The sequence below is a fragment of the Equus quagga genome, chromosome 17, assembly GCF_021613505.1.
Source record: "Equus quagga isolate Etosha38 chromosome 17, UCLA_HA_Equagga_1.0, whole genome shotgun sequence".
NCBI lineage: Eukaryota > Metazoa > Chordata > Mammalia > Perissodactyla > Equidae > Equus > Equus quagga.
In genome coordinates, this window is record NC_060283.1 from 8,214,721 (window position 1) to 8,350,653 (window position 135,933).

The 135,933-nt window shown below is 42.7% G+C and overlaps 3 protein-coding genes across 3 annotated transcripts in view; 2 read left to right on the plus strand and 1 right to left on the minus strand.

The window, feature by feature from the left end:
* ZFTA (zinc finger translocation associated) overlaps positions 1-4,710 on the plus strand; it is a 5,321-nt gene extending 611 nt beyond the window's left edge. Inside the window, exons 2-5 of the mRNA XM_046643238.1 lie at positions 1,722-2,219; positions 2,760-3,137; positions 3,369-3,929; positions 4,159-4,710. Coding sequence (XP_046499194.1) covers positions 1,722-2,219; positions 2,760-3,137; positions 3,369-3,929; positions 4,159-4,622 — 1,901 coding nt within the window. The 3' untranslated portion in view covers positions 4,623-4,710. The remainder of the gene's footprint in view (positions 1-1,721; positions 2,220-2,759; positions 3,138-3,368; positions 3,930-4,158) is intronic.
* Positions 4,711-9,251: 4,541 nt separating this feature from the next.
* RTN3 (reticulon 3) lies at positions 9,252-68,883 on the minus strand. The gene is made up of 9 exons (XM_046643237.1): positions 68,563-68,883; positions 53,891-53,947; positions 42,706-45,057; positions 15,610-15,817; positions 13,453-13,591; positions 12,971-13,040; positions 12,460-12,506; positions 11,581-11,639; positions 9,252-10,147 (listed from the first exon to the last, which is right to left on the minus strand). Exons 1-9 carry the CDS (start codon positions 68,705-68,707, stop codon positions 10,102-10,104), a joined length of 3,123 nt encoding a protein of 1,040 aa, XP_046499193.1. The 5' UTR covers positions 68,708-68,883; the 3' UTR covers positions 9,252-10,101.
* A 6,465-nt stretch (positions 68,884-75,348) lies between these two features.
* ATL3 (atlastin GTPase 3) lies at positions 75,349-119,616 on the plus strand. The gene is made up of 13 exons (XM_046643147.1): positions 75,349-75,604; positions 86,763-86,977; positions 87,118-87,261; positions 91,273-91,377; positions 92,170-92,220; positions 98,368-98,424; positions 99,221-99,313; positions 100,016-100,154; positions 111,575-111,702; positions 112,313-112,369; positions 113,470-113,541; positions 113,930-114,361; positions 115,134-119,616. Exons 1-13 carry the CDS (start codon positions 75,559-75,561, stop codon positions 115,218-115,220), a joined length of 1,626 nt encoding a protein of 541 aa, XP_046499103.1. The 5' UTR covers positions 75,349-75,558; the 3' UTR covers positions 115,221-119,616.
* Positions 119,617-135,933: the final 16,317 nt, after the last annotated feature.

Genomic DNA, 135,933 nt, shown 5'->3' on the forward strand with positions numbered 1-135,933 from the left:
TCGGTCGGGCTGCGCCTCTTCTCTTGTGGCCTTGCTCAGAGAGAGGCAGGCTTTTCTCTCCCCCATATTCTCCCAGGAGACGGCATAGCTGGTGCCTGGGGGCCCCCGCCACTGCCTTCCCCACGGCGGGCAGTTTTTAAAGGGCTGGGCTCGCCCACAAAGGCAGACACCCCCTCCTGTCCGCGCCTTGTCTCCTCCCTTCTTTTCAGAAATTTTTGGCCACAATTTGGCAGCTCTAGCGGGACCAGCCGGTCCTCCCCGTTCGCTCTCAGAGGAGACTGTTTCTTCATTTCCCTGCTGCGGGGTCACCGCCTTAAGACCCGTGAAGGTTCTGTCCAGGCTGGGGAGCCTCTGCCCTCATCTCCAGCTCCCCTCCCAGAAACTCCCCATCCCCTTTTGTTTTTAAAGAATCTCAGCTCCTCCCCTTTTTTCGGCTCTTAAAGCGCCAGTCCACGCTAGACTAGCAGAGCTCCAGCGCTGGAAGGATGCGCAGAGACCAGCTAGCTCTCCAGTGCCTTTGCAGACAAAGGCGCTTAGGCCCAGAGAGCGACATGACCTATCAGAGGGCACAGAGCAAGTTACCAGTGACGCTAAGATTCGAACCCAGGTCTCTGACTCTGAAGCCAGCTCTTTTTCTTTGGATCTGCTTAAACCAAAAACAAACGAAAAACACAATCGTGACAGGAGCCCTCTCTGATCCTATCTTTTGTTTCCCGACCCTGAGATAGTCCACTGGGAGAATGACCACACCTGTCCATTCAGCTTATGTGGCCAGGAGACCCTTTTCTAAATAACATGGGGTCCCAACTATAGGGAGGGTGGGGGACAGCCTAGGGTCTCTCTTTGGCAAAAGAGAAGACCACTGGGTTAGTGGGCTCTGCTCGGGCCTCCCCGGTGCCCGCCCGGTCATTGCTGGGCAGTGGCCTGCTCCCTGCCAGAGCGAAAAATCAATCCCCAGAAAGACTTCGTGGGCTCCAGTAGCTGGTGGCCACTCCCTGCCTGAGTCTTCAGTAGCCACTCTGGTGGCCCCCCTGCTCTCCCCTTCCAGAGTTGTGGGCTCTCCCAGGCTCAAGAGAAGTCAGGGTCATAAAAACTCCTTCCCCTGGAGGTGTTGACAGCTTTGTCATGGGGATCCCTCCCGTGGGGAACCGACAATGCATAGGGCCCCCTATAATGGGACTCTCAGGACGACGTATTTGGGGCATTATTGGAAAAAGGGAGAAGATCTTTGGGTGGGGCCCCCCTAGCTGGGGCCTCAGGCGGGTGGGTCCTGTGTGCAGCCCTGGATGCAGACAGATGCCCCCTTTGTTCTTCTCGCCCCGCTGCCCGCTCTGCTCCGCTCCGCTCCGCTCCGGCTGTAACCGCCCTGGCAGGCTGCTCCCCTGGCCTTACCCCCACAGCTCTCGTCCAGTCAGGGTGCCTAGCAGAGCCGCTGCCTTCTCGGCCGTCACTGTATTTTTTAAAAAGTCAAAGCTGGTCCCTGACAGTGCCCTGCGTCCTTTTGTTCTTCATCCTCTCTTAAAGGGTCCTTGCTGTTTATGAAGGGCTAACGTTTTGACTCCCTGCTCTCCCATACATCCCCTTTACTGCTGCTGTCATCCCTTTCCTGCCCCGGACCAACCCCTCCCCCACCTCCTTTTCTCAGGCTGCAAAATCAAAACTCTGGGTCCTTTCCCTGGAAATCGGAGATTGAAAAACTGTCTCCCTTTCCCCCTCTTCAGGGCCAGATCTTCAGCTGGAAGGGGGTGCCTTGGGGTCCTGGGGGAGTGCCCCCCTGCCCTCCTCCAGGGCCAGGGGACCAGCATCTTCAGGCAGGAAATACTCAGACCACTGTGAGGCCCGGGCCTCGAGGCCTGGAAAGAGCCGCATCCCCGGCCGTGACCACCGGCGCTACTACCACGAACACTGGCGGCTGGAGTACCTGATGGACTTCAACCCTGCCCGGCACGGCATGGTGTGCATGGTGTGCGGCAGCTCCCTGGCCACTCTCAAGCTCAGCACCATCAAGCGGCACATCCGTCAAAAGCACCCCTATTCCCTGCACTGGAGTCCCCGGGAGAAGGAAGTCATCAGCAACAGCTGGGACGCCCACTTGGGGCTGGGGGCCTGTGGAGAGGCCGAGGGCCTGGGGGCCCAGGGGGCTGAGGAGGAGGAGGAGGAGGAAGAGGAAGAGGAGGAGGAGGGGGCTGGCCTCCAAGCTTGCCCACCCAAGGGCCCAGGTAATGGAGGACATGGAGAGGCAGGGGCCTGGGTGGCAGGAGGGGCCAGGTGAGGACAGCCCTGGCTTAGCCGGCCAGCTGCTTTTCTTCAACAAGTCCCTGCTCCTTTTCGGGGCGGGGTTTGCTTATTGCCCTTATTGTACCATAGTAGGGAGGGACAGTGGGAAGAGCGGGTCTCCAAGGTCCCAGACAGCGTTGACCTGTGGTTTTAGGAGGATCAAGGAGAGTAGAAGCTGGAGGGGTAGACAGGGGAAGGGCTGGGAGCAGAGGGTGCTGCGAAGGTATGGCTGACAGTGAAGTCCAGAGAAGGAGCTAGAATCTGGGTCTGGGGCAGAGTGGGTGGGCTTAGGGTTTGTGTGCAGGAGGATTAGGGGATGGAGGAGTTAAGGTTTGAGGGGAGAGGAAGAGAAGGGCAAAGGTTAGGCCTGAGGCTCTGAGTCAGAGTGAGGGAGAGGCCTCTGGAGGACCTGGCTGTGGTGGGGGGGGGGGCTCCCCCAGAGGGCCAGCATCTCAGTTCCTTCCTCCCTCCAACCCTTTCAGGCAAAGCCCCAGCTGGTGGGGGCAGCCGGCGCCAGCTGCGAGGGGGCCCAGTGGCACCCCGGGCTCGGCGTCGGCGCCTCTCGGCCTCCCGGAGGGCCGGGGGCAGCAGGGGGCTGGGTGCCCGGCGCCTGGAGCGGAGGCTGAAGGAGTCCCTGCAGAACTGGTTCCGGGCAGAGTGTCTCATGGACTATGACCCTCGGGGGAATCGGCTGGTGTGCATGGCCTGTGGCCGGGCACTGCCCAGCCTGCACCTGGACGACATCCGCGCCCACGTGCTGGAGGTGCACCCCAGCTCCTTGGGGCTCAGCGGCCCCCAGCGCAGCGCCCTGCTGCAGGCCTGGGGCGGCCAGCCCGAGGCACAGTCCCAGCCCCCACCAGGTGCGAGGCCCATCCCAGGGCCGAGGCCCCCTCACATAAGGGCTGCGAAGTGGGATCTGTGGCCAAAACCGGGAGGGACTCCTCCCTCCCCCCACCCATCCCCCATCTCATCTCGCACTGGCTGGGGCCTCTAGCTTGGGGCTGGGGTGAGGAGCAGGGGCCCCCCTCTGCCTGGGTAGGAGCGACCCAGCCAGCAGGCTGAGCCCCTCTCCCTCACCCCTTCCCCAACAGACGATGACCTCGTCCCCCAGGACCTGACCAGAAAGAGCCGGGACTCCGCCCTCGCTGCTGGAGCCCCCTCCTCTCAGGATCTCAGCCCCCCAGACGTAAAGGAAGAGGCTGGCTGGGTCCCTGAGAGGCCCGGGCCCGCAGAGGAGGAGGAGCTGGAGGAGGGCGAGAGGGTGGGGGTCCCGGGCCGGTCGCCGCGGGGCCGCCCCCGCCGCCGCCACTACCAGGAGCGCTGGCGGCTGGAGTACCTCATGGAGTTGGACGGCGGCCGGCGCGGGCTGGTGTGCATGGTGTGCGGGGGCGCGCTGGCCTCGCTCAAGATGAGCACCATCAAGCGGCACATCCGCCAGCGCCACCCGGGCTCCACGCGCCTCAGCGGGCCCGTCAAGGCCCTCATCGCCCAGGAGTGGAGCGAGAAGGCCGCCCACCTGCTGGCCCTGGGGCTGCCCTGCCCGGAGTCCCCCAGGGACCCCGCCGCCCCCGGCACCGCCCCCAGCACAGCCGCAGCCTCCGAGGAGGGGGGAGGGGCAGAGGAGGAGGAGCCAGAGGAGGAGGAGTGGTGGGGTGAGCCGGTGGAGGGCCAGAGCAAGTGGAGAGGGAGAGCGGGGCAGGGACCCGGGCCAGGCAGGGAGCGAGGGCTGGGGACGCTGGGGGAGAAGGTGGAGAGCGGAAGGCTGAATGGAGACTGGGGAGGAGGCGACAGGAAGGCAAAAGGGGGCGTTATGAAGCTGAGCCCCAGACCCGAGCTGCTGTGGTTCCCCCGCCTCCAATGCAGCCCTTTGTCCCTTCCCAGGCGATGTCCCGCTTTCTCCTGGGGAACCGTCGGAGCGGCCTGCCGAGGAAGAGGACGACGACGAGGACGGCCAGGAGCCCGGGGGACTCGCCTTCCCGCCGCTGCCCCCACCGCCGCCGCCGCCTCCCCCGCCGCCGCCGCCCCGCAGCCGGGAGCAGCGGCGGAACTACCAGCCGCGCTGGCGGGGCGAGTACCTGATGGACTACGACGGCAGCCGGCGCGGCCTGGTGTGCATGGTGTGCGGGGGCGCGCTGGCCACGCTCAAGGTCAGCACCATCAAGCGGCACATCCTGCAGGTGCACCCCTTCTCCATGGACTTCACGCCCGAGGAGCGCCAGACCATCCTGGAGGCCTACGAGGAGGCGGCGCTGCGCTGCTATGGCCACGAGGGCTTCGGGCCGCCCGCCCCGGCGCCGCGCGACGGCGGCGCGGACCTCAAGGCGGGCGCCGTGTGTCGGGCGTAACGGACTCGCGGGCCGGGCGGGGCCGGCGCTCCGGCCGGGAGACCCTGCTTCCCGCCGCCCCGCCGCCGCCGCTGCCGCCGCCCCCCGCTGGCCGGGCCGGGCGGAGACTGGGCTTGGGTGGGGTCGCCAGCGTCCGCTCGGTGCCAGGAGCCCCCCTGAGCTGGCCCGGGCGCCGCAGGAAGCGCGCTCCCCTCGGACCCGCGCGGGGCCCACGGGTCCCGAGAAGCCACAGCGGCCTCCGAGCATTTGCACGGAGAGGTTCCAGCCCAGCCCGTGGGGTGTGCGGCCGCACCCCACGAGGCGATCGTGTGCCTGGCGGGGATCGGCGACGCCGACAGTCAGTATTAGGGCTCCAAGGTGGGAGCGGGGAGAGGACGAAGAGGAGGGCGGCAGCCCCTTCCCCTGCCCGGGGTCCCAGCTCTCGGCAGCGTGGCGCGCCGCAGGCACGGCTCCCGGGTCGGGGGCGGCCGCTCCCCTGGCCTTATTGATATTCTCTGCCGCCGAGGCCTGGACTGCGCCCCGGCGCCCCCGCAGGAGGCGGGGCGATGGGGCCCGGGAGCCCGCGGGGAGGGCGCGTGGCCCGCGGGCGGGGCGGGGGCGGAGCTGGGCCGGGCCCCGCCAGCCTCCCGGGCGGGCTCTGCGCTCCGCCGCCCCGCCCACCGCCGCGGCCCCTGCCACGCCCGCCCGGACGCGGTCTTGTATGGGATCAGCACTTTTTCCCTTTGCTCCCCGCCTGCTCCGAAGGCCTCCGTTCACCCCGCGGCTCAGTCAGGCGCTCCTGCTTCAGCGCCCCGCTCGGTCGGAGCCCGGGGCACTGGAGGTCCCGGCAGGTGGCGTTGTATCCCCGTCCCCTCCCCGTCCCCCTTTGTACGCGGTGGACGCGCCACCCGTTCTCAGCCCCCAGGGCCTGGGGCCGGGCCTCGGCCTTCCTTTCTCTTCCCCGCAGCAGCGCCAGGCCCTGTGGGGCCGGGAAGGGGCCCCGCGATCTCCCAGGCAGGTCCGAGAGGGATGTGTAGATTCATTCTCCCGTGGAGAACACGTGGCCCCGAGATCAGGCCCTTTTTGCTCTTTGTATTTTATTTTGAAACTGTATTTAATGCTTTTATATGAAAGGGGCTGGGGCGGAGAGAGCTGTCCCGGTCACCCTTATGTGCAAATGTCTTATTTATTATGCGTGTATCAGAGATAAGCTGTGAGGTGGTGGAGGAAGGACCTAAAGGAAGGAGCAAAGACAGAGGCGGGGATGGGAGGACCCCAAACACCCCAGACTGTGTGACTCTCCAGGCCTCTCCTCCAGGCTCTGGGCCCCACTGTCTTGCTCTTCGCATAACCTGGCCAGTTCCTTTGGTCGTAAAGCCTGAGAGCACGGAGTTCAGAGGGAGGGGCTTAAGGCCTGGGTCGGGAGGAGGGGACCCGGCCCGGGGGGCTGCCTCTATGGGTAGGAAAGCAGAGAGCGAAGAGGAAGCCCTTCCTCTCGTCCCAGCCCCCAGGCCAGAGCTCAAGGTTCAAGTGCCTCGGGCCCGGTCCCTTTGACTTCTAGATTGGGAACTGGATTTTATACCACGGATTTTATAGCATTTTTATATAATTCAAGACGATCAGAGTTGGAAAGACCTTGGAGACCAATTAGTACTCACCCCCACCCCTCTTGCAGATAGGTGAAATGAAGCCCAGGAACGGAAATGATCACACAGCCAGGTAGGAACAGCACGAGAACTAGAATAAAAATCTCAACTCCCAATTCAGTGTTCTTTGCCACTACGCCACACTGCCTTCCCATCTCTGCTAAGTGGCTAGAATTTCTTTCCCCATAAGGCCTGCCAAGGGCTGGCACGTGCTGGGCGCTGCAGGCCATCACAGTGCGGTCGGGACCTCCTGGGGATGGCAAAGAGCTGCCCTCGGCCTTGGAAGGAGCATCACAGGGCAGCTCTTGCCACCACAGTTTTGGCTGGAGGGTGCGGGCAGCAGCCTTCTCCATCAGAACTCCAGAAGTGGGGCTGTCCGCCATCTGGCCCGAGGCCTCCCCAGTAGGGCCAGGGCCCTGGCATTGTGTTCTTTGTTCTTCATGCCACCAGGAATTCAGGAAAGACTGCATGGGCTGTCAGTTGAGAATTCTCAGTGAGTTGGGACCTCCCGGGTTTTGAAGCAGCATTAAAAGCTTGAGAACAGGCATTATGGATGGCACCAGGCTGGGCACTGCCATTCTTTTATTTTCTTTCATGCATGTTGTTTTCAGCTTGACATTCTACCACTTTTGTCACTCTGCCTGCTCAAAAACAGCAGGCGAGTTGGGGCAACCCATCAGAGTCAGCCAAGTCCACCGCCCAAGTTGAGGGGAGCCGGGCTGAAGGCGGCTAGGGAGTGGTTGCTCCCCTCCATCGGTGGGCAGCCAGCCTTAGGAGCACAGGAGCAGGTGTCTTCATGGAGAGGCAACCCGAGCCCTCCAGCGGTTCTAAGTGTGGCCGCCCAACCAGCAGCCTCACCTTAGGAACTTAGTAGAAATGCAGTCTTGGGCCCCGCCTCACAGAATCAGAAGCTGGCGTGGGGCCCAGTGACCCACTCTGATCAGCCCCCCAGGGAGCCTGAGGCACAGGGACGTTCTGAGCGCCCATGGTCTAGGACGTGCCACTGTACTGACTCCTACTTTTGATGGCAGCTGTGGCCTTGTGGGTTGGGGTCAGGGGTCAGGAGGTCATCTCTAGCTGGGCCTCCTTGCCTCGGGAGTCTGACAGGAACAGGTGAAGCTTCATGAATTTTTTGTTAATGGTATGCTTGCTATTAGGGCCAATATGTAAATGTTACTCTGAATACATATTTATATACCAAGTTAGTGACATTATTCAAACATTTGTATGCCTATTTGTGAAGTTGTTTGCATCAGTTATTTTTTAAATTTCAGCCTAAGTTTTCTAAGAGGTATGTTGAATAAATTTAAAAAATCCAGCTGAAGGGTCACGGCAGCCTTAGTTTTGGAGAAGAGCAAATCCGAGGTGAGTTCTGTCAGCAGAGACCTGATGTGTGGAGGTCTGATGTGTTTGCTGTCCTTGGGGACTGACAACTGAATCGCAGGGACTGGGGGGTTTGCAGGCCGCCTCTTGTCACGGGCGGGGAACCCTCCTAGGTTGGCGTGAGGCTGAACTGGGATAACAGACCTGTCTGGCCACTTCCACTCCTCATCTTCCTCCTAAGGCCACCTCTTAGAGGGTCTCATTTCCATTCAGAAACCAAATGCACACTTTTGCTCCACTATGGAAATTCCACAATCTTGGGAATCATTCCCAGTATTGACTACGAGTCACTTTTTAAAGCCTCAAAAGTGGAGTAGGGGTGGGGCCGGTGGCAGCCTTGTCTGGTTCTTACTTTACCCAAACTGTGTATAAAGAATAAAGTTAGCAGAATGACACCACAGTCACTGTGTTGTTGCTTTTTTTATTAATAACACATCAATTTGCAGTTTTACAGGAACCAACATTCAAGCTCCTTAGGTGCTACTGTATTTTTATGTTGCACGCACATATACGCACACAGTTTCATTAGTAATTTTTCATCTATAGGTTTTTCTTAAAAAAAAAAAATTCCCGTGTGGCACAAAGATCTGTCCAATTATCTAAACACAGCAGTAACAAAACGAGAGCTGGGTGTGGAGGCTTCCAGTGCAGAATAAGGTCCTTTGGAGGGGAAGCCCAAAGTGATGAGCAGTGCTCTGACTTCCTGGGAGGGCAAAGGACGGGGATGGAGAATGCATTTCCTACTAGGACATGAAATCAGGTTAAAAATCGAGAAGGATGTGGAAAAGGGGCTAAGGAAATAAGAGAAGTAAGGCAAAGGTACCTTTTACTCATCTAAAGTCCTAAGTAATTTTCCCAAAAAAGTAGAAAACTTCCTTCCGCTCCCTTCTACAGAGTTGCGGTGCTCTGGGACCATCGGAGATTGTAGCCCTTACTTTAAAGTCACCAGCGCATATTCCCTCTGGATTATCATGACTACGAGTTAGAATCTGAAGGAACTCACAGACGACTTTTTTTTCAAGTTTACCGAATGTTCATGTTGGAAGGGGAGGGAGATGCTTATCAGCCTCAAACGGGAATCAAAGATGCCCAACCGCGCTCCATCCATGCCAGCCCGAGCTGCTCCTGTGCACGGAGCCCATCAGCACAGGCTCACCCGGCCTGGCTGCCCTCACTTAAAGCTTAGGTTTTGGAAAACACTCTCAAAAGGAGCACCCCGGGCCAGGGCAGAGGGGCTAGCACATTTTATGTGCCTGAAAACGAAAGGAGCCCTCAAAACATAACACACACCCAGTAAGCTAGCCTCAAAGTCAAAACTCCATGTGAACCACAAAATGCACTTCCTACGCTAATGTGTGGTCTCTCGACCACAGACACACACGGTCTCCTCTCAAGCCAGCTCGGCTGTGGTCCTTCGGGCAACGTGATGAGCAAAGGTTAAAGATGTAGCTGCGAAGGAGGGAGCCGTAGGGAAAAGATCAAGAAAAAAGGCCTTTAGTACAGTTTCTGTAATTCACCTCTTGAGAACGTTCCCCCCCCCACGGACTGAGGATTACAATAACTCAACAACTGAGGAGCCCGCATGCAGAGTAGTTTTTTCTCTAACAAGTTTACAGCAGTGTACAGCAGTTACAGACATTTATTTCATAATAAGAAAAGTACAACCATATTTATTAAACTTGAGGTGAGGTGGGTAGGAAAGAGGGAGGAAAGCACATTCAGGGAAGAGTTCTCAAACTCAAGCTCAGAACTGCTGCCCAACAGAAATGACAGAGACAGCACCTTCCCAAACGGTGGAGCCCGCCTTCCCTGGGCTGAGGGGGCGGGAGCAGTCTCAGCAGGGCTCCGGGGACTCCCTCTCCAGCCCCCCTTTCTGTTTCCATTCTTGGTCATCGATGGCATTCTGGGAATCAGGAGTCACTGTTACCACCCAGAAGTCACTGGGAGTTGGAAGTTCCAGCATTCAGTGAAGAAGAGGACTACAGGAGGAGCTGCTCACACTGTGGGGCAGGAAGATGGGAGCGAGGGCACCCCACTCTTGTCCCAGATAATTTCTTCATAAGTTAATCATTATTTCTTAAATATAACGGCAAAACTATGATGGGAAGCTGACTGGTCCTTGAAAACGGAACAGGAGGACCCAAGAGATGTGTTTCAGCTTTCGTTTTCTCCTTTCCCTCCCACCTTTCCCCTCTCAAGCTACAGGCAAAAGCTCCACCACTGACGTACTGATTTATCCTATTCAATTGATTCTTTCGGGTTCTAAGATATCAGTTCTTTTTTTAATCCAACAATTCTTGTGCTTGATACTGCGGGTAAAGGGAAAGGAGGGGAGAAACACCAAATTAAAAAAAAAAGCTTGGAATGCAGGCTCAAGCTGACACTGAGCACGTTCCTTCATAGTACAAGTAACAACGTTATAACTATTAAATGGTGTTTTAGTAATGGTTGCATTTCTGGTTTCCATGTACTTAGTCTGCCTTTTTTTTTGCGATTCCAGGTAGTTTTGCTTGGATCCTATTGAGGAAAAGAAAAAAAAGGTGAAAACACAGCTATTACATTAGTTCTAGGTTTTTCCTCTAACAGTGATGCTAGAAGATAGTCCAGGACTTGCTGGAGCAGCGTGAGAAACATTCCCTCACTTCCGCAGGGCGGCTGGATGAGGGAGCAGGGGCCAAGACTGGTCTGGGAGGAGCTCAGGGGTCCACCCAGATCCACTCCAGCTCCTGCCGCCGCTGCCTGCTGCTGGCCTTTCACTGCCAGAACCTCGGGTCCTTCACTGGGGTTCCAGAGAAGAGTAAGGGGTGTCTGGGCATAATGCCTGCTGCCTGTGCTCTACACACTGGCAGTGCAAGAGCCACTTCTCTGGGAAGGCCAGGTCACCCACGAGTGCCACAAAAGGAACCAGGAGTCAAGGGTCAAGGAGATACATAAAAAAAACTAACCAGAGGAGCTGGCAGTAGTCCCCAGCCCCTCACAGGACACCACAGCTGCCCTTCACCGTGTTCATTAAGGTCATTCACATCCCTCAGCTAATGGGAAAGCTCCTTCCCACAGCAGGGGCCCCCGTCAGCTGACACCCCTCATCAAGACACCAGGTTTAGGGCTAAGCTGTGACCATCTTTCACGATCAGGAGCAACCAGCAACCAGATACGTACTTGTGCTAACTGTCCTTGCCTGGTTTTAGCTCCAATGCGTATCTAAAATAGCAAAAGAGCAAGTAAAGACGACCCTGGCATCCAGCCAGAGCTGTCTGGATGTGGTCACAATTTCCTCTTATCAAAGCTGGAAAAAGCACTAAAATCTGGGGTGTGAAAGTGATGCAGGGGGGCCCACAAAGGGGATGTGATTGTTTGCCATGTTTTGTTTCTTAAAGAATATCTGAATACGAAAAAATGTTGACATTTTAATCTGAAGCATTGGGTTCATAGTGTCTGCTATAAATTCAGAATTAAAAAAAAGAAAACAGTTCCTTGATACAGGGAGTCATAAAAATGTCTATCAATATTTTATTACCTGATTTAAATACTAAATTAGTTTAAAAAAAGAGGAAAACAGAGGGATCTGGTAGTCTTAAAAAGAGGTAGTGTAAACCCTTAACTCATGTATTTTACTAAAACTTTTGTTTCTGGAAAAAGAAGGAAGAGTTTGGCTTAAAACTGACAAACTATGTGAAAATAAATGAAGGTAGAGACAACCATGAACATTTAAAAGCCAGTCCAAAAGGCACAGTGGTTCTGATTCCATTCACCCTTATTAATCTAAGATACGAAGGATGATTTTTTAAAGAAGTGGATGAAGTACTTTCTAGTCAAATCAAACTATTAACCAAGGTTTTTTTTCAGCGTGAAAATTACTTTCTTTAGCATCAGCATTTTACACAGGGGACTAAAAATAATCGGGGGGAAAGCACACATCTCGATGAAATTTGGAACCTATGCATACTCACTTTTCAACGATCGACTTGGTCTGATCGCGGGCGATGCCAACATAGTGATCAATCTGGGTCTTTAAGGAAGGAAAAGCGACTCAGTTGTGGCGACACAGAGATTAACAATCTTCCTGAAGGTAACATTCTTTTGTCTAGTTTAACCACTTTTTAAAAACACTATTGAATATTCTTGAGAATAAAAATAACGCCCAATTTTAACAAGCATTTTAAAATTATGCCAGAAACACCGCATGCTCTGTCGAAGTCAGACCACTCCTTTCTCTCGCAGGGGTAAGCCTCACTTGCTAGGTCTTCTTTAGGGACACCAGAGAATGGCATTTTCTGAATACCAGAAACTGTGTCTAACCTATATTCTGTCATCACAAATGTGTTTTGGCTCTTAAGTAAGACTAATTCATTTAACATCAAAAAGCCATAAATAAAGTCAGCTGACGGATGACTTACTCTATGAGAACAGCGTCACAGCACGCAGTATACTCTACACCCCACCCACAACACAAGCATCTGTTCACACCGATGGAGTCCCATAATAGTCTTAATAGTTTACATTTCTTTTTAAAAGACACCAGCTTTTATTTATTTAAGCATTTTTCAACTTTTTTTTTTTAAACAGATAAGCACCCATGTGATAAAACCTCAAAAGGCACAACGAGGCATAAAAGCAAGTCTCCTCTCATCCTTCTCCCTCCTAGACATTCAGTTTCTCTCCTTGGAGAAAACCACTGACAGCGGTTTCTTATAGGCAGCTGACTTACAAAATGAGACACTAGAAATGGTTAGAAAAAGATTGCTCCAAACTTTCAATGCCTAAAACATGAACTAACAACTAGTCATACAACAACTGGTATATCCTATTTGAAACAGACAAACGCTTACCTTGTACTTCTCATAGACAATTGGAACGCTGAAAACGAGCAGTTCGGCTGTAGGACAGAATCACAGGACACGGCATGTATAAATGTCAGACAGTCATAAAGGCTCAAGATTCAAGTAACACAGACACTTCTCCTCTTGCAACATAAACAGATCTTCAATATGAGAAACCCTGGTGACAGCTCTCAATTAAGGACAGTCAGATGTAGGTACACAGATGCTTTCTTTGTACCACAAATAATTTCCGAATTATGAAAATGGTTTCTGGAAGTAAAATCCCCAAATTTAAGCCGAATCCAGACAAGTTCCCTTTCTTCTAGCTGTTTTGCTATTTCTTTATAGTTAGGACCATTTAATACACAGACGGCCATAAACACAGGTTCCTCCACTCAGGTCTGTGCAGAAGCTGAAGGCTGGGCCACACGGGGGAGGGACGCCATGGGGAGCAGTCCCTTCGCTCTCACTCTTACCAATCACTTCAAAGAGCACAGAGCCACGCTCCTTGCTCCCTTACCAAGAATCAGGAGGGTGATTCCATTGAAGACGGCGCCAACATAGGTCATCAGCCACATGAAGACAGCCAGCTGTGAAGGCCAACGTCAGAGGGTTAGCAGGAATAACCACAAGGCGAAACTCAGGGGAGCCGATGCCATTCTCCTCTAGCTAAGTCTGCGTAAGGTAATAATCTCAGAATGCAGGCCACCCCATTTGCACTATACAGTTGAGGGTGCATGAGAGAAGTCTGTAGTTCGCTTCGGCCTGAAGGACAGACCGCCCTTGCGTTTCTGTCAATTACGTCAGTGCTGTTCTGATGTTAGTTCTCAGGGTGCAGGGGACGCCTTCTCTAGTCACTCCCATGCCCACTTCTACAGGCCGATGGAGATAAGCATACATTCTTCTGTCTGATAAAACCCTATGTACTGCTTTTCCTTTGAATCACAACCTCACCCCTGGTTTTCCTCAGCCTCATCACCAAAAGCTGTAGAAACAACTAACCTTCAAGGAGTCGACCAGATCTTCCACCAGAAAGAGACGGATGATGAGCTTCAGGGCCCGGTTGACGTGCACCAGGGCGGCATTGACGTAATTATGGAAAGCTTCTGAGGACAGAGTGATGTCCACATCCAGGTAGGCTCTTCCGGGAGAAGAAACGACAGTCACACATTGGACCAGGAAGGAAAGGATCTCTTTGTTAGCAGGGCGATAGGGCGATTCTTCAGAGTGAAAGCCCCCAAGGGTGCCTTTTAAAAACCTGTAGGGGCATTTTTTGCTGTCCTGGGAGGGGTGGGGGCACCACTGTCATCTAGTGGGCAGAGGCAAAGACGCCAGATGCCTGCAAAGGATGGGACAGTCACACACGTCAAAGAACCGCCTCTCCTACGTCCTGCTTAACTTTTACTGCCCCAGAGGAAGTTCATGAAGGTGAGCCATTTATAATCATCAAGAGCCCAGAAGATAGAAAAACAAGGTTATATTTTCCCCACGGTTTTAACATATCCTGAATCTTCTAAAATTGTATTTTGTTTATGCTAAAACTATACGATGATGGTTTTCCCCATTTTGGAAAATCACATCTGTATTAGAGATTACACATGTAGGTGCAAATACCTGATGTCTTTATTGTTTCTTTGGTGTAGTCATGTCCAAGCAATTAAATATTGACTGGAATACATATTATTTTATTATAAATGGCTTTCTGTGTTATGGCTCCTTTATATTACAATTATAATCTATTTTTGTTTACAGATATATTATCTATGAATTTCATTTCAAAGTGATAAAGGAGGAATTATAAAATATTTGTTAAAAAAGAAAAAGGAGAGGGGCTGGCCCCGTGGCTGAGTGGTTTAGTCCGCGCTCCGCTGCCGGCGGCCCAGTGTTTCATTGGTTCGAATCCTGGGCGCAGACATGGCACTGCTCATCAAACCACGCTGAGGCAGCGTCCCATATGCCACAACTAGAAGGACCCACAACGAAGAATATACAACTATGTACCGGGGGGCTTTGGGGAGAAAAAGGAAAAAATAAAACCTTAAAAAAAAAAAAAAAAAGAAAGAAAAAGGAGAGTGGAGATAGTAAGTTTGATAGTGCTGAAAACTAGAGGAAAAGACGGACAGACTCAGGTTCTGTTCCCAGATGACTACAGAACTGAGACGTAACCGTGCTCACAACTTGTCCCCTCAGGCAGAACTTCCTGAGCGCCAGACCCGGGGCCGGGTGCGGGCTATCCCGGGAGAGGAGGCTGCCTTTGCCTCAAAGAGCCCACAGCCTTGCAGGAAAAACAGCAGAGTAACAGGCACATTTTTCTTTCTGATTTATTACGAAAATATTTACTACCAAACACAAAAGTTATAAAAATTAGATGTTATAATTCAAACATCTTAGCAAAACACATTTTATAAATAAATCTACAAGGGTGTCACGCAAAAGGGAAAAAAATCCTGCTGAGACATAACGACTTTGTGGGCACTCACTCATTCAACCACCGTCAATTTGTTAAAACTAATTTGCGAGAACTTTTTCAAGGCCACAGGGTTTAAATCATGCCTTCTGTTTCCTCTGAGAGAAAACACAAGGACCAGAGCGACAGCTAGACAGCTGTGTGTCATGGTCCTGAGGGTCACGGCAGGGCTTCCTCCTCTGTGAGAAAAGGGTTTTAAAAAAACTGTCATTTGCTAATTTTAAATGGATTTCCGCGAGGAAAACATTTGTTAAAGTTACAGCACAGCCAGAAAAGCCAGCAACTGGATTCCAGAAATGCACAACCTACTGACTTCATCAAGACCGCCAAGCCTCAATACCAAGATTTCAAAGCTGTTTGCAGATTTAACTCTAGGGGGCCCAGCGGTGTACCCGGGACCCCTCTAACTGAGCACTGCTCCAGATGCTCTGCCGCCCTGACTCTGCTCAGGAATTTAGACCGTCCTCTTGAGTCTTAAAGTGTGAGCTTCTAGTTTGTCCAAAGGTCTTGGCTCTAACTCGGTCACCTCTTCAGGCGGCCCCAAGGTTCCCAGCTGACGTTTCCTGCCACCGACCAGCCGCATTAGGCCCTGGGATTCTGGAGTGTTAGTCAGGGCTGACTTCTAGCCCTGACCAGCCTCAGCGAACTCCTTCACTAAAATGCAGAGCGTTACTCGTGATACTTCAACTCACTTGAATGGATGGCCTTCTTCTGACTTCTGTACAGCCTGGATGACAGACTTGTAGACCCTGAAGCTGATGGTGACAGAGAGAAGAGCCAGGATGAGGTAGGAAACCACACTGATGACACTGAAAGCTGCCAGGGAAAGCAGCACGATCAGCGTGGTGCCAAAGACAAACCCAGTCTTCTTCACATCTCGCCAGAAAATCAGATCGTGCACTGCCAAAGAAAAGGGAACAACAGAGTTACATAAACGCCCACGAGCCACAAGGCCAGGGAGGCTCGCGGCTGAGCAGCACGACGCTGCACAGAGGTCCAGGAGCACCCTCCCTAGGAGAATCTCATCAGTGGAATCACACCAGGACTGGGGTGAGCATTCACACTGCAAAGGGTTCCTCTGGCTTCCGGATAGGTTTACAGAAACTTAGGAACTTATGTTTTAGGGATGGCCACTTAAGTACAACGGGGTAAAGTGTCACTGACTTTAAACGTTTCAGCAGAAAGGATGGTAGAGCAAGTCTGGTAAAATCTTCATGTACTGTTGACTAAATTAAGCAAACCATGCCTACAAAATAGTTGGGTCAACAGACTACAAAACCATCTAACTTAAAACGTATCAATTGGGGTGGTGGCAGAGAGAGTGGAGAATAAAAATAAACCAAGCCCTATCAGTGTTAGTCACAATGAAACACCAGTCCCTGTGTTCATCCGAAGAGAACTCAGGAAGCACTATGGGTAGGGGACCACACAGTTATCTAAACCATGATACTTCTGAAAATGAAGTATTCATAACTATTAAACTATTCATAACTGTTAGGAGACAGGTACAGACCAAGACTGCCCCAGGCAAGTGGGTTCCATGGTTGGAAAACTGGAAAGATCTAAGTTCTTCTACTTAAAGACACCTCAAAAACTGGGTGTAAGCTGCTAGCCATCTCCGCCCGGCAATGACAGTGCATTTGATTTCCACCTGTGACGGCGAACATCCACGCTCACAGCCCTGTCGCAAGTTTCTTCTTTGCTCCTTGCTTATAACGAAGAGCACGGGCTTTGGAGCTGGAGAGACATCAGTTTGAGCCCGGGTAATTTTTAGCCATATTACCTTAATTAACCTTTCTAAACCCTGTTTTCTCTAAAACAAAGAAAGTGATACCTACTCCCTGGAGTTGTTTTAAGCATTCTATCAGGCTAATGCATGCAGCATGCTGAGCACTGCAAACGACACGCAGTAAACGCTCAAATTTTAACTACAATCAAGATACGGTTTGCCTGGAAGACTGACTGACGGTTAAATGAACTCGAATCTGATTCAAGCTGAGCCACTGGCACCTAATTCTTCCCCATATTCAGCTACAATACTCTCCTCTGAAGCCTGAGCTTGCTAGAGCCAAAGGAACCCAACCTGAAACTAAGAAAACACTCAAGAGATGCTGGTTGTACAGAAGAAATCATCACTGGCTCCGCGAGTCCGGCGATGGGATGTGACTTACTAGGAGAAAGAAGAGCTATCGCGATCCCTGATAGGAAGCCGAGGGTCCCAGACAGAGATGCTACAAAGGAGAGAAGGCAACGGAGGCCCACCTGATGGAAGAGGAACGCTGAAGAGGATGCTGCCTGTTCACGAGAGCAAACACTAAGCGGGAGAGTTCCCACAGCCAGAGTCCAGGTGCATCCACACCACGGTTCACACGGCTCCAAGAGCAATCGCAACACGGAATGCTTAGAGGACCGAGAGCAGGATCCGCACCGAGTGCTTAGTCATGGAACAAACTGATCCATGTGCCTCCTGATGGAACGCCCCGAGAGGGACGCAACATCACTTCTGGGCTATTCCTGCCAAAATCATAACCCGAGTCTAACGAGAAAACACCAGACAAACCCAGATTGAGAAATAGTTTACAAAACAACTGGCCTGTATTCTTCAAAAATATCAATGTTGTGAAAGACAAGGAAAACTGGAAGAACTTTTTCAGATTAAGAGTAAGGAGACTCGACAACAGATAGGTGCAAAGTGTGGTCATACACTGGACGCTGGATAAAGGGATAAAAATAGTTATAAAGGACATCCCTGGGACAGCTGACACCATTTGAATGGGGACTACATAATTGATACAAGTACTGTATCAATGTTAAATTTCCTAAATTTGGTAAGTGTACTGCGGCTATGTAAAAGACACACAAATTCGTGTCTGAGAGAAACACACTCCAAGTATTTAGGGGTAAAGCGGCCGGATGTTTGCAACCAGCTCGTATGGTTCAGGAAAACACACGTATCTGGAGAGGGGGGAGGGAGTAATAAAGCGAAAGTGGACAAATGTCAACAAGTGGTGAACTAGAGCAAAGGTTACATGGGAGTTTTTTGGATTACACTTGCAATTCTTTAAGTTTGAAATATTTGAAAGACAGAAAGAGAACAATCAAGAAAAGCTTGGAGCATAAGGCTGGGGCCCAGAGAGAAAAAGATCTTGATGCATCAGAGAAGGAAAATGGGATAAAAACACTGGCCTAAATGCAAACCTACCTTTGGGCAAGTTAGAAAAAGCCACCCTGTTCCCATGAACTCTACTGCCACCTGCTGGAAAAGAGTCATAAGAAATACTCAAAGCTACAGAGCCCACTCACGGGAACGGTCCCCCTAGGTATGCAGCACATACTTACAGAACAGTGGAGAAGGCCGTGGGCTTGGCCTTCAAATCAGCAGTAGAATTATGGTCTGGGCTGGAAGGGGGACACACCATTTAAAAGGGGGACAATGGAGGGAAAGCCAGGCAAAGACGGCTCGATACAGTAAGCCTGTCTGGGACGCTCCCCTCCACAACTTCCCGTGGCTGCTCCTTGACTTCATGCAGGTCCTGGTGCAGGGATTCCTCCTCAGAGACGGCCCATCCCAAGGTCCCCTCCTTTCATCACTCCCCATCTCCCCGTCCTGCTTTATCTTCCTCCCTAGCACGTATCACTATATTTATTTACAGCGGGCTCTTCTCATCTGTTGCTGAACGCTTAAACGCCTAAGCTAACGGCCCAGAGACAGCAAAACCACGCTCTCCTGTGCTTCCCGATAACCCCTCTCCATCAGGACAAGTGTCTGCACCTGCGTCCTGCTAAGGACAGTGGGCCAAGGATCCTGAGTACACAATACCAAAGAAAGGACACTGGCATAGTCTGGAGACATGATCCTCTCTGAGTCTTGAGGAAGAGACAGGAGGATGAAACATATGAGGAAAAAGCAAGACAGTTTCAGTGTTTCTTTCATAACCAGGAAACCAAGAGGCTGCCACGGTTTGATTCCATGAAATGCTCCTTCAGTCTTCTCCTGTCATCCATCTGCTCCTACTACCTCAGCAGAGGACTTTTTAAAACAGGAAATTCCTCACTTTCAATGCGTTCTCTTTCCTTCCTTTCCCAGCCTGCTCTTCTTCCAGCAAGCTCTAATCAGATGCCTACCATGTGGCAGGCAGGTTCTAGGCACTGGGAAGAGAACCCACCAGTAAATAAGGCAAACAAGAGCCTTTCTGACGCTCTGGTGGGGAAGGAGGTGATGAACAACAAACGAGCTCCCAGAGGCCTGTAAGGACACAGACCCACTGCGCTACGATGAGGATAACGTGCATGCAGATGTGCGTGTGCGGACGGCGGTCAGGAAAAGCCTCTTTGAGGAGAGGACGTTAAAAGTGAGACACGAAGGATGAGGAGCTGGTCACGCAAAAGCAGGGGAGGGTGTTCTAGGCTTGAGGACACACACACAAGGACTCTTGGCGGGGCGGGGGGCTGTCGGGCATTGCTTGGGAAAGGTCAGAAGGCCAGTGTGGATGGTACGGAGTGAGTGGGGGGAGTGTGGTGGAAGATACGGCTGCAGAGACTGGCAGGGCTGGATCATGGAGCCCTGCCTCAGAGCAGGGTAAGGAGCTCAGGGTAAGGATTTTACCTCAGGCGTAACGGTGAGTCACTAAAGGACGTCACGCAGGGGAATAACATGCTATATTCCATTTTTAAAAAAGCAGTTTTCCTGCGGTACAGAAAGTGGATTGGCGTGGGGCACGAGTGCAGGCAGGAGGGAGCGGAGTGGACAGATCTGAACCACATTTGGGGGCAGAACAGGCAGAACTTGGTGATGAACTGGATGCAGGATGTGACGGGAAGAACTGTGGATGACCCCTGGGTTTGGAGCCTGAGCAAATGGATGGATGTGGTGTCATTTACTGAGATGAGGAGGAGCAGAGTACAGAACATGTTAACTCTGGGATGGACGTCTAGAGATATCCCTTATTAAAGAAGGTGGTTAGACCTGCCAGTGTGGAGCACACAGGATAGTTCTGAGCTGGAGAAACACAACCGGAAGTGACCAGCACACAAACAATGTTTAAAGTCCTGGGGAAGGATGCGGTTCCCTAGTACTGACACGGAGGGAGGCCCAGGTCTTCATTCTGAGGTGCTCCAATATTCAGAAGTGAGTACGAGCAGGGAGCTAGCGAAGGAAACAGGAAACACCGAGTGTGGTGGGGGATAACCAGGAGGGTCCGGTCTCACAGAAGCTGACAGGAGTGCCTGGAGGAGGCGTGGGAACTGCCTCATCCTGCCGCGCTTGAGTAAGGAAAAAAGTGACCCTGGACTTGGCAATATGGAGATGGCTGGTGATCTGAACAAAGGTGCTCAGTGGAGGGACAGGAACACGAGCAACTGGAGGGAGCTGGAGGAATTAGTGCTGAGACGTGGAGGCAGTGTGAGAAACGCCTGAGAAACACGTGAAGGGGAGCAGAGCCACGTGGAGCCAGGGAACAGTTTTTAAAGATGGGAAACACGGCAGCATGCTTACATGCAGATGCAGACAAGGAGAGGGAGCAGAAGCAGTGAAGTCCAGGAAAGGGTGGGTGGCGGTGCAGAGCCCAGGTGAAGGGGCCACTCCTTGGCAGAGTCAGGCACAGAAGAGGACGAGGAGAGACACAGGCCCACTACAGGGCTGAAGACTGGAAGAAGAGGGGTTGCTTTCTCAATAAAAAGGAGCTGAGATCATCAGGTGGGGTCGGGGCAGGGGGAGAAGCAGGTTTACAGAGAGAGAGCGAGCGAGAGAGACAGAGAGAGAGAGACAGAGAGAGAGGGGAAACGATTGTTTCAGAAAAGTGAGAAAATGTCTTAAAACTCTTAGAGTAAACCTTTGTGGCCTTAGGTTACGCAACGGTTTCTCAGATGTGACACCAAAAGCACGAGTGCCAAAAGAAAAAATAAACTGGACCGCATCAAAAATAAAAACCTTTGTGCTCTAAATGGTACCAAGCAAGTGACAGGAAAACTCAGAGAATGAGAAAATACCTTTGCAAATTACAGAACTGATAAGGTATTTGTGTCCAGAATATGTAAGAATATATAAAGAATTATAACAAAAAGAAAAATAGCCCAACTGAAAAATGAACAAGGAATCTGAATAGACATTTCTCCAAAGATAGACAAATGGCCAACAAGCACATAAAAACATGCTCAACATCATTAGTCATCAGGGAAACGCAAATCAAAACCACAACGAACTCACTAGGATGGTTTTAACAGAAAACAGTAACAAATACTGGCAAGGATGTGGAACTCTCATACATTCCTAGTGGGGACGAAAAATGGTGCAGCCACTTTGGAAAACAATTTGGCAACTCCTCAAAAAGTTAAACAGAATTATTATATGACCCAGCAATTCCACTCTTAGGAAAATACCTGAGAGAAATAAAAATACATGACAACACAAAACTTGGTGTACACCAACGTTCACAGAAGCATTAATCATAATAGCCAAAAAGTAGAAACAATCCAAACTTCCACCAACTGATAGTGGACAAATAAAATGTAGTATATCCATACCATGAATTATTATTCAGTAACAAAAAGGCACGAAGTTCCAATGCCACTTGCTACAACATGAATAAAACTTGAAAATGTTAGGCTAAGTGAAAGAAGCCTATTATAAAAGACCACATATTCTATGATTCCATTTATATAAAACATCCAAAATAAAAAATCTATAGAGATAGAAAATAGATTAGTGGTCGTTTAGAGCTGTGGTGTTGGTCATGGGAAATGGGGACTGACTGCTAACGGGTATGGGGTTTCTTTTTTGTGGGAGGACTAAAATGTCTAAAATTGGATAGTGGTGATGGTAAAAAATATTTAGCTGTACACTTTAAACAGATAAATTGTATGGTATGTGAGTTATATCTCAATAAAGACGTTAAAAAATGTGCAATTATATAGTCAGATTTCAACACTGCACTCTCAATAACTGATAGAACAAGTAGACAGAAAATCAATAAGGAGATAGAAGACTTGAATTCTATTAACCAATTTGACCTTCTTGACATTTATAGAACACTCCACACATCAGCAGAATATATATTCTTTTCAAGTACATGTGGAACATTTACCAAGATAAACCAGATCCTGGGCCATGAGACAGCCCTGATAAATTTACAAGGATTCAAGTCACTTTTATGTTTTCTGACTACAAGATAATTACCTTAGAAACAGTAACAGATAGATATTGGGAAAAACCCCAACATTTGTAAACTAAACAACCCATGAATTGAAGAAATCAACATGGAAATTACAAAGTTTTTTGAACCGAATGAAAATAAAAATTCCCTAAAGCAGGACATAGTATGAAAGTGTCTATAACAGGAAAGAAGATGACAAATCAGTGATCTCAGCTTCAACCTTAAAAAACTAGAAAAAGAATAACTTGAATCCCAAGTAAACAGAAGACAGGAAATAATGAAAATCAAAGCACAAATCAATGAAAGAGGTAACAGAAAAATGAGAGAAAAATCCATGAAACCAAAATTGGTTCCTTGAGAATATCAATAAAATAAATAGAACTCTAGCTAGACTGATCAAGAAACAGTGAAAGAATATACAAATTGCCAACATCAGGAATAAGAGAGGTGACATCACTACGGATTCTACAGACACTAAAAGGATGATAAACGAATATCATGAACAATGTTATGCCAATAAATTAGACAATTTCGACAAAGTGGACAAATTCCTACAAAGACCCAAACTACCAAAACTCAAGAAATAGGTAAACCAAAAAGCCCCACATCTATTCAAGAAATAAAACTTACAGATAAAGTGCTTCCCACACAGAAACCTCCAAGCCCCCGTGGCATCACTGGGGAACTCTGCCAAACATTAAACAAGAAATCATACCAATTCTACACAAATTCTCCAGAAAAATGAAGAGAAGGTAATATTTTCCAACACACTTTATAAGGCCACCAGTACCCTGATCCCAAAACTAGATAAAGACATTACAGGAAGAGAAAACTACAGACTAATATTGTTTATGGACACAGATGCAAAAATTCTTTTCTTTAAATTATTATTTATTATTATTTTTTTGGTGAGGAATATTGTCCCTGAGCTAACATCTGCATCAATCTTTCTCTATTTTTTTGTATGTGGGACGCTACCACAGCATGGCTCACGAACCCCAGGTTGCCGAAGTAAAGCATTTGAACTTAAGCACTACACCACTGGGCCAGCCCCAAATGCAGAAATTCTTTTTTTTTTTTTTTTTTTAAAGATTTTATTTCTTTTTTCCTTTTTCTCCCCAAAGCCCCCCGGTACATAGTTATATATTCTTTGTTGTGGTTCCTTCTAGTTGTAGCATGTGGGACGCTGCCTCAGTGTGGTTTGATGAGCAGTGCCATGTCCGTGCCTAGGATTCGAACCAACAAAACACTGGGCCGCCTGCAGCGGAGCGCGCGAACTTAACCGCTCAGCCACGGGGCCAGCCCCAAATGCAGAAATTCTTAACGGATATTTTGCAAATCAAACCCAACAATATAGAAAAAGAATACATGATGACCAAGTGGTGTTTTTCACAAAAATGCAAGACTGGCTTAATATTTATAAATCATTTAATATAATTCACCATATTGACAAACTGAAAAAGAATAACCATATGATCTCCTCGAAAGATACAGAAAAGGTATTTAACAAAATCCAAGATCCCCTCTGATAAAACCTCTCCAGCAAACTAGATTATAGAAAGGAGTTTTCCTCAAATTGATAATGGGAATCTACAAGAAACGTCATGTTTAATGAAAGAAGGCAAGGATGTTCTCTCTCACCACGTCTATTGAACACTGTATTAGAGGTTCTGGCCACTGTAGTAAGTCAAGAAAAAGAAATAAAAGGGGGCTGGCCTGATGGTGCAGCAGTTAAGTGCGCACATTCCACTTTGGTGGCCTGGGGTTTGCTGGTTCGGATCCCAGGTGCGGACATGGCACTGCTTGGCAAGCCATGCTGTGGTAGGCGTCCCACATATAAAGGAGAGGAAGATGGGTATGGATGTTAGCTCAGGGCCAGTCTTCCGCAGCAAAAAGAGGAGGACTGGCAGCAGATGTTAGCTCAGGGCTAATCTTCCTCAAAAAAAAAGATGAAGTAAAACTGTCATTATTCACAGAGGCATGATGGCCTACGTGGAATACCTGATGGAATCTACAAAAAGCTATTAGAATAAGGTTGCAGGATACAAAATCAATTCTATTTCCATCTATTAGTATTAACCAATCAAAAATTTAATTAAAAATAGCATGAAAATATGGAATATTTAGGTATAAATCTGACAAAAGATGTTTAAGACCTGTACAGTGAAATCTATAAAATACTGCCGAGAGAAACCAACGAAGACCTAAATTAATGGAAAGCTATACTGTTTTCATGGGTTAAAAGTCTCAAAATTGCTAAGGTGTTAACTGTCCCCAAATTTATCTATAATTCTACGTAATTCCAATCAGAATCTCAGTAGGTTTTTTCCGTAGAAATGGACAAACTGATTCTAAAACTCCTATGGAAAAGACCTAGAAGAGCCAAAACAACCTTGAAAAAGAACAAAGGTCAAGGACTAACACTGTCTGGTTTCAAGACATCTAAGGCTACCATTATCAAGATGGTGTAGTATTGACCTAAAGACAGACAACAGAGCAATGGAATGGTAACAAAGTCCAGAAACAGCCACGTATGCGGACAAACTATTTCTCGACAAAGTTGCAGAGATGACCCAGTGGAGAAATAAGAGTCTTCTCAACAAACGGTGTCAGAACAACTGGATGCCCATATGCAAAAAAAGAACTTTGATCAGTATCTCACATGACATGCAAAAGTTCACACAAAACGATCACAGACAAATGTAAAATCTAGTACTATGTAATTACGCGAAGAAAATCTTGTGCCCTTGGATTAGGAAAGATTTCTTATATAAAACAATAAACATCTGGTACATAGAAAAAATCGACAAATTCTATTTCATCAAAATTTAAAACTTCTGCTCTTTTTGAAAGATACTGTTAAGAGAATAAAAAGATAAGCCACAGACTGGAGAAAGTATTTGAAAAAATATACTGATAAATGACTTGTTTCCAGAATATATATATATTATGTATGTATTTTCTACCACTCAAAAATAAACACAATAAAAACTCGTCAAAAATTTAAACAAACCTTTCCTCAAAGATGATACATGGATGGCAGGTAAACACGTGAAAAGATGCTCAACATCATTACTCATCAGGGAAACGCAAATTCAAACCGCAATGAGCTCCCACTATGCACCTGGCAGAGCGTCTAGATTTAAAAGACCGACCACACCAAGTGTTGGCAAGGACACAGAGGAAGCGGGACTCTCACACAGGCTACTCGCAATGTAAAAGAATGCAAACCACTTTGAAAAACAATTTGGCAGTTTCTTACAAAGTTAAATACAACTATCCTATGATCCAGCCATTTCACTCCCCAAGTATTTACTCAAGAGAAAAGAATATATTATGTTCTATAAAGATTAGCACATGAACATTTACAGCAGCTTTATTCGCAAAATAAGCAACAGTGAAAATTAAAAATGTCAGCAAAAAGCGAAAACAAATGTCCATCAACAGATGGTATATCCATACAACAGAATACTACTCAGCAGTACACTCATCAACATGGAGGAATCTCAAAATGATTCAGCTGAGTGAAAGGAGCCAGACCAAAAAAAAGAGTACATACTCTATGATTCCATACGTATATAATTCTAGAAAACACAAAGCAATCCAGCGATAGCAAACAGATCCGTGGTCGTCTGGCAGGAGGGAGCACAACGAGGCACAGTGAAGCGCCTGTGTGATGGAGATGTTCACTACCTTGACTGTGGCGAGTTTCACAGGTGTCTACATAGGTGAAAACTTCTCAAATCGTGTATTCTAAATATGTACAATTTACTGCATATCAATTATACCCCAATAAGGTTGTCTTTTAAAAAAGTTAAATGATCACACGGTAATATTTTTGGTCTTCAAGTGTTTAACAAATTAAAAACTTGATGCGTGAGACAGAACTGGAGGCAAAGGAAGAACAATAATGTACGGTAAAACCTTTTAATTTGAAGTCTTTTACTAGGAACTCAAACTTCATAATAATCCAACTATCCCAAGCTTGTACTGTATTGTCTATAAAAGTGTCTGCTAAAATAATCAACAGTGTAAGCAACATGCCCGGGGGAAGGACTCCTTAACAGTTTCCTGATCCCTTAAACTACTCAGAAGCACCATTTTTAAACAATTTATGTATAAAATCTTATTTAAAAATGACCGACAAAGAAAACTTCACTCTAGAAATCTGGTTACTGTGTCAGAGATAAGCACCTACGGTCCTTTCATTACCAGAGATGATTACGGAAGACACAGTTAGACGCAGCTTTAGGTACAACTGTGTGCTAAGGGATGTTTACTTTAGAGATTATCCCAGTATTCTCTTTGGAGCCCCTTCACACCTTCTGGCTTCCATTTGGCCCCAGATCCCTACCTGGTGACACACTTTATCCCCCGCTTTAGAGACAGGACAGCAAAGAACAAACTCTGCTCCAGACTGTCTCGGTTTGCACCCTCTTCCATTTACTAACCCTGTGATTTTGGGAAGACACTTAACGTCTCTGTGCCTCGGGTTCCTCATCTGTAAATGGGACAATGCAGTATCTGCTCTATCGGGATGCTGCCAAGATCAAACAGGTCAACGTGCAGAAGTGCTGAGATCAGGCAGTAATGCAACACGAGCTATTACTATTCTCACTTCACTGCCAATCCCTGCTACAAGCATAACGCAAAACTGAAGAACTAAAGTGAAAATCTAAAGAGAAGTACAGATTTTTCCCCTCTCCTTTCTGTTGCTAACAAGATACTGAGAGAGAAGATAAGGGGATTACAAGGGACCCTTTCAACCAATCAGCTCCTTCGATCTATTTTACCTATCAAGCTTCCACATAGAATTTCCTATGGAAGAAAGGCTGCGCTGTCAGCACTATGATTAAACAAAGAGAATGATGTGTAAAAGGTTGGGGTGGGGCAGAGGGCGAGGAGCTAAAGGTAGTATGATATCCAGGCCTACGGGGCAGAGGGGGCTAGCATAGATTGGGGAACTATCAACACACAGGCGGGAATGTGAAGCCACGGGAACAGAAGAGATCACTCAGGAGCATCTCATAGCACCTCAAACTCCTCACATCAAAGAACCCATTATCTCCCCTGGCCACTGCTCCCTGTTCAGAAAATGGTTCTAGTATCTGCCCAGTGACCCAAGACAGGGATACGGAAATAGGGCTCACTCTCCCGTCTCCCTTATCTGCCCACTCAAACACCAAGGCCCGACAGAGTCTACCTTCTTGAATCTACCCACGGAAAGTAAGACCTTAACTGAGAGCCAGAGGGCTGATAAACTGCCAGTCGAGGGCACTATCTTAGAGACAGAATGAAGCCCTGGCTGGCCTCTCTCTAACGAGTACTGGCCCAAGCTAGTCCAACAGACACTGGAAAAACAAAAGCCGAAAGTTCTCAAAAGCACAGTCCGTATTCCCTTACTTTTCAGGTCAAACTTTATCTTTAATATTACATCACCTAAAACTTATTTTCATTTGAAAGACTGACTTTTTCTAGTTGTGCTTCAATATGTTTAAAGTCTTGTCTTGTACTAATTATGTCTTTTTTTTTTAAAGATTACCCCAATGATTTTATTCTTTTTTATTTTAGAGGAGGATTAGCCCTGAGCTAACATCCACTGCCAATCCTCCTCTTTTTTCTGAGGAAGACTGGCCCTGAGCTAACATCCATGCCCATCTTCCTCTGCTTTATATGTGGGACACCTGCCACAGCATGGCTTGCCAAGCAGTATGCAGGTCCACGCCTGGGATCCGAACCAGCAAACCCTGAGCTGCCGAAGTAGAGTGCATGAACTTAACTGCTGCACCACCGGGCCGGCCCCTATGCCTGTTATTTCTTAGAATCCATTTCAATACATAATACAGCCTCTGTCTAAAACTTTATGAAAGTAAAGTCAACTATTTCTTGGTTATTTTAATTATCTTGCTAATGGCAGAGGAAACATCTGACAAAGAATGTCTGTATTCACCAAGAATGTTTATATTGCTGGTAGAATTATGAGTGATTCCTTCTTTCCATTTTCTAAATCTTCCATAACGTGACCACTTTACTTCTATTTTAAAAGCTTTCAAGGATGTCTACCTCTTGCCTGTATTATTGAAAGATGCCCACTGCAGTACCCTTCTTACACCAAAAGAGGGCACTAACACATCCAATGGCATCTCCAGACTAAGGAGAAACAAATGGGTCCCTGCCAATTCAAGCACAGTGCAAAGCTTGTTGATTCCCCACCCACAGATGCTTCCTACTGAATTTGAGGAAAGCGCTTAGTTTGACTCCAACTTCAGCCATTCCCAAGGCTCAACTGACTTTAATCCACTCTCCCAAGAATACATCTCAAAGAAAAGAAAGGCTGGTCAAATGCTTATTCTGGAAAGGAATAAACGTTCAAGAAATTTCAAGGTTTAGTAGTCAACCAGCTTTAACTTCATTTTTAAAAGTAAATCTCCAACTCAAGGATCCATACAATACGTCCTATCTTCTGTGCTTTAGTTTTTCAAAATTTGTAAATATAGGCGTGCCCTGCTTCAATGGTCTGGGTTCGGTTCCTGGGTGCGGACCTACACCACCTGTTGGTGGCCATGCTCTGGTGGCGACCCACATACAAAACAGAGGAAGACAGGCAAGGACGTTAGCTCAGGGCAACTCTTTCTCAGCCAAAGATTATCAATATACATCTCTAAGAAAATTTAAATGTGGCTGAAATAACTAAAAGAAAAAAAGCCCCAGATTTTATGACCCCAAAAGGGAAACTGCTCATTACTAACGGGGAAATAGGGAGTTAAGTTTTTTATATGAACAATTATTTACATAAAGAAAAATATGTAGAGGTTTTCATGATTATTTCTTTCCCTTGTTTACATTAATAGTTCACAATAAATGAAGCCACTTTTTGAGTTGCAAAAGACATTGGATTATGTGTTTATAAACTCAGATCCAAATTTTGTGGCTGCCGAAATGGGTTAATAGTCTGCTCTGCTACAGATTTGCCCTGAAACAAAGATATCCTCTTAAAACGGCACAGAAGGATCACTGACAGAATACAAAGCTGTCGCTGTCAAAGACAGACACACATGCTCTCAGTCACGGACGCACCTGGCAGCAGGCCAGAGACACTTGCAGGAACCCCTTCCAAACTAGCATTCCTCTCAGACTGTCAGGAAAAAACAGTTTTTTGTCCATTAAAATAACCACACATCCCCTTTGCCCTCAATTTCAGATTTATAAAGCACAGAAAACAAAATGGCCCTGACTACTCCTTCCCAATGGAATAGCCAGGTGGATCTGAATAAGGGAAATTTTGAACTCAGTTATCTAAAGAATATAATTAAAGATAAACGCAGTGCTGAACCACGATGGAATGGACAAAGACACAAAACTCTGGCTCTCATTTTCTATCCTTTTTGTTCTTCTGAGTCTAGTTGGTTCTTTGCACATGTTGGACAACCACTAAATGCTCCAATAAAGCAAGTAGAGACGTAAGTCTGCAGGAGACATCAGATCCACTCCAAATTAAAACAAAACACTAGTTAATTGCTATAATTGTGAAAGCCCAACCAAATGTAAGGTGATTTTATGGCCTTGCACACATTTATTTCTAATTCAATTTTCATGCCAGTCACGTCACGGCAACATGAAATTTCTCCTAAGGTCGTGATGCACTTGGACTTGAATGTCTCTTTGACAGTCTGCTGGGTAACACCGATGAGTGACATGGTATCAGACTGTAACAGTACGTGACATAAAATTCTTCTCTTCTAAACAAGTTAAGTCTCTAAAATCTTTACCAGCAATAAGCAAAATAAATTTTTAAAATGAAGAGTTAGGTCATACACACACCCTTGACTTTTGAGATCTTACTCTACTTCCCTAGTGGCTCTGCTGAGTTCCCCCATGGAAACAAGGGGACTCTGATCATAAACGGGACGGCTTTTCTCCTCCTCTGCTTTATTTCCTTCCAACATTTAATTCCCTCCCCCCGCCAACATATAGCAAAGTCGAAAAGAGCTTAGAGGGAACATCCATATAATCACTATCTAGATTTTACCATTAACATCTTATTTTTAGTATTGTCATAAAATACATCTAACATAAAATTGACCATCTCAACCATTTTTAAGCATACAGCTCAGTGACATTAAGTACATTCACATTGTGGGGCAGCTGTCACCACCATCCACTACTGTTTTACTATACTTAATTATATATCTGTCCCTCAGTCTATCTTACTTTTTATGTATGTCAAAGTACAATACAAATATCAGGAAATCAATGTCAGCTTGCATGTCATTAACTAAAGTCCAATATTTAGTATTTTTCTTTTGATGTAAAATTTACAAACAATGAAACACAATACATTCAGACTTTGGACACATGCATACCCCTCTGTAACCCTATCAAGCTACAGAACATTACCATCGTCCCAACATTTCCTTAGGATCCCTCCCAGTCAACACCCCAAGAAGTAGCCACTGCTCTGATCTTTTCCTACACAGAACAGTTTGCTTATTCTGTAATTTCACATAAACGGAATTGCAGCACGAATTCTTTATCCTGCTTCTTTCACTTGGCAAAATTTCTGAGATTCATCCTTACTGTTGCAAATATCAGAAGATGACCAGCTGGACCACAGGTTATCTAGTCCCTTCTCGATGGACAACTGGCTGTTTCCAGCTTTGAGCTTTGATGAATAAAACTGCTATGAATATAAACAAGTCTTCATACAATGACACGCTCTCATCTCTCTACAGCGGAGCTGCTAGATCATGGAGAAGGTGCATATCTAGCTCTCTAAGAAACTGGCCAACCTTCCTCTCAAGTATCTGTACCATTTTACATACTCACCAACAGTTGGAGAGTTTCAGCTGTTCCACAGCCTCGCCAACGTTGGGTGTTTCCAGTCTTTAATTTTAGCCATTCAAGTGGCTGTGTAGTGAGTGATTTCTTATTTTGATTTTAATTATGTCAAGACTCGTAATGCTGAACACATTTTTTTTTTTTTAAGATTTTATTTTTTCCTTTTTCCCCCCAAAGCCCCCCAGTACATAGTTGTATATTCTTCGTTGTGGGTCCTTCTAGTTGTAGCATGTGGGACGCTGCCTCAGCGTGGTTTGATGAGCAGTGCCATGTCCGTGCCTAGGATTCGAACCAACGAAACACTGGGCCGCCTGCAGCGGAGCGCACAGACTTAACCACTCGGCCACGGGGCCAGCCCCTGAACACATTTTTTTTGGATTACTGACCATTTGTATATCTTCTCCTGTGAAGTGCCAATCTTTCTGCCAAATATCTTTATTGTGTGTTGGTCTCTTTATTGTTGAAATGAGTTGTTTTGGTTTCTGGGTTTTTTTGGTGAGGAAGATTGGCTCTGAGCTAACATCTATGCATATCTTCCTCTATTTTGTATGTAGGACACCGCCAGAGTATGGCTTGAGGAGCAATGTGTAGGTCAGCGCCTAGGATCCAAACCCATGAACCTGGGCCACCGAAGCAGAGTGCACGAACTTAACCATACCACCACCAGGCCAGCCCCCTAGTGAAATAAGTTTTCAGTATTTCCTGGATACTAGTCCTTCATGAGATACATGTTTTGTAAACACTTTCTCCCAGTTAATGGTTTGCTATTAGTGGTGTCTTTTAATGAGCAAGTTTTAATTTTGATGTCTAATTTACTGATTTTTTATTTTACGGCTAGTGCATTCTGTGACCTGAGAAACCTTTGCCTAACCCCTAGGTCACAAAGATATTCTCCTATGCTTTCTTCTAAAAGTTTTATGGTTTTAGTTGTTTTTAAAAAATTTTTTAAAGATTGGCACCTGAGCTAACAACTGTTGCCAATCTTTTTTTATTTTTCCTCCTTCTCTCCAAAGCCCCCCAGTACGTAGTTGTATATTTTTAGTTCTAGGTCCTTCCAGTAGTGGCATGTGGGACACTGCCTCAGCATGGCCTGATGAGCAGTGCCATGTCTGTGCCCAGGACCTGAACCAGTGAAACCTGGGCCACTGAAGCAGAGTGTGCGAACTTAACCACTCAGCCACGGGGCCGGCCCCTGGTTTTAGTTTTATGTTCAGGTCTTTAATGTATTTTAAATTAATTTTTGCATATCACCGGAAGCAGAGAGTGTGGCAGGCAGAATGCTAAGATGGTCCCCAATACTCTTGCCCCTTGGTGTACACATCCTGTATGATCCTTCCTCCTGCCCCAAATGTCAGCAGAACCTGTGAATACGATGGGACAGTCACTCTCGTGTTTACATTTCAGTTCTGTAAGATCCTGTAGCAGCGAAATTCTCCTGATAGCTTTGAAGAAGTAAGCCACCGTGCTGTGAAAGGGCCAAGAGACTAGTATCTGAGCACAGCCTGTGGGCGCTGAGCAAGAGCCCCAGCCCACAGCCAGCAAGCAAGAAAACAGAGATCTGGTCTTACAACTTCCAGGAACTGGATTCTGCCAAAAATCACTGAGCTTGGACTGGACGTGGTCCCTGAGCCTCAGATGGGATCACAACCCTGGTCACACCCGGCGATTTCAGAATCACACTTTCTTTCAACCTGCTGAGATCCTGAGCAGAGGACTCCTGATCCGTGAAAGCAGTAAGATAATCAAGTCGTGTTGTTTCAAATTGCTCAATTTGTGGTGGTTTGTTATTTCTGGATTCTCTGTTTATTCGATCTTTTTGTTGACTCATTTGCAAGTACCGCACGGTCTTTATGACTGAAGTTTTACGCCCTGAAGGGAGTATTCAGAGTCCTCCAGTTTTGCTGTTCTTCAAGACTGCTTTGGATTTGCTAAGTTCTGTGTATTTCCATAGAAATTTTAGAATAAGCCTGTCAATTTCTATAGAAAAATTCCTCTGGGACTTTGAATTGTATTGAATCCACACATGAATCTGGCTGGGACTGGCATCTTAACAATCCTGGGGCTTCTAATCCATGAGCACAGCACCGCTCTCCTCTTGGACAGTTTTTAGTTTCTCTCTGCAGTCCTGTAGTCTTCACTATAGAGGCCTTGCACATTATTTTTGGTGAAATTTATTCCTACTTTATGCTTTTGATGCTACTGTAAATGGAACTTTTAAAAAATTCCATTTTCTGATTACTTACTGCTGGTATATAACAAGTAAAACTGAGTTTTGTGTAGTAACCTGATATCCTGTAACTTTGCTAAATTCATTTAGTCTTAGTAGTTTTTTTTCTTTTTTAAGATTGGCACCTGAGCTAATATCTGCTGCCAATTTTTTTCTTCTTTCTTCTCCCCAAAGCCCCCCAGTACACAGTTGTAGATTCTAGTTGTGGGTCCTTCTGGCTGTGCTATGTTGGACTCCACTTCAGCATGGCCTGATGAGCTGTGCCACGTCCGTTGCCCAGGATCTGAACCAGCAAAACCCTGGGCCAGCGAAGCAGAGTGTGCTAAAGCACAGCGTGCGAACTTAACCACTCGGGCACGGGGCAGCGCCCCTAGTAGTCGTTTTGTAGATTCCTTAAGATTTTCCATGTAAACAATCATGTCATCAGTAAATTAAGACAGTTAACGACTTCTCTTCCAATTTTCATTCCTTTTATTTCTATTTTTTCTCATAATTCAACAGGTAGGACCTCCAGGATGATGCTGAAGACAAATGGCGAGAGTGAGCATCCTTGCCCTGTACCCAGTCTTAGTGGAAAAGTGCTCAATATTTTGGCATTAAGTATGAAGTCAGCTGTAGAGTCAACAGATGCTGTTTATTAGACTGAAGAAATTACCTTCTATTCCTAGTTTGCTGAACACTTTTACCAGAAAAGGATGCTGGGCTTTTTCAAATGGCTTTTCTGTATCGATTGAAATAATCACATAGTTTCTCTGTTATGTTGTTATGGTGAATTATGTTGACTGATTTCCCAATCTTAAAACAGGCTTCGGTTCCTGGAACAAACTCCACTTTGCCATGCTGTATTAACCTTTTGATATATTGCCGGATTTGATTTGCTAATATTTTGTGAAGGATTTCTCATCTTACTATGTTTACGAGGGACACTGGTCTATAATTTTCACTGTAATGACTTTGCCCAGTGTTGGCATTACTATACACTAGTCTATGAGTTGGGAAGTGTTATCCCCTTTTGCCTTAAATGTTTGTTAAGAATCCCCCAGTAAAATCTCTGGGCTTGGACTTTTTTACGTGAGATTTTTGATAATGAATTTAAAAGAAACTGTGTTAGCTTTGGTAAGTTGTATTTTCCAAGGGATCTGTCCACCTCGTCTAAGTTGATGACTTTGTTGGCATGAAGTTGTTCATACTATTCTGTTATCCCTTCACTTTGTAGGATCTGAAGTGATATCCCTTGTTTTATGCTTGATATTGGTAATCTGTGTTCTCTTTTTATCTTGATCACTCAAGAAATCAATCTTGTTGATCTTTTCCGGAAACCAAATTTTGGCCTTGTTAATTTTCTTTTTTATTCCATTCATTCCTGCTCTTATCTTTATTATTTCCTTCCTCCTACTTTCTTTGGGTTTACTTTGCTCTTCCTTTTCTAGCTTCTTAAGTTGAAACCCTAGACCACCGAATTTTGGTATTTTCCTTTTCTATGTAAGTATTTATTGCTATAAATTTTCCTTTTGGCACTACATTCCGCAAGCTTGATATATTGCATATTCATTATCATTCACTTTAAAACATTTAAAATTTTTTCTTGTGCTTTCTTCTTTGAGCTATAAATTGTGTAAAAGTGTCTTGCTTAATTTCCAAATATTTGGAAATTTTCCTAGTTATCTTATTTTCATCGTTTTAAAATTTAATTTCACTATAATCTTAGAATATATTTTATATGATTTTAATCCTTTAAATTTATGAGTTGTTTTATGGCCTAGCATATTGTCCATATTGGTGTCCTTGGAAAAAATGTGTCTTCTGCCACTGCAGGGTACAGTGTTCCATAAATATCATTTAGGTCAAAGTGGTCGATTGTGCTGTTTAGATCTTTGTGCATGAATAGCTGGTCTATCAATTGCCAAAAAAGAGGTATTAAAACCTCCAATTAAGATTATAGAATTGCCTGTTTTTCCCTTTAATTCTGTCAATTTTTGCTTTGTGTATCCTGAAGCTGTTATTAGGCACATACTCATTTATGACCGCCAGACTTCCTGATATCTTTTATCATGATAATATGTCACTTATTATTTCTGGTAATACGCTTTGTCTTCTTATGCTTACTTCTGCATGGCATACATTTATATATTTTTTGGTATACCTTTTTCCATCCATTTACTTTCAACCTATCTGTGTCTTTATATTTAAAGTGCACTTTTTATAGTCAGCCTCCAAGTGGGTCTTGCATTTTCATGCAGCCTGCCACAGTGCTGACTGCAGTGTTCCGCCCGTTAACATTCTGATATGGTTGCATTATGTCTCCCATTTTATTCCCATCTTTCCTCTGTCTTTTGTTACCCCGTTCTTCCTTTCTTGCTTCTTTTTGATTATTTGAAGATTTTAATTTATCTACTGGCTTTTTAGCTATGTGTGTTTGCCTTATTATTTTAGTGGTTGTTTTAGGGAATACAACGTACATCTTTGACTTTTCAGTCTACTTAAAATTAATATTAATATTTACCCAGATATTTACCATTTCTGATGCTCTCTGTTCCTTCCTCAAGGTCTGAGTTTATAACTGATATCAATTCCCTTTAATCTCAAGAACTTCCTTTAGTGTTTCTAGTAGTGCAGGTCTTCTGGTGATAAATTCTCTGAGTTTTCTTTTATCTAAAAAAAGTCTTTGTTTTGCCTTCATTTTTGCAGAGTTTTTTTTTGCCAGATAGAGAAATCTGGGTTGACAGCTTTTTCCCTGTTTGGCACTTCAGAAGATGTTACTTCCCTGTCTTCTGACATCTGTGGTTTCTGCTAAGAAGTAAGTTCTCATTATAACTGCCATTCTCTTGTACGTGTCATTCTTCTCTAGCTACTTCCAAGATTTTTCTCCTTACCTTTGGTTTCAGCAATCAACTATGATATACTGTGCAGAAAAGGGCTAACTTAGCAGGCCTGGGATGCTCAAATCCTGCACAAGCCAAAGAAAGGTCTGTCTTCAGGACTGGCTGACTCCTGGGAGATGAACTCTGAGCCCTTGAAATATCCTGGCTGACAGGCACTTTTGCGTGGCTGGGCCTTGGGCCATGCTGTACCCGTGTGACCAGGGAAGTTCATCCTAATAATATGATTTATGGCAACACTGGTTTTTGCTCTGGGGGCTGGGGGCTGAGTAGCTGAGGTCAGTCATGTGGGCACTGCACACCATCCTGGACACAAGGATTGACTGAGCTTCCCTAGTTGGCAACGCTTTGCACATGCTGTCACATATCCCTGATGGAGAGTTAAGGATACCTCTGTGTGACTCCAGTGGACACCTGGGAGCTTGCAGCTGATTTCTCCTGGACTTTAGCCCATGTGCCTTTCTCCTTTGTCAAATCTCATCTCTGTCCTTTCACTGTAATAAACCCTTGAGTTTAAAAGCTTCTGAATCCTGTGAGTCCTTCTAGCAAATCACTGAGCCTGAGGGTGGTCGTGGGGACCCCTGACACATGTACCAAAGTATGGTTTTCTTTGTCCTTATCCTGGTAGGTGTTTGCTAAGCTTCTTTAACCAGTAAGTGTGTTCTGCATAAAATCTGAGAACTTTTTTGCCATTTATCTTCGAATATGTCCTTCTCCAGTCTCTCACCTTCCTCTCCTTCTGGGACTCCAATTATAAAGTTAGAGCTTATATAATATTGTCCCAAAGGTCCCTGAAGCTTGGTAATATTTTTTCTTTCTGTTCCTCAGGTTGGACAGTTGCTTGTTCATCAAGTTCACCGGCTCTTTCCTCTGTCACATCCACTTTGCCGATAAGGCCACTTGGTGAATTTTAATTTCAGCTGCTGAATCTTACAGTTCTAGAATTTCCACTTGGCTCTTCTTCTTTTCCTATTTCTCAGTTGAGATTTCCTTTCTTTCATTCAGGGTAAGCATATTTTCTTTACTTTACTGAACAGTTACAACAGTTGCCTTAAAACCCGTCTCCCAGTTCTAACATAGAAAGTTAGTTTCTGTTGGTTGTCTCTTTTCTTCAGACTGCATCGTATTTTCCTGGTTTTTAAAATGTTGTGTACTTTTGGATTATATCTTGGACATTGTGAATATTATGTTGTGCAGCCTCAGGACTCTGCATATCCCTCTGGAGAGTACTGATATTTCTGTTTTAGTATGCAGTTAAATTTGGCAGGACCCAAGCTGCAAATTCCTGTCTCCTGGGCAGCACCTCACATCTTAGTTCAGTCCCTTTATCTTTAGCTGGGCTGCCTGTGGGCTTCCATGCACATGCGTGGTTCAGGGATTAAATAGAGGCTCATACACAGAATTTTAGGCTCTCACTCTCTGGAGCTCTCCTTTCCAGGATTCCCCCTCCCCTCACTTTCTGGTGGTTGAATGGCTGACCTGAATTCTGTCCTCTGCTCAGTTTTCTACGAGAGTTTTAGCCAACCTGCCAGGTGCCAACTTCAGCCTGTCCTCTGGCTAAAAGCAGTACAAATGGAAGACTAATTTCACACAGGTCTCGTCTCCAAAGTCTCAGCCCTTTTTCAGACTCTGCCTGCTCTGTTCATTTTCCAGTACCTTCAGGTCTTTCTTTTTGTTTCCAATCTTGTCCAGAGTATACAGTTACAGCTATGCACCAGACAACGATGTTTCAATCAACGATGGAACACATATACGGTGGTGGTCCCGTAAGATTGGTACCACACAGCCTAGGTCTGTAGCAGTTTAAACCATCTCCAAGTATGTTCTACGATGTGCAAGTACACTCTACAATGTCCACACAATGACAAAATTGCCAAACGACACACTTCTCAGAACATATCCCTGTCGCTAAGCGACACGTGACTATATGCAAAAAGGTCAGTTCCAGTAAAAGCCTACTTGGCCATACTATAAGAAGAACTGTTTTGATCTTGTTTTTAAAACTTTACTTCTGGTTCACTGTGTGTAGGGAATACAGATTCACTTTTTTTTTTTCCCAGGAAGATTAGCCCTGAGCTAACATCTGCCACCAATCCTCCCTCCTCTTTTTGCTGAGGAAGACTGGCTCTGAGCTAACATCCATGCCCATCTTCCTCTACTTTATATGTGGGATGCCTGCCACAGCATGGCGTGGCAAGCAGTGCCATGTCCACACCCGGGATCCGAACCAGCAAACGCTGGGCCACGGAGAAGTGGAACGTGCGCACTTAACCACTGTGCCACTGGGCAGGCCCTACAGATTCACTTTTACTAATACTAAAATAGGGATTATTCTGAACACCTTGTTTAACTTTTTTTCCCTACTCTAAGCATTCATCATATAACAAAAACTCTGGTAGGTGTTCAGTAACGTAGTTCTTATTAATAAAATACCTACATTTTCACATAACAGTAGAAACTCCAACTTTGACAGCAAATTGACAGTTACCAGAAAAATCACGCGCATACCTAAAGTGAGATTGATAAGCAGTGGCACACTGATCCTGGAGATATCTGTATATGTGTAAAAACAGAGAAGTATAAGGATGTCAACTTCGGCGCTGTCCATAACAGTAAAAAATGGAAAATAACCCAAATGGTAATCAAAAGGGAAATAATAACATAGCAATAAAACGGACTACAACATACCTGTTAAAATGAGTAAATTCTATATATTTCAACATGAAAGGAGTCAAAAAACCTAATGTTGAATGAAACAAGTTACATAACAAACAGGATACTATTAACAAAGTTTTAAAAACACAAAACAATACTACATATGCACACATTTAAAATAAACTGGAAGGATCTATCAGGTGCATGATGGCGGTCACGTCTGGGCAAGGGGAGAAGCGAGTGGTCAGGCGGTAGTCAAAGGGTCCTTTAGTTTGGAAGCAAATATGACCACTAATGTTAATAATTAATAGAAGTTAATGCTATATACAGAAATACGAGTGTATGTCTTTTTGAACTTTTCTATATTTCTCCACTTCTTAAAATAAAAACCTCTAACAACTTGGAAGGCTATGTAACATTCGACTGCATGGACATGTCAGAACATAGTGGACCATGTCTAACTGTTAACGACACCGAGGTATCTGTTCTATCGCAGACAGGCCGACAAAGAACACCTTGTGGTTGTTTTCCCACGTCAATTTTTTTGCCCTTACCATAAATTCCCAGAAACAAATCGCTCAATTCTAGGTCTTTGTTACACATTGCCAAACTGCCTTCCAGAATAGTTGTCACAACATACGAACCTATCACCAAACTCTATACCTGCCTATTTCCTTGCATTTTTGCCAAGCTGGATACCAAAATTCAAGAAATTGTCTCCACCTAATTAGGTATATGAGACAGGGATCTAATTTTTTTCCAGAAGATTAGTCAGACCACAGATCAGACCATAATTACTGAGCAACTAACTATAATATCATCTAGGCTTCACTATACAATCAACATACATATACAGACAGCATGTTGTATACAATATACCATAAAATAGCAAAAGAAAAAGACCATACATTTTTTCCATTGTTTCTTTGGTCTATTTTCCCCAACAACTTTAGGCAGAACTAACCACACAACTGGTTTTCCTTGAGAAAAGATGACCATTCAGATATACTACTTCGAACTAGAGACTGATGTATTTTACTAAAGCAGTTTATATTTTAAAAGATTTACTCATAAAGTAAGACAATTTAAAAAGGTTTTCAATTTGGAAACCTGCAAAGACCTTTCAGCTTCTTGGTCTAACTATATCAGACTTCTTTAATATTATCATCTAAAAATATCTACTAACCAAAGAATTTGGTCATTAACAAACATCCTAACTTCCATAGCCCTTGTCATCTCTCACACTAGATTAAATAACTCAGCTGAGAATTACGAATAATTAGTATTAACACTGTACTTTATTTACTACAACACTACAAAGCAGGGCAAAACAATTACCACCATATTAACAAAGGAAGACGCTGAACCAGCTAGGCTAGTTGTCCAAGGTCACACCAAAGCAGGAATTTGCCAGAATTAGACAGTGGCGCTCTTGGAGCCTAATTCCTGTCTGCCTATCACTCAAAGGAACTACCTGTAAGAATTACGACAACAACTCACGGAGAAACCCAGGATATGCCAGAGTCATAGGATCACATCACTGAAATGATGTGGAAGACCATCTACATCAACATCCTCACTCTACACACAAGGAAACCGAGGCCCTAAAAGGTGACGTAACCTACTTGTTCAAGGTCACACTTCAAGACACAATAAAGCAACAATCAGAATTTAGTACTCCTTAATCTAAGCTCAACAGTCTTCAATTACTACAGTATTAACAGCTATCTTTAAATGCCATTAAAAATTTTTTGTTTATGAAAGTCTCAATGTTTTCACTGATAACTATTAACAATTCATTCACTTAATTAACCATTAAGGAATTAACAAATAATTATCCAGTACCTACTCTATGCCATGTCCTGTACTTGGTGCTGAATGAGTACTTACTGTGTACTCCATTACCTGCATTTTCACGTCTAATCCTCACGTTATAATAAGGTAAGCATAATTATTATCTCTATTTTAAGGATTAAAATATAGGAGGATGAAGTCATCTGCCCATGGTCTTCAGTAAGGAAATGGCTTTATAAAAAGTAAACCGTGCCCTTCTGCCGCAGCAGCCGTGGCTCCGTGGTACCCTGCGGCCGAGGGGGCCTCAGCAAGGGCCACAGGTAAGCAAGATGCCACCAAGCCGAGGCACAGTTGCTGGCATGGGCATCTCAGCAGGCACAGCAGGTCAGCGCCGGATGAGACCCAAGAGGTGTGTGGCTTTGTTCCTCGTGAAAGGCGCCCCCGATGGGAGGAGCTGAGCAGCGTTCTGGCTGCCACCAGGAGAGGACGGTGGCTAAGGACAGAGACCCCTCCCCACTCCGTGAATAATAAAACCTTTATAGAAAAAAAGTAAACTATAATCACACTTATAAGTTTACCCTAACAAAAATCTGATTTTTGTTTTAAACATTGTAACTTTCTGTGCGATTCCACTTAAAAAAGGGGACCTACTGTCTCCTCAAAAAACTAAAAATAGAACTACTATATGACCCAGCTATCCCAGTACTGGGTATCTACCCCAACAACTTGAAATCAACAATCTAAAGTAACATATACATCCCTATGTTCATTGCAGCACTATTCACAATAGCCAAGACATGTAAGCAATCCAAGCGCCCATCGACCGATGATTGGATAAAGAAGATGTGGTGTATATATACAATGGACTGCTACTCAGCCAGAAAAAAAGACAAATTCATCCCATTTGCAACAACATGGAAGGACCTGGAGGGGAATCATGTTAAGCAAAATAAGCCAGACTGAGAAAGACAAACACTAGACGATTTCACTCATATGTGGAATTGAACAAACACATGGACAAAGAGAACAGCTCAGTGGTTACCAGGGGAAGGGGTGGGGGATGGACACAGAGAGTGAAGGGGAGCACTTATGTGGCGACAGACAAGAAATACTGTACAACTGAAGTCTCACATCGATGTAAACTATTATGAATTCAATTAAAAGAAAGGATCTATTGTCAAAAAAGTCTGGCAAACCAGAGATCCCTCCGTAGCACCTAACACTGCACTAACCACACAGGAAGTGCAGAACTGGGTATTCGAGGTTGGGGGACCCTTTTGAAGAGCTTTAAATAGCCTGTTTTCTTACACTTTCCAAGACCCCAGAACAGACAGTATTGGAAGTAATTTGACTGAAGGCCAACTGCTAGGAAAGCAATCAAATAACGGAAGACAAAGGGAAGGGCTTTTACTACCACGTAATAAGTTTTGGCCTGAAGAAAATTAAATAAGGTCCAAAGGAGAAGAAAGCAGGAGTTCTCTTAAGTATGACTCACCAAACAGTTCTACAAAACTGGTTACCTACTTTCAGAGCATAAAATCTCTGCGGTATAAGACTAAATTAGTTAAAAGTTTCATTTACCGTCTTTCCCAGCAGGAATTCCTTTATCTTTGATTGCTAAATAGATTTCACGAGGCCCACAGCAGCAACATACCCAAGTGCTAAGCAGAGCTCCTGTTATGGAGCTTTTAAAATAAGCTTTGTAAATAAATAAGAGCCTAACGCAATATTCTGAAAAGCAACAATCACCCTAAGGTCACCTTGTAAGGAAAGGAGAACCTTGGAAAAACTGGAGCATAAAAAAATTCATTTTGGGGGCTAGCCCCAGGGCCGAGTGGTTAAGTTCGTGCGCTTCGCTTGGGAAGCCCAGGGTTTCACCAGTTCGAATCCTGGGCGCGGACATGGCACTGCTCATCAGGCCATGCTGAGGCAGCATCCCACATGCCACAACTAAAAATACACAACTGTGTAGCAAGGGGCTTTGGGGAGAAAAAGGAAAAAACAAAACCTTTAAAAAATCATTTTAAGGAGAAAATTGATTTTAACAAGTGGTCTACTGCTTTGGGAAATATTTGTATAAGAAAACCAAATCAAGCAACCATTAAAAGAAACAAACCACTTTTCCTCATTATACAGTGTGTTTTTATTCTAGCTATAACCTTGGAGACATAAGTCAGAGGCTAAGAAAAATGGCACTCTGATGAGTAATCAATGGCATGCAGTATGTCCAATGTAAACGGTTACCTGAGAAGTCTGTCAGAAGTCTTGCTAGGACATGCTTGTTCACTGGTTCAGTCTTGCTAAGGCTGGAAAGAACATCTACCCTAGCAGTCTCTTTGAGAACAGTGGGCTTTCTGGAAATCCCAAGATCAGATCCAGTCTTGACATCTGTGTGTTCTAGGACATCATACGATTGCTGTGGCCAAGAAGATTCTGGAGCAAATGTTAAAGTCTCCTTGAGTATTTCTTCAGAAGGTGATTCCACTTCATCCTGTGCAGAAGCGCACTTCTCCTGCCTTTCACTCAGTTCTTTAAGGGCTCTGATTGTGAGCTGTTCCTGTTCCAAGTCAAGAGATGCTGCTGGAGTCCGTCGGGTAGGGAAAACATCCAGAAGCTCACTTCCATTTGCTTCTCTGCTTTGTTCAGTGTATTTGCCTTTTACGTCTTTAATTTCAGAACCACCTGACTCACCTTCATGCAAGACTTCTCCCGGAAGAGATGGTTTGAAGCCCGCAGTCTTCTCTGAGGTTGCTGCACAAGCTTCACCTTCATCTACTATTCCTCTCTCTCTGGTTTCTGTAAAGGCTGCTACCAGGTCCTCTGGGGAGGAATCATCTGTATCTTTAACACTTTTTTCATGGAATGACCCCAAACAGGCAGATGTTGTCACATTTAGTGAGAATTCTGTCTCATTACAAACATCTGGAGATGCTGAAGGACGTCTTGGCCTCTCACTTGTCACAGGCCTTACAGGAGAAACTTCCCTCACACTACCTGGCTGCTTCACCTGTTCCGACAGGACACTCACATCAGGCACGTGTGCACACGCCGCCTCACCACCAGCTGGGCTCCCCTCAAGAACATCAGGCTGAACCGGCCGTGGCTCAGAGTCAGTGACTGACCCTTCCAAGTTCTCAGATGTCTTGCTTCCCCTGTTACAACTGAGAATCTTGTTGACTTCTCTTTCATCTGTTTTTACAACAGCACTTGGAACGGGAACGGGTTTTTCAGCCTGAATTTTGTTACCTTCAAATAAAATATCTGCTGTGATGTCCTCTATTACTGTGTCATCAGACTCACCAGAACTATCAGCCTCTGTCAATTCTCCCAACACAGAGCTCTGCCAGTTCAGCTCACCTTTCACGTGGCCATCAGGTAAAACCACCGTCACGGTGTCTGCTCCAGGACCCAAAGAGACGCATTTCTCAAGTGGGGACCCAGCTGGCTCTGAAAGTGTGCCACCTTGTTTCTGCACACTGCCTCCTACACCTTTGGTACTGACCTCCTTAGTGGAATCAAGACAGTCTGGTGCAGGTCTTTCAGTGAAGGCACTTTCTTGTGGGAGAGACGCTTCTGTCCAATCACTCGTTGATTTGGTGATGCGAGTGCTCCCATTAATAGAACGTACAGGAATTTTCTGATGAGCGTTAGTTTTAAGATTTACAACTGGAATCTCTGAATCATATTCACTCATGTCAAGTCCTGTAGTTTTCGTGACGCAGTCAGATTTTTCACTCTGCTGTTTCACTTGGGGAACCAAATCCCAAGTCAATATTTCATTGGTGAAGTTATGCATATCATTCACACATCTAGACACCTCTTGCAATGCTGCAGTTGTGTGTGAAAACTGTCGAGTGAGCAATGCAGAGGTTGGGCACCGCCCTGCCTCTTCATTTCGCAGTGGAAATACTCTGTCATGCGACTCTGAAATTTCTGCTGATGATTCGCCATTAGTGTGCATCGCCCAGCTACCAAAATCATTAGTGCTCTCCTTATACGCGTCTTTAAACTCTTTGTCAAATGCTGCTTTGTCAATAATTACTTCAAATGGTGATTCAGGAGAATCCTGCTCAATAACACCACCTCCTGAAACTTCAGATGGGGACGAAGAATCTGTACAAATGTCTTCTGCCTTCGACGGCTTGGTGGGTGTTTTCTGGGCTGTCAGCAAAACGAACTTGTCTTCAGCACCTAGGGCAGTGTTATCGTCCCTACTTGCTACCTCATTTGGGTTCTTGGACTCTTGATCTCTATTTCTTTGCTGTTCCACTTGACCAGCTTCCTTTGAGAGAAAAGCAAGGTGCTGTGGGAAACTGGCTGGAACGGAAGGACGGTTACAGTGAACTCCTTCTGCAACAGAAACTGGGGCGTCCGCTGTGTCTTCACTGGCCCCCTGAGGCTTGTCCATCTTTTTCACATCTAGAAGAGCCAAGTGGTCTTTTCCTTCTTGGGCTAAAATGGGCTGGCTGCCTAACTCTTTGCTTTTTTCTCCATGTAGTATTGTAAGGTCAGTGTTACGTATTTCAGAAGATGACAAAAAGGAGGAAGTCATAATTTCTGAAGGTGGCTCATCAGAGCAAAGAGAGCTCAATCCCTCTATGGTTAGAATTTGAAAGAACAATTGTTTACCAGGTACAATTACACATTAGCTAGGCAGCCAAGCAGCATGCTTTTTATTTTTGAAATCATATATATACACACAGGATGTATATATACACATACACATAAACATGTAACAAAACAAGGATCAAAAGTTATCCCGTAAGACATGCATAAAATTGCCAATGCTGAAACAGAAAAGCCTTTTGCATCATGCTACAAATTGCAAATGACAAAAAACTGTCATGACAAATACTTTTCAGTCTACTTTCTCCACTGTAAAGGTAAAGCATAAAGAAGGGTAATGAGACTGGGAAACCCGGGGAAGGTTCTCCCCTTGTTTTTCGGTAGAGCTATTCAACAGAAAGAGGGACTGGCCAGTGGCATACTAGTTAAGTTCTCATGTTCTGCTTTGGTGGTCCAGGGTTCGTAGGTTTGGATCCCAGGCAGGGACCTAGCACAGCTCATCCAGTCATGCTGTGGTGGCGTCCCACATAAAACAGAGGAAGATTGGCAACAGATGTCGGCTCAGGGCCAATCTTCCTCACAAAAAAACAAAAACAACTGTCCCAAGGGCAGGTACTGTCTTCCTCGCACACTGTTGTATCTCTGGAGCTGGAACAAGCCAGGACTTAAATAAACGGTTCCAGATGAATGAGTCAAAGACTCAGCTCGGTCAGGCGAGACCCAAGTGAGCTCAGGACAGCAACGCCTTGGGTGTGAATGAGTAACTGGGAAGACGTGAAAGAGAAAAAACCTTTGGGATCACCTTTATTCGGTTTATGTTCTTTCTCATGTGAGAAGCTGAATAATAGACAAAATCAAAATTACGACCTTATTCAAAATCATTTTTTAAAGACGGAAAGAAATATCTTACTACAATAAGTAAAATTCCACCATAAAAATGATTCCAAATGCCAGATAACGTTCCTCTATTTCAACACATCACTGAAATTTGATCTAATAGGATTTGACCTTTAGAATAGTGTAACTGTAATCTGGGCAGTGGGGAAAAAGTCTTTGTAAATTGAGGGAAAACAGGTAAAGTTTGATGGTACCAACTGTACTAGTGGGACAGACAACAGGTGAAATAAGCCGTAATTCATACCTAGTTCTAACGTAGCAAACATGGTTTCCCATCTACTATCACATAGTATGGACATTCAGCACGCCTGGATTAAGGATATAATGGAAATGAAACTGAGCACTGTAGCTTAAAAGGTTCAAAAACCTGAAATTTAAAGAAGTATAGGCTACATCTAAATCAGAAATATTCCACACTCTGAGCTATGTATTGTTAATCAACTTTCTGGTTACTGTTTCTATCAGGAAACACGCAATGGACTGAATCTGGATTAAGGGAGAACTGACTGGGAACCCTTCCCTTCCAACAGGAACGGAACCTGGAGGGGAGCAAAACTGACTCCACCTCACAGGGAACACCGTTCACATGCCTCTAGAGATTGAGATCTCAGACGAGCCAGACTCGTCAGCTCACACACACAAGCGGACAAAATGAACTAGCAACCATTCAGCAGAAATTTACTGAGTGCCGATTACGTGTAAGACAGTTTTAGAAACCAGGTTAAAAGCAGTGAACGAAACAGAAAAAATCCTTGCCCTTGTGGAGCGTACAATACAGAGGGGGAGACAGACAAGAGGCAGAATCAGTAAGTAAAATGATGACGATGAGGTGGTGGGCTTGAGGAAATGAAAAAGAAAGTAACCCCACCGAATGCTATCACGCAACGCACACATTACCGGGGGAAAAGCATGGGAGGAACGTTCTCCGCCTTGTCAGGACACACACGTGTCCGTTTTCCAAGCCTTGTTTCTCTCCTATCTTCCGTGAACTCTTAGTACTCCCCAAGCCCTGAGTTACGTATATAATAACTGAGATAGAGTTGGAAGATTAGGTTAGAAACCCTCTTCTCAGAACACCAGCAAGTCATGTTCTGAATGCTGTGACTGCCTGACAAACTTCAAACACTTTACTAAAGATTCTTTAATGCGACAGAACTGTACAAAAAGAACTTTAACCATGTTCCCTAATAGTAATTGTGTGACTTAACATTTGGGGTGGCGAGCTTCGGGGGTAGGGTGCGATGCTGCATTCCTTCCTCGGTGATGGTGAGATGCAGGTGCTAGCTCTCAGGACTGTCAATCAAGCTTCCCCACCCGGAGCAAAGTAAGGTAGCATCCTCATCTGTGGTTTAATTTTAAATCATCTTGTTTAGAATCTCAGCAAATGAAAAGAAGTTTCTTTGGCTAGTTGAAACCCTAACAAACTTGGATAGAACTGACTTGTACCAAGTCAATGGAAAAAATTGGGCTGGAAGAGTTTATAGAGGCGTGAAAATATTAACCAGAACAAAGAGCAGAATCTAGTACACCTTTTAGAACAGATTCCATAAGTGAAGACTCTTCCAGGTAGTCAGTACGGCACTTAATAGTCATTGGTGTTGTCCAATGGAAATCTGAAGGTAGTTACCTTTGAAAATACTATACACAGGGGCCGGCCCAGTGGCGCAGCGGTTTCTCGGCAACCCGGGGTTTGCCGGTTTGGATCCCAGGTGCAGACATGGCACTGCTTGGCAAGCCATGCTGTGGTAGGCGTCCCACATATAAAGTAGAGGAAGATGGGCACGAATGTTAGCTCAGGGCCAGTCTTCCTCAGCAAAAAGAGGAGGATTGGCAGCAGTTAGCTCAGGGCTAATCTTCCTCAAAAGGAAAAAATAAAATAAAATACTATACACAGTAAAACTGCCTCATGGAATAACTGGCTTATCTTACATCTCAGTAAATGTCCACTACCTTTCCTTTTTCAAAAGATCCAGCCCTTCAGACGCACTACAAGAGACTTTCAACATTACTTAAAAAATCTCATTATGAATATTATCTAGATTAGTTATTTGCTGTAATGGGATTTAATGTGAATATTCATTTTCAGGAATTCTAATCCCTTAAAAATATGGTATTACTCTCATTATTAACAAGAGTTATACATCTAATAAATCTGTTAAAAGGGAGTCAACATATGGTAAGAGGGGAAAAATGTCATAACCCACAGTGATCATGAGAATGTTCCCAAATTTATCCACTACTGAGCTCCCTGCTTACCTATAATCTTCTCAAACTCTAAATACTTAGAAGTCTCCATTTAAGTATATTATCTGAAATAAGACTAGGAAACTAAGTGGGCAGTCTATTCTAAATTTCTAGACCACTCCCCAAACAAAAATTCCTATTAAAAGATGCAAAATCCTTTTATCACACTTACTAATCGTGTGGCCTTGGCAAATTGCTTAATCTCATCTAAAAAAATGGGGATACTGAAGCACCTACCTTGAGGACTGCTTAGAAAGTACCTGGCACTTAGCAAATCCTCAATATATGTCCCCAAACACCACATTCTCAAAAAAAAAACAAAAACAAAAAACAAAAACAAAACTCTCCCGGCACAGAAGCTCCAAAACATATGCCTTTTTGTTAGAGGAGGGAAAAAAGGCACACTGTCCAGTCATAACCACCATCACCTGGTACGCGGCACAGAAAATCCTCATTCAGAATTTTAGACACACTCCCCCCCCCCCAACATTCACACATAAAAGGAATTTAAAGAGTTTTATCTATTTCAAAATTTTGGGAAATGCAACTTCTGAATCAGTTGGTACAAACCAAACGCCTATGACATTCCAAGAACTGTGCTAGGTTCTACGTGGATAAAGACATTTAAGAGAGTCCACTACATAAAAAAATTCGAAGCCAAAGTTGAAAGAGAGAAGAAAGAACTTTCCCTGAACACTGTCTCAGCAAACGCTCTTCACCATCAAGGTCAAAGTATATTTTAGGTCAATGTACAACCAGCTGAACAATTTAACCACCTCGCAGGAATGCAGCCTTTGGCACCGTAGTTTACAGTCTCTTTCAAACTTGGGAGCAGCTACTAGCACTTTATGGGCTTTATCTCTGACTTCCTGACTCAGAATTTCCTGAGGAGGACAGAGCTCAGAAATCTGCATCACAAGTTTCCCAGGTAATGAACCTGGCTTGAGAACCACAGCTTTACCGCATGTTATTTGTTTTAGAAGGGTAGAAAAGCCAAGCCGTACTTCCGAACTCTAGTCCTGCAAGCGCCCACAGGAGATGAGACTGACACTCTCCACTCTCACCCCAGCTCAGACCGTCTCCGTCCAGGAGCACAACTCACAGCGGGGTAGGGCGTGGGGCAGGAGTGGGCCTACGTGCCTGCCTTAAGTACTTCCACACACTAATTTTTTATTTTTTTAATCAAAGATTGGCACCTGAGCTAACATTTTTTGCCAATCATCTTCTTTTCTTCTTCTCCCCAAAGCGCCCAGTACACAGTTGTGTATTCTAGTTGCAGGTCCTTTTGGCTCTGCTGTGTGGGACGCCGCCTCAGCATGACCTGATGAGCGGTGCTGGGTCGGTGCCCAGGATCCAAACCAGCGAAACCCTGGGCTGCTGAAGCGGAGCGCACAAACCTAACCATTTGGCCACAGGGCCCGCCACCTACACACTAATTTTAAAATGGATTAACTCAAAACTTTGATTGGCAAAAGCTCCATTTGACTAGAGAATGTGGAGTGGGAATTGAGACTTTTCTCTCCTCTATGCCCAGAGGGTATTTTATCTCACAGAGCAAGGCGAGGACAAAAATGACAGATGAAAAAACAACTTCCAAATGAATACTGTGTTCGCATCAAGTAAATACATTCAAACTGAAAAGAAACCCTTCATACACTATTCACTCTACCCTTCAAAATACCTTCTCTTTACTTGGCTTCTTGTTCCCCAAACTGTCTTTCAGAAAGAGATTTAGAACTTTTTTATTCAAGTGTTTATAATTTAATTACTCAAAACATAATGTGATCTAGAAACAAGTCAACAATAATAAATGTTATATCCTCTATCAGAGTTCTAACAGAGTGAATAGCTTAAAATTATATATGGTTACTTTCCCCTCTTCACTTAGGAAATTCATTACTTTTAACTAAAAAGGATACTTGTAACATGGAAAAACCATATACATCAGTAAAGAAGTGATGCCAGCCTGCAGTAGCCACGAAGTTACTTTTCCACGTACATAATATGCATATTCACACAAGGCAGGCTTGAAATATTCAGGTATAGGTTTTCCTACACTTGAATTTTCTCATGTTCACAAAACAAGAAGGAAAGACAAATTATCGTGCGAAACAGTCAGCAACTTTCAGCCACAGCATCAAAATAGGAAGTTAGCCAGCAGACACTCTGCAGCCACGCTAGATCCTGAACAAAAAGGCTCTTTTGTACAAAGAAAAATGTTTTGCTTTTGTTAAAAAAAAAGGCTGTAACTGGCAAAATTTTTCTCCTCAATGTTTGCCCCAAAGTTCAGTGTTTAACTTCCTATTCCAGATGCCTACTGCATTGCTCAGATCGAATGCAAGTGTTCATTACTGCAAACGTGCTTCCAATTCCGCACGGTGCATGGATCCCCTTTCCAATCTTATTTTCACCTACTTTCCTTCCAATGTTTTCTAAAGAAAATTGCAATATTTTCCAGCCTCTACTCTTATCAAAAATAGAAACCAAATTTCAGTCTGATTTTGTGTGTGATGGCAGGAGCACATCCCCCAGGTGATACTAAATTTCATCAGCAATAGCAATAATATGGCTAAAATAGTAATCTCTGCCTCTTCTGCTCTCATAATTTTAACATGAATCCCAAAATGACATCTCTAAAAATATCTGTAAACTCTAATACCCAACTAACATACTTTGTCATCTTTACCATAGGTAGGTAGCAGTTTTGAGCATGGACTTGGAGTTCTAGGTCTGACTCACTGTGTGACCTTGAACAAGTCATTTCATCATTTTAAAACCTCCGTTTCCTCAACTGGTAAAAGAGCTGGTAGCTTTTCAGTACAACTGGCTGTGAGGATTAAATGAGATGATTTACATAAAGTACTGAGCATCATAAAATAAAAGCTCAAGAAAAACCAGCTACATACTACATCTATACCTGTTAATATCTTTATATTACATTACAGGAAAATGTCATTAAAATTTACTCCCCCATTTTGAAATGCTCAGGGCTTAGACTGAAATTTAACTCTGTTAAATGAGAAAAAAGGAATCAGTAAGATTACAAAGGACCTACTCAGGAGTACAACTCATTTAAGAAGGAACTGATTATGCCATTGGCATTTTCATCACGAATCTATTCATTAGCTTTCAAAAAGCTCAACCTGCGAGCTTGAGTAGCAGTATACTTCAAAGTAGTACCATTTAATAAATACTGCATAGTTTCCTTTTGAAAAATTTAACTGCCTTTTCTTTACTCAGTCCAAATTAATAAGACTTTTTGCTACATGCATCTCCCTGAAGCCCAGTAATGATACGTATATATTTCAGGATTAAAAATGCCATTCTTAAATATGAAAATATCCTATTTAATTATTGCTACATATGCCTCAGTATGGTTACATCTGTAAAAGCAAAGCACAGCTCCCCAAGGCTAAACGCCTAAGGAGTGTGGGCGCCCAGACCAGCAGTCAGCTGGATTAGTGCTGTGACGGACCCCAGGTGCCGGCTGGGGCAGCAGTCGGTCTGAAAGGCCTGCGTTGGCCCAGACTGGTCCCGGCTTCTCTCCCCAGAGGTTTTTATCCAGCTAACCAAGTACATCAACAACTTCCTCTTCTCTTATTTTTAGTAAGGCAGACTACAAGTTACCAGCGTTGGCTACCCTAGAACACACCTAATCACTTGCCGAGGGGTTCCTTCAAAAGCCGAACAGGCTGGTCTCTAGATCTGCCAAGGATGTGGGGAGCCAAGTGGGTTACTCTTCCATTATGTGTTTTTTTTGCAGGAGAAAACACTGGTAATAGAGGCTAGATTGAAACACCTATAGGGTTATGACGTTGTAAACTGCCTCTTTACAATACCGTCTTAACAATAACACTATCCTGAATGGGCACTGGTCAAAATAACTCTTTATAAGCAAAAAGGAAGAACGACAAATCTATTTTCTTTTACAAACCTTCATACTCACTGTGAAACTAAAGCCTACTGCAACATTAGTTTTTAATTAGAAAATTCTTTTTTTATTTACCTCCACTCTACTTGAGTGTATGTCTAATTTTTCCTAACAGGGATTAAAATAATCCTTTAAGCTATGACAGTTATCTTCTCAACATTCCACTCATTAGTTATATTAGGCTTGGGTTGCAATGTTACACTATTTAGGATATCAATTATCCCCTTTCTGTATGAAGAAAGTGCCTGGAAGTTATAACTACAAAGAATGTATTTTAAAAGATCTGAAATATTTATGATAAAAAATTATTTGTTCTATTTACACTATGATATTTTTACCGGTTTATCATCCAGAGTAGAATAAATGTAATACTTACTTGCCTAAATTATTAAATTTCTCATGTGGGGAAAAAACCCTTAAAAATATAAATCTGGTTGGCAGAGGAGATGGGGGTGGGGGAGGGCAATGGGGTAAAGGGGCACATTTGTATGGTGACGGATAAAAACTGGACTGTTGGTGGTGAACACGATGCAGGCTATACAGAAACTGAAGATACCGTGACATACACCTGAAATTTACAGAATGTTGTAAGCCAGTATGACCCCAATAAAATACTTTTTTAAAAAATATATAAATCTGGTTGGGTTCCAGTTGTCAAGAATCAACTTTGTGTATTTGAGTTACTTTCTAACATTCACAAAATATCTTCTAATGAAAACAAGTTAATTTCAAAGGTCATGATTTGAAGAGATACCCAAATTCACAAAATGAGGTACATTATAAAGGGGTTGGGGTCTCCAACGTTATGAGTTTGAATTAAAAACAACAAATTATCACTTAGAAGCAACAAATTATCTACCAAGTTTCCTAAGAAGAAGATTAAAGCCAGCAAAAATTTTACTAAGTTCATTTTATTCCATTATATTTGTATTCTTATAAGGTCAAAGTCTTCCTAACAAACCAGCATCCAGACTTCCCACCTAGAGAATTCCAGCTGGGACAATAAACTGCTTGCACAGGGCTTCTCCGACCTACCTAGTGAGTTTAATTACCTTTTTTAAAATGAGGGTTTTCCAGTGACCTATATTTGAGGTCGAGTACAACAGCACAAATGACACAGCGCCTATTATTAGTGCAAATCAACGAAGCACACAGTGCTCTCCTGCAGATTCTTGGCAGCGCTACCCCCCAAATGTATAGCCATCACACTCTGATTCCCTTCCTCAGATGAAAACAAAAAGCCAGTTTAATCTCTAGGAAAACAAACCTTGCTTGCCTAAAAGTCAACTGATTTGTTCAACGTTCCTAGGCAATTTGGAACTAGCCTCGCTTCTGGGATAAATCTCATGCAAATTAGCACTAAAGTGCTCTAGCTAGGTGGGTGTTATCAGGAGCTTCGTGGAAGCACAATTTCATACTATTTTCCAGATCTCCTACCTCTCCACACCAGTACACAACCACAAATCAATAAGTTAAATGCATTCTAGGGGCGGGTTGTCTCTGAGCCACAAATCTATCTGCTCCAAATTCCATGGGTGAGTTTTAATTTTTAAGAAATACTCAAAACTATGCCTAAAGTGTATGCTATGTTAAAGATCCACCTTTAGGGTCCATTCTATTTAACTTCTACAGGAAAGCCACTGAAAACTGCTAAATGTAAAGAACTGGCTTGTAATTGACTTTTATTTTAAGGGATTTGGGGCCAATAGAAAACTTGTGCCTCATGCCCCCAGTTACAGCCTCTTTCTCAACATTTTTCTTTTATTAATGCACAAAAAATGACAGACTTGCCTTGTGAGGTCGAAAATAGAGATACAGGCTGAGAGGAAGAGGAAGAAACAAAGGAATCTGAAAGAAAATATACAGCGTGAGAAACTGACAACCTCACATAGGAATTTTAACTTTAACGTTCCTTTTTTTTTCTTTTTTGGCCAACCATCACAATTTCATTGGGTTTAAGCAAGAGGGGAAAACCCCAATCTGTATTTCCAATTACTGTTTTCACTCACCTGGCAGAAAAACCTTATTTCATTTTCAAGATGCATTTCTAAAAGTTAATCAATTCAATTTTTTTGGTCAAATATTCTCACCTTCAAAGGAAGAAAAGAGGAACCCCTAGTATTTTTAAACAAATATAACCTCAAGGAAGATGATGCTCCCCTGCAACTGTGTGGGAAGAAAAACAGGTAGCTGAGAACTAATGGATATTTGCTTTTAACCATTTTCAACTGCATTTTGAGGAGTTAGTCACTAATATGAGCATTTAAACAGACAGTTGGCAAATATGCAAAGTTGACCCTGAATACTTAAAAAAAAAAAAAAAATCACAATTAATCCTGGGAAAATAGGACTACATGATAAATCTTCCATTTCCTAAAATTATACTCTTGTAAATTTGGCAACATGTATCAAAATTTTAAACGCACATACCTTCCCCACCATCCCCTGTACATATTCTTTAACTCTGCAATTATACTTCTAGGAATTAACCTACAGAATCTATTTGCATATAGGGACAAAGACATGTGTATGAGGATATTCATAAGAACACTAGTTATAAATAATAGGAAAAATCTAAATGACCATCACCAGAAGACTAATTAGTTATATCCAAAGAATGGAATACTTGCTGCTATGAAAAAGAACGAGGTACAGCTATATATGTGGATTAAATTTAAAAAGCAAAGTGCAGAAGTGCATACAGTGTGCCCCTACTTGTTACGTGGCAACAAAAGGGACTTTGAGGTCTGGGGCGGGAGGGTGATTTGCTTTTCACTACAGCCCTTGGTCCTTTCAAAAAAAAAAAATCAATCAAATAAACCAAGAATATAAATTATCTTTCCAGTAAAAATGGAAAAAAGTTAATAAAAACAGCACATGAAAAACAAAACCTTCTAAAGTTTCCCCAAGTTGTTTCCCAACATCGTAAATTTTTATGCACAGCAACTATTCTGGTACAGAACACAGACAACCAATAAGAGTTTTGCAACAATATTGCGTGAAGTCTTCTAACTCACAAAACCACACTACATTCCCAGGCTGTATTTATGTTATAGGCAACTGAACTCGAGAATGGCAACCTTAATTCTCAAATGCCTTTAATTAAATCAAACACTATCTAGTTTGATTAGCTATTAACTAGTTCCAGGCACTGTATTTGCACTGCTAATACAGAGATGACAGCTGTGCCCACCAGTAACTGAAAAAGAAATACAGGCCAGGGGCCGGCCCGGTAGCGCAGCGGCTAAGTGCCCACGTTCCGCTTCTCCGTGGCTTGGGGTCCCCGGTTCAGATCCCAGGTGCGGACACAGCACTGCTTGGCACACCATGCTGTGGCAGGCGTCCCACGTATGAAGTAGAGGAAGATAGGCATGGATGTTAGCTCAGGGCCGGTCTTCCTCAGCAAAAAGAGGAGGATCGGCAGTAGTTGGCTCAGGGCTAATCTTCCTTTAAAAAAAAAAAAGAAATACAGGCCAGTAAAACCAGTTGTGGGAATGCAGCGGAGGCAGTCACTGCTGTAAACTGCAGCCGAGATGGTAAACTTGGTCTTAAAGGGTGTTCATCAGGTGAACAGGCAGGGCAAGGCATTCTGGAGAGAAGGAACCACTGGCCAGATTCCAAATGGCTGCAAGCGTCATGCAAGGAAATTCTATTATATTCTGTGCGCAATGAGGAATCACTGAAAGTTTTAAGGTAAAGGAGGGACAATATCACGTGTTTTAAAAAGAACTCTGGCAGCAGGGCAGAGCATGGACTTAACTGGAAAGCTACTGAATAATCTTGGCATGACATGAGGGCCTGAACTAAGGCAGTGCGGATGGGAATGAGGGGCTAGATTCGACAAGAAGAATGGAGAGGACTTGGACTCATCTGGATGCTGGAGAAGTCAAAGCACTGAAGGACTAAACGAAATGCCACTGGGTGGGGTACGAACAAAGGAGGAGGAATTCCTTATATTAACTTTCTCTAAAAAGTAAGCTGTCCAAGGCATATCTAAAGTGGAAACTGTTTACCAATATGGACGGCTCAGGAGAGAGGCAAGGGCTACAGACAAACACCTGGGAGTTAACACGTGGGTGAGCACTGTCAGCACCGGAATCTGCCTGGGGAGCATCAGAGGTTTCACAACGGAATCTTGAGACAGACCAATATGTAAAGAAGACATGGAAGAAGAACCAGCGAAGGAGACAGAAAGCAGTCAACAGAGGAGAAAATGGCGTCACTTGGAGAACGCTGTGGAGAACGGTCAAGAGTCAAAAGCCCATGAGTGGTCCAGACTTTGAAATGGGTCACTGAAATTAAGGAATCAAATACTTTGGGATTGATGACCCTATAGCTGGGGTGGGGCAGACACTGGAGACCGAGGAATGAACGAAGTTTAAAAAGTACTGACAGCAAGTATGGGAAGAATGGGTGTAAAGGGAAGGGCTAACAAGTGGGCGGCAGCTGGAGGGAGAGGCAGAGCCGGGGAAAGATTTTCAGGAATGGAAAGTGATTCAAGCATTGCAGGAGAAAGGAAGGAGCAAGTAGAAGGAAAAAGTCTGAAGACACAGAAAAAAGAAGTAATATTTGCAGGAACAAAGCCCAGAAAGTTGCTGGAAGATAAGGGATAAAACAGCACAAGTGGATCCTCTGAAAATGTAATTTCAATAAATAAGCAGTCATCTGTCCAAATATGCAGTGATAGGATCGCTTATCACGAACAGGATTTTTCTTTTAAGGAAACTTAATAAGCTCTATCAGGGACTGGTTAAGTAAGTTTTGGGATATCCCTACAACAGGATACCATTCATTAAAAATTGTGTTGTAGATGACAATTTATTGATACTGATAGTACACTGAATAAAAAAGAACATTACAAAGATGATTTAAATAATGTGATCTTATTTTGGTAAAAAAATACAAATTCATGTGAGAAGAAACAGGGACAATGCTATTTACTGAGTAGAGGAGGGGTTATGGGAATTAAAATTTTTTTTTGCTTTTCTGTGTTCGAGTTTTTGAAAATAACGAACATGTATTACTTATTTCAAAAAAGAGCTTATTTTTTGTTACAAAATGAAAGGATATACATGAAAATATTAACTAGCTAATATTACTGCCTGATTTTTAATTTTCTTTATATTTTGGTTTTCCTAAATTTTCTATTATGAACATGCATTTTTCTCACAATTCTAACACGTACCTATTGCCCCCACCTACATGAAATGGGTCAGCTACCTGAGAGGGGAAAGAGGACACTTAAAGCAGGATCCCTAGCAGGTCTTTCAATAAAACTGTTTGGTGAGTAATCTTATTAGTCTTCACACCGCTGGATTTTCAATCCTCATAATACTTTAAGCTGCAACAAACTGTCAAAGCTACAAAAAAAAAATCCTGCCTCTTTGCGAACAGGGCTTCTGTTTACTTACTGAGGCCTGAAAATCTAACTGTGATAGACATGGGGAGCCAAGCCTTTAAATATGCACGTTAAAACAAATCCTCACAACTGCACTTAAGACAAAAAACTGAACCTTTTACGTAAAAGTGTCAGAATCAAGATTTAAACCTGAACTCTTCCTGAATCGCTGTGCCTGCCTTCTACATCACTCTATCTGCCAGTCAGATCACCTGTCCTCATCCGGCTGGTCTGAAACCTACTGTATGTGCTCCTTACCTGAAAATCTACTAGTCAAGTTCCTATTTTAAAACTCCGTAATACTAGTAAGAGAAGACCCTGTCCCCTTACCAAACCCCTCTCTTCAGCAGCATATTGAGTGGTTGAAAAGTTGAAAAACAAGGAGGAAAAATAGCAAAAAGGTCCACAAATGTAGGTTTCAAATTTGGGTCAAGCCTGTGCTAGACGTGTTGTTGAGGGGAGGGAAAGAGAGGAGAAGCTTTGGACTGGACAAGAGATTCAAGTTTTGATGTACATCAGGGGGAAACTATACCAAATAAATCTAAATGTTTGAATTTTCTAAGCCCCAATAAAAATTCTGTTTCAATGAATTATTCATTTCGGTGATAACTGTCTTTCACTACCAGCAGAATACAGGCTATATTTTTAGACAGAGAAGCAAGTTACCTTCAGGAACTCTGTAGAAGACTTCTATATCTAACCCCCAAGCTTTTCCTTTGTGCTAGCTTCTATACACTATCAAAAAAAACCTTCCAGTACATAAGGAAAAGTGTTTGAAATTTTATCAATTAACAATGAAAATTAGAAATGCGTGAGCTCTTTTAAAAATCTTTCCTAATACTCTCTCTACTATTAAAACAAATGATTTTATATCATCTACCATTTCCTTTTTGCTTTATAGCTGGGCCACAAAAACAGTGGCCATTTTCCAGTCTTTCTTGTGACCACAATTCTTGATGGCAATTCATACCATCTCAGAAGCTGCTAAACTGAGCCAGTGAATGCCCCCTCCACCATCAGAGCTCCGGGGACAGGCAGATTGACTCCCCACCAAACTTTCTATCATTTCTTTCTTTTTCTCATCTTTTTGTGCTGGCTAGGACCTCTGCTGTAATACTGAGTGGAAGGAGTGAAAGGGGACCTCCTTGCATCTCCCAAAGCAATTTCTGCTTCACGATTAAGGCTTTCTTCTTCTTCTTCTTTTTTTTAATGTTTAGAATATTGTTATATTTAACATATATTTGGAACATGTTATATTTAACACTTAGAATTTAAACATTTTAGAATAATTTCAGATTTACAGAAAAGGTGCAAAGACAATACAGTGTTGCCTTACATCCAGCACTCAGTTTCTTTCACTGTGAACGTGCTACATCAGTATGGTGGTACATTTGTCACAACTAATGAACTAATATCGGTGCATTACTAGTAACTAAGCCCCATTCCTCATTCGGATTTCATTAATTTTACCCTAGGGCCCTTTTCTTGTTCCAAGAGCGCACCAACTCAGGATACCACACCACATTCTGTCATCTTATCTCCTTAGCCTCTTTTGGACTATGACAATTTCTCAGATTTATCCTTGCTTTTGATGATTTCGAGTTTTGAGGAGTACTGTCAGGTATTTCATAGCATGTCCCTCAATTTGGGTTCGTGTGATGTTTTTCTCATGCTTGGCCTGGAGTTACAGGTCCTGGGGAAGGTTACCAGTTAGGTGAAGGGCCATCCCTGTCCGATCACACCAGCAGTTCATACCACATCAACGTGACATCACTACTGACGTGAACCTTGATCCCCTGGCTGAGGGAGTTTGCCAGGCTCCTCTCCCCTCCCTTTCACACTGCACTCTTTGGAAGCAAGTCACTAAGCACTTCCCATACTTAAGGAGTGCGGAGAAGCTATGTAAATCAGCAGGTTGATTTTTAAATACTTAGAATTAACATTACTGTAAGAACAGAACAATTAGTAAGGATTTGGTCCTCTGGAACCAATAAGTCTAGATAAGATCTACTATCTAGCTAAAAAAATCCAATTTATTTGCTGTTGGAAATAAATTCCAACCTAACTGGAAGCATCTTAGGGTTAAGGACCATCTTACAGGTCCCTGTATCTTTCATAAGGCAGAGAGCCCGATGACCAGCATATAGGAGAAGGCATGGAATATGGAGGCCTGAACATCACAGAGGCTTAATAAACGTTTGGTGAAAACCAGACTGTAAGAGATTTTTAAACTGTTATTTCAAAAAAAGACTCTGAAAAGCAACTGGACATTAGTCCTACTAATGCAGTAGTTACTAAGCAGTAGTTGCCTCCAGCATAAGTCAAGATGGTGCCTGTTATCAAGAAGCTTACTCTTCTATTGCAACACTAAAAAAGAGGCTGAAAGCTTTCTTTGTACATTTATGGAGCAAACGTACATGCAATCTAAGAGGAAGAACAAGCATAATTCCTGTTGCAAAAGAAACAAAATTACAAAGTCTGAGTGACAGAAAGAAAATAGACTGTGTAAAGAGGAAATTGGTTACAAATATTTTAAAAATGCAACTTCTAAAATAGCACTACATTTACCTTTAGGAACGTCTTACCCTTCTCCAAATTATGGTCAAGATGTATCAAATCAAAACCTCAGATTTGTCAGGAATAAAATGGAAATTAAACTTATTTTAACATATTTAAATATTCTGACACATGAGACTAGCCTACCATTGAGTCCTTACTGCGAGTCTCTTTCTAAAACACCAAAATGTGGCATTTAAGTGGTTATAAAAAGACACGTTTCTGGATTAAAGTCATTAGTAGGAAATATCCAGAGTCTAAAAGAAAAGATAGTAAAAGAAGCTAATCTTAAACACAAGGTATATTTATTACAGCTAGAGTTTTCTGGGCTTACATGAAAACACTCTCCTCAGCACCTAAATGGATAGCCCCCCGTTATCTGTGGTTTCAGTTACCTGCGGTCAACCACTGTCTGACAATATTAAATGGAAAACTCCAGAAATAAACAATTCATAAATTTTATTGCATGCTGTTCTGAATAGTGTGAAGAAATCTCGTGCCATCTCGCCTGGAATGTGAATCATCCCTTTGTCCAGCATATCTACATCCACGCTGCGTCCGCTATCTGCCTGCCAGCCTGGGAGCCTCTTGGTTACCAGACCGATGGTGGCACATCGCAGTGCTTGTGTTCCAGTAACCCTTATTTTACTTAATAATGGCCCCTAAGTGCAAAAGCAGTGATGCTGGAAATTCAGATATTCTATTCCTGGGCTTAATTTATACATTAGACTTTATGATAGGTATGCATGCATACAAAAAAACACAGTGCATACAGGGCTCAGTACTACTGCAGTTTCAGGCATCCACTGGGGGTCTTGGAATGTATATTCCCCTCGAGTAAGAGAGGATTACTATAATTCGATTTCCAAAAACCAAATGTTCTGGGGCTGGCCCCATGGCTGAGTGGTTAAGTTCACGTGCTCCGCTGCAGGCGGCCCAGTGTTTCGTTGGTTCGAATCCTGAGCGCGGACATGGCACTGCTCATCAAGCCACGCTGAGGCAGCATCCCGCATGCCACAACTAGGAGGATCCACAGCGAAGAATATACAACTATGTACTGGGGGGCTTTGGGGAGAAAAAGGAAAAAAATAAAATCTTTAAAAAAAAAAAAACAAAACCCAACAAATGTTCTGGGCCAGCCCTGAGACTGAGTGGTTGGGTTCATGCGCTCCGCTTCAGCGGCCCAAGGTCTCACCAGTTCGAATCCTGGCACGGACATGGCACCGCTCATCAGGCCATGCTGAGGTGGTGTTCCACATGCCACAACGGGAAGGACCGACAACTAAAATATACAACTATGTACCGGGGGGCTTTGGGGAGAAAAAGGGAAAATAAAGTCTTAAACAAACAAATGTTCTTAATCAAAACGGATTTCACAGCTCATGAACCCTGTGAAAGTATATGCAATACTTTGTTCATATCTATGTTTTTCTGGGAAGAGTTTCTCCATCCATTCATTCATTCCAGAAACATTTACTCAACACCTATTAAGAGCCAAGAACTAGTTTTAGCTGCTGAACAAAAACAATAAGGTCTCTGCTCTGATTCAAAAATAGCTGAGAGCTTGCTTTGTGCCAGGTTCTGTCCGGGCATTAGACATGGAGAAGAAACAGCAAAAATCTCCACTCTGATGGAACCTATATTCTAGTGTGGAAGATAGACAATAAAATAAATACGTCAAATACAGTAAGATAGATTATGACAAGTGGTAAGAAAAACAAAGCAGGGGAGGCCTAAAAAGTGTTCTTTTTCTTGTGCAATTTATATAAGGTGGTAAGGCAAAGAGCTAAAGGAGGTGAGGGAGTGAAGAGCTGCCAGGATATATGAGGGAAGAGCCTTCTAGGCAGAGTGAACAGGAAACAAGACTCGGAGGTAGAGGGGTATTCTGCCACGAAAAACGGCAAGGTGGTCAGTGTGGCTGAAGCTGGGTGAGCAAGGGGGAGGCTGGCCAGATCCTACAGGGCTTCACGAGCTTTCTACGGACGTTACTGCGAGCGTGATGGGAAACCACTGCAGCGTTTGCCCATGAGGGACATGATCCAACTCACATTTCTCACAGGCTTATACCAGCTGCTGTGCAGAGAAGAGACCGAAGAGAAGCAAGGGAGAAAGTACGGAGACCAGTTAGGAGGCAAATGCAATAATCCAGGAGAGCTGTGATAGTAGCCTGGACCACGGTGGGGGCAGTGGAGGCTGAGAAAATTGGTCAGACACTGGATATATTCTGAAGGTAGAATCAACAGGATTTGCTCATAGACATATGAAGGAAACAGAGGCATCAAGGAAGACCCTAAGCTTTGTGATTTGGGCAAAAGATGGCCAGAATGGCCAATTACTAAAATGGAGACGACAGTGAGAAGGACAGATTTAAAAATAAACATCAGGTGCTTAGCTTTAGACATAGTAAGTTAGAGATGCCTATTAGACATGGAGGCAGAAGATAAAAGATTTGGAAGTCTTCAATTTATACATGGCATTTCAAACCACAAGAAGGGTATCTTAAATGAGCCCAACGAACACAGACTGAGAAAAGTTCTGAGAAGTGAGTTGTACAGCACTCTAAATTTTAGAAGCTGGGGAGATATAAAAGAATTGGCAACATGAAACTCCCCAAATAAGGAAATCCCTAGAGTCAGAAGGTAGATTAGTGGTTGCCAAGAAATGGGGAGAGGGAGGAACGGAGAGTGACTGGTAACAGGTATGGGGTTTTTTGGGTGGGCAGGGGTGATGAACATGTTCTGGAATTAGATAGTGAGGATGGCTGCACAACCTTGTGTATATACTAAAAACCACTTTAAAATGGTGCTTTTGATATTATGTGAATTGTATCGCAATTGGAAAAAAAAAAAAAAGAACAAGCAAAGGAGACAGAGGAGTAGCCAGTACAAGTCTACGTGATATCATGGAAGACAAATGAAAAAGCTATTTCAAGAAGGAGAGAGTTGACCTGACCCGGTGGCACAGGGGTTAAGTTCGCACGTTCCGCTTCTCGGCGGCCCGGGGTTCGCTGGCTCGGATCCTGGGTGTGGACATGGCACCGCTTGGCAAAAGCCATGCTGTGGTAGGCATCCCACGTATAAAGGAGAGGAAGATGGGCATGGATGTTAGCTCAGGGCAGTCTTCCTCAGCAAAAAAAGAGGAGGATTGGCAGTAGTTAGCTCAGGGCTAATCTTCCTCAAAAAAAAAAAAAAAAGCCCCCTGGCTTAGGAACCATGGGACCAGAAATTAAGGTTTTAAAGTTAAACTGATAACTGAATTCAAGAGGATGACTAAGTCATTTTTATCACAGGTTTTTTCAAATTTTAAAGTGAGGCACTATGTATTATTTGAAAGAGAACTAAATTGGGCCCTCAATCCCTTAGTTGTATTTTACCCTTAACTTCACAGCCACAAACCTTTGGGTATATAATTTAATCTCTCTGAGTCTCATTCCTCATCTGTAAAATGAGGTTTATATCACTACCTACCTCGCAGATAAACATAAGACAAGTCTTTCTCCTACCGAATACAGCCTCTAGAGGGATGATCTGTTTTTTTACCTTCCTAACTCCCACAGCACCTAACAAAAAGCTTTAACATATGCTCAAACATCTGCTGAATTCAGTTAATGTATGGGTACAACTTAAACCATAAAGCAAGACACAAATCTAAGATATAAAAAGAAAATATTTCTCCCTCCTATGGAACATGAAGACAAGGCTCACTGCTGAAAAGCTTTCAGGTAACAGGACAAAAGGGGCCCTATATTAGTTTTGCGAAGAACACTTTCCAGAATACCCTTCAACATATGCTCAGGGGCAAGCTGCCAATGAGGAACTGTCAAAAAGCTCACGTGTCCCTCCTGGTTAGGTTACGATCACGTGCTTACAGCTGACTGGAGAAAGTGGGTAAGAACATTTCTTTGAAATTTAAAAAGGCCATCACAAGAGTGGGCTACCTGCAGACTATTTCCCCCCAATAATGTAAAATAGAAACAAAAATCCAATACAGTTTAAACGGATTCTCTCTGAAATTGCAATATCGCAGAGTAACAAGTCTTATGTAAGTCACAGATATGTAGTAAGGGACTTCAATGATGCAATCACAAGAAATACTGATGATAGCCAAACTTATCTAGCATATTCAACACATCTATAACATATTGAATGATCCAAAATAATTCTAGAATTAACAGCTGTTATAAATGAACAGAATAAAAGGTAAGTCAGTTTCCTGGGGAACTCCTGAATGAGTTACTTATATGAACATAATATCAATTTGGTAATTTTTATCTAAAAGGTTTTACTACGAAATTTATTATTATAATTTCTGACCAGCCTATACAGTTTAGGAGGCAGGTACAAAATCATCATTAACGATAAAGTTGAACACAAACTATAAGATAAGTACACAGAACAAATATGCATAGCGAATCATTTATTTCCAGCCTCAGAATTACAAAATGGGTAAATTCTAAGATTACGGCTAGTCTAAAGAGAAGTGCCTTTCTACAGAACAAACAACCTCTTGGCTCAAATAAAACCGGAAACCTTAACTCTCCCTTTTCCCTTCAACGACACGTCACCAATTCCTTCACTATCCAGGATCATTTACAAGCGCCTGAAACACGCACAGGATTAGACAGGTGAATCCGATATCAGGAAGAATACATAAATTCCTCACTGGAGAATACAGCAAAAGCAGAAATATTAGTTTTGTTTTCAGACCATCTCTAAAATAATTAAAACAGAAACACTGATGCTCTTATCAGCAACTTCATAAACAATCTCCTAGAGATTTCAATTTAGGGCTAAGGTCTGCCTGTTAAATATACGTAGACCGGTTTGTTTCATCAGAGTGCTTAATTATTTGTGAATTTGACTCTAAAAGAAAACAGCATTAAAAGAAACCTTTTATTCCTGGGGAATAAAAACCATCCAAGTCAACAGGCATTTGTAAACCATACTGACACGACCACTCCTGCTGTCTCCTGCCCTCTTGCTTCCACTGACAGGAGTTTCATAATGTGTCATAACTACACTTATTATGGTCAGAATGCTGCAGAAAATATTTAAGCATATTGATATTATGCCAAATCATCTACAAAACATCTTGGCTCCCCGGCCCACAGCTTTAACAGACAAACTGAGTCAAACGGGTGGCAGCTGTTAAAAGACTAAGGTGAGGGGTTCAAAAGCTGAAACAATGGACTCACTTTTAGAAAGAAGAAAAAGATATAAGATCTTCCCTTATTGTGAGGAAGAGTATGATTTATCACGTAATTCAATTGCTATTTTGTAACTGTGCAAATAGTTTGTAACATGCAGACAGATGTATCAAATATTAGGTAGTGTCATTGAATAAAAGTTAGGATTTAAGGGTGCAAAGCCAATTCGTCTAGGTCACATCACTGAGGCTCAGGATTTGCACAAGGTCATGTAATTAATAAGAGACAGTGTCAGGATTGAAATTTAGGTGGCTCTGGGGCTCAAGTCTGTGTGTTTATCACCATGTCATACTGTCACTGATAATCTGACATGAACATAACACAGATCATGTCAGTGTTGAACAGGTGGTCAAATTCCTTTTTATTTAAGGGTTAAGATGGAAAATACAAATTACATACTCACATTTAATTGACATTTTAGAACAAAGTGTGAAAATGATGCCATAAAAAGTAACAAAACAACTAGGTTTCATGAGTGAGGAAAGAAATATTTAAAGCAAAAACATTGTTTTTTAATTGTTCAAGCTGTTTTTGCTTTGGGCTAATTTCCACAGACAGATATTAGAAATGCAGCTTTATTTTGGCATCACGAGTTTCATGGCAATAATAGAGAGCAGTCTCCAACAAGTTATAAGATTTCAAAGGCTATAACCAGTCAACTATTAAAGCAGTTTTAAAGTTCAGGTATTCGTAAACCATTAGACATGTATCCACACTTGACGTGTAACGAAGGCAACCTTCATCCTGAAAACAACACTAAATATTTAAGTGTCTTTTATCTCAACCTCAAATTTCTGCCTTTGAAATCTCTGGTTTCCTTCAAAGGCCGAAATCTGGGAAGCCAATCCTGGCCCCTGACCTCCTTTCTCTTCTCCAAACATATTACATTCCTGGCTGCACTAGTACCCGAGGCAGCGGACCATAGCTCATTCTCCACCTTTGGGTAGGAAGGAGTATTTCTAAAATTTGTTACCGAACAAGTCAGTCAGGACTGAATTGTTTCCTGCAGTACGCCAAACGACCACTTACTCTTCTTTAACTTTTTGAAAGTCTCTAAAGCCAAGAGGAGATCGGTGAAAGAATATAAAGCTGAAGGTTGATATCAACACTTGCAGTTTTTTAAACAATCAAGGTAGATTTCTTTAAATTAATTTTATTTATTTATTTTTGAGGAAGATCAACCCTGACCTAACATCTGCTGCCAATCCTCCTCTTTTTGCTGAGGAAGACCGGCCCTGAGCTAACATCCATGCCCATCTTCTTCTACTTTATATGTGGGATGCCTACCACAGCGTGGCTTGCCAAGCGGTGCCATGTCCATACCCGGGATCCGAACCAGCAAACCCCGGGCCACCAAAGCGGAACGTGTGCACTTAACCGCTGCGCCACTGGGCCAGCCCCCAAGGTAGATTTTTTTTTAGCATCTGTTTTAAATGAGTTAAATTTTGGAATAGTAAGTTTCATCTTATTTTCATGGTGCAGAAGCCTGAGACATTTCCTCTGAGAGATGGAGAAAACATTCCACAAGGAGGAAGAGCTTCTGCAATGAAATGATGACCATACATTGCATTCTCTTAAGCTAAACTTTTCAAGTAGTGACCTGACGAATGAGGATCTTGCACTGAGCCCACCAAAACTGTATTAATGCTTTTTAAACATTAACATACATACATTTGTAATGGATAAGAGTTTAGGATAGAGCATCAATCTAGCTTATTTTTCAGGTTAATAAAAAACTTAAAATCAAGAAAAATCAAAAAGTATGCACAGGAGAGCCAACAACTGACCAGTTCGCAATGACAAATGATTATAAAGTCAAAACACTGAGTTGCTAAGTTATAGGGAAGCTGCTGTTCATCTGGACCTTTGCCCAGAACACAAAAATTTGGAGGAGAAACGCTGGTGGTTCAAAGGGAACACGGGTTCTAAATTTGCTGCCTCATTCTTCTATCTGGCCAGCTAATCTTGACCTCGCAGAAGCTTCCTCTAACACTGTTTCTACTGAAATGGCCATAACCACACTGGAAAATCCAACAGCTCTTATGTGGAAAGGTACAGTTCGAAAAACACATAGGGAGTATATTTAAAGCTGAGATCAGAAATTGTATGTCCTCTAGAACGATCAACCCAAGCTTCTGGCAGAGGAGACAAGCATTTTAAAACCTCTCAAAATCCTTTAAGGAAGATAACCAGAGGGCAAAATTATCTGTATTCTACTAGTTTTATGGCCCTTCTTTTGATAAAAAGCCTTTTTCCCCCCTTCTTCAAAGCCTGAGTTCCTTTAAGAGCCACCACTTGCTCGTGGTGCATTTTTTTCCCCCTCAATAAGGCATCTGCACTGCAGATCTCCGCACGAGGGGAGCGTGCCAGCCAGCTCCCACCGGCAGGCAGCCGCGGATACAATGGAAACGAAAAGCGGTCACAGCTTCCCTCCTAGGCTTTCAGAGATGGGAGGAGAAGGGGGTTCAACCAGCCCCTTTGTCTGAATTGTCTCCCCCTCCCCCCTTTCTGCGGTAAACACCCCCTTTTGTTATACTGCGATCAATAACAGATCACAGGAAACATGGAATCAAAATACGTTGATGGCTTGGCGTGACTCTATTTATTACCTTCTAGAATATAAGCAACTGATTGCATGTCCCCACCCCCACGCCGCGCCAGGGAAGAGCAGACTGTGTTGCAGAGGCAGCCACGGATCCATCTTGAACCAGCAGGAGCTCCCTCCCAAATCTCCCTCGAGCTATTCTCATCACGCCTCCTTCTACCCAGGAGCCTCAGAAAAATCGGGCAGTTAGGGAGTCTAGCCTCAACCAATTCAAGGCAGATAAAAACAGTATAGAAAACGCCTACAATGTTTCCATTAAACTTCCTCATCCTCCCCCAGGGCAACCAGAAAAATATGCATATTTTTGGAAGCCTACCAGGCAAGGTCTGATTATGTCGACACCTGTCTGCAAACCTGCAGCGCAACCCTTCCACCACCATCGGCTCAAAATCTAACTAACCGTTTCTCCCACGACCAATCCGCCCCAATCCTCTCAATCTACCTAATCCTCCACTAAATCGCCCGGTTCAGCGCACGGCTCCCCCGTACTGCCGTGTTTCCCCACCTGCCGGGGCTCGGCGCGGATGCCCACCCTCCAGACTCTCTCCCCGCCCCCACCAGTTTTCCGCACACCCCGTTATTCCCTCACCGCCTGCACGACCTCACGCTCCCCCCGCCCGGAGCCCGGCTTCCAGCCGCCCGTGCCCGGGGCTGCAGCCTCCCCCGACCCCCCGAGGGCGGGGGCCCCGGCGCCTCACCCGCACAGGAGGAGCCGCAGCTCTTCGCCCCCAGGGCGGGGCAGGCTCCCTGGCTCCCGCCGCCGCCGCCGGCCGCGGAGGGCTCGGCCCCGGAGGACGACGAGGAGACGGACGGGGACTGGGTGGCCGCCGACGGCTCCGCCATGGCTGCGCGAGCAGGAGCGGGAGAGGGGTGAAGAGAGACGCGGGGCGGGAGAGAGGGAGGGTAAAGAAGATAATCGGCCAGCAGGCTCTCCGAAGTCGCTTCACACCTCCTGCTCCGAGGACGGACTCCGACAGACTGACCGACTCAGCCGAGCGCAGCGAGAGGGCGGGAGAGCGAGCGCGCAGGCGCACAAAGGGCCCTCGGGCGGGCGGCGGGGGCGGGGGCGGCCGCGTCGAGGCGCCCAGAGACGCAGGGCGCAGGCGCAAGAACTGTCCCTCCGCGCTCCTGCAGGGGAGGCGGGGCAGAGCGGGCGTCACGCAGCGCCCGCGCCAGCGGCGGCGGTGGGCCGCGCCCCTCGGGGACCAGACGCACGGGGCGTGGCCCAAGCACCAGGCCACGCCCACCACTGCGGCCGAAGCGGGAGGGGGGCCTGCGGGTTAACGTTTCCTCACGACTCCTGTGAATGTTTTAGGGTCGGCAGATGATGTGTTTTAACGGTAGAAGTTTCTTTTTGCTTCCATTAGCTGGAGACTCTCTCTCCCATAAATTCCAGAGCCGATGTCTTTTTTCTGATGCGTTTCTGCCTGTGACTCGTGAACAGTGAAAACCCCCATGTGGAGGAGACCCCCCCACTGCAAGGTGCTGCATGAATTTTTCTGGATGTGTCGTAGTATCTCATCACCATGAGGCAGAGACGGCACGGTCTTCCGTTTGGTAGGTGGAGAAAGATACTGTACAGAATGAAAAGCTATTATTCATTCCAGTCACATTGCAATGCAGCTGCAGAACCTGCTTCATATTCTTACCGCGTTCCTATTCCCAAAGAGGGGTCCACCCTGGGTCTTAAGGTTGTCTTTTCCTTTGAATAGACTATCAGGGAAAGAAGACATATCTTGAAGGAAAAAAAGCCGAGCTAATGAGAAAAGCCAGGAGATAACATCCTGCTGTGGTTATGGGGGATGGTAAAATGAGGTATTAAAAATTGAGAATATGACATAAAATACACATAATTGAATTTCATTCGTAGCCTAAAAGGGGTCCTTAGCATAAAATGTATTTGAAAACTATTAATTTGCCTATCCTGAATTTTGTTCATTTTTTGGCTTCTCTTTGGTTGGCTTGAGAAATTCAAAGCCTTCTCTTTACATCAGTCAAAATATTTGAAATGTGCATAATTCTCATAAAAGGGAACATAGCCTGGAAATAATAAAAATGAAGGCCGTAGGTTTTGTTATTGCTAAAGAAGCAATTGATGACCCAAAGGACAATTGCAGAATCAGCAGATCCTGTAAGATGCAGCCTCATGAAGGAGAAGTTAGCCAGCCAGGTGGCCAGAGAGGAAAAGAGATCTGGCCACTGGAAATCTTCTAGAACAGGCAGTGGGCTACATTTGCCTTTGACAGTTTTTAAGGTCAGGTAAAGCCCAGACAGGAAAAAAACTCTTGGCCATTGCAATGCTCTGAAAAAATGCACAGCAGAATATTTCCCAAAATAACTTGGTGGCAAATATCTTATTCTGGCACTTACAAAATCAGGTGATAATGCCGCAGTCTGTCCTTTAGATGGCAAAGGGAAATACAAGCCAATCTGATAACCAAGCCAGTTATCTACTCATTCTGATAAATGCATAAATTTTAAAAATTTACATTATTAGGTGCTGGATAAGGAAATGAAGGATGCGAGTCTCTAACCCTGACAGCAATTGCTGAATCTAGAGACCCTGGCTGGAAAGGAAGCCCATTTCCATGATATGTAGAAGCAGAGAAAAGAAGCTAAAAATCAAGACATGGCGATGTGGTCTTGGTGGTCTTTTCTGACCCTTCAGATTTTTTACATAAGAGGTCTTTGTGCTTGGCCTAATTTCTGAAGCTGCCTTTCTTTCCTGCTCTCTCTTGCTGTATGAGCAAACTTCCCTGAGACTGACTCTTGACTGGGATGTTCTTTGTGTATGCGATTTGTTCCACAAATATTTACTGATCACCTGCTGTGTGTTTGACACTATCCTGGAAAATCTGGAGAGATCCAAAACATATGTTTGTCCTGTCTTCAATGAGCCTACAAGCTAGTTGGGGCTTAGAATATACTCACGTAAAGTTTAAAAATTGCAAATCAAATAGCAACCAAAAACAACCCCAAACAAGACAAAACAATAATGCTTTGATTAGATGGCAAGTGAATTGGATGAATTTAGGAGAGAAGGGAATCTCTCTGGAGTTATAGAGGCTTGGGGAGGTTTTGCGAAGAAGCTCAAAGTCAGATAGGAGTTTGGAGGGGTAAGGAGGTCATAAAGGCAGGGGGAATGACGTGCAGCAAATGCAAGGCTGCTTTTGTGCAAGTATACAATAAGACCTCTTTCTGGGCAAACTAGTCACGAAAAAACACCCCTTGCTCCCAGCCTGGCCCATGATACACTTTACTGCCAGCTTGGCTAGCAGAATGTGGCCTAGATTTGATCCCCTCTTGCTCCTCCCCTCCCCAGGCTGCCTTAGCACAACACGTAGATTGCATAGCCCTCTGTGGTGGCTGGAGGCTCAGAAGTGTGGCCGTGTGTAAGGTGTTTTGGATGTGGTTAGCCCAGGTTGGCTAGAGCCAAGGGCGTGAAGTGGGACAAGGGGGAGGTAAATGGGGAAGATAGTTTGGGGCCAGAGTGTAGAGAAGCAGTAATATAGCATAAAGCACCAAGGCTTTGTCTTAAGGCTAATGGGGATTCAGTAAAAGTTTTCAGGCAAGGAAGGGCTCTGATGGGATTTTTTAAATGTTCAGTGGAGCACAGCCGTTTCTCGGGAGTTCTGCTGAGCAATTTTTACTGCTGAGGCACTGAGCTAGGCCTCTTCTTCCTTGTCCTTGTCCTTATAGGACTGGTATTTACACGGCTAATTTCCCACCTCAGTTTCTAGGCCATCCCATTACCCCATTTTTTTTCTTGACTTTTAGAGAAAATTTATATATTTTAATTAAAAAAATTTTTTGGGGGGGCTGGCCCCGTGGCCCAGTGGTTAAGTTTGTGCACTCTGCTGCAGGCGGCCCAGTGTTTCGTTGGTTCGAATCCTGGGCACGGACATGGCACTGCTCATCAAACCATGCTGAGGCAGCGTCCCGCATGCCACAACTAGAAGGACCCACAACGAAGAATATACAACTATGTACCGGGGGGCTTTGAGGATAAAAAGGAAAAAAAAAAATTGGGGGGGATATATTCACATCATGTATACATGTTCATAAACGTATATATTCAAAAGTCTATAGACTATAAAGGTTTCTTCTATCACTAACCCCTCTCCACCCACTGGTCTCCCCCTCTACACACACATGGGTAACTACTGTTAGGAGCTTTTTGTGGCAAGTGCGAAGTTGAATATAGCAAATCTATGTCCTCATCCACCTTTTTAACACAAATGATAACATGCTGTACACGCTGTTAGGCATGTTGCTTCCTTTCCTTAACAGGAAATTCTAGCGATCTTTTTTTCTTTCAAGATTTTATTTTTTTCCTTTTTCTCCCCAAAGCCCCCTGGTTCATAGTTGTATATTCTTCGTTGTGGGTCCTTCTAGTTGTGGCATGTGGGACGCTGCCTCAGCGTGGCTCGATGAGCAGTGCCATGTCCGCGCCCAGGATTCGAACCAACGAAACACTGGGCCGCCTGCAGCAGAGTGCACAAACTTAACCACTGGGCCACGGGGCCAGCCCCTCTAGCAATCTTTTCTAGTGTCTTTTTGAAGCGTTAGACAGCTGTGCTGTTGGCCAAAATAACAATAACGAAGCAGCTTACAGGTCTTGAGCTTTTACTGTGTTAGCATGTTGAGGGCCTGATATTCAACGTCATAACACACTATGAGTCGGGGTTGACTATTTCCTTTGGATAAATGAGGACACCAAATCATTAACTCATTTTATATATGAGCAAAGTAAGGTCCAGATATTTCAATGATGCCCAGGGATGCCAGGAGTCCAGTCTGTCCCTTCTGAGGGCCCAGACTATGGCTTAAACATGGATCCTACAAGTAGGTGGTAGGAGAGATGGCCGAACTGTGTCCCGGCACAGTCACAGTGGGGGATAATTATTTATTTGGCTGTTTACTCCACAAGACTGTGAGTCTTTGGAGGACAGGAATGTGTCTTACACATCACTGCAGCATTACTGCCTAGCACTGTGCCGGACACGTAACAAATGCCCTATTTTTGGAAAGCTTTGGAACCTGAGTCACCGTGGATGTCACTGCAGAAAACCACTGGGCTATTTTTGCACTTCATAAAATACTTGAGTATCTTTAATATTTATGACTTTGTTTTGCTTTTTCAGAATGAATATGATGATGACCGTTTTTTGAGCACTAACCATGCATCAGTCATAATTGTCACTTACATCTCATTTAACCTACAACAACTCTGTGACTTGAGTATTTGAATCATTTGGCAGATGATGATGAAACGAGTTCAAAGAGGTTAAGTAACTTACCCAAGGTTGCACAGCTAGTGAGCATCAGAGCCAGAATTCAAAGCCAGGTCTGCCTGACCCCAAAGCCAGTGGCCTTCACCATTCAACCATGTCTACATGTCACCTACTTCTGGAAATCACAAGGAAAGCTCAGCCTCTGGTTGTGCCAAGACTCAATTCAGAGTGACGTGCCTGAAGGCAGGCTGTAATCAGCATCATCAATAGTTAGCATTTTGAATGTCCACTGTTTTGATGACCCTGGATATTTGAGAAGGAAATAACAACAAAACATGTTTCTTGTTCACAGGGTTTGCTTTCTAAGCTGCGGCTAATCCTAAAGTCTACCTATAATTTGTACTGTGCTGTTCCAAATGCCAAAATCTTCTACAAGGTGTGGGGACAGCTGATGTGCTAACATTGACCTTGATGTTGTATTGAGACAGATGTAACGTCAATATTTGCTTGTCACTTCCTGACAGGATGGATTTCAGTGGATCTCTATTGGGAGCCTTTAAAATAGAACAAGGTATTTTGTTTAAAAGCAAAAATTAGGTACTTAATATTAAAGGAACAAGAAAGTGAGTGAGTGGTGTTAGGTGTATCATATGCTTGCTTTATTCATCCATTCAATAAATATTAATAAATATAGCAGTAAAGAGAAACAGACAAAAATTCCTGTCCGTTTGGAACTTACATTCTAGTGGGAAAAGACAGACAAAAAAACCTCATAAAACGTAAGTCAGACGGTAAGAAGTCTTTTGGAGATGGATGGCGAAGAGCAATAGAGAAGGCTGCGAAGTGTGTGCAATTTTAAATTCTTACACTGTGTTGTAATTGTGACAAGTCACGGCCTTTGGCCCCTTTCTCTTTCTGAGCACACCACATAATGCCCTGGATTTGTGTCGCATCCTGTAGGTCCTGCCTTCTCCACATCCAGTGTGAAACCCTAGGAACCATTTGCTCTGATGTTCATGTCTAGTTTCTTGCACCCCCGAGTTGGTCTAGATCTAATCGAGACTCAAATCTCGAGTCAAGGGTATTCAAATAGCCTTGAAAGTTTGGGGAGAATCAGAAGGGGCAGGGGAAGAGAAATCAAAACAGGACCTCTTTAGGTAAGATTAGGTAGAATTACCTTTACTCTTCACCTCTGGCCTAATCACTCAGTAAAAACAGCTCAAGGGCTTGGCAGGGCTGGAGGCAGCTGGAAGGAGATTCTGGGTAGGTTATAATAGTTAAGGCAGAGGCAGAAAAAAGAAAGTGAAATAATTTGTTGAATGAATGAGGCAATGATGATGCCAGGAGGTGGTGGTGGTGGTGGGAAGAATGTGTTAGCCTCCCATAAGCTCCACAGCTACTTACCCTACCCCCGAGACGACTGCCCCACCTCAACAAGTCCAAAATAACAATATTCTTCAATTGTGGCAACTGACATTTTCTCCATCACATGTGAAGTGTGAATAAAAGCATTTTCAGAGAACCTTGTTTTGTATTCATCTACCGCCTTCCGAACGAGGTTTGGAAACCCGAGGTTTACAAAAGACAGCCATGGCTGAGGCGGACAAACCGGTGGAAGAGGTTTCACGGGACGTTCTCACGTGGGCTATCAGAGGGGTGTTGGCGCACCCTCAGCTTGGCCAGGGACGGGACTGCGAGGGGCAGCTGCCGATGGCGGTAATAAAGTCACGGCCTCCCCTCCTTGTGAAGTCAAAATCGTTAAAAACCAGTGACGTTCTTCAGGGTTGAGGCCTCCCTTCGGTGCTTAAGGCAGAGCTCCCCCCACCGATGGCCCCGGCCAGCGTTAAACATCGAAACTGTCTCAAACGCGGCCAGTAAGAGCTGGAAGCCGGTTACCCCAAAGCCTCGGCCGCGGCCCCACCCGGTCTCAAGACGAGGCTCCGGGCCGGGCTAGCCAGCCGTCCCGGGTCCTGGCCGGTCCAGCCCTCACGCACGGCCTGCTGGGAGTTGTAGTTCGGTAGTCGAGGAGCCGAGCCCAGCCCCATCCCTCTCTTCCGCTTCCTCCTCGCCCCGGGTGAGCGCGCAGAGCGGGGACCGCGGGCGGGAACCCTGAGAGCGTGGGACTACAATTCCCAACGGACCGTCGCGCCCAGTGCGCAGCTCCAGGTAGCCGGCGGCGCGCTTCGCGCTCCCGCGCACGCGCACTCGTGTTGGGCGGTGGCGGGATTCGGAAGCGTGCGCCTTCCCGCCCCGGCCCGCCCCGCGCTCGCCTTGGGCCGCTGGTCGCGCCTCGGGGACCCGCCCTGTGCTGGCTGCTTTGCGGTTCCGCGGGCCCCTCCTTTTCCCCAGTTTCTTCTAGAGCCCAGGCCCCGCCCGTTTCCCTCCTCAGGGCCTGGTCCGTTCCCGCCCCATCCCGGCCCTCGCTGCGCCCCTGCTGCTTCTGCTGAAGGCGGAGGCTCCATGTTGTCCCCTCAGCGAGCGGTAGCGGCTGCCTCGGGAGGAGCAGGTGAGGCGCCCAATTTTCCCCGGGCCCGCTCCGTGGCCACTCGCCGCCCTCCCTGCTGTCGCTCCGAGGAGCCCGCCTGCTCGCGCCGGGGGTAGGGTCAGGGTCCGGGACTGGGGCCGCGCCCCTCGCCGGGGTCCCTCGGCCCGCGAATTCGGCCGGTCGGGCGCGGGCGGCGCCTTCGGGGGTCGGGCCCTGCGCCCGGGGGAGGCCGCTCGTGCTCGCGCTGCCGCCTGGCACCCCCGGGGCGGCCCCGGGGCCAGTGGCCGGGGGGCGGCGTCCAGAGGCTTCGACCCCGCCCTGGGCAGCGCCGGGCGCCCCGGGGCTACTGCCCCCTCCCGGCCCGGGGCCTGCGGCCGGGGTCTCTGACCGTGTTCGCGGGCGAGGGGGCGGGAAGGTGGCCGCTTTATTGTTCGGCCGCTTGGAAAGCCCTGGAGGGCTGCACGGTGTCTCGAGTTGGAAGCTTCGTTCTTAGCCTCACGACCTTGAGGCTGTGACAACAAGTGTTCGGAGAGTTTATTTCCAGCCCACACTTAATCTCCTTCAAGGAGATGCAAGAATGTGGCCTAAACTGGTTTTATAGGCAGTTCTTTGAGTACGTTTGGTACAGTCCGTGGTTCTTTGGCTTTCCTGAAGACAAAAAATAGGGAAAGTATGAATTAAGCACCAATCGTCGCCATACAGTCTGGGAGACGACTTCATCTGTCCTTTTACCTGCTCTCGTTTGATGGGTGTGCTGTGGAAGTGGGCAGAAGTTCACTTGCGAAATCTAAAGGCAAAAAAAAAAAAGGGGGGAAACGTTGTTTGAAGAATCTTTTAATAAAAAAATCCAGCCCTGAAATTTGAATACGAAGTTGGGTGGAATGTTTTGTGAAAGGAAGGAGAGAACTAACGGCCCCGGACCGTGATTGCACATTTTGGCTTGCTTTGGGAGACGCGAGACCCACGTAGCTTTAATCCTTGTCGAGTATTCAGCGTTGCAGCGTGCTGAAATTCAAATAAGGGCTTTTTTCCAATCCCCGCAGAAACTAGCTTCTGGTCCAGAAATGCGTGTTGCTGCTCGGACACCTGTAAAGGAAACGCTTGGCTGAATCCACATAATGTAGCGTTACTTTAGTGCAGCTTGTTGTACCAGCTGCGGTTTACTGTCTCGTTGGGGTAATCATGAAATTAACAATAGAGGATAAATACCTTGTGTGTTAGCATAATTTTCTTAGTTTTCGCTAAATAGGGCTTGCTTAGAATAGGCTTTTTAAAAATTAGTTTTCTGGGCTGTCCCACATGCTTTTTTCCTCTTTATAATTTCTAAATCATAGAATAAGGAACGTGCTCAGTAATTATGTAAAACGAGATGATAGAGAATTGTAAGAGGCAAGAAATATAAAGATCTCTCTGTCTCCCCAGGTCCCCAGTGGTAGTAGTTATTAGGTTTGGTCACCTATTCCTTTAAGTTTTCTAGCTGGTACCTTAGGGAACCCTAGGTCTGGTGAACTCGTCTGAGAACTGGTTTAGAATTTGCCTATGATGACTAGGCATGCCTGTGAAAGTTTCTATCGCCTTGTGTTTCATATTGAGAAATCGTTCAGGTAACACGACTACTTTTTAAAGTTAATCTGAATTTTAAAACGTCTTCTTGAGTTATCTGTGAGGTTCTAGGAGGACATCTTCTAAAAAACATCGGGGGGAAAAGGTGAGGGGAAAGCTTTTATTTAAAAGAAGAATATTTTAGTTGCTGTAGAGCTGTGCTTCTCAGCCCTGCAGCATATTAGAATAACCTGGAGTTTTTAAAACCTGCCAATGCCTGGGATCCACTCACACATTGTGATTTAATTCATTGGGGGACCAGGCAACAGTTAAAAAAAAAGAAAAAGCCCAAGTAATTCTAATTTGCATGTTAATATGTAATCAGATTTCCCAATAGGTGGTTGCTTACATTTGAGTTGATTTGTTACTTGATGGGAAGTGTAGTTTGTAATATCAATATTGATATTGAAAAGTTGCTCTTCTGTTTAAATTTCTGAAAAAATGCTTTTTACTGGTATGCATTTCGATTGTCAGAACATGTTAGATATATTTCACAGCTAAAGTATATTACAAATTAGGAAATAGGCTTTGCTGATATAGAAGATGAATAAGCAGACAGGAGTAGATTAACTCTTTTTCTGCCTTGAAATGATAAGGAATTCAAGTCAAATAAACATTGCCAAGTAAGAAAGCCTTATTCAGCTAGAACACAGATAATTAAATCAGGTAACCAGATTGATTTTGGTGGTGGTCTCATTTTTAGGGAAGAATCAAATAAGATACATATTGAACTCATTCAATTAAAAAGATTTTGTTTCCCTGTAGTATAACCTGGCATTATTTTTAGATTCAGCCTGGTCTCTGCATTTCTGAATCTTCAATACTGTTTAGGCATAATCTTCATAAAGCCTTGAAGTACAACAAAATCCTTAATTGACAAAAAGTGGTTTTGTTCAGCATTCTGGGCTAAAGTACAAAGATTTTCTGCAGATGGATTGAGAAAAAGCTTCCTCTTAAACCCTTTAATTAATTAGAATGTAAATTTCCCCCAATATTCTGTTTAATTGGGTTTAAGTAGTATTTTCCCTGAAATAACCTTAAAAATATATGTGTATCTCCCAGCACACTTACTATGTTAAGAAAATGTAGAGTATATAAAAGCACTCCCCCCATCACCAAAAAGGAACCACACCCAGCAGTTCTGGAGTTGGCCGAAGGCCTTAGAGCACTTACCCTCGCATATGATGTGTTTTCTCTGGCCTTGTCTGTGAATTAGCAACTTTAGCCTGCCAGCGAGAACAAGGCATGAAAATGTTATGCTTCTGCTTTTGGGTGTGTTGCTCTTGCCCTTTAGAGAACGTGGTATTTCCAGAGGAGACTGGAAAACTCAGGTCATAACTTTACCCTGAGTCATGCACTCTTCTCAGTGAAATGTTCCTATAACTGTAGTTAATTTGCTGTTCAGTATTCTCTGGACAGTAAGGATGAGCACTGAGCCTGGCTCTACCCCAGTGGTTCTTAACTCAGGGCGATTTTGCTCTGGTGGGACATTTAGCGATGTCTGGAGACATTTTTGGCTCTCACAACTAGGGGGGAGCGCTACTGGTATCTGGTGGGCAGAGGCCAGAGATGCTGCTAAATATCCTACAGTGAATAGGATAGCTCCCAAACAAAGTGTTACCAGCCCAAAATATCAGTAGCACCGAGGTTAAGAAATCTTGGTCTACACTGTCGAATTGATCAACTAAATTCTGTATGAATTTTCTGCAATAGCAATTGTAACTGCTTCCAATTGACTGGTTTCATTGAATTTATCACTGTTCAGGTGATCTCAAATATTTGAGGAGCATTAAAACTTTTTTCCCCATAATGCTTTCCTGACAGAACTTATTTCTTAGAATTTATGTTTTCCATAGGACTGAAAAAGCCAATTATGATTCAGTAGTCTCATCTACTTTTATTTAACCTGTGCAGCTTTTTTTCTAAGTCCTTTAAAAATTCAGTTAGATAGTTCTAGAAAAAGTGCTGTCATTTGCACAGATCTCTACAAATTGTTCCTTATAATTAATTTTACCTGTTAGTCTTTCAGCTTCGTTCTACTTGTTGTTTTTGTCATTTTAGTGCAGAGCTAGTCTTTTGAATGCAGTTATTTCAGAGATTATTTGAACAGGCATATTTAAACCTATTGGTTAGTCTGTATTAAGGTGTGTTGTGCCAAAAGTAAAGGATAAATCAGTACTTTAAAGGTAATTAGCAAAAAGGTAGTAGCTTCCACATAAACTATTGGAGTATTTTTTAGTTATCCAAATATTTTTCAACCTACTTAAAATGATGAGTGATACAGTATTACCATGAGCTATTTATGGCAATAATCAGAATTATACAATATTTCTACCACTCACCTTCTTTTTTTAAACATAGGTTTTAAGTTCACTTACATGTATATGGATGACGGATGTGACATGGTCAGGCTGTGTCTTTGTATGTGTACAAAATTGTCCCATCTCACAGTTACTCATATAAGTGAATGTAATATAGCATTGACTCTTCATATAAATGAACATTAACTGTTCCTATAAGTGAGCATTACTGTTGTTGTCTCAGAGTGCATATCTAGACCTTGGAAAATAATTACTTTGCTAAAGGGAAAAGGCATATAAGGTTGCTACTTCAAGGTTTTTCTAGTACCATCCCTGGAGGTTAGATCGCCAGAGTTTAAGATCCTGAGAAGTGGGAGTAATTTCACTGCAATTAGGGGAACTTCCCTGAAAAAAAACCCCAAAACAAAACCCCAAACCCCAAAATCTTTTGTGTGGATCCTTACTGAGCAAGTTGCTTTAATGTTTTTATCATCATAAATTTTGTTCTTTAGCCAGGCCTGTACCACTTAAATTAAGCCAAGGGATGCATAGGTTACCTAGCAAGTTTAGCAATTTAGAGATCCAGGAAATTTTTCATTGTTCAAGAGTCATTGAATTTTAGAAGCAGAAAATAGCTTCACCTAACTGCCTGAGTTTGTAGAGGAAACTGAGACACACAGAAGTAAAATGATTTACTCCTGCTGTTACAGTCATTGCAAAACTGGGCCCAGAACTTGGTCTTTCTGGGTTGTTAGGGAGGGCCTTTCTCCTACCCACACTGCCTCACTAGAATAACAGCCTTTGCCAAAACGGGAGCTTAAATCATGGGAGAAAAAAGTGATAGGGTTGGGTGGTATATTGCGTACAGTAAGATAGAGTCAGGGAAGATGTGGAGGCCGAGAGGTGGTGATTTGAGAGAAGTGGAGGAATGGAGAGGGTTCATTTTGATGATACTAAATAGAGACTTCAACTCTTAGTACTGGAAGAGTAGCTAGAGGTTAGATCTTGACTCATTTCGCTGTTGAGACTGGAGTCTAGACATGCTGAGGGTAGTGGTGGAACTGGAACCGGAACCCGTCTCCCGACTCTTGCGCCCTTGTGCTTCTCCATGTCCCTCCTGAGAGTGACGTGGTGCAGTGTCCGGGCAAGTCTGTCTCCTAGGCAGTTGTACATTTGGACCTGAAATGCAGCTTAGAAATCAATGAAGTTGCATCACCAAAATAGAAGGTATAGTGAAATTATAAGAATAAAGAGCTCTGAGGGCGTGCATGAGACCTGCAGAAGACTGAAGCGAGCACAGGAGGCTGACGAGAAGAAAAAGAACTAGTGAAAGGAGGTGATACACGGCTTGGAAGAGAACTGGGAATGTGCAGTGTCACTGAGTCCAAAGGTTTCAAGTTTTAGAAGTGAGTGGCAGTTGTATTTTGTCACAGAGATAGGGTTGAATGACAATCAGAAAAGGGCCATTGGATTTGGTAAGCGAGGTCATTGATAGACTAGAGAATAGTTTCAACAGGTTGGGAGGAAAGTCAGATTGCAAGGTGCTAAGGGAATGGGCAGATAAGTGATGAAGAAATACTCTTCAAGGAGTTTAACAGTGAAGGAAAGGAGACTGGGAGGGGGAAAGGGAGAAAGTGATTTTTACTGAGGTGCTTTACACGTACTGTTGTGTTAAGTGTACACAATGCTAGGAAACTATTCTTCCTTTGTTAGATACTGGGGCTGAATGTGACAGTTTCCCTACTTCCCAGGGGCTCCCCATGGGGTGATAAATCGTAACTACAATGTGAGAGCATTATAATGAGTGGAATAATAGTATATGGAAGGTTTTAGTGGAAATAGGAAAGTAGGTCCACTTTATTGAGTCTCTGATAATGTCAGACACTGTGCTTCGGGGTGGGTATTAGTTTTATAAATACAGGGAGCAACAAGAAATATGTTAGAACTATGTCCATAGTCACGTTGTGACTAAGTGGTGGAGTTTATTCGTTTATTCCACAAATAATTATTGAATGTCTATTCTGTGTGGTCACTGTGCTGGGATCTTGGGGGATATAGCATTGAACAAAAGAGACAAAAATCCCTGCCCTCATGGAGCTTACATTCTAGGGGGGAGAGGGGAAGGACTGAAGCTCTGCCCTCTCTTGGTTCTAGAGCCCGTTTTCTTTTTAGTATACCACGTAAATGATAGGCTCTGAGGGTAGGGTGGGGATCAGGCCAAGGGAGTGTTGAAGGATGAGCAAGCGTTTGCCTGGAGTCTGGGAGGAAGAAGCGTTTCAGGCAGTGGGAACAAATGATTGAATAGGGTGTACATTTGAAATTTTGGCATCAAGACAAGGCTGGACCTGAATCCTAACTTTCTTCCAGTAGAAAGACCACTGAGAATAAATTTGCCTGGGAGGATGAGGAGAATAAGGAATTAGAGGAACTAAGGCAGTGGGGAGAATGGTGAAAGGCTTTGACTTATAGGATGGAGATTTTAGCTCTGAGCTGTCAGTCCGTAAAACGTTTTTGTATGTGTGTGAGGAAGATGGGCCCTGAGCTAACATCCATGTCAGTTTTCCTCTACTTTGTGTATGGGACACCACCACAGCATGGCTGTGAACCCTGGGCTGCCAAAGCAGAGCGTACGAACTTGAACCATTTTGCCATCGGGCCGGCCCCCATAAAATGTTTTTGATAGCCTTTTATGACGTTGCTGTCACGATATGTTTATGAACTGTAATGAAGGAGTTTAGCCCTGAGGGAGGAGGTGACATCATCAAAGCAACACTTGCGGATGGTGACTTGGATGATCAACCTAACAGGCAAGAAAGGCCGGAAGGTGGCATGGCCTAATGGAGAGGGCCCTATAAGGTTTTGATTAAGGGTCTAAGGGATTAGGGGGTCTGAGATGTGAGGATAAATCAGCAAAGGACTTTTACGTGACATTTATTTAGAAAGGAGTGAGTGGAAATAAAACTTTTTATTTGGAAGATCGGTAATATAGTCCTGTTGTATTAGGAAGTGAGAAACAAAGGTATTGTGATGAGAAGTAAACAGCTCTATTTGTTTAAATTGAATTATTGGTGATATGTACAGTTCAAAATGATTTTTCTCTTAAGTGGACCCAAACCAAAGGAATAAGATCATTTTTAATCTGGTGTGCCCAGTATACTGTTGTGAAGAGAAATACAGGATCACCCCAGCTCCCTCAACTAAACATAGCCTGGTCCTCTTCCTATTCACTGTGCTGTAGGCAGAAAGAGAGGAAGAGATGAGCGAAGGCTTTATCACTGTTTTCTTTTTTTTTTAACTGTCCTCAGTGGTCTTCAGCTTCTCTTAAAGTGCAGTTCATTGTGCACAGCTGCATACGTTTTTGTCATTGGATTGTTCCATCTTGTCTGTAGCTCGTGTGACCTTACCTTCCATGCCTGTTGCTCTGACGATACCACCTGCATCCTTAGGCTCTTGGGCTTCAGCTATAGTACAGTAAATATCATTCGTTCTTTTTTTTCTTTTAAAGATTTTATTTTTCCTTTTTCTCCCCAAAGCCCACCCAGTATGTAGTTGTGTATTTTTAGCTGTGGGTCCTTCTAGTTGTGGCACGTGGGACGCCGCCTCAGCATGGCTTGAAGAGCAGTGCCGTGTCCCCGCCCAGGATCTGAACTGGCGAAACCCTGGGCCGCCGGAGCAGAGCGCACGAACTTAACCACTCGGCCACGGGGCCGGCCCCTCATTCATTCTTTTTGCAGTGGTTTGTTGTGTGCCTTCTGTGTGTCAGTACATTCACACTGCTCAGTAAACTTTAATAGTGAAATAGATGAAATTGAAAGAGCCAGTATGATGAATTTAGTTGTCAAGTCCTGGGGGGCTGTTGTATGGCCTACTAGGTTTGGCTGTATCTGACAGAGCCTCCAAGTAAGTGATTTAAACAGGGTAGACATTTTTTGTTCTTTCATGTAAAAGTGAGCCAGCATGGTGGTTCTGCTACACGAAGGCCTAGGCCCGACCTCTCTGGTTGCTCCAACATTCCTGGGGTGTTGCCCTTGAGGGCCTGGTCCCGGATGACTGGCTCCCACTTCTACAGCCAGCCAGCAGGAAGGGGGAAAATGCATGACCTGGAAGTTGCTGTGTCATTTCTGGTCAGAACTTGGTCTCTAGGTGATACCCTAGCTACAAGATTGGGTTGGAAATGTATTTCTTTTGGGTAGTTATATGCCCAGCTAACCATCTATTGCCATAGAAGAAGGGGAAAACAAGTATTTGGGGGAGCACCCAGCCATCTCAGGGTCTTTGTTTGGTACTGTCATGAGTGCTGCTCAGTACTTAACACTGTGGCTTATCCATAAGGTCTGAATAAATTGTTCTCACTAGTTCTTCCATAGGAAAGCTCGAAGGTCTTTAGGTGCTGGATTCATCTGCTGTTGTGCTAGTAAGAAGAACGGTAAGAGATTATTGACAGAAATGTTTCCCCTTTTTTTGGAGAAGAAGACTAGCCCTGAGCTAACATCTGCTGCCAGTCCTCTTTTTGCTTAGGAAGACTGGCCCTGAGCTAACATCCGTGTCCATCTTTCTCTAGTTTATACGTGGGACGCCTGCCACAGCATGGCTTGCCGAGCGGTGCCATGTCCGCACTCGGACCCAAACCGGCGAACCCTGGGCTGCTGAAGCTGAACGTGCGCACTTAACTGCTGCACCACTGGGCCGGCCCCAGAAATGTTTCCCTTTTATCAAGCAATGATGGGAAAGAAAAGTCTTAGTATACATTTACTATAATGATAGTGTGTCATTTAACCTATATTTATAACTTGTTTTCCAATAGTCTGCAAAAAATTAAAAAGTGGCAAGAACCCTTTTGTTGCTCTCTGATATTCTAAGTATAAGAAGAGAGCAGCAGTTCCCATAGCTGAAAGGGTGGAGTCTGGCAGTCAGGCTCTTCTGTCTGCTTTGCCTGCTGTGTATCTAAAGTAAGAGACGAAAATAATTTGGGGACCGTTTGTGATTTTTGGCCGTCTCTGCCTACCTGTGCTGTGTCTTACTTAGTATTTGTCCTTCAGTTTACTGTAAATTGATTCACTTTTTTTTTTTTTTAAAGATTTTATTTTTTCCTTTTGCTCCCCAAAGCCCCCCGGTACATAGTTGTATATTCTTCGTTGTGGGTCCTTCTAGTTGTGGCATGATGCTGCCTCAGCATGGTTTGATGAGCAGTGCCATGTCCGCGCCCAGGATTCGAACCAACGAAACACTGGGCCGCCTGCAGCGGAGCGCGCGAACTTAACCACTCGGCCACGGGGCCAGCCCCTAAATTGATTCACTTTTAAACTTAGCCCCCTTCTACGCAATAATCTATTAAAACATGGTTTTGTTTCCTAATGTACATTAAAATATATAATTATTAAAATAAAAAAATGTACTTTTAGCTACCTACAAACATCTCCTTTCATAGCAGTGGTTCGTACTCACATTAAGGAAATAGTCCTTTGCCTCGTTCCTTAGACCCTACTAGTTTTTTAATAAATTTTCCATAAATCTGTGGCTATTAAGTGGCTCTGAATTTCAAAGAATTAATCTTTGTGCTTTCTACTCTGGTAGGGAAACTACTAATTAGGCTTAATTTTGAGCTAAAGAATTAATTGCCTCTGTAACTTGGATTAAGTTATTAAGAGTGATCTGGGGACTGGCCTGGTGGCGCAGTGGTTAAGTTCGCACGTTCCGCTTCGGCGGCCCAGGGTTCACTGGTTCGGATTCCGTGTGCAGACATGGCACAGCTTGGCAAGCCATGCTGTGGCAGGCGTCCCACGTATAAAGTAGAGGAAGATGGGCATGGATGTTAGCTCAGGCCCAGTCTTCCTCAGCAAAAGGAGGAGGACTGGCAACAGATGTTAGCTCAGGGCTAATCTTCCTCAAAAAAAAAAAAAGTGATCTGCAAAATGTAGCCACCTAAAGATCTTTTCAGGCTTTTCTCCAGGACCTGTTGGGCAAGATGCTTAATTTTTGTAAGCCTTGGTTTCCTTATTTTTAAAAAAGGGCAGTATCATTTACCTCGTAGGATTGTTCTGAGGATTGAATAAAGTAATGTGTGTAAAAAGCCTAGCGGTGGCAGGCACCCTTTCTACTGTTGGTGGATGTTTGGGTTCTTTACAGTTCTGCACTATTTTGAATAAAGCTGATGGAAACATTCTTGTATGTATGTCTTTTAGTGGATGTAAGCATTTATGTCTTTTAGGTACATACCTAGGAATGGATTTGCTGGATCATAGGTATGTTTAGTTTTAGGAGATACTGCCACAGTTTCCCAAAGTGGTTATAGTCCCATCAGAATGTATGAGAATTCTGTGTGTACAGCCTCTCCCACAGTGGATAGTGTCAGTCTTTTAAATTTTAGTCATTCTGATGGGCAGGTAGTAGTGTTTCTTTATGGTTTCAATTTACATTTCTTTGATAAGTAATGGTATGGAAGCACCTTTTCATATGATTATTGACCATTTGGATATCCTTTTTTTGTGAAGTGCCTGTTCAGTCTTTTGCCCATTACTGTTTTTAAAATTGGGATATTTATTTTTTTCTTACGGATTTTTATGTGGATTCTAGATATGAATCCTCTGGATGTAAGTGTTGTATGTATTTTCTCCTAGCCCGAGGCTTGCGTTTTTACTCTCTTATTGGTGTCTTTTTTTTTCCTTTTCCTGAGGAAGATTAACTCTGAGCTAACACTTTTGCCAGTCTTTCTCTAATTTATATGTGGGTTGCTGCCATAGCATGGCTGATGAGTGGTGTAGGTCCGTCCCCAGGATCTGAACCTGTGCACCCCAGGCTGCTGAAGCGGAGTGCACCAAACTTAACCACTAGGCCATGGGGCCAGGCCCTAATGGTGTCTTTTAATGAACAAAAATTCTTAATTTTAGTCGTCTGATTTGTCATTTTTCTTTTCTTTTTTTTTTTGAGGAAGATTAGCCCTGAGCTAACTACTGCCAGTCCTCCTCTTTTTTGCTGAAGAAGCCTGGCCCTGAGCCAATATCTGTGCCTATCTTCCTCTACTTTATATGTGGGATGCCTACCACAGCATGGCATGCCAAGCGGTGCCATGTCCACACCCAGAATCCGAACCAGCGAACCCTGGGCCTCTGAAGTGGAACGTGCGAACTTAACCGCTGTGCCACCGGGCTGGCCCCTGTCATTTTTCTTTTATGATTAGTGCTTTTGTGCCCTGTTTAAGAAGATTTTTCTCTTCCTGTGTTCAAAAATATGTGTTTAAAAAATATTTGAAACTACTTTTTTTGTCTATAACAACATAGGTGATGCCATGGAGAGTGGAAAGCCTGGTCCAGTGCAGGTTGTTTTGGTTCACAAAGAGCAACATTCCTTTGAGCTAGAAGAGAAAGCCTTGGCCAGCATCCTCTTGCAGGACCACATCCGAGACCTCGATGTGGTGGTGGTGTCAGTGGCTGGTGCCTTCCGAAAGGGCAAGTCTTTCTTTCTGGACTTCATGCTACGATACTTATATTTCCAGGTAAGGTAGAGTTATTTCATTTCAAATTAGAAAAGGAGACTTTTATGTCTAGAAGAGCAAAATAAGCTTGTGGATTATCCTTGATGTGTAAAATTACTCAACATTTAAGATTTACTGGAAATTTCTTATTTTTCCTGTAGAAGGAAGGTGGCCGTTCAAATTGGCTGGGTGAGCCTGAAGAACCGTTAACAGGATTTTCATGGAGAGGAGGCTCTGACCCGGAAACCACTGGGATTCAGATCTGGAGTGAAGTTTTCACTGTGGAGAAGCCAGGTGGGAAGAAGGTAAGGAAGAAAAAGAGAAATTAAAAAAACAGCAAAATGAGAACTTTAATGTATATGCTAATAATCCAGTTAAAAATATTTTTATCAAAATGGTATAAGTTCATGGTTTAAAAATAATGCATGAATACAGTTTAAAAGATCAGATAGTAATATAAAATTTCTAACAAAAAGTAGCTGTCATGTGCCCCATTCCTCCCTCTGCTCATTTTCACTCCTCAGAGGCTAATGCTCTCAGTGGTTGTAGATGTTACTTCTTCCTTACTTTCTTCCTCCTGTGTGGGTGACCTAGACCTGGCTGCCGTCATTCTGGGAGCTGAGCAGGGAAAGGGCACTAGGGGACCTCACATTTCAGGAGGTGAGCTTTCACCCCGCACACCCCCTGCTATCAGTAGTGCATCTTACCCCATCTCGTCCGTGCCTAGCCACAGCCATAGAGCCTCTCCCCAGATTTCTTTGTCAGGATCAGGAGGGGCAGGTTGTGTGAAGAGGGGGTTTGTGGGTATCACTGTTTCTTAAACAGACTCTAACCCATTCCTTGTGTCTTTAGCCCCATCCTAAAGCATTCCTTCACAGCTGTTTGTGCCTCTCATTTTTGAGTCTTTCTAGAGCTTGAGGTTTCAGATCCTCCCTTCAGGGTGTGCAGGTTCAGCCTTTTCCTGAATGCTAAGTCATTCAGTATTTGGGCAGCTGGAGAGGTGGCGCACAACTCTTGATTCCTGTTTTCATGTCTTCTATTTTTTTCCTTATACATTTCCATATTCTTTTTATATTTTATTTCTCTCTTATTTTTAGTGAGGTTTCAGGAGAAAGGTGTATTGGAAAACGCTTAATTTTTTTTAATGCATAATGCATAGATACACAGAAAAATGTGTAGCAATATGGGGATGTTATTGCACCTTTTTTTAATGAAAGAGAATCTAGGAAATTCAGGAGTTATAACATTGAAATATAACATTGGGAACTTTTTCATGGAAGGATCTTTAGATATTATTTTATCCAACCTTTTAATTTTTTCACAATTCTGTTGAGATATAATTGACATTCCGTTTCTTTCCTCCCAGCTTTTGTGCTGTTGTCACATATTTTACTTTAATAATATCGTTTCTATTTTTGTTTAAACAGTCGAAACAGTTATCTTTTAAAGATATTTAAATAATAAGAAAAAACCATTTACCCGTGTAGTTACCATTAACTTTTCATTTCTTCATGTCCATATTTCTGTGTCCATTTTTCTCTCTGCCTAAAGGACTTCCTTTAATACTTCATGTAGTGCTGGTCTGCTGGTGAATTCTTTTAGCTTTTTTATAGCTGAAAAGTCTTTATTTTGCCTTTGTTTTTGAAAATATTTATGCTAGGAATAGAATTCTAGGCTGACAGGTTTCTTTTTTTTTCCAGTGCTTTAAAGATGTTGCTCTCCTGCCTTTTTGCCAGTTTTGTTTCCAGATGAGAAATCTGTCATCCTTATCTTTGTTCTTGTGTGCCTAACATGTCTTTTTTTTTGTCTGGTTGCTTTTAAGATTTTCTGTTTATCATTTTTTTTTTTTTTGAGTAATTTGATTATAATGTGTCTTGTTGTAGTTCTCTTCATGTTGCTTGTGTTTGGATTTTCTTCAGCTTCTTGAATCTACAAGTTTGATCAAATTTGGAGTTTTGGCGGGCCATTGTTTCTTCTAATATTTTTTTGTCCCTTATTCCCCTTGGGGACTCCTATTACCTGTATGTCAGGCCGCTTGAAGTTGTCCCATAACTCACTGATGCTCTGTTCACTTTTTAAAAATTTTTATTTTTCTCTCTGCTTCCTTTTGGTAAATTTCTATTGCTGTTTTCAGGTTCACTAATCTTTATGATCTGCTATTAATCCCATCCAGTGTGTTTCCTTTCAGACATTGTGATTTTCATCTCTGAAGGTTCACTTTAGGTCTTCTTTGTGTCACGACCTAATTTCTTGAATATATGGAGCACAGTTATACAGAGTACTGTTTTAAAGTTGTTTTCTGTTAGTTTTAACATCTGTGTCAGTTCTGCATTAGTTCTGATCGATCTTTCTCCTCATTTGGGTCATATTTTCCTGCTTTGTCTGCCTGCAGAGTTGTGATTGGATGCCAGATGTGTGAATTATACCTTGTTGGATGCTGGATATTTTTGTATTCCTATAAAATGTGGAGCTCGTTTTGGGATGTAAAGAAATTTGGAAACTTAGATCCTTTCTGGTCTTGCTTTTAAGTTCTCTTCAGTGGGCCCAGAGCAGTATTTAACTAGAGCTACCTATTCCTCACTACTGAGGCGAGACTCTTCTGAGTACTCTCCCCAGTGCCCCGCAGATTATGGGTTCTTTGCAGTCTGGCTGGAGGGGACGACACTATTCCTGGCCTTCTTTGAGCACTGGGTCCTCATCCTCTAAACCTTCTGAATGTTCTCTGTCCAGCCTCAGGTAGTTTCCTCATGCACGTGTGCTGGTCAGTACTCAGCTGAACACTCGATGGTGACCGTCTGCAGATCCCTGGGGTTCTTTGGGCAGCTCTCTCCTCTCAACTGTTCCACCTGGGAACTCCAGTTGCTTTGGTCTCCCTGACTCTCAGCTCTGTCCCCTCAACTTGAAATCCATTGGCCTCTGCCTGGCTTCCCCTCCCTGTGCTTGGCTAGTAAGCTGGGACGACCGCAGGGCTCACTGCATCTGTTTCCTTTCTCTCAAGGATCATTATCCTTTGTTACCTGATGTCCAGTGTCTTGAAAACTGTTGTTTCATATATTTTGTTTGTTATTTTTTGGTTTTAGGTGGGAGGGTAAAGCTAGTCTCTGTTACTCCATTTTGACTGGAAGTGGAAGTCCAATCTTTTCATTTCAGAGATGCCGAAAATGGACTCTGAGTTAAGGGTTTGCTGTTGGTAACATAGCTGGCTGCTCTTAGAGTTGGCATTACAACAAGACCCTGTGACTTTCATTTCAGTTCTGTTTTTCTGTGTTATTCTCTCTCTGCATTTCTGGTAGTGTGTGGTAGATGCTTTCAGTAATTTTTTTCTCTTTTAAAAAACCATCTTTATTAAGATATATATATAGAGAGTGTTAAAGATATATAAATTGTACATTTAAAGTGTACAATTAATGATTTTTAAGTGTCAGATTTGTATAATCATCACCAAAATCTAATTTTGGGACATTTTTCTCACCTCATAAAACAACTCTGTTCCCATTGGAAGTCGCTTCCCAGTCTCTAACCCTCAGGTCTGGGCAGTCACTAATCTACTTTCGTTCTCCGTAGATTTGCCTGTTCGTGGGATTATACCGTATGTTCTTGTATGTCTGGCTTCTTTCACTTAGCATGATATTTTCAAGGTCCACTCATGTTGTAGTATGTTTTGGTACTTTATTCCTTTTTGTTGATGAATAATATTCCAATGGATGGATATACCACATTTTGCTTATTCATTGGTTGATGGACATTTGGGTTATTTTCACTTTTCTGGCTGTTATGCGTAATGCTGCTGGGAACATTTATGTACAAGTTTTTGGGCAGACGTGTTTTCATTTCTCCTGGTATATATCAGATTATACTGTAACTCCATGTTTAATCACTTGAGCAACTGCCAGAGTGTTTTCCAAAGCCTCCAGATACCATTTTACGTTCCCATCAGCAGTGTATGTGGGTTGCAATTTGTTAAATTATCCATATCCTCACCAATTCAACAACAAAAACATGTGAATGACTGGCTGGGTGAGTGAGCTGATTGGCCTCAACATTTGGCTGTTTTAGTTGGAGGCGGGCAATATTCCCCTCCTTCCATATTGCTCTGTGCCCCTCTGTTTTGTATCTTCTCACCAGGTCAGAGTAGTTAATCTTCTCCAGCAAAGTTCACTGGTCCAAACAAGGCAGCTAATAATTGTGCTTTTCTGATAGAACCTACAGAACAGGTGCTCAAGCTTCATTTCAATGTCACCTGTGCTTTTCAATCTCTCCTTTACATTTTCCCCATCTCACTTTAGCATATTTTGTTCTTATTTTCCTTTTTTTAGGTTGCAGTTGTTCTGATGGATACCCAAGGGGCATTTGACAGCCAGTCCACCGTGAAAGACTGTGCTACCATCTTTGCTCTCAGCACCATGACTAGTTCTGTTCAGGTAAAACCATGGACCAAAAGAAAAGTGTGCAGAGGAGATACGATAAAGGGAATCCATCTAGTTTCAGCTATTGTTCTGTTGTCAGAATTTCTATGATGATATATAAATGTTCTTGTTACACTATAGGTACATGTTAAGCTCAAGAAGGAACCTAACCTGTTTTTCTGCTTTGGTCATAAATATATGTAAAACGCTCCAAGAAAAGTCTGAAAAATGAGAATTTAAATTACATCAATTATGGGGCCAGCCCTGTGGCACAGCAGTGAAGTTCACACATTCCACTTTGGCCGCCTGGGGTTCTCCAGTTCAGATCCCGGGTATGGACCTTTGCACTGCTTGTCAAGCCATGCTGTGGCAGGTGTCCCACATATAAAAAGTAGAGGAAGATGGGCATGGATGTTAGCTCAGGGCCAGTCTTCCTCAGCAAAAAGAGGAGGATTGTCGGCACATGTTAGCTTAGGGCTAATCGTCCTCAAAAACAATAAAATAAATTACATCAATTATAGGAGGTGTAGATTAGACAAGAATTTAGGAAAGCTATATTTTAAACTGTAGGGGAAGAATTTCGTGATTTCAACTTTATATATGCAGTTTTCTGAAAGATATAATATTACTGTTTGAATAGACCTCATGTTCTTATATGCAGACCTTTAATTCTATAAAGCTTCTGTTCAATTTGGCTCATTTGGAATTTGTTTTAAATAAGCTCGAGTAGTATCAATTCAATTTGGCATATTTGGAATTTGTTTTAAATAAGCTCGAGTAGTATCAATCTGGATTTTTGTTTTCTAGATTTATAATTTGTCCCAGAACATTCAGGAAGATGATCTTCAACAGCTACAGGTATATGTTCCTCATAAAAAATTTAACATCATAATATATTGTTTAAAAGTTTTAAGACTAAGAAAAACTTTACAATTGAGTAGTTTTAGCAAAAGATTGAAATATGGAGGAAGGTTTTGCATTCATGGTAATCCTACGTGGTATCTGTTGCTGGGGTGGAGCTGGGGTGGTCAGGGGAGGCCTTACCGAGTTGAGCAGGGAACAGAAGAAAGTGGGTGAGTAAGCTCTGTGGACACTTCTTAGAGGAAAAATGTTATAGGAGAGGGAAGAGCAGGAAGAAAGACCTTGAGGTAGAGTGTGCTTGGCAGGATCAAGGACCAGCAGGGAGGCCAGTGGGTGGGCTTGGGGGCTGTGACAGGAGGAGGCTAGGTGATGCAGTCAGAGGGGCACTGAGGTCCTGGTGATGTGGGGCCTTTGTAAGGACTTGAGCTTTTCTTCTCGGTGAGATGGGAGCCGTGTTGTGAGCAGAGGAGTGATGTTATGTGACGTATTGTAAAAGGATCCCTCTGGCTGCTGTGTTTAGAATGGATTTTTAGGGGGGCAAGCCAGCATTCAGTGAGACTGGTTATGAAGCTATTGCAGTAATCCAGGTGAGGTGAAATACATTAATGTGCCTGGAACAATAGTATGTGCTTAGTAACTGCTGCCCATTATTTCTCACTACTGTTACTACTGCTATTATTAGTCATGGTCTTCTGTTCTCCATAGCAGCAGTTCTTATGTTTTTCTGTAAAACACTCTTCCGTGGGTATTGCAGAGTCGGAATTCCACTTCCCCCACTGACATTCAAGAAAACATCAGAATGTGAGAGAGTGAGGCTTTCATTTCTCATAGGGATTAGCCTTGAATTAGTTCTAATTTATATTCATTTAAAAAAAAACAAAATAATTCCTAAACTTTTGCCTTTAATGTTACTCCTAGCATTCCTTGTACTTCATAATTGATGGTTCTACACCAGTGCCATGATTCAGTGGTTGAGAGCTGTTGCTCCTTAAAACATTTTCATCAAAACTTGAGCTTGACACCTTTTCACCTGAAACTTATTATTCTCTAAGCTCCTTCCTCTTGCGTATTTTTTGGAATGCCTGCCTTGTGTGAGGCAGTGGACCCAGTGCTGTAGATAGACATGATTCTTGTCTTTATGGATTTTATAGTTCGGTCAGTGAGAGAGAGACATAAATGAATAGGCATGGATGGTGTATTAGGACTGCAGCAACAGTACCACACACTGGGGCCTTAAAACAACAGAGATTTATTGTCTCACACTTCCGGAGCCTAGAGGTCAGAAATCAAGTGGGGAAGGGCCGTCTCTCTGCAGCCTGTGGGAGAGAACCGTTCCTTGCTTCTTTCCTGCTTCTCGTGGTTTGCCGGCAATCTTGCTTCTTTCCTGCTTCTCGTGGTTTGCCGGCAATCTGGCATTCCGTGGCTTGCAGTTGTAGCACTTCAGGCTCTCCCTCTGTCTTCACGTGGCTGTCGTCCTTCTGTGTCTTCACATTGCGTTCTTCCTGTGTATCTGTTATTTCTTCTTATAAGGACATCAGTCATTGGATTAGGGCCCATTCTAATGACCTCATCTTAACTTGATTACATCTGTGAAGACTATTTCTAATAAGGTCACATTCACAGGTACCAGGGATTAGGACTTCAGCATACTTTTGGGGGATAGGAGGAACACAATTCAACCCATACCAAGTGGTAAGGAAATTATGATGCAGTTACAGAATTCTCCTATGATGCTGTTCTCAAGAGCTCCACCATCCTCTGGTTCCTCAAACCCAAGATATGTTTAAGCGTGTCTTTCTCATAATCGTTTCAACATCAAGCTTTCCTGATTCTTTTAATCATGTCCTACTGCAGAGGAGGAAAAGCATCTTCCCTCTACTCCTCTTAGGTTCTTGGCTGAGGCAGGGAGTGAATGGAAGTGCCTGCTTTGATGAAGACTGGGACAGGGCCAGAGTCCTCGATGGATGAGAGGGAGTGACCACATGGTTAGTAGAGGGACAGCAGTAAGGAATAGGGGGAAGAGGTTCTACAGAATGGCAAGAATCCTAAAGGAGCAGGCTTTTTACAAGGGGACGGAGAATCAAGGCTTAGAAGTGATAAACTGAAGCGAGGAATTCACCAACCCAGCTCTCGATCCGGAGACACAAGGGGTTTGAGAGAATAGTAGCCACTACTTGAGATATCTACAGGGAAAATTGTGCCCTCAGGTTTTAGTTAAAGCAAGGAGGTAGAAGAAATGCTCAGAGAAGCAGCTGGAAATTTTGGGCAGTGTTCAATGTGCATCTGAAATTGCAGAAGATACAGTGGAAGTGTCTGGTGTGGGGGAAGGGAGGTCTGGAGTATTATGTGGATGAGGTGCCAGTGCCTTAGGCCGAGTAGCTGGGGGGAGGGATGGGGCTACAGTTAGGGCATTGGTTGGTGAAAATGGGGATGGTAGGTGTGGTGGATTTATTCTCTATAGAGGCTGGCCACTGGGCCTAATGGCTGGAGGACTTGTCTCGCTTGACAAGGGTGATTGATGGTGGAGCCAGAAATTGCATTAAAAAAGAGGAAAATGCTATTCTTGTGTGTCTGGAAATCCACAAGAATCAAGTGGAAAACTATTTAGAATGAAAAAAATAATTAGATAACCATCACAAAATAGAAATACAGAAATCAATAGACTTTCCTATCTACCAACATTAACCAGTTTAAAAATGTAATGAAAACATTCGCAACAAAATATTAAAAATATTGGAATAAATAAATATTAGAATAAACCTACAGAGATCTTTATTCTTCATAACTGAGGCTCATTGTGAACTATGATTGCATTTCTTGTAATTAATTATCTTTGTCACCTTTTTCATTAGTTTAGTGTTCTATGTGCTTATCACTAACGCATCCGCAGAGGATAGGCTGCTAACCCTTCTTAGCATGGTCTCATCACTTCAGGTCCTGTTTCATTTTCCCTGGGGAGGCGTCCCTCCTGCTGCTGTCTTCTCCTCTAGTTGGGACGGCCTCTTCTCAGCCTGGTGCACAGTCATCACCCTGGCAATTGCTTTTCAATTCCTTGGATCAGTTGGATCCCATTTGATCTTTTATTTGTTTATTCTCTCCTTATTCCTATGCATTCTCCAGTAGCTTCCTGAGAAAGTATAGAAAGCTTGCATAGGAGGTAACTTTTTTGAGGCCTTGTAAGTCTGAGAATATTTAAATTTTATCCTAGAATTATAGGATGGAATAATTTTCTTTTAGACTTGAAGGCATTGCTTCATTCATTGCCTTCTAGCTTCCACTGTTGCTGCTGAAGTCCCACACCATCTGACTCCTGATCCTTTGTGTGACCTTTTTGTTTCTCTCAGAAGCTTAAGATCTTATTCTTCGCATGAATTTTCATGGTAATGTATCTTACTGTGAGCTTTTTCTTCATTCTTTGTAAACTCGTATTCTCAGAAAGATAAGATGTTGCAACTGTTGTAACCAAGAAATAACAGGATGCTGTTAAAAAGCCGCCTTCAGAAAACAAAAAAAGAGCTCCTGGAAATTAAAACTATAACAGCAAAAATGGAAAATTCAGTAGAGGAGGAGTTAGAAGATAAATTGGAAAAAATTTCCCTAGCAGATTGAATGAAAAGACAAAGAGTAGAAATTGGGAGGCCCGCCCAGTGGCACAGCTGTTAAGTGTGCACATTCTGCTTTGGCTGCCTGGGGTTTGCCAGTTCAGATCCCGGGTACAGACATGGCACCGCTTGGCAAGCCATGCTGTGGTAGGTGTCCCACATATAAAGTAGAGGAGGATGGGCATGGATGTTAGCTCAGGGCCAGTCTTCCTCAGCAAAAAGAGGAGGATTGGCAGCAGATGTTAGCTCTGGGCTAATCTTCCTCAAAAAAAAAAAAAAGAAAATTAAAAAAATTAAAAGAAATTGGGAAGAGGGGGAGTGAAGCAGAGAGATAGGGAAGAGAAGAGAGAGGGGGGCAGGGTGGGGGGGAGGGGAGAGAAGGGAGAAGGGGGGAAGAGAAGATGGAGTGATGGAGGAGAGACAGAACGGAAGACACATAAAAAAAGGAAAATTTGAGGATTAATTCAGGAGAGGTTTAACATGTTAATAACAGGTGTTTTGGTAAATGAGAAATGAGAGAAAGAAACTATAAGAGGAATAATATAAGATGGTTTTCTAGAACTGAAGGACTTGAGCTTCTCTCTTTCCTGCTGGAAGCTTTTCCCAAAGGCCTGGTTTTGACTGTGTTTAAGAGTGAGCCCTTGAAAACCCACCTGGGAGCTTTGGTGAGAGGGTGGGCCTTGTGTACTGGTTTGGATAACCGTGAGGTGATTGGGCAGGATTATTTAGCTATTTTGTTGCAACCCCTAATGTCTTCTTTTCTAGACTGTTATTCTTGGGCTGTCAATTTCCTCAGAGGATTCTTTAACCTCCTGCCTGGGTGGGTGGAAGCTTAGGGTGGCTCCAGCAGGGTGAGAGGGCTAAGGAGTGTCACTGTTCAGTAGGTAAACTGTGACGTAAGTACCCATTTCCGGTAAGGTAGGGGACTTACTCCTGTCCTCAGCTGAGTTTGGCGTCAAAGTCTAAATTCTTGTTGCTTTACCCTCTCCAGAGGGTACATGTCCCATCTCTGTGGGGCAGGAAGAGGATTGGAGCGGGGGAGGGCGCAGGATCTGGGAGTGTGGGTGCTCTCTCCAGAGACATTCAACCATTTCTTAGTTTTCAGCCCTCTCCCTCACCCCCTCCTTCAAGGTGACTGGGGCTCTAATTTCTGAGCCTTTCAGAGAATCTGCTAATTTCTTGATGGCTCCTGCCTCTTGCGGATTTCTTAGCAGAGCAGAGAAAGCCCAAACCAGACACTTCTTTCTCATTTGTCTGTTTTCCTCCCGGAGTATTTTTAATAACTCTTCTCTGCTGTCATATCATTTCTCATCCTCTTTGTCCTGTGAGTTTATAACTTTTAAACTTTGTTTTGCAATACTTTTAGTAAGGCTTCATGAAGAGACAGAGGTAAATGTGTGTATAAACCTTAACCTTAAAGAATTCGTTCATTCAGGGGCCGGCCCAGTGGCACAGGGGTTAAGTTTGCATGTTCTGCTTCTCGGAGGCCCAGGGTTCGCCGGTTCGTATCCTGGGTGTGGACATGGCACCGCTTGGCAAAAGCCATGTTGTGGTAGGTGTCCCACGTATAAAGTAGAGGAAGATGGGCACAGATGTGAGCTCAGGGCCAGTCTTCCTCAGCAAAAAGAGGAGGATTGGCAGTAATTAGCTCAGGGCTAATCTTCCTCAAAAAAAAAAAAAAGAATTTGTTCATTCAGTCGTTTGAATGGCATACATATCACGGGCCCAGGGCTCTTCTTACTGCTGGAGGTGCACAAAACAGACGAACATTCCTGCCCTCATGGAATTTACAGGCTAGCAGTGAAGACAGACGCTTGTCAAGATAAGTAAAGGTATAGTGTGCTGGATAGTGAGATGGGTTAAGGAGTAAAATAAAAAAGAGACATGAGGTAGGAAATACTGTATGGAGAGTTGTAATCTTGTTAGGCAGATGGCCTGGAAGGCTTCATTGAGAAGGAGCCCTCTGAGTAAAGACCTTAAGAAGTGAGGGAGCTGATTGTGCATATTTGGGGGAAGAACACTGCGGGCTGAAGGAGGGATCAGAACAAAGCCCTGAGGCAGCAGTGTGCTCAGCATGTCTGAGGAGCAGCCGGGAGGGCCAGTGTGGCTCAATCCCGGTGAGGACTGGCTGTTATACTGAGTGAGGCTGGGGTTGTGAGCAGAGGCGTGAAGTGACCTAGCTAACCTTATTTATGACGAAGCCACTGAGGCTGCTGTATTGAGAATAGTCCCTGGGGGCGGGGACTGAGAAGGGGAGCCCAGTTAGGAAGCTGCTGCAGTGTCCAAGCCGGGAGGAAGCTGTGAGTGAGGAAGCTGAGTGCTCAGATTCTGGGTTTGCTAATGAGTCGGCCTGCGGCATGTGAGGGAGAAGAACCACCAAGATTACTTTAAGGTTCATAGTTCCTGTGTGCTTTTGAAACTATATAACTTTGGTCTCATACAAGTAGTATTCAGTCTGTTAAATGAATTCTTTGTTGAAGAATAGCCATAGAAATATTTTAAGTAATTTTGCCTTACAAATCATAACTCTTCTTTTTTAAAGCTCTTCACAGAATATGGTCGTCTGGCGATGGATGAAATTTTCCAAAAACCCTTCCAGGTAGAATGTTAACTATAAATGTAATTCATATGTTTGTTTTAGTTGAGAGATCAGTGAACTATAGCCCACAGGCCAAATCTGGCCAGCTGCCTGTTTTTATATAACCTGTGAGTTAGGAATGGTTTTTATATTTTTAAATGGTTGGAAAAAATAAAAAAGAGGAATAGTATTTCATAATGTGTAAGTTGCATGAAATCGAAATGTCAGAGTCCATAGCTAAAGTTTTATTGGAACACAGCTGTTTTCATTTGAATTGTCCATGGCCACTTCTTCTACGACAGCCTGAAATACTCACTCTCTGGCCCTTTACAGAGAGTTTGCTGACCCCTTCTTTAGCTGATTGTTTCATGATGATGAGAATGCACAATAACCTCAGTAAGATGAGAGGACCTTTAAGTATTATTTAATTTAGTTTTCTTTTCCTTCCCCCCGTTACAAGTAGGTCTGATTCTATGATCAGCCTGTACCATGTTGTCTTCTTCTCCTTTCCCCGTTTCTCCTACTTGCCTTTAGAGCAGAGACTTCAATTTAACATTTTCCCATCAACCTCTTCTTTCTGTTCCTATTATCCGTGGGAACAAGAATAGCAGATAGAATATGCAGACCTCACATTTGGCATATCCGTGTTGTTCTTGTGTTTTTAAGGTTTCTAAGCTGGTACAGAATAGATAACATCCTTCAGCACATTTTCTTGCCCCCTTTGAAGAAGCTGGCATTATGCAAAGAAGTATTTCACTTGGTATTTTGAAATGCATTTATGCAACACTGTAAGATGCTCTGCTTTTTTCCTAAATAGACACTAATGTTTTTGGTTCGAGACTGGAGTTTCCCTTATGAATACAACTATGGACTACAGGGAGGAATGTCATTTTTGGATAAGCGTCTACAAGTAAGTAGGAATATAATCTTCTGGGGGATTACCTAAAAGTAGTGATAACTTTCTCATTGGCCTTTAGTTGTTGTATTTAAAGCAGATTATGGAAAATTATTTTAAGTGTGTTTAAATGCTTATGAATATTAGCCCACACTATTATAATTCATGGTAAGATTAAAGATCCTGGGTATATAATGCACAGGGACTGTAGAGAAGAACCCTGGGCAAAAGTCCAAGCTCTGATTGTAATTTCCATTCCATGTTTTACACCAGCTTCTATATGTGCATTTAGAATGTCAAATTCGGAACTTTAGTTCTGTTACTCTTATTCAAAATTCTGATTTGTTTTGGGGTGGATATAAACAGGCTTAGCCTGTTCTCCAAAATTAAAACACAGGAGTCCTTTGTCAGTCACTGCTAACTGGTTAGATCCTCCTTCATGTCCACAAACCTTTCTGTGTTCTTCCTAACTATTGTGCAATACTCTTTTTTAAGGAACTCTTGAGTACCTGTTCTTTGGTAGCTATAGGAGTCAAGCCACGGTTAATCAGATTTATGCATTTATTGCTACCTGGGGTTCTAAGGTTTCTCATTGGACATAAGACAGGCCACTGTGATCCATCAGAGCTGGGAACTCTTCTTTCCTTTGTCCTATACTAGTGGTTCCTAGTGAAGAGCAACAAATGGTCTTTTGTAAATTGTTGGTCTCTTTGGCAGGTGAAAGAACATCAACATGAAGAAATTCAGAACGTCCGAAATCACATTCACTCATGTTTCTCCAGTGTCACCTGTTTTCTCCTACCACATCCAGGACTCGAGGTGGCCACAAGCCCTGACTTTGATGGGAAGTTGAAAGGTGTGTTACAGATGACATTATTTTAAATGTGTGATTTGGTCTCTGGAATTAAATAGCGACCAGAAAATGTCAGTTGTGAACCTAGTGAGTGCTTAAGAGAAACAGCGTGTTCTCTTAGAACAGCATTTAGAGTCTAGTTCCGTTTTTGCTCCGCCTTACTGCAACTGTCAGAATTAGTTTACCTTAGTTTCTCCATCTGAAATGGTGGTGGTGATATCCATTAATGATCTTTCTAAGAGACATGATTACTGATTTACAAGAGATAAAAGTGCTAAATAAAGGAAGGCTAAACATTAGTCAGCTAATATTTATCAAGTAAAATTAACTTGCCACAGACAGGTAACATGATTCATGGCACGGCTGTTTGTTTTTAAAGCAAAACCTGATGCTGGGTGGTGTGTTAATAGCAGGAAGTGCTGACTAGATGCTAGCTTGGAGAAATCAGAGTTGGGACTCTTGGGTTCCATTACCTTATTTTTGTTCCTTATTCATCGAGACCTTGAGTCATTTAATGGCTAGCCCTCAGTTTACACATATGTTGAACTCTAAGCACTTTTGTTTGTGAACTTATCTGAGTTTCTCAGGTTCCCGGTAAAGTAGAAATAATAAGAGCTGCCATTTTTAGAGGCCCAGTAGTGTTCCCAGCTGTCAGTCTGTTTGGGCTGCTCTAAGAAAATACCACAGACTGGCAGCTTATCAACAACAGAAATTTATTTCTCATAGTTCTGAAGACTGGAGACTGGAGAGTGCCTGCATGGTTGGGTGAGGGTCCTTTTCCTGGTCTCAGACTTCTGGTTGTGTCCTCATGTGGTGGAAGGGGCCAGGGAGCTCTGTGGGGTTTTATGGAGCACTAATCCCATTCCTGAGGGCTTCACCCTCTTGACCTAAGCACCTCCCAGAGGCCCCACCTATGCTAATACCGTCACCTTGGGGTTAGGATTGCAACATAGGAATTTTTTGGGAGACACAAACATTCAGCCCATGGCACCAACACTGTGCTAGTTACTTTCATGCTTAATTCCATGCAGCTGTTAGGCTCAGGAAGTTAAGTGACTTGCTCCAAGTACTCAGCTAGTAAGCGGTGGGGCAGATTCCCATCCAGATCCTTCTTACCCCTAAGGCATACTGTGCTGAAGTAGAAGTTCTTCTGTTACGTTGGGGAAGTCGTTTAGGGGGTCTCTGCTGTTTAGTTACCAGGAGAACTTGCCTCTTGAAGTGGAAGTTTTTCATAGCTTCATATTAGACATAAAACGCACCATTTTCAGTTTATTTGACTCAGTTAATCCAAGCAAGTTAGATCCAAGAAAGTTAATATACTTGTTCAACTTAAGATTTACGTAAGTAAATCAACTTAAGACCAGCTGGTCTTAATATTACAAAAGAAACCGAGTGTGAGGGACTTACCTTTACCTTCTATTAGTCACTTGTATGATATTTTTATGTGGTTGGCAGGTTTCCTGAGCAGGAAACTTCCAAAGCCTGTCAGGTGGCAGTTCAAAAATCCAAGTTCGAGGGCGGCCCGATGGCGCAGCAGTTAAGTGCGCACGTTCCGCTTGGCGGCTTGGGGTTCGCTGGTTTGGATCCCAGGTGCAGACATGGCACTGCTTGGCAAGCCATGCTGTGGTAGGCGTCCCACATATAAAGTAGAGGAAGATGGGCACAGATGTTAGCTCAGGGCCAGTCTTTCTCAGCAAAAAGAGGAGGGTTGGCAGCAGATGTTAGCTCAGGGCTAATCTTCCTCAAAGAAAAAAAAAAATCCAAGTTTGAGGGCTGGCCTTAGGGAGATGTGTGCTTAGGCAGCACTGGAGCTAGAACCTTTTCCCTGAAAAGGAGTTGCTCCTCTGAGCTGAGTATGGAGAGAAAGTTGAGTGCGTAGGTGATGTGTTCGTTTCAGGTTCGAACACTCCATTATTAGACATACTTTCACCAAACCTAAGCTCTGCTTTGTTCCTCACTGGTAGGGCAGATGCTGAGTGACATTCTTAGATGTGGACGTTTAGGAGAGGGTTAGTGAGAGTGACTCCTGCCTTTCCTCTCGCCCCAGGCTGCTCTCAGGTTATCGGACATAAACGTACAAAGTGGCCTTCCTCCATATTTTCAAGCATTTTAATATTTCAAGACGCTCTGTTTTAAAATTCACTTTTATCATGTCATTCCAGGAAATAGGAATAGTTTTTTAAAGTTCTGTAGCCCCGACTTTTGAAATTTTGTATCGCTTTTGAATATGCATGTCATGTGAGTTTCCTAGGACCGCTGTAACAAAGTACCGCAAACCGGGCGGGCGTCAGCAGGGCTGGTTCCCTCTGGAGGCTCTGACGGAGAGTCCCTCCCATGCTTCTCTCTTAGCTTCGGGTGGTTACCAGCAATCCTTGTCATTCCTTGGCCTGTAGTTTCATTGCTCCAATCTCTGTCTCTGTTGTCACATGGCCACCTTCTCTGTGTGTATCTATTTCTGTGTGTTCTCTCTTCTTAGAAGGACACTACTTTTTGGATTTAGGTCCCTGAATCCAGTATGGTCTCAACTTAACTAATTACATCTGTAAAGACTCTGTTTCCAAATAAGGTCACATTCTGAGATTCCAGGAGGATGTGCATTTTAAGGGGACACTGTCCAACCCAGTGTATATGTTTACAGATTATGAATGGTTTCTTACTAAATATTAAATATGCTAAGTTTCATATTTATTATATTTATAAAATAGGGAACAAATTCTATATGGGTAACCTTTAGTCTCATAATTATGCACTGTTTCTCTCATCCATGATTAAACTTTAAAACATATTTACACGTTAAAATCTTCCTTTCTTACTTGAAAAGGCAAGTCCCAAAGAAAGAAACACAAATGGTCAGTATATACTCATGAAAATATTTGTAGCATCACAATAAGCAATGAAGGGAAAATGTATTGGTATAAATTCTTATAGTCTTTATGTGACAGTATCAAAATTTAAAATGTTCACATCCTTTGATCCACTATCTCATTTTTAGGAAATTATCCTAAGGAACTATCCAAATAAGTAGATAGAAATGTATGGACAAGGATATATACTACTGTAACATTATTGTAATCGAGAATAATTGGAAACAACCTGAATATGTGTTTTTGAGGAATTGGTTAAATTATGAGGCATCTGCACAAAGGGATAAAATGCAGCCATTTAAAAGGATAAGGTAGGTAGATGGACCTATCTGTATTTACATAGGAAGATGTCCATGACATGTTATTAAATGTAAAAAGATTGCAAAGTGGCATATGTTGTATAATCCTATTTATTTAAAAATGTACATTTAAAGTGTATGTATATATGTTTAAAAATGTATGTTTTTAAAAGGAAAAATTTGAAAATTAAAAATTTCTTTTACTTCACTTGGTATTGATAGTCTGCCCTGTGTGTCTATTTAAGGAACTGTAATCGTTAGGAGGATTAATCGTGAAGAATGCTTATTAGCTCTGCAAAGGTTTATGTATTTTTTAGCTCCCTAATGTTTTGTAATTTTAGGGAACCTTTTATAACTTTTTTAAAAAATTAATTAATTTCCTTGAAATTTTATGTTTTCAGTTTTCACATTATAATTTATCATCCAATTTGGATCCAACTCATTTTCCTAATGGCTACCCATTTGTTCCAACAGTATTTATTGAATAGTCCAACTTTCCCCCACTGGTTGAAATGTCACCTTTATCATATATTAAGCCACTACTCAATGTGTGATATGGGGATTAATCCCTTTTTAAAGCTGCTACAGGCCATGCTCTGGCGCCATCCTGAGGAGGCTGTAGAGTATGAGAGTATTTAGGTGGAGATTGCTACCATTTACTTAGGTAGGATGGATTAAAAAACTTCTTACATTTTTTGATGTCAAGAGATCTAATGATTGATCAGTTATTTAAGATGGGATGGGAGTCAGTGGAGATAAGAAGTGCATGTTGCTATTTAGAGAAAAATCTCATGTAGATTATGAGCCATAAATAAATTCTAGGTAGATTACAAAGTTAAGTTATAAACATTAAGGCATGGGGAAAAAGTTAATTTTATTAGACCTTTGGAATTAGGGAAGGACTCTTTACAATTAGAAGGAATAAAAGAAATTGTCAAGGAAACGTGTCACAGATTTGAATACATAATAATCTTATGCATATTTAAAAAAAGGCGAACAAACTGGATAAAATATTTCAGTGATCACAGTACACGTAAGGATAGCATGTTGATTTGCTTATGAGGAGTGACTGCATTCTAAGATAAAGGCCTATAGTAGAGAGTTCACTGAAAAGGAAATCAGCTGGTGAACAGATACGGAGAAAGTTTGCCCTAACTAGTAATAAAAGAAACAAAATAACGAGCCACTATGAAATTTTTAAATGTACTATTAGATATCTAAAAGAATACAGAAGTATTACATATGAAAAAGAAGACACATAAGATGTATATGTAAGGTATGAAACATAACATCATGAACATCCTGCCCAGCTTTGTGTCTAGAACTGGAATTGGAAACTTTTGTAATGGACCACATAGTAAGTGTTTTAGGCTTTCTGTGCCATACAACTGCTCAGCTCTGCTGTTGTAGCAAGAAAGCAGCCAGAGACAACGTGTCAATCAATGGACCTGGTTGTGTTTTCAATAAAGCTTTATTTTACAATTGAGTTAGCAGGCTGTTTTGGTACAAGGGCTGTCGTTTGCCAGTCTCTGTCTAGAACACTAGCAGTACTCTTTCCTGTACCTGTGTGCTGCTTCCCTGTCCTGTTTTCCTGCCTCCCCATGGAAAGAATCACTATTCTAAATTTTGCTTATTCTGTCCTTGAATTTTTTAAAAAATTATTACTTGTGTTTGATTCGCTTAATACTCTATCGCTAAGTTTCTTTAATTTTGAACTTTATAAAAATATAGAATGTGGCCAACTTGCATTTTCACTGAGTGTTTTATTTCTAAGATTATCTGTGTTATTGCACGTAGTTGTGGTTCATTCTCTTTCATTGTTGTACAATAGTCCCTTTTGTGAATATAGCACAGTTTATTCTCAATGGAAATTGGAGCTTTCCCAGTTTTTTGCTGTTAAGAACAATGCTACCGTGAACGTTCTTGTATATGTGGATATATGGGAGTTTCCCAAAGGCGTGTCCTTAAAAGCGGGATTGCTGGATGTTACAGTATGTATGCTGCACCTGCACCAGAGAATGCCAAATGGGTTTTGAAAGTGGTGGTTCCGGTTATACTCCCTTCATCAGTGTGTGTAAAAATTCCCCTGATCCATATTCTGGGCAACACTTGGTGTTGTCAGACATCTTAGTTTTGCCAATTTAGTAATATAAAATAGTATGTCATTGAGGGGTTAAATCATGTTTCCCTGATCACTGGGATTGAATATCCTTTCATTTATTTATTTCCACTCATGTTTCCTTTCCTGTGAAATTCCTGTTGTCCAGTTTTTTGGTTGGGTTGTCTGTCTATCTCTGCCATGTAAAGATCCTACATGTCTATTTGAAGATAGGAACTTTTGTTGGTTATGTGTTGCAGATGCCCTTTCCCATCTTGTGTCTTGACTTTTTTTTATATGCCTCAGTTTTTTTTGTTGTTTTTTTTTGAGGAAGATTAGCCCTGAGCTAACTGCTGCCAGTCCTCCTCTTTTTGCTGAGGAAGCCTGGCCCTGAGCTACATCCGTGCCCATCTTCCTCTACTTCATATGTGGGACGGCTACCACAGCATGGTGTGCCAAGCAATGCCGCGTCCACACCCAGGATCCGAACCGGTGAACCCCAGGCCGCCGAGAAGCAGAACGTGTGCACTTAACCACTGCGCCACCGGGCAGGCCCCTATATGCCTTAGTTATAATGTGGTTGAATTCATTCACCTTTGATTTTATGTAGCACTTTTTAAGTCTTGTTTTAGAATATCCTTTCCTTTCTCTACACACACACACATACTCTCTCTCTCTGTCTCTCAAGTTTTGTCTTTCATATTTGTGTTTAATCCACTGGGAATTAATTTTTGTGCATATGTGAGGTAGAGATCCCTTTTCTATTTTTCTATGTAGATACCAATGCTTGTAACTTTATTTATTGAATACTCGATTTTCCTATTATTTGCAGCTTCTTTTATGTTTTAAAAGAAATGCCTTTCATATATGCATGGGTCTCATTCTAGGCTCTTTATTTTGTTCCACTGACCATTTTGTCTGGTCATGTGCCATTACTATATTATCATAATTATTTTATAATAAGAGTTGATGTCTGGTGGAAAACTTCTCTCCCTTTTTCACCCTTAGTCATCTTCAGGAGTGTCTCTTTTTTTCCAAAGGTATTTTTGTATCTTTGGTTGTTTTTAAAGATTGGCATCTGAGCTAACATCTGTTGCCAGTCTTCTATTTTTTTTCTTCTTCTCTCCAAAGCCTCCCAGTAAGTAGTTGTATTTTCTAGTTGTAGATCCTTCTGGTTGAGCTATGTGGGACGCCTCCTCAGCATGGCCTGATCCAAACTGGCGAAACCCTGGGCTGCTGAAGCGGAGGTGCGAACTTAACCACTCAGCCCCCGGGCCGGCCCCAGGAATGTCTTAATTATGCTTTAGTCTTTGCTCTTCTATGTAACTTGGAATCAGCTTATCAAATTTATTAATGTCCTTGTTTTGGTTTTGATTGGAATCATATTGAATCTATAAGTTGATCTGAGGAGAATTGGCATATATTTATGATAATAGGTATTCTTATCCTGAACAGGGTAATCTCTCCATTTATCTAGGTCTTTAACTTCTTTTTATGAAGGATATGAAAACTTGATTAAGGTCTTATACATGTTTTATTACATGTATTTCTAGTTTCCTTAGAACTTAGAAGTCCTAAAAATTATTTTTCCTAATTATTCGTGTTGGTATCTTGAAATACATTTGATTCTTCTGTATTGTATGTACAGCTATCTTGCTAAACTCTCATTATTTCTAGTAATTTATAGTTATTAGGTCTTGTCTGTGTCACTAATGAAGAATGAAGTTTTTACTTTTTTTCACATCAAATTTTGTATTTTTAAATCTTGTTCTTATAGGAAGACTAGGACTCCAGTATAATGTTAAGCAGAAGCGACAATAATGGGCATCTTTATCTTGTTCCTAATTTTAAAGGGAATGCTTCTAACAGTTTACCATTATTGATGTTTGCAATAGAGTTTTGGTATATATCCTTTTTCATATTAAGGAAGTTCCCTTCCATTCCTATTTTGTCAAAAATATTTTAAAAATTATATATTGATATTTTGTCAGATGTTTCTTCTGCGTCTACTGAAATGAACATGTGGTTTTTCTACTTCAGTCTGTTAATGTGATGAGTGACATAGTTTTTTTTTTAAGATTGGCACCTGAGCTAATATCTGCCTATCTTTTTCTTCTTCTTCTTCTCCCCAAAGTGCCCCAGTACATAGTTGTGTATTTTAGTTGTAGGTCCTTCTGGTTGTGTTATGTGGGACACTGCCTCAGCATGACCTGATGAGCGGTGCCATGTCTGCACCCAGGATCCGAGCCAGCGAAACCCTGGGCCACCAGAGTGGAGCGTGCAAACTTAACCACTTGGCCATGGGGCCGGCCTCTGATGTAGAGCTTGCTAATGCTAAACCACCTTGGCATTTCTGGGATAAATGGATCCTGATGTATTATCTTTTTCTTTGAAAATAAATATCTGTCACTGGATTTTGATTTCCTAATATTTTGTGTGGAATTTTGGTATCTCAGTTTATGAGCAAGATTAGTCTATAGTTTTCTAGTCTCACCTGCCACCTCCTGGTTCTGATGCCCTGCTCTCATAGAATGACTTGGGGAGTAGTCTCCTCACTGTTTTCTGGAAGAGTTTACATCACGTTAAACAGTGTTTGAAAGTGGTAGAAGAAACCTCCAAAACTCCTTAGGCCTGTGTGTGTGTGAGAATATTTTTTGCTGTTTATTCAGTTTCATTATAGAATTAATTAAACTCATTTTTTTCAGATGGTCCTTAAGTCTTTTTCTTTTCTTTTTGCTGAGGAAGATTTGCTCTGAGCTAACGTCTGCTGCCTCTTTTCTCTTCCTCTTTTTTTGCTTGAGGAAGATGGTCCCTGAGCTAACATCTGTGCCAATCTTCCTCTATTTTTTGTATGTGGGACGCCTCCACAGCATGGCTTGATGAATGGTGTGTAGGTCTGTGCCTGGGATCCAAGGCTGCAAATGCCAGGCCGCTGGAGCAGAGCGGGCGAACTTAACCCCACTGTGCCACCAGGCCAGCTCCCCTAATTTTCCTTTTTAATAAAAGATTTTTAAGGCTGTGAATTTCTCTTAGTACACTTTAGCCCATTATGCTAGGTGGCATTTTCATTATCTTTCACTTCTGCATAGTATTTTATTTATTTTATGATTTCTTCTTTGACCCACACCTTATTTAGAAGAACAATTTTTAATCTCCAAATATATATGAATTTAAAAACTTTTTAATTCTCTGATACTTCTGCTTTTGATGATACATTTATTGACACATTTTATCCAGTATGTTGATAGCGTGTGACTGCTGTGATGCTGAGCCTTAGAACTTTGCTGGTATGTATTTCATGACCTAGACTTTTTTACATGTTCCATGTGTGCTGAACAGAGTGGCTATTTGTTTAATTTTTGAGTATGCAGTTCATTTTTCTCTCTAAATCCTGCTTGTTAATTGTGTCACTTTCTTTATCTTCACTGATCTGTGTCTCCTTGAGTGTCAGTTACACGTGTGTTGATCTTCCTCTGTTTTGCTGATTCGTCACTGCCTCCCTGTTGTTCTGTCGTATGTTTTGAGGCCATTTTAATAAGTGTATTCAAGTTTAGTATGGTTACACCTTTCTGGTGAATTGAGGCAATCGACAGTAACCCTCTCTAGCCCTAATAACTTTTTTCTTGTTGTTTAAGCTTGTTTTATCTTTAATAACATGGCTATCCTCGCTTAGTTGTCCTAAGTATTCATTTGTGTCTCTTTTTCTGTCTGTCATGTTCAACCTCTCTGTGACTCTGTGTTTCAGGTGTATTTCTTATAAAGAGCATATATGTGGATTTTAAAAAATCCAATTTGAAAATCTCTATTTTTTAAATTGGTACATTTAGTCCATTTTCTGATTCCTGATACATTTGGTTTTAAAGCCATCGTCTTGCTTTTTGCTTTTTATTAGTTTTACTCTTTCTATGCTTTTTTCCCTTCTGTTTGTCTTTTTTTTTTTAAGTTGAGTGTTCTCCACAGTCCCCACTTCCCCACTAATATGGAAGTTACACACTGTATAAAAATAAATTCTTTTAGTTATCTTTGAAATTTTACCACACATACGTATTTAGAGTGTAAACGAGTAGCTTAATCTCCTTCCTTAATAATACCAGAGCTTTAGGACAGTTTAGCTCGGATTACTTCCTCCCAGTTAGTGTCTTAGTTCTGTCTTCTTTTTGACCGCGCCGGTTAGCTGTCATTATTATAACATAAGATGATATTTGTTTAGCTTTCCCTAGATGCTTTTTATTTCTTTGCTCACCTTCCCTTCTTGTATTGCAGGACTTCCCTCTGAAAACGTTTCTCTGCTTCCCAAAGGTCTTTGCTGTGCTACAGCTTTAATGTTGTGGTGTATTGCTTTCTGTTTAACCTACTTGTTATAAGCTGTGGTCTGAAGCTGTGGATTCATGCATTTCATCAGTTCTAGAGATTTCTCAGCCATTATCCCTTCTCTTATTGCCTCTAATGCACCCCTTCATCTCCTGGGACTCCAGTTCGACATGTATTAAATCTTCTCATTCTACTTCTCTTAGCTTATTTTCCCCTTACTTCCCATCAGCAGATCTCTCTGTGCTGCTCTTTGGGTACATTATTCAGATCTCTTTTTTTCCTCCAGAGAAGATTTGTGTTTGCTCCGTCAGGGAGCTGGGGGCTTTCTAACCTGGGGCCATTCCAGCCCCCTTCTAGGATCCACCTTCGTATAGGAGTTAATTTTGCCCAGAGTTTGGTCACCCTGTCACAGTGAGTGGCCTCAGATGAGCCACAGCTCCATGTGCACTAAGCTCTCTGCTCTGTCACCTGCTCAGCGCCTTGCAGCTCTCTTTTGTTTCCAAGTCCAGCAACATAATGGAATATATCTTCATCAGGATCTTGTTAGGAAGAAGGTCCCTTCAGATTCTCCAGTCTGTAGTACTGTCAGAAGCAGAAGCCCCAGGATACTGTTTTTCACCAATGGAGGCAGTAAAGATTTAAAAAGCAATATAAACCTCTAGTGTATTTGAAAGTAGTAAACCTGCTTGCTCATATATTGGTGGCAGGGTATAAATTGGTACAATCTTCTGCAAAAAGAATTTAGCAATGTAGACGAGCCTGAAAAATGAAAGGGGGCATTTTAAATGTTAATTACAATTGTCTGATGGTGAGCTTTATGGATGGTTTTTTTTTTTTTTTGAAGTTTTGAATGTTTTCCAGGAGTCTACATTGTCATTACAGTATCTAGTAATTCCTCTAAGGAAGTAAAAGTTACCTGAAGTTTTTTTCTGCAGATTTTTATGTTGATATGTGTAATTGGAAAGATTTAGAGACCGTTTATGTTTTCTGTACTGCTCTGTCCCCAACTCTTACAACAATGCCTGCCTCAGAAAGGTGCTTGAAACTGTTCAGTGAGTAAATGAAATAAGGTCTCGATTTTATAAATTAGGGTTACGGAGTGTTGATGTGTTCCTGCTTCGATGTGGGTTCCCACCCGCTGTCTGTTCAGTTGATGGTTTGAGTTAATTGGGAACCTGGGAAGAAGTTAGATTATAGAAATCAGGTGCCTTGTATTTTAATTCCTTCATCGTTGGACCAGCTGGTTCTCACTTTGAGGCGAGAGCTCTATGTAATGGCTCTCCTGAGCCCTCTGGGGGAACTTTGCAGAAGCTGTCACCTTCCTGAGACAGTGGTCTTTTCCCTTGGGGTGGCCCAGGGGTCCTCCGAGGAGATAATAGGTAATAAATATCATGAGGTACAGGTGCTTCTACTTCTTTTAGCATTAAAAAATGAACAAAAACAGGGCAAATGGACAAATAATGGTTTCTAATGGATTTAAGGGGGAGCGTGAGGGTGTGGCAAGGGCCTGGCCTGAGAGAACTTGAGGGGTTGATAGTTGATTTTTTGAAGACCTTGTTAATGAAATTCTTTGAAAAGTGAAATTTCTTGAAAGGGTAAGGAAGAGACTGAAGCTCCCAGAGTGACAACCAGGGTCCGGATGTCCTGCGTCTTCTTCTCCGGACTAAGGAGACAGGCGTCCATCGGGACAGAGATCCAGCCAGCCAGAAGGTGTCAGTCTGGGACCCTCCCCTCCCTTTCAACTAGAAGATGTTGAAACCGCTAGATAGGTGGTGAAGACTGTTTCCTGCTCACTTGGGTTGAAGATATCTGTTTGGCTTATTGTTTGCTTCTTCTTGGTCCTGTGAACAGATATCGCCAGTGAGTTCAAAGAGCAGTTGCAGACACTGATACCATTTGTGTTAAACCCTGCTAACTTAATGGAAAAGGAGATCAATGGCTCAAAAGTCACCTGTCGGGGGCTGTTGGAGTATTTTAAGGTAAATATGTGTTTTAATGATTAAAATGTTGACTTTTGGCAAAACTGATCTGGGTTGTAAGCTAACTTGAATGTCAGTATTTTAAAGTGTAGGGGAAAGTTTCACCGCGGAGATGGTGGGAGGCATTTTCAGGTGTTAGTGTCCTTCCAAGAGTGGGCCACTGGGGGGCAGCATCTGTCCAAGAACCAAATGGATATTCTCTGCACTCTCTTAGAGGAGTAATTACTGTGGCTAAAGGAAGATTGTTCCTCAAGGAAGCTGGTGTGGACAGGAGGTGGTTAGGAAGTTGCTGTGAGTAGGAAGAGACGGCATCTAGATGTGACACGACTACCTCAAGGCGGATGGTCACTGCCCACAGGTGGTGGTGAGGCCAGTGTGCATGGGGAGTCTGGTGGGAATCCTAGCCCTGGTAGGCTCGTGCTGCTTGAGAACATTTTTAGTTAACTAAACATGCTAACATGCACTCAAAGGTGTGTTGTGTTTTTGCTAATTCCTGGGTGTTGATCTAGGTCCTTAGGAAAATGCGGTTGTATGGTCACTGTTTCTTAAACTATGATTAAATATGACCGAGTGACATTTTTCATAATCATTTTTATGTTTATGTTCTAAGGCATATATTAAAATTTACCAAGGGGAAGATCTGCCTCACCCCAAATCCATGCTCCAGGTAAGCAGTTCTTTGACATCCTCAGTGATGTCTTGGTTACTGGAGTTGACCTGTGTACACCAGGCCAAGTCCTTGGAGAAGAGAATGCTGTCGTCTCCTTTCCCATTGTGTGGGTCTGATAACAGCACGTTTCCCAGCAGGGTGACTGCCTTCCGGTTTTCTTCTCTGTTCTCATGGTGGTGCAGTTAAAACAGAACGGCCTCTCACAGGGCCGGTCTTCCCACCAAACACAGTGTAGAAAACACTGTCTTATTATACCCAGATAAAACATACCCAGTTTTGTTAGGTCATTTTCCTGTTACCTGTGGTCTACTTTAGTAGAGCATGTCCTGACATACCTATTTACTATTTACTCATCAGGTTTTTTATTTTCAACTAGTTTTATTTTCAACATTTTGATATTTTCAAGATGTTATTTTGTTAAAACATATACTTTCCAACTTTCGTGTGCTGAACCTAAGGTTGTTTACTGCCAAATGTTTATTTCTTTAGTAGCAAAACATTTTCACAAAGGAAGCCTTGAGCTTGGGATGGATGTTGTAAAGATAAACTTTTTCCCTTTTTTTTTTTTTTTTACTTACGTCTTTTTTTTTACATTTAAAATTGAAGCAGGGGCTGGCCCTGTGGCTGAGTGGTTAAGTTCACGCGCTACGCTGTAGGTGACCCACTGTTTCGTTGGTTCGAATCCTGGGCGCGGACATGGCACTGCTCATCAAACCATGCTGAGGCAGTGTCCTACATGCCACAACTAGAAGGACCCACAATGAAGAATATACAACTATGTACCGGGGGGCTTTGGGGAGAAAAAGGAAAAAAATAAAAATCTAGGGAAAAAAAATTGAAGCAAAAGAAATGATGTTTTCAGAGGTTTAATTTATGATAAAGATTCTTATGTATAAGAACATTTTTTGGCAGAAAATTTGGCAGAAAAAGTGTATTTCAGTTCATAAATTGAGCTATATAAAAGCTTAAAATATAGCAGGAGGATAATAAGAAAAGGAAGAATGAGGAATAGAGTGAGAAGAAATTTTGACTTGGTTATTTGTGGAAGAATGTTAAAAGAGGAAGGATTTATAGTTTCTGCTTTCCTTTCTTGACAGGCCACTGCCGAAGCCAACAATTTAGCAGCTGCAGCCTCTGCCAAGGACATTTATTATAACAACATGGAAGAGGTATGTGGGGCATGTGTCTTGCTCGGAAGTATCTACAGCCTGGGCATTGTTGCTGACTTCAAAAGCCCAAACTTGATCCTGTTTAATGTCTCTTAAGATGATGAGGCAAAATGCTGTGTTCAGGTCATCCTGGTCCTTGGGCCTTCTAACCATTACCATTTCTAACAAGGCTTCCTTACCGTGTCTCTGCTCTCACGGATCAATTGCCCTGGCTGTTAAAGTGTGCTTTTCAGAGGCGGTGAACTCAGAGTTTGTTGGTCTTGGTCATCATTTTAAAGTTAATTTCTAATATCTAAGAATATTCTGACCTTTTCAGTGTTTTCACTTGTTTTATTTGGCACTTGTTTTTGAAGGGATCTTCAACACATTGTGTCTTTATTCTTCTTAGGTTTGTGGGGGAGATAAACCTTATTTGTCTCCAGACATCCTAGAGGAGAAGCACTCTGAATTCAGACAACTTGCTCTAGACCATTTTAAGAAGACCAAGAAGATGGGTGGGAAGGATTTTAGCCTTCGTTACCAGCAGGAGCTGGAGGAGGAGATCAAGGAACTCTATGAGAACTTCTGCAAGCACAACGGCAGCAAGAATGTCTTCAGCACCTTCCGGACCCCTGCAGTGCTCTTCACGGGCATCGTGGCTTTGTACATAGCCTCGGGCCTCACCGGCTTTGTTGGTCTTGAGGTTGTGGCCCAGCTGTTCAACTGTATGGTTGGACTGCTCTTAATAGCGCTTCTCACCTGGGGGTACATCAGGTATTCTGGTCAGTACCGTGAGCTGGGCGGAGCTATCGATTCTGGTGCAGCGTATGTATTGGAGCAGGTAAGTGGTGCCAACGAGGAGGCTGAGGGTTGGTAATAGATGTTTGTGCTTCTATTGTAAAATATCTCTGTTTGGAAGAGTTTCATAGTGAAAGAAGGCATGAGAAACTTCCCCTGGCCATTTCTTTTCTGATAGGCATTATGTTTTATTATCCTTCTTTAGGATGGTAATATTTATTCCTAATATCTTGTTTCCATGCCTGAAAACTGCCCCTTAATGCAAAAAAAGTTGCAAACATATTGTGTCCCTCACGGGAAAATTGTAACTACATGTTCTTCACACAGAGTTCCTGTCTGATTCTCTCTCCTATCCAAGGCTAGTTTACTTTACTGAAAATCAAAGAGCTTTGAAAAATATGAACTTAACAAAATTTTGTTTTGGGTCCTACTAACGGATGGCATCTCCTTAAAAAATCTTCCAAAAAGCCAATGGCTTTTGACGCTGGCATGATCTCTAGGTGTGCAGGTACTTGCGACTCTGATTGGTTTCTTTTTCTGAGTAGCATGAATAGATCAGTTAAATTAGGAGCTTGTGGTGAAGCCGGGAGAGCTGCCCGCCCCATGCCAGTAACACCAGAGGCTCAGCTGACTCTCTTGGGAGGTAGCTGCTGCCACGGGCTCCCCTGGCCCCTGCATTTTCATTCCGCTAGTTTCTGTAATATACCACTGATGGAGACAGAGATTTTTGAAAGTTTATCCCCAAGGACTGCCTGCTCTCTTGATGCTGTGCTGTATTTTATTGACTCATGTGTTGCATAAATGGTCTTTTGCAGGCTACATCTCATATTGGCAATTCCACTCAGGCTGCTGTGAGGGATGCAGTTGTTGGGAGACCACCTGTGGATAAAAAAACTCAATAGCATCTTAACAAGAGAATCCGACAAGAACCTGAGCAGTCCCCACTGATTTCTGGGTTTCTGCCACGGCCACAGGTTCGAGTCCGGAGGATTGCAGATCTGGGGCCATCTGGGAAGAGCTGAAACACGGCACTAATAAACAAACAGACCTGTCCTGTGGCTTCAAATTCTTGAACACACTTCCATTTCTGTTGGGACCATTTCTTTTCTTTGCTGATGTAGGTCCAAGCCTGTCTATTTTTCTTACTGCTCTGCTTTGTGCACTTTATGGGGAAAAAGCTAAAGGAAAAAACGGAAATGTGGTTTTAAGTCCTTTATGTGCCACTTAGTGCCTTTTTAAGATTGAATCCATGCTTTTGAAGACATGATAGGGAGGGGATTGAGGATAACCTCATGAAAGATGCAGTTTTGGGGTGAAACTTGTGAGTTCTTTATACCTTACTCTTTTGGGAAGGATTCTGTTTTTAAAAGTTTACAAAACTTGCAAAAGCTTCAGAACTAAAGACTGACTGAAAATGATGCCATTACACTTTTGAAATCTTATAAGAGTAGAGAATCCTGTTTGCCACGTAGTCTGGAAGAATCATACCATATTTAAATCTACCATACGCTGAAATTTAAAGTCTTACCTGACAGACTGGCAGTTTTATCGGAGCATACTCTTTTTTTGCCTTCATTCCTCCAGCTTCTTTCTAGAAAAGAGGCAAGCATGCCTTGAAAAGCCAGAGTAGGTCATAATAAAAGGAATGACTTGATACTTTAAGAAAAAAGCTTGAATCTAAATGAACCATGTGAGCCTCTGATAAGTCACTTGAACTTGTGCCTTGGTCAGATTCGCTGTTTGTTGGTTTCTGTGCGTGTCTGTCTTCACCAGGACTCACACTAACACGCAGCTGTCGTTTGAGAAGTTTTGTTTTTGAGAGTTCTGCATGAGAATAGAACTTTATTAAGGATTCGAGGAAAGACATTACCAAACATTACTGCCTTTACTTGATGTCCTGTTTCATGTGGCTTAGCAGTAAATCAGGTCTTTATCCAAAACGTTTATTTGCATTCTCCTATGCACTATCTGGTATTTTTATTAATAAAGCTAAAACTGTCAATTTTATTTAGCGAATCTTTCTTTTAACTTTGCTTTAGTCTGGTAGCTTTAAAATAGCTTTGGCTTAGTAAGGCCCAAAGTCCCACCCAAACATGGACAAAGCCTTAGAAGTAGCTAAGAATTCTTTTTTATTTACCTTGCTTGTGTGATAAAAATTTTTTATCTATTAGTTGCCTTTTCCTTTGATTTATAATGGTGAATTATTGTGGATTTTAAAACTTCATAAAACTTGCCTGCAAATATGTATATAAACATTCAGGTATGTGAGCCTTAATTCTTAAGATAATTTAATTTTTGTTGTGGGAGGGAGGTGGGAAAGCTTCGGCAAAATCAGTGTAAATTCTACATACGTGAAGTATGAATGGAAGGTGGAAGAAAGTAAGTCTGCTAGTATGTAATCTCTTTATCAAAGAATTTTCTTTTGACCACTTTAACACTTTACCACGCAAGTATTTTTATAAGTCCTGAATTAATTCCAAGCATTTTATATATTTTTTGTATTTACATACCATCTTGCCCTGAAGTTCTTGTTTTTCTATTTAGTCGCTGTTAAATTTTAGAAAAATTTCATCTTGTTCTAAAAACTGTTGACTTACGTATCGGTGATGCTCAGCTTTGACTGTTAGATTGAAAGCTTTGTTTTGAAATTTTGGTACATTTTTAGGTGGCCTCTCATTCTTCCTGAAGGTTCGTACTTATTAGCTAAAGGCCTTACAGATGTTGAGATTCTTAGCTTTTAATGCATTCTAAAGCACATTTATAGATTTCAGAATAATTGTCTAAAGTGACCCTACTTTTAATGATGAGGAAAGGATGATGTGTCTAAAACTTATTTTAATACAAAAGTATTAGATTTTTTAAAATTTAAAAATGTGATAACGTATAATTTAATGAAATCTTAGGGTTTAGTTACTGTTTAAATTCACCATTTCTGTTTTGATCTTAAAGGAATAACTTGGTTTAATTACCCCAGGGAAGCCTTATTTTTTTGTCTTTATTGGTTAACAACTTCTGCCTCTGGAAAGTGTGTGTAAAGTTTTCTCGGTGAGGATTCTTATGGGTTTTCTTTGGCTCTTTTCTGCTTTTACAGTAAATTGGTGGTTTTATATCAGCTTTTTCAATAGAAGATGCATTCCCATTGCTGGCTGTAAGTAGTCCTGGGGAGATTTATAACTGGGTTGAAAGAATGTCTTTTACCTCTTAACTTCACTCAGCCTTTAATCTGTGGGTCAAGGACATGACTGAGGAGCCCAGACTGCAAGTGTTTGCTGGTGTTTGTGGCTCTGCCACTCCTGGGTGGGCTTTCCACGCAAGCGTTCTTAATTTGCACATTCCCAACCATATATGGGGCATGATCCTAGTAACATAGAAAAGGAAGTTTTTAAAACTTTCTATGGAAAGAATTCATTTCAGGAGAAATTAAATGTTAAGTTTTTTAGTACTTCTAGTTAAGAATTTCCAGTTCTTATGGTAAAAATAGTAGAATAAAAATTCAGAGTTTTTCACTGAGAAATCTTTCTATATTGGTTCGTAGACAGAATGAGGGCAAACTGTCAGGTATGATGATGGAACGCCTTCAGTCTGTACCCCGTCCAGCAGTGTACCGAGAAACCTGTTGGTTCACGGAGGGTCGTGTGTTAACACCTACTTTATACTGCGTAACGTTGCCTGTGAAGATTGTTTTTCCTTTACTCGTTCTTTCTCTTTTACTCACGTGAAGTAAAATGCTTTAGACAGACAGACAAATAAACGGACAAAGAAACTGCCTTGTCCTGGCAATATGCTTCTTTGGCAGGTCGTACCCAGCATTCCCCCCTGCCCTTTAACAATGGTGTCTGGATAGGGCAAGTTTGGATGAGTGTGTCTGGATGGATGAGTTACAGAGAAGTTAAGCAGGCTGATTTAACTCCAGGCAAAAGCGATAGAGAACAAATAGTTTTATTTTTTCCCCAGAACTTTTTCTTTTTGGAATGTAACTTATTTGGAAGTCTTCATAGAACTTTTTTCTCCCATAGAGTTATTGAAATGTAATTGAGGATGATTAGGATGGCTGTCATCTAAGGTAGCCAACATGGGCTACATCATTCCTCTTACATTTATATCCAACCAAATTTTAGTCAAGGAATAAAGGCATGATGAAGACCAGCTAACAACAACAAAAAAGTACAGACTATTTGTTAAAGTGATTTTTGTAAATGGCATTAATAAGCCCCTTGTAAAAGACCATCTGCAATTAAATGGTTTTCCTTACATTAAGTCATATTGGAGCTGTGTTTTGGGTCGTGGTTCTTATCTGCCTTGGAGTACGTAAGACTCACCTGGGAGGTTTCTTTAAAAAAATTCAAACTCCTGCCTTTATACCCAGGGATTGCCCCAGTTGGTCTGGGCTGTCGCCCTGAACTCACCATTTTTATAAACAGCATCGCAGGTGGTTCAGAGACCACGGGGAGAGAGGCTGCTCCGTGGATGGGAAAGTGCAATTCAGTATTGTCTGGAGGCAAGTGGACAGTTTTACCAGAGGCTCAGAGTAGGGAGTCCACTGGCAGATACAGTCACAGAGTTCACAGTGTTCAGAGTAATAAGGATGTCTTTAATGTACAGGGTTATCTAAGCTCCTTAAAGCCATTTTTGTAAATTAGGATGTCGTAGTGCCTTCTCTGAAAAATGAATGTACAAGTATCCTATTTACTCACAGATGTAATTAGGATTTAAAAAAAAGTATTTTGAAAGTTTTCTTTTAAAAAGCAAAATTCAGCACTGTGACTTGAACCCCTAAGTCTTTGATGCCCCGAAAACCTTAAGCCATAATAAAGATAGTGAACAGAAAGGAAGGAGAGGATCATAACTTTGAAAACTGGAGATAAAAGTACCCAGATGAGGAACCTTTCAAAATAGATCTAGGGGCAGAAAGATTTTAAAAGAAATATTTCTTCCGTGGGACAGAATTTCATGTGGCAGAACTAAAATATACGTGTAGTGTCCTTGTGACCAAGGGAAGGTTGCGTTTGGTTCCCAGACTTTCCAAGTTAGATGGTAAATCCTGTTGTGGACTTAAACCTCAAAAGGAGTTAATATTCATCTTGAATATATACACGTTTTCCTCTCAGATTTCTTTTTCTTTAAAAAAATTGTTAAAAGTACTTTCTCCTAGACCATTTTTGAATGGCTTTAAAATTTAATATACTTTTTAAAAAGTGCAATGGGATGAGATGATGCTATTAGTATATTAAAAGATGCACGTTTCTGTTTTTTAGTTGTAAGGTCATGTAATGGAATAAAGATCACAGCACCATGTTACCTGTGTTTTTTTTCTTTCTCTGTCTTTAATATGGGGAGATTTATGACACAGATTTGGGCTTGGCAAGGCAAATAAGGTATCTCAGGGGAGGGATAACTCGGTGTTGGGGTGGTCATGGTAATGGGGTTTGAGTGTGTCCGCTCTCCCTGCCCCACAAAGCAGTGCTGACTGAGGATCCTACAGGCGTGCGGCAGGGGCTGTGCGGCCGGCGCCGCTGCTTCACGTCAGACACCAATTGTGTTTACAGTAACTTGGGTTTGTGAGGACCCCTTGGATTCGTAGCACTTTCGTTTGGTTGCCCCATATAGCGCCAACTGGTTAAATGGTTCCTCTTTGGGGTGGGGTGAGGTGGAGCTCTGTTGGGAGCTTTCTCTTTCACTTGGTGACCTTGGAGCCAGTGGGGAGGCTGCATTGAACTTCTCCAGCACTGACTAATCACGAGACATGCCCTGTTTAGCCCTACGATAAAAAGATTTCTTCCTAGTTTGAAATACTGGGTGAGGTCAGTAGCCTGGTGATCATATGGCAGGTGCCGTGCTAGGTTTTGCACTTGAGTTCATCACAGCTTAGTAGGGCAAGGGCAAACCTAGAAGTTGCTATGATGTGAGGGTTATGGTGAAAACCTGAGGGCTGCCGTTGGAGGGTTGATGCCCTGTCAGCATAAGCTGGAGAGAAGGGAAGTATGGAGGAGTCAGGCAAACTGGCTTGTCTTTGGTACATTGACATTCTTGCCATTATTTATTTATTTATTTGTTTTGAGGAAGATTAGCCCTGAGGTAACATCTGCTGCCAATCCTCTTTTTGCTGAGGAAGACCAGCCCTGAGCTAACATCCATGCCCATCTTCCTCTACTTTATATGTGGGACGCCTGCCACAGCATGGCTTGATGAGTGGTGCCATGTCCGCACCTGTTATCCGAACCGGCAGACCCCAGGCCGCCAAAGCGGAACGTGAGCACTTAACTGCTGTGCCACCCGGCTGGCCCCAACATTCCTGCCTTTAATTACCATATATCAGTTTGCCAAAGATGAGTGGAACTCTAATTAGCTTAATCAAAAGAAAAAAAAGAACTGTGACTAAATGTCTAGGAGTAAAACTGACATCAGGCACTGGAAGAACTCAAATGTCAACAGGGCTATTATCTCAAGTACATACTGGCTGCTTATCTGCTCTTGTAGATGGATTTCCTCTGAGCTGCAGGGGAGGGCAGGCACAAATGGTTCCAGGCTTACATCATCTGACTTTAATGTCCCGAGAGGAAAGAGGTGTTTTTTTGTTTTAATCCACTGCCTATTAAAAAATGTGTGTGTGTATATATATATATCTCCATCCTAGAGAAAGCTTCTACTTGGTCTAGCTGGAGTCAGATGCTCCTTCTAGGGTCAGTCACTGTAGGCTGGGGGCTAGGCTGATAACCAGTTACATCTAGGTCACAAGTCTCTAGTCAGGGCAGTGGGGCACTATGATTGCAGCCCCATCAGAACCATAGTGTCACCAAATGAAAGTGCTGAACAGACAAAAACAAACGTCCACTACAGTGACCGGTTACTCAAACTGGTAATTTAACGTAGTGCAATGAGAGAGCCTGAAACGTGTCAGGAATGTTCTTTTAAAGGGCAGTGGAGGTGGTTATGTTGCACGTTTACTTGGAATGTTACCGGATGCAAATACAGGTTCGTTATCCACTGCATAAGAGGGGCCAAGTAAAAACTGGAACTTGAGGCTTATGGCAAGGATAGAGTTTTTATTTCAGGTGACATCAGCTGGAAGACAAGAGTCAGCCTTTAAATTCGTTTGGTCTCCCCAAAGATGGGAGGCAAGGGGTTTTAAAGGTTGCAAGGAATGTGGTTGCTTGTAGGGACGGGGAGCCTGTGGCCTTGCTGGTTGGCACTTTCCCACCAGCCTGCATTTGGCCTTGTAAGGCTGCTTGCGGGAAGAGGGATGGCAAGATAAGAGAATCTGCAGGTGGATGTCCTTGGTTGTCTGCTTCTGTGATGGGTGGAGTATTCTGGCGCCAGGAAGCCAAGGAGTTGGGGTGTGGGAAGCGTCAGCTTCTAGATATTTTCTGGATATGAGTTTCCTTGTAATAAAACTTCAAAGGACCGGTAACTAGCCAAAATGTTAGCATGAGGCCACCTGGGCTCTAAGAATTTGTAACTTCTGTTTGCCTTGTAAAATTCAGGGATACAAAGATTTTAAAAAACCAATATTTACATAAGAATATAACTTAGAGAAGCAGGGAAAGGGAATGAGTACCATGTATGCTGGGTTTAATGTAGGGGATCCATATCAGGGCTGGTATAAGTCCCCCCTATTTTATGTTCATTGCTCAATCTTGAGGGATTTGGGGCAATAACCAATCTAGCTAGTTCTGAATTCTGCTGATTGCTGTTGAATTGAGGCATAGGTCTGTGTTTGAAGAATGAGACTGCTTTTCTTCTTCCTCCCTTTAGGTTGACATTTTTATTAGAACTTTTGTACCTTGTTTAACAGTTTGGAACAACATCCAAAGGCACATTAAGTATCTGACCAGAAGGATAAGAAGTATAGACAGCCCAAATTTTAACAGTCCCTGAAAAATAGACAATCCCTTGGGGAATCCAAGAAAATAGATCTGAAAAGCAATCTGGACCTGGTACCTCTGAGGATACCTGCTGATAAGGGGCATAGCTTGAACCATCTCATTGAACCAGTCTCTTAGTAAGGCGGTGATGGAGGTGGACTCCCAAAGTTAGGCCTATATTGTGTAAGCAAGTGACCAGGTATTTAATAAGAAGTATTTCTAGGTAAACAAAAAGAAAAAACAAGGTTAATGGAGCAAATTGTAAACCAGTTCCTGAACCCAGGGGACAGCCAATCAAGAAGATTTCTAGAAGTTAGGGTCCAAGCATCTTTTGCAGTATGAAATGTTTCTGATGTTATTGGGTGCTCAGGTATTTTTCTGAGTGGCTTACACAGCAACAGGTATCACTCTTAAGTTTATATCAAGATGTCTAGCTTCAACTTGCAGGGCTTCAGGAAAAAGGGCAAGTATAGTTCTCAATGATTTCAAATGAAAATGATGGAAAAAAAAGGAAAACGTTAGTTTGGAGATTTGTACCCAATATTTCATGAGATTAGAAGAATTCAGGATCTAGTCCAGTTTACAGGTAGGAAACAAAACTTCAAAGACAATTGACAGGACCAAGGTCCAACATCCACAAGTGTGTGTTATAGTTCTTATTGAAACATAATTTTTCTCTCTAAAATCACCCTCATTTTTACCAAAGATAGCCAAATTAAGACTCATTGGTTTGTAAAACTAGTCTAGTTTCAATAAACTTGGCCCAATTATTTACATAAGTACAGCAAGAATAGTAATTGATAATATAGACTCTTTTAAATCTGCTTTCCTGGAACTTTTGATGAGGAATCTCAGATTGAACTTTAAAGGCCTCTTTAGGCCAGAAAAGCCAGACCAAAGACTTACCAGACTCTACCTGTAATACCTACAGATTTGAGTGAATTACTCTTTTTTTGAGGTTCCTTATAATATTTTGGTTCCTTATACCTGCCAGAAAACTGGCCTTCTTTGCTTACCTGGTAAGGTTGCTGGGAACCCTGTAAGCAAGGAGTCAGGCCAATATTTCCAAGTGGCTTCATTCCTCAAAAACTGTCTGGTCATATCTGAGTCTATATATATTTCCCTCAAATATGACATTCCAGTCAAAGCTTTGGTAGTAAAACTGGTGTTTTCAATTGTGTCCTGATATAAGGAGAACATATTCTTTTTTTTTTGTTTTTTTGAGGAAGATTAGCCCTGAGCTAACATCTGTTGCCAATCCTGCTCTTTTTGCTGAGGAAGACTGGTCCTGAGCTAACATCCGTGCCCATCTTCCTCTACTTTATATGTGGGATGCCTGTCACAGCATGGCTTGCTTAGCAGTGCCATGTTCGCACCTGGGATCTGAACCAGCGAACCCCAGATCACCGAAGCGGAACATGCGAACCTTACTGCTGTGCCACCGGGCTGGCCCCAGGAGAACATATTCTTATTGACCTTACACAAGCAACCATATTGCCATGAAAATAATGGTTATTCACTAAGAGTTTCCAGATTCTGGAGGGATCAGGTAGGGAGAAAAAGACAAATGTTTTAATTTTGTTTACAACAGTATAATTTACCAAATTATTATGTCATAGTTAGCTTAAGAGAAAAAAGTTTTCCTTAAATCTGAAAAAACAAAACATTAAAAAATATGCAATATTTCAAATGAAAAGTCATAAAAGTTATAATCATCCTTATCAGTTCATTTAGTTTCATGTAACCAACTCTTGATCTTCTGTTGGCAGTTTCATAAGGCCATCAGTTTTTCAGTTATAGTTCTGTAATTTCTCACCCAGCTCAATTTCATAATCTGAAAGTTTATCAGAAACCTGTATTCTAGAGCAAGTGTTGGAGTCCTTTCCATGAATCTCTCTGAAGATGAAACATATTTGTAAAAACATCAGAGTAAAACAGCTGTCTGTAAATGACAAAAGATTTAAAAATGACAATTGAAGAAACTTGGCTATTTCTGTGACATACAACACTTTAAGATAATAACCAGAATTATGGCTGACAATCAGGACAGATCAGAATTTTAGGAATGTTATATGTATATTTTTATTGAGTTCATGATAGTTTACAACATTGTGGAATTTCAGTTGTATGTTATTACTTGCCCATCACCATATAGGTCCTCCCCTTCACCCCCTGTGCCCAACCGTCAGCCCCCTTCCCCTGGCAACCAGTGATCTGTTCTCTTTGTCCGTGTGTTTTTTCATCTTGCACATATGAGTGAAGTCATCTGGTGTTCGTCTTTCTCTGGCTTATTTCACTTAACATGATATCCTCCAGGTCCTTCCATGTTGTTGTGAATGGGACGATTTTGTCATTTTTTTTATGGCCGAGTAGTATTCCATTGTATATATGTATACCACATCTTGTTTATCCAATCATCAGTCGATGGGCACTTAGGTTGCTTTCACATCTTGGCTATTGTGAATAATGCTGCAATGAACATATGGGTGCATAAGTCACTTTGAATTGTTGATTTCAAGTTCTTTGCATAGACACCCAGTAGTGGCATAGCTGGATCCTATAGTATTTCTATTTTTAATTTTTGAGAAATCTCCATACTGTTTTCCATAATGGTTGCACCAGTTTGCATTCCCACCAGCAGTGTATGAGGGTTCCCTTTTCTCCACAACCTCTTCAACATTTGTTGTTTTTTTGTCTTAGTGATTATAGCCATTTTAACGGGGATAAGGTGGTATCTTAGGGTAGTTTTGATTTGCATTTCTCTGATGATTAGTGATGTTGAGCACCTTTTCATGTGCCTATTGGCCATCTGTATATCTTCTTTGGAGAAATGTCTGTTCATATCCTCTGCCCATTTTTTGATTGAGTTGTTTGTTTTTTATTGTTCAGTTGTGTGAATTCTTTATATATAATGGAGATTAACCAACCCCTTGTTGGATATGTGATTTGCAATTATTTTCTCTCAGTTGGTGGGCTGTCTTTTTGTTTTGATCATGGTTTCCTGTGCCTTGTAGAAGTTCCTTAGTCTAAGTCCCACTTTTTATTTTTCCTTTTATTTCCCTTGTCAGAGAAGACATGGTATTCAATAAGATCCTTTTAAGATAGATGTCAAAGAGTGTACTACCTGTATTTTCTTCCAGAAGTTTTATGGTTTCAGGTCTTACCTTCAAGTCTTTGATCCATTTTGAGTTAATTTTTGTGTATGGTGTAAGATAGTAGTCTACTTTCATTCTTTTGTATGTGGCTGCCCAGTTTTCCCAACACCATTTATTGAAGAGACTATCTTTTCTCCATTGTATGTTCTTAGCCCATTTGTTGAAGATTAGGGGTCCGTAGATGTGTGGTTGTATTTCTGGGCTTTCAATTCTGTTCCATTGATCTATGTGCCTATTTCTGTACTGGTACCATGCTGTTTTGATTACTATAGCTTTGTAGTATACTTTGAAGTCAGGGATTGTGATGCCTCCAGCTTTGTTCTTTTTCCTTAGGATTGCTTGAGTTGTTCAGGGTCTTTTGTTGCCCCATATGAATTTTAGGATTCTTTGTTCTGTTTTTGGGAAGAAAGTCACTGGGATTCTGATTGAGATTCCATTGAATCTGTAGGTTGCCTTGGGTAGTATGGACATTTTAAGTATGTTTATTTTTCTGATCCATGTGCATAGAATATCTTTCCATTTCTTTATGTCATCATTGGTTTATTTCAACAATGTCTTATAATTTTCATTGTATAGGTCTTTCACCTCCTTGGTTAAATTTATGCCTAGATATTTTATTCATTTTGTTGCAGTTGTAAATGGGATTGTATTCTTGAGTTCTTATGTTAGTTCGTTATTGGAGTATAGAAATGCAATGATTTTTATAAGTTGATTTTGTACCCTGCAACTTTATTGTAGTTGTTGACTATTTCTAATAGTTTACCAATGGATTCTTTAGGCTTCTCTCTATATAAGATAATGTCGTCTGCAAACAGTGAGAGTTTCACTTCTTAATTTCCTATTTGGATTCCTTTTATTCCTTTTTGTTGCCTAATTAATTTCTCAGGCCAAAACCTCCAGTACAATGTTGAATAAGGGTAGTGAGAGTGGGCACCCTTGTCTTGTTCCTTTTCTCAGAAGGATGGCTTTCAGTTTGTCCCTGTTGAATATGATGTTGGCTGTGGGTTTGTCATATATGACCTTTATTATGTTGAAGTAATTTCCTTCTATCCCCATTTTGTTAAGAGTTTTTATCATAAAAGGCTATTGGATCTTGTCAAACGCTTTCTCCGTGTCTATTGAGATGATCATGTGGTTTTTATTCCTCATTTTATTAATGTGGTGTATCACATTGATCGCTTTGTGGATGTTGAACCATCCCTATGTCCCTGGCATAAATCCCACTTGATCATGGTGTATGATCTTTTTGATGTATTGCTGTATTTGGGTTGCCAGTATTTTGTTGCATCTATGTTCATCAGCGATATTGGCCTGTAGTTTTCCTTTTTTGTGTTGTCCTTGTTGGGCTTTGGTATCAGGGTGATGTTGGCCTCATAGAATGTGTTAGGAAGTATTCTGTCTTCCCTAATTCTTTGGAGTAGTTCGAGAAGTATACATACTAAGTCTTTGAATGTTTGGTGGAATTCACCAGGGAAGTCGTCTGGCCCTGGACTTTTGTTGTTTGGGATGTTTGTGATTACTGTTTCAATGCCTTTACTTGTGATTCATCTATTCAGATTTCCTATTTCTTCTTGATTCAGCTTTGGGAGGTTGTAAGAGTCTAAGAATTTATCCATTTCTTCTAGATTGTCCAATTTGTTGACATATAGCTTTTCATAGTATTCTCTTATGATCATTTGTATTTCTGTGGTATTTGTTGTAATTTCTCCTCTTTCATTTCTAATTTTATTTACCTGACCTTTCTTTCTCTTTTTCTTTCTAAGTCTGGCTAAGGATTTGTCAATTTTACCTTCTCAAAGAACCAACTCTTTGTTTCTTTGATCCTTTCTACGGCCTTTTTTGTTTCAGTTGCATTTATTTCTGCTCTGATTTTTATTATTTCCCTCCTTCTGCTGAGTTTGGGCTTTGTTTTTCTTTTTCTAATTCAGTTAGGTGTAGTTTGAGATATCTTATTTGGGATTTTTCTTGTTTGTTAAGGTGGGCCCGTATTGTGATGAATTTCCCTCTTAGGGCCACTTTTGCTGCCTCTCATATGATTTGGTATGCAGTGTTTTCATTTTCATTTGTCTCCAGACATTTTTTTTATTTCTCCTTCAATTTCTTCAATGATCTATTGTTTGTTCAGTAGCATATTGTTTAGTCTCCACATCTCTGTCCCTTTCTCAGCTTTTCTCTTATAGTTAATTTCTAGTTTCATAGCATTGTGGTTGGAAAAGATGCTTGTTATCATTTCACTCTTCTGAAATTTATTGATGCCTGCTTTGTTTGCCAACATATGGTCTATCCTTGAGAATGTTCTGTGTGCACTAGAGAAGAATGTGTATTCTGCTGTTTATTGGATGGAGTGTTCTATAAATATCTATTAAGTCCATCTGGTCTAGCTTTTCATTTAGTTCCACTTTTTCCTTGTTAACTTTTTGTCTGGATGATCTATCCATTGATGTGAGTGGAGTGTTGAGGTCCCTTACTATTATTGTGCTGTTAATATCTCCTTTCAGGTTTGTTAATAGTTGCTTTATATACTTTGGTGCTCCTGTCTTGGGTGCATAGATATTTATAAGTGTTGTCTTCTTGGTGGAGAGTACCTTTGATAATTATATACTGCTACTCTTTGTCTTTCTTTATCTGTCTTATCTTGACGTCTACTTTGTCTGATATAAGTATGGCAAGAACTGCTTTTTTTTTTGTATGCAATTAGCTTGGAGTATCATCTTCCGTCCTTTCACTCTGAGCCTGTGTTTGTCATTGGAGCTGGGACGTGTTTCCTGGAGGCAGCATATTGTTGGATCTTGTTCTTTAATCTGTCTTGTCACTCTGTGTCTTTTTATTGGAGAGTTCAATCCATTTACATTTAGAGTGATTATTGATATATGAGGGGTTAATGCTGCCATTTTATTGTTCATTTTCTGATTCTCCTGCATTTACTTTGTTTCTTGTCCTATATATTTTGGACTACCAATTCAGTTAGGTAGTTTTTTATGCTGGATTTCTTAGCTTTCTCCTGATTTATTATTCGTGACTCTGACCTACTTTTTTGTTTAGTGGATACCATAAGGTTTGTATGCAAAATCTCGCAGATGAGATAGTCCATTTTCTGATGATTTCTTATTTCCTTAGACTAAGCTGATTCAGTCCCTTTTCCCTTCCCCTCCTAAGTTGTTTCTGTTACATCTTATTCCATCTTGTGTTGTGATTTTGTGATTAAAATGACATGACAAGGTTATCTCTATTTTTGGTATTTTCCTTCCTTTCATCTCTAATGTTGTACATGAGTATTTGCTAACCTATTCTGCTTGGTAGCTCCAATATTCTGATTTTGTCTACCTATTTATTTCCTTATTCAGGGCTTTGTAACCTCCCCCCCCCCTTTTTTTTTTTTCAGGTACAAGGGCCTTCTTGAGGATTTCTTGTAAGGGTTGTCTTGTGGCCATGAACTCCCTTAGCTTTTGTTCATCTGGGAAAGTTTTTATTTCTTCCTCATATTTGAAGGATATTTTCACTGGATAGAGTATTCCTGTTGACAGTTTTTTTCTTTCAAAGATTTGAGCATATCATTCCACTCTCTCCTAGTCTGTAAGGTTTCTGCTGAGAAATCTGCTAAAAGCCTGATAGGGGTTCCTCTGTAAGTTACTTTCTTCTACCCTGCTGCCCTTAGTATTTTTTCTTTGTTATTTACTTTGCCAGCTTCGCTACTATGTGTCTTGTAGTAGGTCTGTTTGCATTGACAAAGTTAGGAGATCTGGTAGCTTCCTTCATGTGAATTTCCATCTCCTTCCCCTGGTTTGGGAAGTTCTCCAGTATTATTTCTTTGAACAAGCTTTCTGCTCCATTCTCCTACTCATCTCCCTCTGGAAAACCTATAATCCTTATGTTGCCTTTCCTAGTTGAGTCGGATAATTCTCAGACTTTCTTGATTTCTTTTTAGTTTTAGTTCTTTCTCCTCCTCCATCTGAAGCATTTTTATGTTTCTGTCCTCAGTTATGCTGATTTGTTCGTTGATGATATCTGCTCTACCATTCAGATAATCTATATTGTGCTTAAACTCATCCACTGTGTTTTTCATCTCCAATATTTCTGCTTGTTTCTTCTTTCTAGTTTCAATCTCTTTTGTGAAGTGACTCCTGAACTCGTTGAATTGTCTATCTGTATTCTCTTTTAACTCGTTGAGATTTTAATGGTAGCTATTTTGAATTCTCTGTCATTTAGGTTATAGATTTATGTGTCTTCAGGATTGATTTCTGGGTACTTGTCATTTTCCGTCTGGTCTGGAGATTTAATATTTTTTTCATACTGCTATATGGCGTAGATTTGTGCTTCTGCATTTTGGTATTATTTGATTGTCAGTTGCACCTTTTGCTATTAGATGGGGGTCAAGAGCTGTGTATCCTGAGTCCGCTATGATCTGAGGGGAGAGCTCCAAGTTGCTGGGCTGTGGTGGTGGGGTCAGTGGGCAGTGGGAAGGGGCGCTTCCTCCTCCTGTGTGATCTCAGGGGCTTCTTGCTCTGCCCTCGCTGTCTGGTCTCCTGGGGTGTTGGCTTGATGCAGACACCCCTGCGATAGCAAGTCCCCTCTGTGTGGGGCTTTTCCCCAAGCTGTGAGGGACTTTAGGGATCTATGGTGTTCCCTCAGAGGGCCACCACTCCCTCCCTGCTTTCCTCCCTGTGGCTGCACTTAATCCCAGGGTCACTGTCCTTCTGTGAGGAAGAGAAGTGTCCTCTTACCTTGATTCACTTCCTTGGCACGAGGAGGGGAGTCCCCAGGACCTCCACCTTCCGACATGTGGCTGTGTGGGTCTCTCAGACATGTTTTGTGTTGTGTGGATGTCCTCTGTTGGAATTATGTGTGTCCTTTTCTTTGTAACTTTGGGGGGAGAGTTTACTGGGAGAGCTCACTCTGCCATGATGCTGACATCACTCCTGAATGTTATATAATTTTTAAAACACTTATATCAATAACATTTACTCACAATATAACCTAAGAAGGCTTATTCTCATTTATTTGATAATATTTCCCATGTAATTTAACATACCAAATAAGTTAGTTTAATATTTTCCTCTTTATAGAAAGAGAGACCAAATTTTTGAGAAGTTGCAGGGCTGATTGGAAATTCTCAAAGTTTTCTTTTTAAGTTAAAAGAAGACTAATTTTGGGAGAAGTTTGTCAAAAATGTCAAAAAATTTTAAAACATTTGATCAGGTAGGAAACAATGCTTAGTTATCCATTCAATCAAAGTGACAACAGGAATAGTCAAAGGCAGAGTCAAAACAGCCAAAGGAAAAAAGAACTTTCATAATATTCTTTATCAGGAGCAAACAAAGAAATTCAAGAAAATTTTCCTTTTAAGAGAGAGAAAGCCAAATTCGAATTTTGTTCCAGCTTACTTTTGATATTGAAACTTATTTGCTTCAATCTTAGCCAACTTGACCACATATAAAACTCTTTCCTCAAGATTCTTCCTCCACAAACCTCTTATAACTTTCTTTTTCACATTCAGAATTTGTCCCATGTCTTCTTTTTTCCCTCCTGGTATTTTAGGACAAATTCATTGTTCTTTAACCGAACAAAAATATCTCTATTTTTAGACCTCCTTTACTGAAAACATACATTTTACTTTACATGTATACAGACTTTTTAGAAATATGAAATATTTCTATATATTTATTTCTAAATATGAAATATTTTTCAATAGAAAATACCTCAGCATGCACAAAACACGTTTATCAACAAACCCAAGCATCTTTCAGTTTCTTTGAGATAAGAAACCAAAGGCAGGCAAATCTATGCCTAGGAATCAATTTTTAATATTTTATGTGGAAATGACCTAGATACTCAACAAACTTTATCATTTACTTAATTTAGCAAAACTCTAAAGTTTTAAGTTACTAAAATTATTTTGGAAGTTATTTTTCAAGCGTATATATCATACAATGTAATTACTGTTAAAAAGCTCCTCAAAGAGCTTTTATCTTTTTTGTATCTATTCAGTTTACCTGTCCTCAACAATTATATTTAGGCTGTCTACAAAAACCTCATGAGACATCAAACAAAATCAGTTATTATTCTAAGTTATTATTCTTGTTGACAAGTTCTATCCAGTGCTGATAATCCTGAGGACATGCCTATTCTAAATCAAACCAGCAACCTTAAATAAACTTTTATTTATAAAGATTATTTCATATCATGTTAACTTGAAAGACATTTGGGTTAGTTTTTATTACATTTAGAAATAATTTATGTAAGTGCTTACTTTGAGCCAATTAAATAGAGCTCTTAATTTTGGCCATACCATCCAGAGGTAAAATACCATATGTATATATAACAAATATATAGACACAAAGACACCATAGTTATTGTTTTAAAACTTTAGGACAATGTATCACACCTTTAAAAGTCTGCACAAAGCATTGAACAAAGGCCCTCTTTCTAAGCGTACATTTAACCATAACCCCAATTTACCTCGGAGGGGGAGCCTTTATTATTGTTTTAGCACCTGATATTAGCGTCTAGTTTTGTTTCATATGGTGTGGGCTCAGGCAAGCTTATCGTCTTCTCTTTAGTATGTTTAATTAACATTGCCTGAAAGGCAGATTTATCCCCACAATACAATCAGGCAAAAAGAAATGTAATCATTTTCTATAAAGCCCATTTAAATATACCAATTTTTATAAAACTTTACCTTAATTTTATCAACACTTATACCTCTAATTATAACTTATATTAGGATTTCATTAATAAATTTTGGTATTATAGTACTGTGTAGGGGAAGCATCCCCCCCCCCCCCAGACATAACATTTATTTCTAAAAAAAAATCCAGGCAAAGTTGACATGACCTCTTTATATAATATTAGCTTAAACACTTTAATCTTTATAGTCTTATCAACCTTAGCAGCCTAATTGTTGGCTCAAACAATTGTTGATCAGGTTTCTCAGGGTGATTTCTGCCTTATGGCTTTTTAAATTTTTTTAACCTGGGGTGAACAGAACAGGCTTGTCTGAGATCCTTTAGTGTTGGGGGAGGTCAATAGGGGGTCCCTTTAGCCCGTCCAGCCTTAGGCAGTGTTTTATTAAAACCTTTGTTTTAACTTTATTCATGTCTCTTTTATTCATCCCATTTTTCTTTTGAATAACTAGTTAAAGATTTCCATCCTGTTGGGATGAGTCCTGTGACTCTTCCCTTTTTGATTTCTCTTTGTTTTTCTCCCCTTTAATATTTGTCCTTTAAAAATTTTCACCTTGCGGGGCTGGCCCCACGGTCGAGTGGTTAAGTTTGCACTCTGCAGTGGCCCAGGGTTTCCCTGGTTTGGATCCTGGGTGCGGACATGGCACCACTCATTAGGCCATGCTGAGGTGGCGTCCCACATGCCATAACTAGAAGGACCCACAACTAAAATATACAACTATGGTGGGATTTGGGGAGAAAAAGCAAAAAAAAATTCACCTTGTTGAAAAGAGTCCCTTTATTTTTCGTCAGCTTCCTTTTATTCTTTTGTTAACTTAATGTTTTCATTAGCATCTGTAAGACCATGAGCAGAAGCTGAGACCCCAAGTTTGATTAAGTTCTAAAGACTAGTCATTGTATTTTCCTTTTAATTTGGTCTTTTCATACGTACCAATAAGACAGCTGTTTATGATGAGAGCTCTCTAAAAATTTTTCCAACTTAAGGATCCATTGTTTGGCCATTTTCTCTCCAGAATCTAAAGACTACTGTGGCCATGTGATGTTACAAAAGAAAATCATCCCTTTTTAGACACTGGCTTATGACTATAATTAGACCATCTACTCAGAATCAACCCCAACAGGCTCTGCTTGGGGACAGATGGCATGTTCCCCATTCTGATACACAGAGGTGGACAGACACACAGATCCAGAAGAGAAAAACCAGACACCAGTGAACTAGTTCCCAGATTTAGGGTAGAAAGTCCTACAACTGTTCCCACTCTGAATGGGCAGCCAGATGACCCCTCTGCAAATGGAAGGGACCCCCAGATGGCCCTGCCATAAATGGAAAGACCCCAGTGTGGGGGGAAGGGAGTTCACGGGCATCCCAAGGCAACTTACCTTATTCCACACTGAGTCCGTTGACTCACCAGAAGCAACAACAAGCAAATGAATCTAGAGCCTGTTTCCTTGGCATGAGAAAATGTGCCTAGGCCCAGTGGTGCTGGGTCACATGGAAAGTACTGGGGACAGTCCCTAGGGTAAATTACCTAGGCAGTTGCTGACTGTTGCCCAGGAAATACCAGTCAGCCCAGGCTGAGGAGCCAAGGGCAAGAGCCTCCTGGCTGGCTCCCCAAAATGTTACTGGACACAAATACAAGTTCCTTACCTGCCACACAAGTGGGGCCAAATAAAAACTGGAATGCCAGGCTTATGGCAAGGAAAGGGCTTTTATTTCAGGTGATGTCAGCCAAGAGATGAGAGTTAGTAGTCAAATTCCTCTCACCTCCTGAAAGATGAGAGGCAATGTTGCAAGGAATGCAGCTGCTTGTAGGCAGGAGGATGGTGAGATAAGGGAATCTGTGGGTAGCTGTCCTTGGTTGTCTGCACCACAACGGGTGGTGGATTGTGGTGCCAGGAAGCTGAGTTGGGTGGGGTGTGGGAAACTTCAGCTTCTTGATATTCTCTCGATATCAGTTTCCCTGTAATAAAACTTCAAAGGACCCATAACTAGCCAAAATGTTAGCATGAGGCCACCCGGGCTCTAACAGTTTGTAACTTCTATTTGCCTTGCAAAGTTCAGGGATACAAAGGTTAAAGAAACTGATAATTACGCATGAATGTAGAGAAGCAGGGAAAGGGGATGGGTACTCTTCGTTTTAACCCCATATGTGCTGGGTTTAGTGTAGGGGACACATATCAGGGCCAGTATCAGCAACTCTTCAGGGCCTCACCATGGGGATTTGTTCTCCGCTTCAGTAAGGCATGAGGAGTTTCAGAGATAGGGGGTTCACGAGGAAGTTATACTTCACCTTCCTTTTCCTTCATAAAAGCCTGATTTTTCTGGTCAGAGCAAACTGTCAAAATTGGCATAATCACAAAGCCTCGCCAGAGTAGTTGGGACACATGTAAAAACCCTGTTTTCAGTTAGCTGATGGAACCTCAGGACCTTTTCCCTCAGGACTGCTTGCGACTTGAGAGTTGCTGCTGAGTAACAGAAACCCTCATGTTATCACGAAATGCTCCTGTGGATTCTGCTCCTTAACTGTGGTTTGCCTGTCCTCTCTCTCCCCTCCGCTATCCCCTCGCCTCCTGCCCTGGCCTTCTCCTCCCACCCCACCCCACCCCCTCAGAATCCCCCCAGGGCCCCTCACCTGCACAGCATTTAGCCTCGTCCCATTTCCTCCCACCTTCTCAGTTACTCCTTTCTCAGAGACAGCAGAACAATGGATTCTCCTGGAGGAGCCATCTTCCTCCTCAGACAGCAGAGAATGGAGAGATTGCAAATAATTAAAAATTAATGTTTCTCCCCTGTCACAAGAAGAAGAACGGGCCTCCATAACTGCAGAAAAAGACTGGAGGCCTTGGAGGCAGATACCGGTTTGACCCCGACATGGCTGTCCACCCATCCCAGGGTGATGGAATTGGAATGCGGTTTAGTGACGGTCTTGTTGGTGATGGTGCTGACATTATTCGGTAGCTTCTCAGTCCCGGGGCCTTTCTTGCAGAGCTCCTATTGTGAGCGCTGTATGAAAGGTAAAAATCGTTTCTTTGATATCCCCGCCCCTCAGCATGCTTTTTGTTTTTCCTAGCACAGCAACAAGAACAAAAAATAAATAAAGGAAGTGGCAACTGGGCAATTCTAGAAGCAAAGAGTAAGGAGAAGTGGAAGTCAGTCTGGTTTCCTCCAAACCAAACCTCTCCTTCCTGGGTTTGGACCGCCTTACAGAGAGTTGCTTGGTCAATATGCACAACAATTTGTTGACTGGGTGGTAATGCACGCAAAGCTCTGGTATTTCTCTCTCTTGCCTCTGACTCTCCTTATCAGGAAGCTGGTGAATAACGTGTGATTGTTGATGAGTGTGGGCCTTTCCTCGTGTTAAGAACAGTCAACGTGTCCTGAGAATTTACTGCGAACCAGACATCAGGCTCGGCACCTTAATAGGCATCATTTCATTTGTTGCTCTCTCTCTGGGGAGTGTATTTTTACATATTATCTTATACGTTGTACAATACCATCATCATTCATTTTACAGATGAACAAACTGAGGTTTAGAGAGGGAAGGGTGCCCTGGACCCCATAGCTGGCGAGTGACAGGGCCAGGATTTGGCCCAAGAATCCTGATTCCAAGGCCCGGTGCTGGCTGGGAGTGGCGGGAATATAGAGCTGGGTCTGCTCTTGTGGAGTCAAAGCCCCAGTCAGGGCCTGCCGCTGGTCATTCACTCATTCATTCATTCATTCATTGATGGAATGCTTACTGTGTGCCAGGTTTGGAGGACGTCTGACGGCTTAAGACCCAATAGTTAAAAGTGCTTTCTTTCCTCTAGACTCCTGCCTTCAAATGGCTTTAAATTTAATATAGGTTTGAACTCTAAGCCCACGGGAGTGGAGGAGATAGGTAAATTGATTACATTCCGGTGTGATGTGTACACAGAGAA

Excerpts from the sequence above, each read along its gene's own strand:
- RTN3 (XM_046643237.1), bottom strand. The coding sequence starts at position 68,707 with ATGGCGGAGCCGTCGGCGGCCACCCAGTCCCCGTCCGTCTCCTCGTCG. Across the intron at positions 53,948-68,562 it reads CTGCGGCTCCTCCTGTGCGG|ATTCCTTTGTTTCTTCCTCT; the intron begins GTGAGGCGCCGG and ends ATTTTCTTTCAG. Across the intron at positions 13,592-15,609 it reads GAAGAAGGCCATCCATTCAA|AGCCTACCTGGATGTGGACA; the intron begins GTGAGTTGAAGT and ends TTCTCCCGGAAG.
- ATL3 (XM_046643147.1), top strand. The coding sequence starts at position 75,559 with ATGTTGTCCCCTCAGCGAGCGGTAGCGGCTGCCTCGGGAGGAGCAG. Across the intron at positions 75,605-86,762 it reads GGCTGCCTCGGGAGGAGCAG|GTGATGCCATGGAGAGTGGA; the intron begins GTGAGGCGCCCA and ends ATAACAACATAG. Across the intron at positions 114,362-115,133 it reads CAGCGTATGTATTGGAGCAG|GCTACATCTCATATTGGCAA; the intron begins GTAAGTGGTGCC and ends GGTCTTTTGCAG.